Here is a 144,179-nt window from a genome sequence, read left to right on the forward strand (position 1 = left end):
GTCCTTGCCCATCTTGGGATGCTGGCAATGGCCCAGAGTGTTTGCTCCACTCTGATTTCTGATTTTATTGAAGTCTATTGGTCAAGAGGGTAAGATGAGGGAGGGAAAAAAGGCATCAGCAGTTTCTGGGATTGATAACAGCTTCTATAGTGATTAACCTTAGGGTGGCCCTCAGTAATCTGAAATCTGAGCCTTGAATTGGGAGAGCCTCCTGCTTGAGGTCACACACAGATTTCTAAGGCGGTGTTAAGTTCCACTAGCTTTCTGTGCAGTGAAATGACACCAGCTTAATCTCCTCTGAGGCATTGGTGTGAGGGAGGCATTTTCCTCCCATCACCAGCACAGAGGATTTTTTTTTGCTATAAGGAATATAAGCTCTTAAGCGCATTTCTCAGAGCTCACACTACTTCCTTGGTCTCTGCCCTAGGCTAATGCAAATCTCCACAGTGGGTATATCTGCTTTGCCTGTTTAATGGGCAGGAAATGCCCTAGAAGATGTATCTTTCCATAGGACATGTCATAGCATCTTCTATGACCATTCTCCTCAGAGTCCTCACAGATCCACTAGGGTATTTTAAAGCTGTATCCCCAAAAGGCTAGAATTTCAGACAAGGCAAGAAGCTTGCTAGCAATGGCTAGCTTAAACGTAAACTGACCGACTTATCTTTGTTCAGACTCACTCAGCTTACTTTTTACTTTTCCTCTTTTTCTGGGGGTGATTTCCTTTGCCAAGATGGGGTCTTTGGTCCTCATTCCTCCAGCATTAATCATGTCTGAGAAAAGTTGTCAGTGAGCAGAAGATCACAACGGTGAGTGAAGGTGGTTTGAAGCACTTGGGGGGTTATTGCTGTTGTGGATACTGAGCTGGTTGCAGTTGGTTCTGAGTAACAGTGTAGACAGTACTCAAGAATCTGTCACGTGGGGCATGCTCAGGTGTTGGGGAAGCATAGATGTACTTGGACCTTAATGCTGTGGTTTCCTGACTGGAAAGTGAGGAACATAAAAATATCACAGGTTTAATTGATAACTGGGTCCGGAGTATGGCCATGGATTTTGACGGCTAAGGTGCATGTTACACTGAAGTTAGAAGGCGAGATAAAGAAAGTGTTGCTTGTGAGGAGATTTCCAATAAGCAAAAGTTTAAGTGGGTTGAGAAGAAGGAGAAAGGGCACACGTATCATGCTAAGAGAAAAAGAGGTTCAGGTTAGAGGAAGACAAATAGTTAAGTGGACTCGAGTAGGGATTGTCGTTGACGCTGTTTTGCTAATGCTGTGTAATTGACAACTGCTGCTTGTTGCAGCTTATTTGTTTTGCATCTTCCTGCTCTTTGAGCTGACAGCGATTTGCAGCCTCTAAAGACTCTGTGTTGTGTGCCAGGTAGACAGCCCAGTTCTAGCTCTTTCATCCCTCCCCAGTCTAAACTCCATAGCCAGGCACCCTTCTGGCAAAACCTTAGACAAGCTGCCCATATTTGCACTCCCTGTTTCTGAATAGCTGAGAGATAGTGAAGAAATCCCACAACGCAGGAGCTGTAATTCATGATGCTGGATTTCATTTGGATGCTAAACCATCTTCAGTGGTCCTGTCTTTCCCATTACCCATGGAAGTCCATCAAAACCTTTGCTACTCTTCAAAAATTCACCACAAAACTCTACATTAAAACTATGCTGGTAACCTGGGTGTCACTTCCCTCTTCACGGAGAAATTTAAACCCATAGGGACCTTTTCCTCAATATTTTCTCTTGGTCATCATTTTCAGGTACCCACCTCTTTTCTATTCTGTTTCTTGCAAGACTCAGAATGTCCACCTTCATCCAAAATGTTGTCATGCTTATTTTCTTCTGTCTTCTCAGCTATACTGATCATCAATTCTGTCAGCTCTGGCATTTCATTCTCCACAATATCTGCCTAGACACCATCTCTGTCACATTGACTGACAACCACTTTACCAGCCTCTTTAGTCATTCAGTGAGTCTTTCTCTGTCTTCTAATCACTTCTAGCTGAGACTCCATTTCTACCTTCCTTTCTCAGCCAGACTTCCTTATAGAGATGTCTGGTTACTGGACCCAAAGTTACATTTATTATATGCAAATACGATTGTGTCAATCTCTTTATTTTATTTTTATTTGTAAATATGAGGCTACAAATCTTTATATTACATTTTCCTCACTTCCAAGGTAAAGATCCAGATGTAAGAGAACTCTTCTCCCCTGGGGCCTGGTATCCAAACACCAATTGTGCTCATTAGGGGACATGCCCACGTGCCTTCCCTCCTCCTGTCAATCATCCTCCCCCTTAGCCCCGTATATTTGCCTTTTATTGTTCTTGTGAGCATGTCATTATTAAATATTGCTTATTATGTCCACCCCCATATTAGACTATATTTGCCTTTTATTGTTCTTGTGAGCATGTCATTATTAAATATTGCTTCAATTTCATATTGCATACATTGGATATCTATTTTTCTATTCTTGCAATACTTTACTAGGAAGAATGTGTTTCAACTCCATCTTATGGAGAATCCTCAAAGATCTGAAAGTTGACCTTGCATATGATCTCTCAATTCTATTATTAGGTTATCTACCCAGAAGAACAAAAATCATTTTTACTACAAACACATTTAAACCAGGATGTTTACCGCAGCTCAATTTGTTATTGTCTATCTCTTTAAAACCACTCCCTGTCTATCCATCACCTAAGGCATGGTGTCCAAGCCCTTTATCATGGAGTAAACCTCAAAGACATAGTGCAGACAATGGAGGGGAGTTTTAGGAAAAAAATGTGTGACATAACTTTATCAGGGTCTGAGTGTACAAGCAGAGAGAAATCAGCCTGGGAAGAAGTTTGGGTTAAGAACTATGTTCTATATTCATCAGGTACTAAGAATTAGTAGACCAGATGCAGATCATACTAATCTTTTTTTGACAATAGACATAAGCAATCTTTTATATGATGTAAACCTTGATATTTGGACACAAAAATTAAAAGACTTATCAATAGGACAATATTTTGAGGACAACCACAAGGTGATAAGAGTTAAAAAGGATAAGAAAGTAGCACCAGATAATAAGTCATTGGTATATGACTTGAGGAACTTGAAAAAATGGAATGACAGGAGACGAGAGAGGTTCCCTAGAAACAGTAGGAAGGAGTGATAAAAATCAGAAACCAGTGTGTCATGAACATTTTTAAATATCACTAATTAAATTATTTTTGAAAGAAGTTCAAAGCACAGTAAGTATATTCTTTTCTTCTCTTTTTTGAACAACATCATTTAAGTGTGACATGGAAGTTTAACTATAGGTTCACATGGGCTGTGAGATTAAAAAGTTGAAAAACTCTGGTATGGAGCATAGAGATACACAGTATTAAATGCCAAGAGGTTGTCAGGGAAAAGATAATTTCTGCTAAAAACAGACAATGGGAGCAAAAGACTCTTACATTCCCAGGAAGAGGAGCCAGTAATTGTATCAACATGAATACTTGAGGTGTATTAAGAGCCACTGGAGCTACCTTCAAGTTACTTTTCCTGGCAAGGGTTTGTGTGCTGTCACATAAGGGTGATGGGGATGATGCGTTTCTAAGAAACAGAAGAGGCCATTTATTTCTTCTTGGCATCAGAAGCAGAAGCTAAAGCAAAAGAGGTGCTCCCTGAATATTCGAGGTTCCCTGGTAGTTAAGCTCATCAGTGCTATGACCATGAAATAACCTTGTTCTGAAGGGGCCCATCGGAATGCATCATGAACTGTGGGTGTGGAAGGTGTATTTGTAGCTCTGGTCTGAGATGCTATACTTGTGTAGGTGCACATTTACACACGTGCACACACACAGAAACTTTAGAAGTGGGGGAACCTTTGAACTGGGTAAACTAATCAGAAAAACTTTTGCTGATCTTTGCCGATACTTTTCTAATGGACAAGAACTCAGTAAAAAGCAGTATCAGAAGAGGACAGTCCTCTCTGTGTCCCTCTCTCTGTCTCTTTCTCTACATTTTTGCCATCTTGTCTTGAGAACGTGGGTGCTGGACAAGATGTTAGGTATCTCAATTCGCCACTTTTAAAACCTGATAAATGACATAATAATTCTACTTACCTCTTGGGGGTGTTGTGAGGATCAAAGGAGCTAGAGCAGGTAGTGCAGTTGATGGGTTTCTATCCCTTCATGTCCCTGTCAGAAAGGATTTATTTTCCAATGTGCATAGGCTCCAGAGGCTTCAGAAAGGGTCCTGGCCTTTGGCCTTCACTCTTCTTCCACAGTGGGAGGTTTACAGCCAGCTGGTCTAGCCCCTGCAAGCAAGTTTTTCTGGAGGCAACACACTGGATGACAAGTGCCCAGTCTATTCCTGAGGCAGGGGAAACAGGACTCACAGGGGAAAAGCTCTCACGTGCTTTAGAAAGAAGAGTCCCAAGCTTCCCAGCTGTGGGGCACAGGTGATGAAGAAGCTGTCCTGGGTGGAGCCTGAGGATGAGGAGTCTGCTGTCTTCCCAGGGAAGCAGGGTGCAACATATTATGGTTAATGTGGGGAATTATTCAGCAGGTTATGAAGCATCGTGAAACATGGCTTCCCCAGATCTTCATTCAGGCCAAAGTCAGTGACTGTTGAGAAAAGACGCACCTCTTCACTTGTCTCTAGAGGGGACACTGGCTCTCAGGTAGTATTTCCCAGAAGGAGGTATGAGTAGTGAGAGCTTCCTGTAGAGCTTCTCCAGAGTCCAACTGTGGGCTGAACCTCTTCTCTGCTGCCCCTCTCTCCTGCTGTCCATCCCAACTTGAGAATATCCCTCTGGAACCAGCAAAAACTAAGGCACACTTGAGCTCCTGATTGTTCTTTAAAACCCGCTGAATTTGTTTCATGTGTTATGTATGGTAATGGAACATAATTACCTTTCATCTTTTCCTCTAGGATCTGTCTTGAAGGTTAAGGTGATATTTGTACTTTTATGTACCATGATGATTGCAGGTCTCCTAAAGTTTTTAGATTCTTGGAAATGAAAAGGGTGTAGACATTCTCCATTTTAATTTATGTATGTGTCAAATTTACAACAACTCTGATTAGTGGTCGTGACTCTATTTGGTTGACCACCTCATGTTATAAAGAGGTCACTGGCTTCTGTGGAGGACTATGATGAAGACTGTGAGCTCTGTCTGGACTTGAATCCTGGTTCTCCCACTTACCACCTATAACTGGCCTTGGAGAGCTATTTGATGTACTCACTCATGGGTAAAATGGGAAGAAGAATAATAACGGCAACCTCAAACAGTTGTTATGAAGGTCAAATTGAATTAATATCTGAAAAGTCATAATATCAAGCCTGGATAATAGTTAGCATTTATTAAATGTTAACTGTTACTATACCAACAAACACTAGCTGTATAATGGTTGGACAACTCACCCAAATCTTCTATCAGACTCTGCCATTAGTGTCCTTCTCAAAATCTGTTATTACGTCTGTGTTTTATTTTCTGGGCACACATTAGAGAGAAGGAATTGTGCAATCACATAGAAGAGGTCAGTAAGAAAGTGATGCTTTAGCCTTTAAATATTTGCAAATATTTTCTGTGGACAAGGACTGCAGCTTTCATTAGCTTATAAAAGGAATCCTCACCACCTTCCTACGGCTAAACAGAGAACATCTGGGGTTTTCTTCAGGTGATAGAGGCCTTGGTTAGTTCCCAGTGCCATCAAATACTGAAGATTTATCAGAGTGGAAACTTTCACAATTCACGATTCTATAACCAGCTACGTTAACTCTTCTGTACATATGTCTACAAAATTAAATAAAAATACTGTAATTATTTTTAAAATATAATTTTCCTGGCAACAATTTGCATATTGTGCATGATCTATATGCTACATCTTTGAATAATTCAACAAAGATCATGAATTGGAAGCCTGAAAAGGAAACCAAGGAAGAACACATTCTAATTCTTATGTCACATAAAGGAAACTTTGAATCATGCCTTTGCTTTGTATTTCATAAATGGAGAAATAAAAGTTTAAAGAGGTTAATTCTACTATGAACTTGATATCTGTGGGTAGAACTTATCAAAAGTAGAAGTCACTGCATCAAATCATACATTCTATATGATGATCTATATGATGTCATGGAAAAAGACACTAGAAATAGAAGGAAATATAAGAGATCCTTATAACTTTAGTTAACATAAGACTTTATGAGGATATCTATGAGTAGACATCCTACTGAGGTTGGATATCTACCTTAAAGTACAAAGGGGAAATGGATGAATTCAAAGTCCTGTTTTATTTTTTTTTTGAGATAGAGTCTCACTTTTATCACCTTTGGCAAAGTGCCCTGGCGTCATAGCACACAGTAACGAACTCCTGGGCTTAGGTGATTCTTTTGCCTCAGCCTCCCAAGTAGTTGGGACAACAGGAGCCCACCAGAATGCCCGGCTACATTTTTGTTGCAGTTTGGCCGGGCCAGGTTCGAATCCGCCACCCCCGGTATGTGGGGCTGGCGCCCTATCCACTGAGAGACAGGTGCCGCTCAAATACGAAGGCTGGTAAGACGATTAAAGAAGGTGAGAATTTGAAACCTATATTCAGGTAATTCATAAATTAATAAGCAAGACCAGCAGTTTAACGTGCCCAAAGGCTCTTAAAGATTGCAATCTATGGGCGGCGCCTGTGGCTCAGTCGGTAAGGTGCCGGCCCCATATACCGAGGGTGGCGGGTTTAAACCCGTCCCCGGCCAAACTGCAACCAAAAAATAGCCGGGCGTTGTGGCGGGCACCTGTAGTCCCAGCTAGTCGGGAGGCTGAGGCAAGAGAATCGCTTAAGCCCAGGAGTTGGAGGTTGCTGTGAGCTGTGTGAGGCCATGGCACTCTACCGAGGGCCATAAAGTGAGATTCTGTCTCTACAAAAAAAAAAAAAAAAAAAAAAAGATTGCATTCTATAAAATATGAAAACAATTGTTGAAATATAAGTTTCTTGAAAAATTGGTTTTCAAGTATTCTTTTATATTTGACTGATAAACAGAACAGGATGCTTTTTACTTCACAAAAGAGTATAATAGATTATTTTATGCATTTTCTCAGCTTAACACTTTATTACAGTGAATCAAATGAACCAAACCTCAAAACTAATTTGCAGTTTATGATTCTGTCTGCCCTCTGCAGCTACAAAGAACAGTTATCCTTTGTTTTTATTCCACAAATCCCGTTAGTAGAGACGGCCTAGTCTTTAAAACAACAGACCATCTAAAACCGGACATAAGAGAATAATTCAATTCAATCCAGGTTGTTGGGAGGTGGAACAAGGTAGAGGGGAGGAGGAGAGGGGATTGGTGTGCTCCCACTTAGTGGACACCATGAAAGGGCATATGGCACACCTTCTGGGATGTAGGACAAAACTGTAAGGGGAGTTTCACTGAGAAATGCAAATACTGTAACCTAGTTGTTTGTACCCTCACATTAACTTGAAATTAACAAAAGAAATCTAAACATATCACAGCAGACAGCACTGACTGGGGGAGAGCTGGACAGCTTCCCTTGGCTTCTCCAGATCAGCTCTTCTTTGCTTTCTACTGTGCTCTACACTATGGGAAGTTGATCACTATGGAGTCAACAATAGGCCGCATTGTTTTCTGCCTTCTGCTATGTTTAGTCAACAGGGAGCTGTAGCAGAGATTGAAGGAAGGAAAGAGAGGAGGTACAAAAGTTTATTTAGGGACTACTAACTGTGGCTGCTGCATCTTTAATTAAGAGTTACCATTTCTACCCGGAGGTTGCCTTGCACCTCTCTCTCTCTCTCTCTCTGTCTCTCTCTCTCTCTCTCTCTCTCTCCTTTGATAACTGCCCCCTCCTCTCTTCTTCTGTCAGGCCTGGGATGCAAAGGCCTTCCTGTTACTAGCCTCGGGGTTTTGCACTATCCCTGGTGGTTTCCACCCCCACCCCCATGGCTTTGTAAATAGTGGCTTTATTAAATTTCACTTATATTATCCTTTAGATGGTTCTCTTTCCTGTGAGGATTCCTGTCATAAATGGTATCTGGAGTGGATGCAGGAATCAAACCCTCAAAAGTGGAATTATTGAAGGGGGTTATATTAACATTTAATACAGCAGGAATCCTGTCCTTCCTGGGAGAATGGCTCAGGAGTGATAGATGAAATGCAGGGATATTCAAAAGATCATCAGTGCTGCTTGAGGATAAAGTGAGGGTCATGGCACAGTGATGGGAGATCCTAGGGCTGTGGCAATTAGGATTAGTCAAAACTCAAGAGGTATATTCTAGATGTTGTGAAATTTAGCATAGGGAGAGGAGATATTGAAGCCAACCAAGGAGACTCATGGAAAATAAGAAATCCTCCAGGGCAATTTGAAAGGGTCACTCTTTTCTTCCTACAGCAGAGCAGGATGAAAACCAAGTCCTGTGGCTGATTGTAAGGATTTGCACATGTAGCCCCATTTTGGTGCTGGATCCTTCCAGGGCTCATGCCTAGATCAGGCTTGAAGGGGAAAATGTGGGCCGGTGCAAGGAGGAATGGGAAATTGGGCGCTCACACTCAATGCTGAGAACTTTGGAACCCCTGTCTCCCTGGGCCTCATCTTCCCATAAGTTCCTTTGCTGTGTTATGGAGACTCACCTCACTGCTACAAGAGAAGTCTTCCAGTGACAGCACCTGTCTCAAGTGCTCAGACACTGAGGGGATTCTCATCACACCCCACCCCTACCTCCCCTCATTGTCTGTCTAGGCCCTTGAGTTAATTATCAGCATTGCACAGAGAGCAGGGATGGTACCTGTTTCTGGAGAAGATGGTGTATATACTGACGGAACTACAGGGGGTTTTCAATTTACATCAGCAGGAGCAGAAGAGCACGTGCAGGAGTGAGTTCTGAGGATGTGTAGTAGATTATGATATTTTATGTTCCTCAGCATCCATTGTGAATACAGGTCCAACCTTCTCATACCAGAAGTAGGACAAAGTTACCCTTGACACTGCTTCTCTTCTCCACCTCTTCCAAGTTCTTTAATTTGGTTGGTCCAGATATCTGTTTTATGCAATCCTTTGCTGGTGATCACCTCCTTCTTGGACTTATTGACTCCATCAACCTGATTCACTCCAGTGACCTCCATCTGGCCTGTGCAAATGTGCACAGTGACATCTCTTAGTAATGGTGTGACCCCCGGGATGTGCACCTGCTTGCTCTAAGCCCATCTCTTAGCTCTCCCCATGGGAAACCTGCTGAGATAATGCCCTGGACACCAATAAAGGCATGAGCCCAAAGGCCCATCTCTGTCCTGCTCACCTACTCCTGGCTGTGCACACTGTCCCTGTGACCTTCCTATTGGACCCACTGGTTCCCCTCTTCCTTCATGGGCCTATAAGTAATAAATGTCTGTCATTTCTTACTTTGCATATGGTTTGTGTTGCCCCCTCTGTCTCACTTGGATGATTTGCCTGCCCTAACTTTCATCCTGGAGAAGGCTTTCCTAGGGAGTGGGTATCTTAACAGGAATAAACTTAACAGTAGTCACAAGAGAGACACAGGAGACATGCCTGGTTACAGGTCAGCTAAGTAGGCATTGGTCCTTTCACCAAGATGAAGAAGTTCCCATGAAAGTCACATTGTAAACGTCCCTGACTTAATCCCTTGCAGCCAGAACAAGGCAGGGCTAGAGCGTGTAGCCACTCTCCAGAGAGACACAAGACCAAATTAGGGAAGGAAACAAAAGGTTGTAAGGGCAATTGGATAAAATATAAGGCCATGAGTGCAAATTTATTTACATGGGGGTACTCGCCCAGAATCTGGGATTTATTATGTAATCTCAAGTGCTCCAGAGAAGCAACAATAGTCAGTTAGACCTGCTGATTGAGACCTGGACCCAGAGGTGACCCTCTTGAAATGAGTTTGAAGTATTAGAACTCCTCTTGCATTCTGTGACCAAAGGAGACCTATGACAAATAGAAATGTTTTATATGAAACTTATTTGCACTTTGTCCACTCCTCTTTAACCATAGCCCCCAGCCTAGGACAGCCTGAGCAAAGCACCTTTCAGTCAAACCGTCAACAAAAACTTTATGATTATCCTTAAAAACTTACATTGTGTCCACTTTCTCTGTAAGTCAGAGAAAGTGGGGTGATTGTAACACAGTAATAACTAACAGAAACAGAATTTGGTGACCAATGTGGGTTTTTTCTAGGAATGAGTTTGATGTTGAAAAATCAATCAATTGACCACATTACCAAAATAAAGGAGAAAAAGAATTATCTCAAGGAGGGAGAAAAGACACTTGTTAAAATTAAGTAATTATTCATTGCAAAAATGCTCATGAAACTGGAAAATAAAAGGAAATTTTCTTTATTTGATAAAGACTATCTACAAAAATTCTTCAGCCAAATCATACAGAATGGTAAAACAAAGAACACTTTCTTCCTGGGGCCAAAAAAAGAAGTGCCACTGCTATTTGAACTTTTTCTGCACAATTCCAGAAGACTAGAAAAATAAATAAAAGATATTAATATTGGAACAGAAATGAATAATTGAGAGTGTTATTAATTACAAAGCACATAATGGTGTACCCTAAGGAATCTGCAAGCAATGTACCAGAATTAATAAGTGAATCTGAAAAAGTTGTATATAAGTACAAAATACAAAATTGTATTTCTATATATCAAATATAAACAGTTTAAAAATAATATGAAGGAAAAAATAGCACAAAACATAAAACATTAGGTAAGATCTAACTAAATATACAATAATTTTACATACTGAAACCCAAAGGAAAATGCTGAGAGAAATGTAAGTGTCTAAATGAAAGGAGAGATATTAGTAGTTATAAATTGAGTAAATATACAGAAAATTTTTAAAATGTCTTTTATTACTAGATTGATCTATGGAGTCAAAAGCTCAACCATTGAAGGGAAGAAAGTAGTCAGTAAAGCAACAATATCAGATTTCAAGATTTAAAGTAAAGATTTTTTAATTAAAGTAGTGTGCTATTATTTTAGACAGTGTAGTATTAATTAAAGCAGTGTGGACAAATAGAACAAGAGTCCAGAAGTCAGTCCCCTCTCTACCCAGTGCATTAATTTAATAAAACCTTCATGAAAATTCAGTGGAGAAAATAAAAAACTGAAACAATTGAACATCTTTAGGGAGAAAAGCAACAACTTGTTCTAACATTCTACCGAACACACACCAAAAACAATCTAAGATGGATCATAAAGCTAAATATAAAAGGTAAAAATATAATGCTTGTAAACAAAACCATAAGATAATATCTTCATGGCCTTGAGGTACAGCAAGAGATTCATCTCCATCACTCTGGGATTGCTCCGTGGTGCCTTACTTAGTTCTTTGGCAAGGTCATCATGTTTTCTTGGATGTCCTTGATGCTTGTGGATGTTTATTGTTGTCTGGGCATTGAAGACTTCAGTACTTATTCTAATGCTTGCAGTCTGGGCATATTTGTACCCATCCTTTTTGGTATTCAGAGGGAATTGAGTGCTGTGATCTAAGTCCTGGTCAGTGCAGCCATGTCAATACTAGAGGGCGCTCAAGCACAGAAAGGGGAAGACTTGAAGCCTCCTGGCGGTAGCGCCTTGGTGGGCCTGCCTAAGGCAGGTGAGACTTTCCTAGATTAGCATCTGACTCTCTTCCTTCCCTTTCCCCCAAATGGAAGGACTCTCATTCTCCAGGCTGGGCTGCCTGAAGTTGGGGAAGCGATGATGCAAGCCCTTCCCACAGCCGCCACTGATGGGATTGCTCTAGTCACACCAGACTATGTAGCCTGGCTACTGCTGGTGTTCATTCAAGGCCCAGGTGCTCTTTAGTCAGCAGGTGGTGAATCTTGGAGGGCTGGGTTCTTCCCTTCAATGTTGTGGTCTAGGGTTAAGTCTGCTAGTGTCATGTGGGAGTTAATGTCTGCAATCAGGAACTTCAGGCATCTGTGTGGCACTTGATTTTATGGTGGCAGAGGTGGCAGCTAAAGTGTATGACAAGGTTTCCTGTACTCTGCCCTTTCCTTTTTCCAAGTGGAAGGAACTTGTCCCTAAGCTGCACTGCCTGAACCTGGAGGAGGGGCAATGCGAGCACTCCCTTGGCCACCACAGCAGGTGTTCCAGCTATGCAAACCCCAAACTCATTGTATCTAACTGTAGAGCAGCACCAAGACTTGCCCAAGAAACACAGTCCTTGTGGCCTGACTATGTTTCACATTTATTCCTGGCCTCAGGCGAGTTTCCTGAGCTGGTGGTGGAGCTAGCTGGAACTTAGGTTACTACTGCTATGGTGAAAGATTCCCTTCTGGAGCTGGTGTGAATGCTCCCTTCATGGGTGCCAGCAAAATTCTGCCCTATGTTGTGTCCCCCTGTGATAGGGTGGCCCTGAGTTCCAATGTGAAGTCCCACAGTCCTGTGCCCTCCTTTCCCCAGGCACATAGATTCTCTCTCCACCCAGCACTGATTTAACAGTGGTGGGGGATAGTGGAGGGTTGTGATGTTGTGTGGCCAAAGCAAACCACCTCTCATACCTTCTGCAGTGACACTTTCAATGTTACGATGACAAAACTAGGTACTGTGATTGCTTGTCTGTTGTTTGGTTCTTACAAAGGTGTTTTTCTGTGTGCATAGTGTTTCAATTTGGTGTTCCTGCAGGGGGACAATCCCTAGAGAGTTCTATTTGGCCATCTTGCTCCACCTGTGGACTATGCAAACATATTTACACAGGAAATACCTGCACACACACACAAACACACACTCACAATAACAAATGATAGATTGTAATTTATCAAAGTTCAGAACTTTATGCAACAAAATTTATGATAAAAAGAGTTAAAGGATGAGCCCCCAAATCAGGGGTGATCACTGGGATATATCTAGAAACCAAGGACCTCATCCCCTATTATACTTATATACTCAGATGAATATATATATATATATATATTCACAGCTATGAGGTAAATAAACTGCAAATTCTGTTTTTATTCTTCACTATTAGGATTTTTGGTTTGGGGTGCTAGGTGTCAAGTTGTTATGAACATATTTTGCATGTCTTTTGGTAGTTATTGCACTCAATTCTCTGACTAAAAATGCTCTGTTGAAGGGTATAGGGATACTGCCCGACAATTTTCCAAAATGGTTGTACCAACATAAATTCCCACCAGCAAAGTATGAGAATTCCATTTACTCTGCATTCTTGTCAACACTGAATATTGTCAGTGTCTTCATTTTAGTTATATGAGTAGGATACAGTGGTACTCATTGTAGTTTTAATTTGCTCTTTCCTGATGAGTAGTGGGGTTGAACATCTTATCTTTCCATAATCTTGTTGATTATTTGGATCTCATCTTTTATGATGTATTTGTTTAAATATTTTTCCCATTTTAAAATCAGTTGTATATTTTGGAAAATGTTTCTCAGCTTGAATTTTTCCAGCTTTATTGATGTGTACTTGATAAGCAAACATTGTGTGTATTTAGGGTTTATAACTAGATATTTTGTCATATTCCTTCATTGTGAAAAATCACCACAATCTAGTTAACATGTGTATTCATATGGTTAGCATTTTCACTTCTACCTTTGTATGTGTGTGTAATATAAACCTCAATATTTGGTTTTTCTTACAATTTTGTATTTTAGTTAATGCACTGAAAAAAATTAAATGTTCTCATTATCACATTGAATATAATATTCCAGGCCAGATGCACCTGGTTCATGCCTGTAATGTCTTGGGAGGCTGAGGCAGAATTGTTTGAGGATATGAGTTCAAAACCAGTCAGGTCAACATAGCAAGACCCTGTCTCTACAAAAATTAGAGGTACTGCATGACTGTAGTCCCAGATAGTTTGGAGGCTGAGGCAGGAGGATCTCTTGAACCCAGGAGTCTAATTTTACAGTGACCTGTGGTTGTACCACTTCACTCCAGCCTGCGTGAGTGATTCTGTCTATAAAAAGAACAAAATGTATATTATTCCATGATATGAGCATAATAAACTGCATAATAATTCCGGAGTTTGTTTTTATGTCCACTTTTTGCTTTTATGAATAGCCAACTAGTGCACATCTGTGAGGCAGTATAATGCTGGGAACATGATGTGTGGGAGCAGGTACGCCCCACAGTATCCGATTTGTTCCAGAGACCACTTGGCAGTTACAAATGCTTTTGGTGGGAAAGCCGGTTCTTGGCATTTGCATAGATCTTGAACTATGTAGGACTTACTGCTACAAATGAATTACGAGGTCAGGGGCAGAGCCCCAAATATACAGAAGTCTGTGTCTCCTAGTTTCCAGAAGGAAATATTTCTGAAATGAAAATTTGATTGAGGATGCATATCAAAGGGAGGAGAGCGTGGAAGCTCTTGGCTAGTGAAGGGCTGCAGAATTTAGGAGAGACATGAGAAGTTCAGAGACAGTTCAGAGGACAGCTATTATCTGAGAAATACTTTACAAACAAGGTTTGGGAAAAAGGTGTAGGAAAATAGGAAGTATATACACCTGACATGAAGAGCCTGACTATAGGAAAGGTCATGTTCACATGGCCCATGGAAGACTCAGGTGAGGCTGCTCAAGACCAGATTCTGCCTGAAGGCTTTGACACTCCTAGGTCCTACCTTGCCACCATGGGCTGAGGGAGTCAACAGTTTATCACAATGTGACCTATGCGTGGCTGGGGGAAGCCAAAGACTTGTAATGAAATTAGTGTAGAGTCCTGGACCATCTATTCCTTGGGTAGGGTTAGAAAAAAAGGTACGGTCAATATAATGAATGGAAGATTGAAGTAATAGGAGGGAATCGATTCCTGAATTTGAAAATATTGGACTCATTCATCAAAGCATGCGCATGTGCGTGTCTGTGTGTGTAGAGAGGATGTCTAAAGTTCTTGTGCAGTTTAAGTTTCACTAACTTCAGAAATATAAGTGCTAAATTTAACCCCAATATCACTTAAGTTTTAATTATATACATTTATTTTATACTTATTTTAGTTTTGGAATGTTGAATAACGTTATTAGTTTTATTTGAGTCAGGTACTCTGATTGAAACACTAAAGGCTGACTGGAAAATATTTTATATTCAACAGTCATAAAACTAAAATAAGTGTAATTGAACTTTAGGTTTTATATCTACGTTAGAGTAAGGCGACAAAATTCTGTAGATAAGATGGATTTGAAAATGTGTGTAATCTTGAGAGTATAAATGTCTGGATAGAGGAAAAAATTCCAGCTATTTCAGACTTCCAAAGTCCAAGTCAAAGGTTGCACAAAGCAAAGCAGGACTCAGGTCATAGCTGGTTACAGATAAAACCAATGGAACATTTCACTGAGGTAAACACACCGTATGAAGAAAGGGTGAATTTGTAAAACAGAATAACAGGGGAGGACAGAGGGACCCAGAAGTCCCAACAGGGGCAGAGGATCTGCTGGGATGGTGGGTGGGGGCTGTGGCTGCCCTCCTCCTGATGTCCACTCCCCACCGTCAAAATCCCTTTATGACTCTCCTGTCCTCTGTGATGCAGGCCTGAGGCTACAGCCAAGCCTGGGCACCCTCAGCACTCAGTTGCTTCAGGCAGCCCCACTCTGCAGACAGTGCAGAAGAGTTCCTGTTTTCTGAACAACTATCCTGAGCCCTGGCTGAGTTCTCCTTCTGTTTCACATTGTTGCTTTTGTACCTCTGCTACCTTGTATCAAAAGCATTCTCACCAACCTTCTGGAAAGACTCAGACATCCAAAAGGTAAAAAGCTCCCAAGAGAGATTCCCTGTTGCTGTTTCCCTCCTATTCTCACATTTCTAAATGAGTCTGATTGGCTTAGAGAGTGAAAGAACATCACTCCTCCAGGGAGAGAGGTTGGCCAGGGCTAGGGGTTCAGGAGGATGAAGGCTCCCACTTTAGGCTCACAGGCTCCCTATCTGGGTGTGGGGAGATGACTAAGATAAATACCTAAACACGTGACTTCGTGATTGTGGATTGGCATATTGAGAAAGTGACACTTGATTGTCACTTTCTCATGTTTGGTATCACTCAGCCAACCCTTCCTTTAGGTTGAGATGCTCAGGAGAGCAATGTCCAGACCATCTATGTTCTGTCCTGAGAATACAGGGTCCTCTGAGGGAGCAGATGTGACTGTTGGTTTCTGATTCTGTGTCCCCCTTGAGCAGAGAACTTCTGAGAACTGTAAGAGGAGATTCAATAACAAAATCCTCTCTTGATTTTCTGAGAGAAGGAATACAGGAAATATTCCATCACTGTGAAAAATGGATGAGAAGAATACGTTTCTATTTGATAAAATGGGGAGGCCCATTATTCTTGGATAATGAATGTCTGAGCCTCTTAGGGAAGAGGTGTGAGAAAAGTGGGTCTCAGCCTCTCATTCTTTCCCTTTTGTTCTCAGCAGCATCAGGGCAGAGCCAACAGGGGAAAGGAAGGTGGAACATTGAAAGGTAAGGTTCTGGGTATTTGACTGAGCTCTCCAACTGTGAGTCTTCCTGTTCCCTCCGTGAGGCCCTATGTCCATGCTCTCAGAGGATGTCAGTTGCTAGATACAGTTTCCTGGGAAAAGAGAGCCCTCTGAGGAAGGTTCCTAGGAAGATATTAAGCGACAAGATACTTCGGTGTCCAAGCTCTGCCCATCAGCGGGCAGGAAGCAGTGACTGACTGGACACTGGGTATTCCCCAATAGGTGGCCAAGGGAGATGTCCAGGAAAGACTAAGTGTTGGTTTGGAGTCAGCACTTCTGTCTCCTGACTGTATCAGCACTTTGACTTCCTGGGTGCTTAGCCTCCTCTTTGAAGTAAACACTGAAGTCTGAGCTTCACGTGGTGGTTTGAGCAGCATGTGGGATAACGTACTTCATACATGTAGTCATCAGAGTACAATAACCCTGGGGTCTCCCCTGAAGGCACTCCAGTATGATCCCTGTGCTCCTATCTTCCTTACATATCACCTACTCTCCAGTTTTGCCACTTTTGGAGAGTTGTGTAAATAGAAGCCGAAGAGAGAAGGAAGCTGAATTCCACTCTGAAAAGGTGATGAATCTTTCTTTGTGTTTCCTGGACCCTTTGGAGAGCATGCTCTATACATTTCAGGAATTCAGTGTGTCCTGCAACAGTCATGCGAGGTGGTAGCCATGGGATGGTTGATGTGAGTGACGGGCTTGAGATGAGGCCACAGAGGGTATTGTGAAGTCAAGGGTGGGATGATTTGAGGGGGAGCAGGCTTCAGGCAGCCCCGCCCTGCTAGACGAGTAGGCTCCCCTTTCGTTGACCTGGTCCTGGAAGCAGTTTTGTGCCTCCTGTCTTCTGTAGCCCCCAGGGTATCACCGTGGTACAGTCCGCATTTGTCAGCTGTGTATCCAGACTCCCCGCGTGAGACGTGCCATGGAACAACTGCTGAAGTCGAGCCACTGGTGTCCTGGGAGTCCATGATGCTGCTGCTGCCTCCTCAGGCCTGTTCACTCCTGTGGTTTCCGTGAGACAATCTTCACCCACTCTGTCCTCTGCACTCCCCGGAAGCCCTCCGGGAGAATTAACACCAGGCTCTCTATCCGAACCATCTTCACCTCCACCCTCCGTTTTCTCTACTGACCGGAGGAGCCCCTTATGTGACTTAACATCACACTCACCACTCAGTCACTATCTGCTCCCAATGCCGGTTCCTCCCTTGGATTCCACATTCCCAGTGGACATTCAGCACCCAGCCATTGGCCTTTCTTCCTCACCCACCATGTGACATTCAGGGAGCAGATGTTGTTCTCTAATCAGAGGGGACTTTCTCTCTGAACACCGTCAAGTGATTTTAAAGTCTGCCTTTCCTCAGATGTCAATCTCTTACCAAGTTTATCCCAGAAAATGGTCCCACTGATTCAAATGTTGATCATCAGGAACCAACAGCCTGTCTGCTTCACCACCACCAAATGGCACTTTAGCTGTGACTCAACCTGAACATGTTTCCATTTTAGGAAGCTTGTTCTGGAGATGTTATCCCCAGATGGTGCTGATGAGATGTCCTCTATGTCCCAGCAATCAGAGGCACTGACCCTCCAAGCAGTGTCAGAATTCTCCTGCGGGAGCCTCCACCTCAGGAGTTTTTTTCCCTTTGCATTCTAAGTCTTCATTCATGAGAGACCCCGCAGCCAACCTTGTAACATCTATTTATCTTTCCCTGCCCAAGTCTGATGTTCTGGCCCTCGTGGAGAGACAAGTTTAAAATTATGCTGATTTCATGATATGGAAGGAAAAGGACAATAAAATAGGTTTTTTTCCCAAAGCAACTTAGGCCAGACTCCCAACTACCAAAATTTGCCATGTATAATGTGCAACTATTTGGCCCAATTTTTGAGGGATAAACAAGAATACGCATCATATGTGGGTAGTAGGGCTTTGGAGTGGGGGTGTACTCACACTTCCATGTGGGGGTCTCCAGAAGGTGTTGTGCTTTCCTTCTTGGGCCTACTGAGTTTATTGGGCTCCAGTCTAGGAGAATCCAAGATTTGGTGGGAGGGAGCCAGTGTGGCCTCCGCCTAGTGCCATGACCAAGGGAGGGGGCTGTGGTGGGGCTGGCGAGGGAGGCCCTGGCCTTGTGGAGTGGAATCTGTTGTCTGAGATGTCGCTGCACAGAGGGGGTTGAGAGCCCTGCGCAGAGGGTTTGGGTGTCCTGTGCAGAGAGGGTTTGGAGCCCCACGCAAAGAGTTTTGTGTGCCCTGTGTGGGTCTCACGGACCACCATGGCTGCCTTTGGGTTGAGCATCTTATAAGCTCCTGCGCCAGTGGCCACATGTGAGAAAGTTGTTTGTGGCCTATGAAGTGATGAGGAGTGAATGGCTCCGATGATCAAGGTAAGGGGCAGCCTTCACAGAGTGGGTCACTGTGGAAGGGTGGCACAATCTGCATGTTTACAGAGGAATGTTAGCCCTCCCCACATGTGTCTCTTCTGGCCAAGAGCTGGATTGTGTTTTCCGGAATGTTTGGGCCAAAAACGTGGGTGCACAGTATGCATGGCAAAATATGGTCAATTTGTCATGGACAATGTTAGTATCATTTGCCAGCAAGCATGGCTCAGCAGATTCCCTTCCTTTGTGAACCAGCAAAGGCAAACCAGAAGACCTGCACGTGGACAGCAGCTCTTGTGTCCTAAGAACTTTGAGGATGACACATAGCAAAATGCATGCAGCTCACCTGTCACTGCAGGTTGAGTCCGTGCCCTTTGTAGTATTTGTCCCAGGTGATGGTCCTCAAAATCTGTGTTCTTCAATCTCAAATACCTTCATAGCTAAAGATCCCCAGTAATTAACCATCTCCAGGCTCTCTCCATGTGTCAAACACTGCCCAGTCTCCATTCCTTAACCTTCACTCAGGTCCGGTCTCAGGCCCAATTTAAATTCCTGCTCCCAGTCCTGTCACCTGGTTGCCTATCCCAGATTAGGTTCTGGGGGGCGTGTTTTCAAAAACCCCAGAATGCGGCTCAGTGTGTTATGCCATCTGACATTTCCTACCTGATCTGGAATGTGTCACAGAAAGAGGAACAAATTATTTGATCACACAATTTTATACTCTGTGATCAAAAAATTCCTGGAAGACTTTTGTACTCTAGTTCCCAACATTCCCCAGCCAATCCTCCAAGGTTGTATTCTGACCCCCATCCTTCTAGAGATTTTTCTCTTAGCACTGAGCTTCTGAAGAAAACAGGGGAGCATCATCTCAAGAGAATTTTGGATTCAGCCAAACTAGAAGCATCGAAGAGAGATGCTGAGAAATGCTTCACTTAACAAGGATGTTCAGAAGGATCAGGAACTTAGCCTGAGGAATAGGCAAAAAGATCATCTGCTGAGTGATCTAAAGAGGTCTTCAGATAAGGATCTGGGTCTACCTCTCTGAAAGGCCTAGAAAATCACGAAATAATTCAAGGCCCTCAAGAAGGAGCCTAGGTCTGAAACAACTGGAACACATGGGAACACCAAATTCTGAAGGTGAGATCTCCAAGCCCCCATGTAGAAGAAGCTCTAAAGCTAGTCATGTAGAACAGTTTGGGACAAAAAATTCAGTTGCCACCTTGGATTAAACCCACCTGCCTCCTCACCTGTGCGCAAAGGAAGGACAAGGATCCCTAAGACAATCGTCGTTTTATGCCAAGCATGAGCCAACAGAGAAGGTACAATTAGACAGACAGTCTCGTCAGGCAGACTCTTCTGTGCACCCCTCATGGAAGCATAGAAAAGATTCATGAAGACATGTTTAGGAGCACATGTCTTCCCCATCCCTGTCACTGAAGGGGTGGCCTCCTACTGAACAACACATTAGAAAGTAAATGCTTCCTTGTTGTAAGTGTATTTCTAAATGCGGAATAAAACAGAAGGGGCAAGAAGATTCTCTCGAAAGGGCAGCCCCCAATTTTGTCAGGACCGTTCCACACCCATGGCCAACAGTTAGCCTGCGACCCATCCATGACCCTGTGCAGGTTGCAAGTTGACCGGGTACTTGCATGCCCCGCTGTACTGCTGAGATTGCAGGGTCTCTCTGCTTCCCTGCATTTCCTGAGAGGAAACTCACTCCCTTAAAACAAGAATCAAGAGATTCTTCCCAATAAATATTCTCCTAAGAGTCATGTCTTTTCTCTGTGCTGATTTGGGGCATAGGTTTTGGGGAACCTGGAGTATATGCTTAGTTAGAATGGTAGAAGTTAGTTCACTTCATCCTATTGGCTTATTTTGGCCTCCAAATGTTGACCAGTGTACTGGCGCTCTTGTTAAGGAGGGGATATTATGTCCCCCCACACCCTCTTCCCTGTCTGAGGAAGTTTGAGCAGATGGGCTGCTTCCCATCTGTTGGCCTGCATGGAATGACATTGCAGCTCACACCTCTCTCGTCATCTGTTTTATTTCCCTTACAGCAGTGGCTCTCAACCTGTGGGTCGCAACCCACAGGATCTGTATTAAAGGCTGTATAGCATTTCAAACGTTGAGAGCCACTGTTGTAGAGGATTAAACAAGATAGCTCTTCCATACATGTAGAGAAGGACAAAGATATGTATGTATTACAGAAAATAGTGGTTTAATCATGTCTCAGAAAACATTGTCAGTGAGCAGAGGATCACACAGGTGGGTGAGGGTGGGTGGGAGTGCTGGAGGGCTTATTGCTGTGATGGATACTGGGCTGATTGAAGGAGGATCTGAAGGACAGTGTAGTTGGTGCTAAAGAACCTGTTATGTGGGGCATGATCGTGTGCTGTGGAAGAACACAGGTACTTGGACCTTAATGGTGTGGTTTCCTCAGTGGAAATTGAGGAACAGAAAATTCTCACAGGCTTAATTGATAACTGGGTCCCGAATGTGGCCACTATTTGGATGGGTAAGGTGCATGTTATCCTGGAGGAAGGAGGTGAGATAAACAGAGCATTGCTTGTGAAAGATTGTCAATAAAAAAAGTTTATGTGGGCTGGGAAGAGGGAGCCAGGGGACATATATCATTCTAAGAGAAAAAGAGATTCAGGATAGAGGAAGCCAAATAGTTAAGTGGATGCAAGTCGGGATTGTCTTTAACACTATTGTGCTAATGTTGTTTAATTGCCAAATGCTGCCTGTTGCAGCTGATTCATTTTGTGTCTACCTGCTCTTTGACCTGATAGTGATTTGTAGCCTATAATCCTGTGTTTTGTGCCAGGTAGCCAGCCCAGTTCTACCATTTTTATCCCTCCTAGTCTAAAGTCCATGGCCATACACCCTTCCAGCAAAACCTCAACCCTACAACAAGCTGCCCATATTTTCACTCCCTGTTTCTGAATAGCCAAGGGATAGTGGAGAAGTCACACAAGGCAGGAGCTGTAATTCATGATGCTGCATTTCATTTGGATGCTAAACAATCTTTAGTGGTCCTGTCTTTCCTGTTACCCATGGCAGTGCATCCAAACCTTTGCCACTCTTTACAAACTCACCACAGAACTCTCATTAAACTCCCCTAGTAACATGCGTGTCACTTCCTCCTTCACAGAGAAATTTAAACCCAGAGGGAGTATTCAATATTTTCCCTTGGACATCATTTTCAGGTACCTTCCTCCTTTCTACGTTTTTTTCTTTTTTTTTCTGGCAACGGCTGGGTTTGAACCCACCACCTCCAGCATATGGGGCCAGCGCCCTACCCCTTTGAGCCACAGGCACGCAACGCTTCCTTCTTTCTGTTCTTTTTCTCTCAAGACACAGAAGCAAAGTGCACCTGCGCCCAACATGCCCTCATCCTTATGTTCTACTGTCTTCATAGTCATATTGATCATTGAATCTTTCAACTGCTGCCTTTTATCTCCGATATCTGGCTCAACACCAGCTCTTTCCCATTAACAAACACATTATCATCTCTTTAGTCATTCAATGAATCCTTCTCCATTTTGTACCCAGTTTTACCTATGATGGAATTTCTATCTTCTTTTCTCAGCCAGACTTCTTTATAGACATGTCTGGTTACTGGACCCAAAGGTATAGTTATTATATGCAAATATGATTGTGTTGATCTCTTTATTTTATTTCAAAATAATATGAGGCTACAAATTTTTAGATTACATCGTTCTCACTTCCAAGGTAAAGTCACAAAAGAACCCCTCACACATTGTGTCCATTAGGTGAGATGCCCACATACCCTCCCTCCTCTTGTCAATCATCCTCCCCTCTTCTGCCTCCTCCCCACCAAAGTACTAAAATATATCTCTGTTTTATTGTTCATGTAAACCTGTAATTGTTTATAAATTGGTTCAAGTTAGTATTGCACACATTGGATATTCATTTTTCCAGTCTTGCAATACTTTACAAGAAGAATGTATTTCAATTCCATCATATGGAGAATTCTCAAAGATCTAAAAGTTGATCTTGCCTGTGGTCTCTCAATTCTATTACTAGGTATCTACCTAGAAGAAAAAAAATCATTTTTCTACAAAGACATTTGCACCAGAATGTTTATTGCAGCTCTGTTTCTAATTGTCTATCTCTTGAAAATCACTCCCTCTCTCTCCATCACCTAACACATGATGTCCAAGTTCTTCTTCATGGAGAAAACCTCAAAGTCAGAGTTCAGACAGTGCAGGGAATCTTCAGGGAAAAATGTGTGACATAAACTTATCAGGACCTGCATATACAAGGCAAAGAGGAATCAACCTGGGAAGAAGTTTAGGTTAAGAACTTTGTGCTATGTTCATCAGGTACTAAGACTTAGTATAGCAGATGTAGGTCATACTAATCTTTTCCGACAATTGACATAAGCCATCTTTTATATGATGTAAACCTACATATTTGGGTACATAAGTGAACAGACTGATCAATACTGTAATACTTTCAGGGCAACCACAAGGTGATAAGTGTTAAAAACTATAAGAAAAGTAGCACTACAAAAACAAGTGGTTGTTGTAATCAATGAGGAAACCACAAAAAGTGGAACCAGAGGAGAGAGGTTTCTGAACAACGGTATGAAGCAGTGATTTTAATGATCGTTCAATTATTTTTGAAAAAATGTCAAAGCACAGTAAGTATATTCCTTTTTGAACTTTCTCCTTTTTGATCAGCATACTTTAAGTGTGCAATGGAAGTTTATAGTTTCAAGTGTGACACGAGGTAGAAAATTTGAAAAACCCTGGTATGCAACATAGAGATACACAGTAGTGGATGCCAAGAGGTTGACAGGGAAAAGATAATTTTTGCTAAAATCCTGGAGAAAGAGGGTAATAGATCCTTCCACTGCAGGAAGAGAGCTCTGTAGTTCCATCAACATGAATGCTAGAGGTGCATTAAGAGCCACTGAGCATGAGCGTGATGGTGCTGATGACTTTTTCAGAGACAGAAGTGCCAAATCCTTCACCTTGTTATCAGAGGCAGAAGCTAAAGCAAAAGAGATGCTCCCTGAATGCTTCGAGGCTTTCTAGTAGTAAAGCTGATCAGTGCTTTGACGAGTAACATTTTTCTGAAGGGGCTCATCAGGATGCATCACCAACTGTGGGAGGGGAAGATGTATTTGTAGCTCCTGTCTAAGATGCTGTACTTGTGTAAGTGCACATTCACACACATGCACACACACACACACACAGACGTCTGAACGTGGAGGGACCTTTCAACTGGGTAAGCTAATCAGAAAAACCCCTTGCCAATCCTCTTCTAATGGACAAGATTCCAGTAAAAAGCATTGTCAGAAGGGGATGGTCCTCTCTGTGTCCGTCTTTCTTTCTCTACATTTTTGCCATCTGGTCTTGAGAACTTGTGTACTGGAGTCAGGACAATGTATGACTCCAGATTTTGCCACTAGCTTTTGGTATGCGTTTAGGTAACTCAATTCACCATTTCTTCATCTGATAAATGACACAATAATTCTAATTACCTTTTGGGGGTGTTGTGAGGATCAAAGCAGATGGAGCATGTAGTGCAGATGTTGGATATCTATCCCTTAATGTCCCTGTCAGGAGGGATTTATCTTCCAATATGCATAGCCCCCAGAGGCTTTCAGAAAGGTTCCTGGCCCTTGGCCTTCACTGTATGTCCCAAAAGAGAAGTTTACAGCCAGCTGGTCCAGCCCCCGCTAGCTATTTTTCTGGAGGCAACACACTGCATGACAGATTCCCAGTCCCTATTTGTGAGGCAGAAGAAACAGGACTCACATGGTTTAGAAGGAAGAACCCCAAGCTTCCCAGCTCTGGGACAGAGGTGATGAAGAAGCTGTCCTGGGTGGAGCTTGAGCATGAGGAGTCTACTGTCTTCCCAGTGAAGCAGGGTGTGACACAGCATGGGTAAAATGTGACATTATTCAGCAGTTTATAAAGCATCCTGAAATGTGGCTCCCCAAAGTCTTCATTCAGGCCAAAGTCAGATTTATTGTTGAGAATAGACGTATCCCTTCACTGTGTCCTGAGGTGACACCGTGGCTCTCGGATAATACTTCCTAGAAGGACATGTGAGTAGTGAGAGTTAGTCCTGGAGAGCTTCTCCAGGGTCCACGAATGGGCTGGAGCTCTTCTCGGGTAGGTGGGCCCCTCTCTCCTGCTGCCCATCATCAACTTGAGAATATCCACCTGGGACCAGCGAGAACTATGGAACACTTCAGCTCCTGATCATTCTGTAAACCCCACTGAAGGCGTTTCAGGTGTTATGTATGGCAAAGAAAGAGAGTTACATTTCATTCATTCATCTAGGTTTTGACTTGAGGGTTAAGGTGGTGTTCATACTTTTATGTAGCATGATGATGGTAGGTCTCTTAAGTTTTAGATTCCTTGAAATGAAAAGTGTGTAGACATTCTCTTGTCCACTTTATGTATGTGTCACTTTTACAACAGCTCTGATTAGTGGTCATGAGTCTACACGGTTGACCACGTGTTGTGATAAAGAGGTCACTACCTCCTGTAGACGACTATGATAAGAATGTAAGCTCTGGCTGCGCTTGAATCCTGGATCTCCACTTACTGTCTATCACTGGCCTCAGAGAGCTATTTAATTTACTTCTTTTTCAAATTGGAATGATAATAATGGCATCCTCAAACAGTTATGGAGGTCAAGTTAAATTAATATCTGAACGTCCTAGTATAAAGCCTGGCCCATAGTTAGCACTTATTAAATCTTAACTGTTGCTATACTAACAAACATACTAGTATAATTGTCAGACAACTCACCCTAATCTTCTATCAGACTCTGCCATTAGTGTCTGCTCAAAATCTGTTATTACGTTTGTGTTCTATTTACTGGACACTCATTACAGAGAAGGAATTGTGCGAGGGCATGGAAGAAGTCAGTAAGAAAGTGATTCTTTATTCTTCAACCATTTGCAACTATTTTCTGTGGACAATGATTACAGCTTTCATTAGCTTACGAAAGGAATCTTGACCACCTCTCTCTCCCTAAACAGAGAACATGTGGGGTTTTCCTTCAGGTCAGAGAGGCTAGATTTAATTGTCTGTTGGAAAACTTTAGGCGTAGTTAATTCCCAGCTCATTGAATAAGTTTCTGGAAGTAGGAATAATTTATGAAATGTATTTGGTGAATTAGAGAATAGGAACAATACCACATGTCCTTAAGAGGAAATTTTAACTTCAAAGCACTTTAAGAAAGAGAAGAGAAAACTGTTTTGAAATTATCTCTATCATGTTTTCTTTTGTTTGTTTGTTTGTTCATTTTACAGACTGAGTCTCACTTTTTCTCCCTTGGTTGAGTCCTGTGCTGTCACAGCTCACAGCAACCTCCAGCTCTTGTACTTAGGCAATTCCTTGCCTTAGCCTCCCAAGTAGCTGGGACTGAAGTTTCCCACTACAATGCCCAGCTATTTTTGTTCCAGTTTTGCTGGGGCCAGGTTCGAACATACTACCCTCTGTATATGGGGCCGGCGCCCTACTCACTGAGCCCCAGGCGCCGCCACTCTTTCATGTTCTTAAAAATTAAGAACAGGAAGACAGCATAAAAAACAAATTTAGATGAAAATAAAATTTATCTGGAAAAACCAGAAAGCAAGTGGCAGAAAAAGAGATTTAAATCAGCAGTTTAGACAGAAGTGGCGAGTCAGAAAAATACGTTAGTCCTATACAGGACAGAATTCATAGTCTTTCTGAAAGGAAAATGAAAATGACAACAGTGTAAAACAAGAAACAAAGTTGGGTGTGGAGAGTACATGGAACTCTAACCTAAGAAAAATAGTATTTGCACAGAAAGTAAAGAACAAGTTGAAAAAAAGAAAACATGAAAGTTAAAATAAGGTGAATCAAATATTACAGTGAATTCAAAAATCTCATCACAGAGTGAAAGCCTCACAACATTGTAGAGCAGCAGTTCTCAACATGTGGGTCGCAACCCCTTTGGTGGTCTCCTGCATATCAGATATTTATATTATGATTCTTAACTGTAGCAAAAGTACTGTTATGCTATGAAGTAGCAATGAAAATAATTTTATGGTTGGGGTCACCACAACATGAGGAAACGTATTAAAGGGCCACCGCATTAGGAAGGTTGAGAACCTCTGCTCTAGAGAATCTTAATGAAAACCCCCTGCATGTATCCTACTGATATTTTGGTATTTTAGGTCTAGGAATAATTTATTTTCAGAATAAAAATGTCAATGCCAGAGAATAATAGATTACTTAGAAAGAAATAGAAAACCAAACAGGCTTGAGATTTCTCCTAACAAAACACCAATGCCATAAAATTATGAGAGTTTTAAGTGGAAACTCTCACAACTCACTATTCTATATCCGGCTACATTAACTCTTCTGTACATGTGTTTACAAAATTCAGTAAAATTACTGAAAATAGTTTTTAAAATATAATTGTCTTGGCAGCAGTTTGCATATTGTGCATAATCTATATTCTATATTTTTCAAAGATTCAACACAGACCATGAATTTGAAGCCCAAAAAGGAAACCAAGGAAGAACACATTCTAATTCTTATGTTACATAAAGGGAACTTGAGTTATGGCTTTGCTTTCTGCTTTATAAATAGAAATTCTACTGTGAACTCAATATCTGCTGGTAGAACTTATAGAAAGTAGATATCACTGCATCAGATCACACACTTGTCCTCTATGTGATGTTATAGAAAGAGACACAGATCCTTAAAATTTTAGTTAAAATATGAAGTCTATTGAGGTTGGATATCTACCTTAAAGTACAAAAGGGAAATGGAATAAATTAGTAGGCTGTTAAGACTATGAAAGGGTGTGGAAATTTGAAACCCTTATTTAGGTAATTCATGAATTAATACCTGAGGCCAGCAATGTAACATGTCTAAAGGCTCCTAAAGATTATAATCCATAAAAAATAAAAACAATTGTTGAAATGTAAGTTTGTTGAAAAAACTTGTTTTTAAGGACATTTTTATATTTGACTGACAAGCAGAAAGGGATGGTTAGAGTTTAATATTTCTACCCAAGTCTTTATAGTTGACAAAAGTACAATAGAATATTTTGTGCATTTTCTCAGCTTAAAAATTTTTACAGCCAATCACATAAACCCGACCTCAAACCTGAATTGCAGTTTCTGATTCTGTGTGTCCTCTGCAGTTGCAAAGAACAGCTATCATTTGTTTTTATTTCCAATACCCCTTTTGCTAGAGAGGGCCCAGTCTTTAAAGCCAAACAACAGATCATCTACAAGCCCACATAAGACAATAACTCAATTCAATTCAGGTGGGGGGGAGGCGGAAGGAGGGAGAGGAGAGGAGGCGAGGGGATTGGTGTGCTCACACTTAATGGACAACGTGTCAGGGTATATGGCACAGCTTTTGTATGTGGGACAAAACTGCAATAGAGGACTCTTACCTGAGAAATGCAAATATTGTATCTTAGTTGTTTTTTTACTCACATTAACCGGAAATAAAAAAAGAAAACCCAAACAACAGATCCCAGCAGACAGCACTGACTTCCTGTTGCCTTCCCAGATCAGTTCTTCTTTGCTTTCCACTGTGCCCGGAGCTGTGGGAATCTTCTGGCAGGGTCAGTCAATAGAGAGCTGCAGCAGACATTGGAGGAAGGAAAGAAAGGGAGGGAGAAATGTTAATTGATGAACTACGAACTTGTGGCTGCTGCATCTTTAAGAGTTACAGTTTGTACCAGGCAGCGGGCCTCTCTCTCTCTCTCCTTTCATAACTGGCGCCCTCCTCTTGTTCTGTGAGGCCTGCTGTGCAAAGGCCTGCCTGTTCCTAGCCTCAGGATTTTGCACTATCCCTGGTGGTTTCCCTCCCCCTCCCCCATGCCTTTGTAAATAGTGCCTTTATTAAATTTCACTTATATTAACATTCGATAGTTCTGTTTCCTGTGAAAATTCTTGTGATCAATGGTATCTGGAGTGGATGCAGGAATCAAACCCTCAAAGATGGAATTATGGAACTGGGTTAGTTTAACATTTAATATGGCAGGAATCCTCTCCTTCCCCAGAGAACGGCTCAACAGTGATCCATGAAATGCAGTGATATTCAGAAGATCACCAGTGGTGGTTGAGGATAAAGTGGGGTCATGGCACAGCAATGGGAGATCCTCGGTCTGTGGCAATTAGGATTTGTCAAGACAAAAGTGGTATAATTTTGTAGTATGAACTGGTTTCTTCTGCAGGCCCTGGAAATCAGCATAGGGGAAGGAGATATTGAAGCCAACAAGCACACACGTGGAAAATAAGAAAACCTCCAGAGCCATTTGAAAAGGTCAATCTTTTCTTTGTAGAGCAGATGAGGATGGAAACCAAATTGTGGGAATGATGATGAGGATGTAAATAAGTGAATGAATGAAAATTTTGGCCCTCCTAATGATAGGTCAGTAATATCTTCTGACATGCATCTGTGGGTTTTTCTTTCTTTCTTTTTTTTTTTTGCTTTATGGTATCTTTCTTGCCTAGGTGATGCCTAATTTCATTGTCTGAAGATATTAGACTGTAAGAGACATGTGTTTGCTTAAAAATACTCTAATTAGGTGAAGAGTTTAGGATCTGCAAGACCATCTTATAATTTTAGGGAGATTATTCAGGTAGCTGCTCTAATTATTTTCACACATTACATTTTTATTTTGTACAGCTCTGCTAATATAGCCCCTCTAATTAAAGTTCTTTGCTTATGAAACGTACCAAAGAAGATCTTACAAAGTGATTACAATCCAGTGTTCCAGAAAAGTTATAATTACTGAACATTAACTACCTACCTCTGAGAAGAAGTCTGTGTGTTTATATACCTGATGCTGCTATGGGGGAAAAAGCCAGGAAGATAAAATTCTTTTTTAAAAAAACCAAGGCAGATTGTTGTTTTGTAGACCCACAGCTAGGGGACACTTAATGTGAACATTTGTTGCAGAAAAGCCCTGTGCTGGTGTTTGGATATAAATAAGCCTCATCTAGCTCTCCTGTTTGTCTTGCCCTATGCTGAGCACTCTGGGGGATGCAGTGATGACTAACACCCCCAGAGTCCATGGTGAAGCTCAAGGCTGGTGTAAAAATAGTGACAGTGCTAATACCAGGCTGGCTGTGAATCCTGGAAGAGAGGTACATAGCCCGGAACATGTGAATGCATGTTACACACACACACACACACACACGATTATGTTCCTAGTAGGAAACGTAGGTTATTTGGAAGCAGTTGGGCTCCCACCCTCTGGCCTTGTGACCTGGGGCAAACAGGACTCTTGGCTACAGTTTCATCAGCTTCACGGTATGCTGTAGATCAGGAATTGAAGAACTTTTTTGTAAAGGGCCAGATAGTAAATATTTTAGACTTTGTGGGCCTTCAGGTCTCTGTCACAGCCCCTCACTCAACTCTGCCCTTGTAGTACAAAAGCAGCCCTAGGCAGTACATAAATGTGTTGGCTTGTCTGGGTTCCAATAAAACTTTATTTATATAAATAGGCAGCAGGCAAGATGGCACATGGGTCATAGTTTGCTGACTCTTGCCAGAGAGCAGTGTTTCTTAAACTTTATTATTTTTTGAGACAGTCTCACTATGTCATCACAGCTCATACCAACCTCAAACTCCCAGGCTTAAGTGATTTTCTTGCCTCAGCCTTCCAAGTAGTTGGGACTATAGGTGCCCACCACAATGCCCGGCTATTTTTTGGTTGCAGTTGTCATTGTTGTTTAGCAGGCCTGGGCAGGGCTTGAACCTGCCAGCTTTGATGTACGTGGGTGGCACCCTACTCACTGAGCTATGTACGGGTGCTGAGCCTGTTTCCTAAATTTAGACATTCACAAACCACATCCAGGATCTGTATCATACTGTTTGTTCCACTGTGTGCCACTGTTAGCATTTTTATCATTCTCATGCTATTAATTACTTAAGAGTTTCTTTAAAACGTTTTCCAGACTGCAAACTAGTGCAACCTTTCTGGAAGGAAGTATGGAGAAACCTCAAAGCACTCAAGCTAGACCTCCCATTTGATCCTGCAGTCCCATTACTGGCCATCTACCCAGAAGGAAAGAAATCCTTTTATCATAAGGACACTTGTACTAGACTGTTTATTGCAGCTCAATTTACAATAGCCAAAATGTGGAAACAGCCTAAATGCCCACCAATCCAGGAATGGATTAACAAGCTGTGGTATATGTATACCATGGAATACTATTCAGCTATTAAAAAAAATGGAGACTTTACATCCTTCGTATTAACCTGGATGGAAGTGGAAGATACTATTCTTAGTAAAGCATCACAAGAATGGAGAAGCATGAATCCTATGTACTCAATTTTGATATGAGGACAATTAATGACAATTAAGGTTATGTGGGGGGAGGAAAAGCAGAAAGAGGGACGGAGGGAGAGAGGTGGGGCCTTGGTGTGTGTCACACTTTATGGGGGCAAGACATGATTGCAAGAGGGACTTTACCTAACAATTGCAATCAGTGTAACCTGGCTTATTGTACCCTCAATGAATCGCCAACAATAAAAATAAATAAATAAATAAATAAGAAAGGACAGAAAAAAAAGTTTTCCAAAAACTTAAATGCATTTATATTAAATGGAGATTTTATTTCACTGCATTGAACCAGAAAACTAGTATCACTTATCATGAAATGAAAGTAATTCTAAAAAGAAATACTGTGAACAATAAAGTTATTGAAATCTGCTAGATCCTGGAGCCTGAGGTCTGCCCTTTTTTGTAATAAAGCATATGTTAGGGGGCTGTTGAGGAACAAGCAATTGGAGACTTTCTCCTTGGTGTGAGCAGGCAGGCTGGAGTGTCTTCGTATCATCTGCAGCCCTTCACCGAGGTCTATGAGTGGCCTTTGGCTGTTTGCAGACCTTGCCCATCAGTTAGGACAGTCTGTGTTTTAAGCTTATTGCTATTTACAGAGCTTGCTACTGTTTGCAGCTTTGCTTTTAAAAAATCATTAAAGTTTTTATTTTTAGATATCTATAGATTCACATAGAATTGTAAAAAATAATATGGCGAGATCTCATGTACCCTTTACCCAGTTTCCACCAAAAGTAGTGCCTTATAAAAACTATAGCACAGGCTTGGCGCCTGTGGCTCAAGCGGCGAAGGCGCCAGCCACATACACCTGAGCTGGCGGGTTCAAATCCAGTTCGGGCCCGCTAAACAATGACGACGGCTGCAACCAAAAAATAGCTGGATGTTATCGTGGGTGCCTGTAGTTTCAGCTACTTGGGAGGCTGAGGCAGGAGAATCGCTTGAGCCCAGGAGTTGGAGGTTGCTGTGAAGCCACGGCACCCTACCCAGGGCGACAGCTTGAGGCTCTGTCAAAAAACAAAAACTAAAAAACCAAAAAACTATAGCCCAGTATCACAACCAGGATATTGATATCGCTATAATCCACAGGTCTTACTCAGATTTCTCCCAGTTTTCCACATACTCATTTGTGTGTATTGTGTGTGTGTATCATGCTGTATATGATTTTATCACATGTATAGGTTACATAGCCAAAATACAGAAGAATTTCATCACTGCAGGGCCCTCCCGCATTTGTCCTTTTGTAACCATCCTCTCTCCTTCCCCTCTTTATCCTTTCAGTCCCTAACTGATCTGTTCTCTAATTTCTAAAATTTTGTCATTTCAAAAACGTTGTATGAATAGAATCATAGATATAACCTTTTGAGATTGGCTTTTTTCTACTCAGCAAGATTTATCCAAGCTCTTGAGTATATCAGTAGTTCATTCCTTTTTTTTTTTTTTTTTTTTTTTGCTGAGTGGTACTTCATGGTTTAATTATGCTGCAGTTTGTTTAAACAGTCACCCCTTGAAGGCTATCTAGCTTGTTTCCAGTTTTTAGCTATAGGAATAAAGTTGTTATGAATAACTTATACAGATTTTTGTGTAAGTTTTCACTTTTTTTTTTTTTTTTTGTAGAGACAGAGTCTCACTTTTTTTATAGCCCTCAGTAGAATGCCATGGCATCACACAGCTCACAGCAACCTCCAACTCCTGGGCTTAAGCAATTCTCTTGCCTCAGCCTCCCGAGTAGCTGGGACTACAGGCGCCCACCACAACGCCCAGCTATTTTTTGGTTGCAGTTCAGCCAGGGCCGGGTTTGAACCCACCACCCTCGGTATATGGGGCCAGTGCCTTACCGACTGAGCCACAGGCGCCGCCCAAGTTTTCACTTTTTTTGGATATGCACTTAGGAGTACAGTTGCTGAGTTGTATGGTAATTATTTGTTTATTTTATATAAATAAATAAATGTATATATAAAATAAATATATGTATATATATTGTGTGTGTATATATATGTATATATATTTATTTATTTATTTATTTTTGAGACAGAGTCTTGCTCTGTTGTCCAGGCTAGAATGCAGTGGTGGCATCATCGCTCACAGCAACCTCAGTCTCCTGGGTTCGAGTGATCCTCCTGCCTCAGCCTCCTGAGTAGTTGGGACTACATGTGTGCACCCCAACACCCAGCTAATTTTTCTATTTTTTTGTAGAAGCATGGTCTTGCCCTTGTTCATGATGGAAGTTTAGTTTAGTTTTGTTTTTTTTTTTAAAGTTTATGCACATTTAGTTTTGTAAGAAACTGCCAAGCTTGGGCAGCACCTGTGGCTCAGTGAGTGGCCGCTGGCCCCGTATACTGAGGGTAGCAGGTTTGAACCCAGCCCTGGCCAAAATTGCAACAAAAAAATAGCCAGGCGTTGTGGCAGGTGCCTGTAGTCCCAGCTACTTGGGAGGCTGAGTCAAGAGAATTGCCTAAACCCAAGAGCTGTGACTCGACAGCACTCTACAGAGAGCAACAGAGTGAGACTCTGTCTCTTAAAGAAAAAAAAAAGGAACTGCCAAACTCTTTTCTAAAGTGGTTATTCCTACGAATGAACCAGTCTCTCCACATCCTTGCCAGCATTTGGTGTTCCTACTTTTCATTTCAGCCGTTCTGAAATGTGCAGTGATATTGCTGTAAGGTTTTAATTCGCATCTCTCAAATGGCTCATGATGTTGGATGTCTTTGCGTATGCTTATTTGCCATGTGTAGATCCTCTTAGGTGAAATAGCTCTTCATGCCCTTTGACCATTTTCTCAGTGGATTTTTTTTTTTTTTTACTGTTGAGTTAAAAAAATTTTGATAACAGGCTTACTGGGGCAGAATTCTCACACCATATAATTCACAATAGCATGTGATTTCTATCTCAATTTAGTGGTTTGTGGTATAAGCACAGAATTGTGAAACATCACCACTAACTCTCCAGAACATGTTCATCATCCCCAAAAGAAAGCCCATACTCACTAGCAGTCACTCCCAAATGCCCATTCCGTTTAGTTCCTGTCAACCACTAATATTCTTTCAATCTCTATAGATTTGCCTATTCTGGACCTTTCATAAATGGAATCCTATAACATGTGGCCTTTTGTGTCTGCCTTCTTTCACTTAGCATAATGTTTTCAAGGTTCACCCATGTTATATATAGCGTGTGTCAGTACTTTATTTCTTGTTTATGGCCAAATAATATTCCATTGCATGGACAGACCATATTTTATTTATCCATTCATTAGTTAATGGACATTTGGGTTCTTTCTACTTTGGGACTGTTATGAATAGTGCTGCTGTTAATATTCATGGACAAGTTCCTGTGTGGACGTATGTTTTTATTTCTCTTGGGTACATACTTAGGAATAGAATTTCTGGGTTGTATGGTAACTCTATGTTTAGCCTCTTGAGGAACCACTAGCTTGTTTTCCCAAGTGGCTGCATCATTTTATACTCCCACCAGCAGTATGAGAAGGTTCTGATTTCCCCATATCCTCCCCAGCACTTGTTATTATTTTTCCTTTTCTTGATAGCTATGCTAGTGGTTGTGATGTTGTATCTCATTGTGGTTTTGGTTACTTTAGAGTTTTGAGAGTTCTTTGTACGTTCTTGAGACTTGCCCTCTGTTGGAAATCCAGTAATCAGTGTTTTATTTGTGAATCGTGTTTTTGGTAATCATGTCTAAGAACCCTTTGCCTTAGCGCTGCCTTTTGTACAGCAGCCTTTGTTCAAATAGAACGGCCTCATTAACCAGCCCTGAAGATCGAGCTCTGTCAAGAGAGCTATATTAGTTCTTCCTCTGGAGAAGGAAGAGGAAGTGGCACACAGCTGTGGCAAGTGTGTTGAGAGCTAGGGAGAAAGACAGGGAACAGGAGTCTGGATAACGATATTCCTTCTCTCGGCATTAAGAAGGATTTTTCTAACTCTGCCCCTGTTCCTGTTTCTCTTTCAGACCCTAGAGGAGGAGCTGTTTGGGAACAATGAGGAGAGTCCAGCTTTCAAGGAGTTCTTAGACCTGTTGGGGGACACGATCACACTGCAGGACTTCAAAAGGTGGGTTTTAGCCAAGTGACGGCTCCAGTGCCATTGATGAGGCCCGAGAGGAAGGCCCAGGGGCAGAGAGCTCAGTCCTCAGGGAGAGCATGTGAAAGATAAAAACACGAGTGTCCTGGGGTTGTTTTCAGCATCTTTTCAACATTTACTCACCTGCATTTCTGAGGAATCAGTGGTACAAGGAATAATCCAGCATGACAGATTATCTGGTGTGTCGCCTGAGGATGCAGGGTGGAATGCTGTGCCTGAGACAGGCGCTCCTAATGACATTTGGCTCCTACTCAGAGTGAAAGGAATCCACCTTCCCTATCATTCACCGGCCAGATTTGGGAAAGAGAGCCCTGTGCAGTTTGGGGTGGAAAGGACCCACTTTGGATAATACATGAGGAATGGATAATTAAGAGTTGATGGAAATACAATAATTTTCTAGGCAGGAATTGTATCGTGGTTTGTAAAGTGGACAATAAGGTAGAATATAGAGGCTATTGCTTGGAAAACTGGTTCTTGATTGTTCCTTGGCAAAGGAAAACTCATCATTTGGGATGAGTTCAGAACCACCCAGCCTCTTCCGTGCTTGGTGGCTGGCACATGGCTGAGGGCCCCAGAATTCCCCACCCCAGCAGCCAAATTACCAGGAGCTCCTAGCATCATGTTGAAAGCTCTGGTGCCGGGGATGCAGTAGGTGTTTAATAATTGTTTTCTTCCTCTTCTTGCGTCTTTCCCTTTCTTCCTTCTCCTTTTTTCTTTCTTGTCTTCTTCTATCTTCTCCCCACTTCGAGGTCATCACTGCTGTATGGAGTCAGTCATACTTGTGTTAAAATCCTAGCCCCTCTACTTATTAGCTCTATGCTTTTGGACAAATGATTTTACCTCTGCAAGCCTTAGTTTCCGCATCTGTAAAAAGCAAGGTAAAGGTAGTCCTGACCCTGTAAGGTTGTTGGGGGATTAACACAGATAATGCACGTAAAGCATTATGCCATGCACTCATAGTTGTCATTACAATTGTTATTTTATCATCTTTCATTGACTTTGATGCCATCATCGTAAGACCCAGTCTGAATTTAGTGATGTTACAATGTGGAAAAATGTGGGTCTTGGAATAGAAAAAGTACAGTGTATTAAATCCAGAAGGACCTCACAGATCGTGTAATCCTATCCCTTAATTGTATGGAGAAAGGAAACAGGCTTAGAGAGATGAAGTGATATGCTCAAGGTCACATGATGACTTAGCACAGAAGCAGGTCTAGACCTGGAGCACCCATCTCCCTGTCTGGTACCCTTTCCACCATACCAGGCTGAGCGCATTTTCTGGCTGGGGGCTGACGTCTAGGGTCTGTCTTATTTCGTTTTCTTAGAGGAAGCTGCATCTGCATTCTCTTCCTCCTGCTAAGAACATGATCCATGCTGTGTGCTATAAAGTCTTGAGGAGGGACAGCTCATGGAAGCCCACCCAGTTCCTTAGTATTTTTCTTTCCTGCCTGGGAGGAGATAGCCAGAGAAGGACCTTCCTGGACACACCCAGTGGGTGCTGTGGTGGTTGGGCCTCCGTATCAGGGACTAGCTGGGTAGAGGTCAAGTTCCTGTCACCTTTCCTATTGATACCACATGGTCCTGTGGAGCTTGTCACCATCCAGCACCAGGGCTGGTTGCTTTGGCTCTGGGCATGGGACTCAGTCATGGCCTTGCAGAGAGCAAAGGTTTGTGTCCAGCCTTGTGGGCCACTGGCACCTGGGATGGGCATTTGTCTGGGATTGTGGGTGGATGGCCTCCCTTCCCGCATGACTGTCCAGTGTGGAGGGGACACAGCCAAGGCCTGAAATGGAGGTTCTGCCTTTTTCTTTTAAACAATGGATTTATGGGTAGAATGCCAGGGCTAGTCTGCTCTAAGAGCAAATCTCCCTGCTTCTCCCGCATCACAGTCTGTTCTGGTTTTAGCCCCCCACCCCCATCTTCTCAAACATCCCCACTGCGTGCCCTCAGGGAAGGCGGCACCAAGTTGCCCACTTTCCCTCACTCTCTTTCTCTCCCCTGCTCCTGCCTTGTTTTGCTGACAGTTGCCGAGGAGGCCTGGATGTGACCCATGGACAGACAGGGGTGGAATCAGTGTACACTACATTCCGGGACAGGGAGATCATGTTTCACGTCTCCACAAAGCTGCCATTTACTGAGGGAGACGCCCAGCAGGTAACCTGGTTTGGGAGGACTTTGGGAGCCGGGGGCGTAAGAGGTGAAGGCCGGCTTCTGCTCTGACCTGCCCAGGGACTGCGGTCCCCTCCCCATTTTCACTGTTCAGGAGGCCGGCCAGGTGTTCAGCTCACAGCCTGTCAAAGCTGCTGTCTTGTGTTTGCTCACCAGGCGGTATCTCAGCTGCTGTGCTGGACACAGGGCAGGGATGGGGATATTCCCCCTTGGACCAGTGGGGAAACTGCAGCCCAGGGTGGGTAAAAGACTTTGTTGAGGATTCCCAGTTGATTAGGGAACAGAGCTAGGTGCCTTGGTCAGGTAGAGTGCATGGTGGGGTCTGTAGACCGCCCTGAAGTCAGCTTTCCCCTACGGACATGTAACTCTGAGCAAACTGCTTAACCTTGGGCCTCATTTTTCTCATCTTGAGAGTGGGGATAATACCAACTGCATCAGATTGTGGGTGTGAGGATTATACAGGTTTCCAAATGTAGGGCTCATATGATGCCTGACTGGTGGCTAGCTTTCCATGTGACAGCTGTTCACTGTCCAGTCCACTGGTCATTTAGTCTCTTTCCTGCCCTGGCAATGTAAAGCTGGTTATTTGTGTGAGAATCTACCACCCTCCACCCTCAGCGTTTCCAGCCTCACAGCCTCATCTTTCACCATACCTGCAGGGATTCGGCCTTTACCTCAGCCAGGAAACCTGGCTGAGGCCTCTGATTCCAGAGTTTCCTTGCTCTGTCTCAAATCTGCTGCTCGGACAGCCAGCCATGCATCCCGGGGGAGGCCTGGCCTTTTTGAAACCAGCCACTGAATAACACCACCATTCGCTCCATCCCACATTGTATCCCTTTTCAGAGTCTAGGAAAATAAGACAGGTGGGCCTTTGCCCAAACTCTGACCTGTTTGTTTCTGAGCAGGGAGCTGGGGAGGGAGGACAGATGTAAAATTGTAAACATAGTCCCTGGCTTCTTAGGAAAAAGGGAAGTTGGCAAACGAGATTATGATTTGGCTCTAAAATAACCACTGAATGTTCCAGAAACAAACGAGAGCAACATTCCTTTTGTATTCAAGGTGGCTTTGGTCTGGGTGTTTCACCGTCAGGCCCTCAGCTCCCTCCAGAACCCTCTGACCTGCCTCGCCAGCCTGGGGCTGAGACTGTTCTGTCAGGGCCATTGCCACGTCCCATACTTTGGGAAGTATACTTTGGTGCAGAGCCTGGCTCTTGGCGGGGACTGAATACATATCTCAGTTTCTTCCTCCTGAGAAATGGGATGATGTGTGTGGAGGGAGGAAAGGTAATTTGTGTAAGATGCCTAGCATGGTGGTGGGTGTACAACAGGCGCTCAGTGAGAAACTCTTTTACTGAAAGGGCTGAGCATAGGACCTGCACGCTGTAGGTGCTTAATAAAGAAATAAATGCATTGGCCAGATGTGGTGTACAGGAGAGGTTTAACATTTGAAGTCATGTGTGTGAGCACAGAGGGTGCTTGTTGACTGGGATCACACACAAAAGCACCCATACTGCTTGGGATACTGAGTGTAACCACACCCTTCACCTCACCTCCACCAAGCCAGGTGACCAGTGCCTTTCCCAGCACAGCTCTTCTCCCCTCTGGTAGAATGATCCACCCCCCTCATCCCTTTCATTTCCATTTCCATCAAGAAACCCCTCCCCCTGTCTCCTCTTCCAGGAAGCCTTCTTGGGTTGCTGTTGGGCCCTTTGATTTCACCCTCCTCTCTGTTCTCACAGAGCTGTCAGGTATCCTTGTGCAGCAACCAATTTAGTACTTGCTGGCTGGTGGCTTTATCAGTGTTCCCAGGTGGCTTTACCTGTGTTTGTGTTTCTCCAGGTCAATTATAGGCTCTACCAGGGCAAGATCGGCCTCACCTTTTAAATGTTCTGAGTTCTGAGTCAGGGCTGTGCACGCTCTAGACTAGCTTCTACCTAACAACTTGAGCATCTCCCCCATGATTTCTCTCTCTGGTGGCTTCTAAAGATCGAAAGAAGCAGCTCCCCAGAGAGTTCAGTTTCAGAGTTCCAGGGTTTGTGTATAAAGGTAAAACAAGGAGGAATTTCCTGTACAGACCTCACTGGCTTATAACAAATAAACACCTTTTTTTTTTTAGCTCCAGAGAAAGAGACACATTGGAAATGACATTGTGGCCATCATTTTTCAAGAAGATAATACACCATTTGTCCCAGATATGATTGCCTCCAATTTCTTACATGCCTACATTGTTGTGCAGGTTGAGACCTCGGGCGCAGAGACCCCATCCTACAAGGTAAGGAAAAAGCCTTGTTGGAGGAAGTGGTGAGCCCAGACACCTCACCGTGGATTCAGTGATATCAAAGGACACTGGTTCTCAGCAGTAACAGATTTTCCATGAGTTCCCAGGTTTCTGGGATTTGGAGCTTGACTCTTGGTGGAGAGTCATCTGATCCATCTTGTTGCCCCCAGGCTTGACAGCATCTAACTCAAGGATCGAGAAGCCCTGAGTGTGGAATCTGGTAATGACTTTTTCTAGAGCAAGGCAGAGTGAGGAGAGAAAAGTGGGGAGCACTGTCAGGAAAGGGGAGAGGAAGAAGAAGGGAAGAAAGAAAAAGGAGAAATGTTTATGGAGAGAGGGGTGAAGAAGGAGGCCTGGTAGGCCCTGGCCATTGGGTCTGCCCATTCCGGACAAATGACTGATCTTAATGTGATGACTTCCCAGAGAGGCAGGAATGCAGTCATCTGGGTCTAAGCCTCTAGACCAGTAAGTGGTTTGAATCAAAATCCCCACTAGTGCAGATGACACCAAGAGAGTACAGCCCATTTTTTCTTTTTCTATTTTTCTTTTTATTTATTTATTTTTATTAAATCATAGCTGTGCACATTAATGCGATCATGGGGCACCATACACTGGTTTTATAGACCATTTGACATATTTTCATCACACTGGTTAACATAGCCTTCTTGGCATTTTCTTAGTTATTGTGTTAAGACATTTATATTCTACATTTAGTAAGTTTCACATGTATCCTTGTAAGATGCACCGTAGGTGTAATCCCACCAATCACCCTCCCTCTGTCCATCCTTCCCCCTCCCTTCCATCCCTCTCCCCCTTCCCCATATTCTTAGGTTATAACTGGGTTATAGCTTTCATATGAAAGCCATAAATTAGTTTCATAGTAGGGTTGAGTACATTGGATACTTTTTCTTCCATTCTTGAGATACTTTAATAAGAAGAATAGGTTCCAGCAAGAGGGACTTTGCCTAACAATTGCAATCAGTGTAACCTGGCTTATTGTACCCTCAATGAATCCCCAACAATAAAAAAAAAAAAGAAGAATAGGTTCCAGCTCCATCCATGTAAACATGAAAGAGGTAAAGTCTCCATCTTTGTTTAAGGCTGCATAGTATTCCATGGTGTACATATATCACAATTTATTAATCCATTCATGGATTGATGGGCACTTGGGCTTTTTCCACGACTTAGCAATTATGAATTGGGCTGCAATAAACATTCTGGTACAAATATCTTTGTTATAATGTGATTTTTGGTCTTCTGGGTATATACCTAGTAGAGGAATTATAGGATTGAATGGCAGGTCTATTTTTAGATCTCTAAGTGTTCTCCAAACATCTTTCCAAAACGAACGTATTAATTTTCATTCCCACCAGCAGGGTAGAAGTGTTCCCTTTTCTCCACATCCACACCAACATCTCTGGTCTTGGGATTTTGTGATATGGGCTAATCTTACTGGAGTTAGATGATATCTCAAAGTAGTTTTGATTTGCATTTCTCTGATGATTAAGGATGATGAGCATTTTTTCATATGTCTATAGGCCATGCACCTGTCTTCTTCAGAGAAGTTTCTCTTCAAGTCCCTTTCCCACCCTGAGATGGGATCACGTGTTCTTTTCTTGCTTATACGTTTGAGTTCTCTGTAGATTCTGGTTATTAAACCTTTGTTGGAGACATAACCTGCAAATATCTTCTCCCATGCTGAGGGCTGTCTGCTTGCTTTACTTACTGTGTTCTTGGCTGTGCAGAAGCTTTTTAGTTTGATCAGGTCCCAGTAGTGTATTTTTGAAGCTGCTTCAATTGCCTGGGGGGTCCTCCTCATAAAATATTCACCCAGACTGATTTCTTCAAGAGTTTTCCCTGTACTTTTTTCTAGTATTTTTATAGTTTCACGTCTTAAGTTTAAGTCTTCAGCCCAGTTTTTCTTGTAGTTTCCCTACTGCCTACCCGAGATGGCTGTGTTGCCTGTTCCTCCCCTTTTTCCCCGAGAAATAGTCTCAACCTCTTGGGCAACAATGTCTCTGTGTTACAGTGGTTGGTGGTGGTGGGGGGGGGCTCATGGGACACAGGAAGACAGCCTGAGGCTGGGTTTTTAGGGTTAGGATTAGGCAGTCTCTGAACTCCCTGCAGATAGGTGTAAAATGCTGAGTTTATGCCCTTTTTTATGTTTTCCGGGAAGAGAGGCCAAAACTCAAGTTCTCAAAGGGCTCTCTTCCCTAACAAATATCAGGAACCATTGTAAGGGAGAAGAAAAATGAACTGTCACTACTAATGGGAAACAATGAGGCCTGGAAATGTTTCCTGTGTAATAATAGGCCAGCGCTGGTTCCTGGAGTTTGGTATGCTACTGCACTCCAACCCAGATGTAGTAAGTGCAAAATTCACATCAACTTTTAGAACCAAATGTAAATTAGCAAAAAAAAAAAAAAAAAAATCCCTACAAGTAAAAAATAACCCCAAGCCCCCCCAAACAACTCTCCTGTTGAGGTGAGCTGGTTTCTTTCCATGTTCATGTTCGTGCTCATGCTTTTTTGGCGTTGGGTGACACTGGCTGAGAATTTGGAGAAACCTGGTATGGACGTTTCCTTGAAGGCTGCATCATCTGCTTTGACCGAAATGGATATTCACTTCACATAGCTGCTTGACTCATTTGTGAGTGGAAGCAAGTTGATTCATTCAGTATCTCCTTGTGCGCCAGGCACTGTACTGGGGCAGGGCAGGTGGAAGTCACATACAAAATCAGCCTTCAGGGCCTTCCCAGGAAAGGGACAGAAAAGCCAGTGAGTACACTTCAGCCAAATAGCCAACTGGTTCATGTAACAGCCAGCTGAAGAAGCAGCACTCCTGAGAAGGATCCCAGAATAAAGCTGTGTGATAAGAGGGCTCCTAGGCCCTGCCAGACAGTCGTCTTTGCCTGTGGCTTGTCTGCTAGCAGAATGAGGCCAACTGTGGATGTTTGGCATTTGCTTTTCATTCCTGGTAGGAAATGGGTCTCAGTTAACTGTATTTTCCATGTTCCCAAGTCCTTAGTGGCAGGGTGTACCCATGCAGAGAAAAATCAGAGACCCAGAGAAACACCATCCCACCTCCGGCTTGGGTGCTAAAAGTCTTCTAAGCCACAGTCTGAGGTCCAGGACAAAGCACTGTCCTCAGAGAGACAGTAAGAAGCAGGGTGAAAGAGCAGGCTGCATCCCCAGGCTGGGGACCTTGACCTGACACTCCAGCTGCCAGGCAGACACTGAAGCAGGAGGGCAAGATATATGCATGGATCCAGGGAGGCAGAGGCCAGGGAGGGAGGGCAGCCTTCCAAGTGGCTCCCAAAGCACTACGTACCACAGCGCCAGCAGCACCCAGCTAGTGAGCAGACTGAGGAGGACCTGGTCAGATCCCTCAGGGGTCTGGGTGAAATAGGACCTTAGCTGACTCCTACAGGCTCAGGGGCTATGGACGAGGAGGATGAGACTTCTCCAGGGGCTGAGCAGTAACCCAGGAAGGCTCCACTGGGGAGGAGAAACCACAAGAAAGAAGAAAGTAGGACAGGACAGGGTTAGTTAGGCCTTTGTTCCCTCCCCTTGGGGACATCTGGCAAGGAAAGAAGAGTGGGGAGTACTGTCGGTGTGTAAGAAGGACAGACTTGGCCATCTGGGGTTCTGGTCCTGGCCCTGCCTCTGCTGTGTGCCCTTGGGACCATTCCTTCCCTCTCTGCACCTGTTTCTGTGTGTGTGAAATGAGAAAGGTGGGTTAGACAACCTGTGAGATCCTTCTGGCCCTGACATCCTGGGGGTGGTGGTGGAGATGAATAATTGAGGAGTGTTGGGGTGTATGTGTGGGTTACAGAGTGGTTTGGGGGGACTCTGAATTTCAGGTGCCCTTTATTAGGTGCGGGTTAGCAGGGAACATAGAAAGCCTCAGCTGATGATGGTTACCTCTTGTTGGGTGCTTGCTTGCTGCCAGGCACTGGGCTAGGCTTTTGGAAGCACAGTCTTCTTTTTTGTTGTTGTTGCAGTTTGGCCGGGGTTGGGGTTGAACCTGCCACCCTCAGTATATGGGGCCTGCACCCTACTCACTGAGCCCCAGGTGCCGCCCAGGAAGCACAGTCTTCTTGAATGCCAACAAGCCTCTGGTGAGGCAGGGCCTCTCCCTAGCTGCCAAGCAGACACTGAAGCTGGAGGGCTATATAGTTTCCTCCCTAACTGCCCTATAGGGCGGAAATTAAGGCTGATAGCTTAACTCACTGAAGGCCCGAGGCCACAGAGCTGGGGAGCTGTGGAACTGAGATTCCTGTCTGGGTCTGCTTGTGGTCTTTGTCACCAGGCCTTTGGAGCAAGATGGCATTGGGGAACTGACTCCACAGAGCTGGGTGTGCAAGGAACATCATACTGGGTTATTTCTCAGAAAGGAGTTTGCTCCTTATCCTGCCAGCCTGGAAGGAAGAGTCAGCTCATCACCACCAGGACTCCCTGTTCTCCCACTCCGGGCTCACCTTTCCCCACTTCTGAAGTCCCGCACAGGTTCCCGCCACTGCTCACCTGTTGCTCTGAGGCTCCAGGCCACACTTGGTGTGGGGACTATGGCAGGTTTCAAGCCCTCGGAGGCTCCTGGTGCATCCTGTGACTCAGACTCCCAAGCTCCTTCCGCTTTCCATCCTAGAAGAAGCCCTTCCCCGGAGTCACCTCCTGACTCCCCCCTTGGAGCCTTCTCTGGGTGGCCCTCACTGAGTTTAGAAAACAGGAAGGTGGGGTTGCATTCAGGCATTCAGGCAACTTCTGCTTTCAGCCACATGTCCCCAAGGGGAGGGAACAAAGGCCTAGCCGCCTTGTTGGAGTGGGGTTGGAAGAGGAGCCCCGCAGGGATGGAAGGTGAATGGATGGACAACGGAGGGAAGGATCCTGCCCCTGCATTTCTGGCACACTGCTCTCTGGCTGGGAGCCTTGGATGGAATGAAGAACATGTCTGAAGTCACTTACCTGGTCAGGACAGACACTCCAATGCAAGCCTAGAAGGAAGAGGGAGTTGGGCTGGGAAGGGGAGACCAGACCTGCCCTCTGTCCTTTGTCCCAGGTGCCTGCAGTTGGCAGCCTCTCAGCAGCCTTCCCACCAACCCTCACCCCAAATTCTGGCCCTGTGAGCAGAATTCTTAACTTGGACCACTAACTGTGTTCAGGAGCTGGAACCCAGCCAGGAATCACGTCAGCCAAACATATAACATTTCCTGACACTCTACTCTGATTTGGGCCGTGCGGACAGCCTTGAGGTTGGGGAGAGAATGCCGGTGCTGACCAGCCTGTTCCCACCCTGCTTTCCCTCTTGACCCTGGCAGGGCCTTTCCTTGGCCTGGCTCCGAGCTGCCTCCTCACCCAGGCTGGCAGACTCTCTGCATCTGCCCTACTTCACAAGCCCGGCAGGCTGGCTGCATGCCAGGCTACGTCAGCAGCTGCTGGGGGAGGGGAGAGAAGGGACTCCTGAGAGCTCTGTGGCCTCCTGGGCTGAGGAGAGGTGAAACCAGGGCATCTCCATGCAGAGAGGAGGTGCAGGTGTGGAGCCTGTCCCAAAGCCTGGGAGAACTCCTTGCAGAGAACTTGGTGTTCTCAAAGATCAGGTCTCACTCAGGTTCGCCTGGGGTGTGGACACCACTCAGAGCCTAGATGGGCCCCCACTTTCCATTTCCAGCCTGGGCCCCGGAGTTCCTTGAGTTCAAGCCTTACTCAGACTGGCTAACCCTATATGTGGGGCTAGGGCTCCCAAACGTTAGTCTACCAGTTGCACGGAACCTCTCAGGAGCTCAGAACTCCCAATTCATTAGGTTTGGGGTGGAGCCTGTGCAATCGGTATTTCTTTTTTAAATACTTGAAACAATTCTGATGCATGGCCAGGTTGGGAGTGAGAGTGGTGGAGAAAGAACCTCAGAGTTGGGCTGGGAGAGGTTTAGATTCTCTGTTCCTCTTAGTGGCTAGTCACCTGTGTGACTTTGGGGCGACTCTCTCTGTGCCTGTGGGTATCTGTTTTCTCATCAGGGGTAATAATTCTCATTGTGCCTTCTCTGTAGGATTAGCCCCACAATCAAGCGAGGTAATGAGATGCCATCTCCCGGGCACTTGTATTGCATTGTAATTAGGGTCCCAGGCTGCTCCCCAGCCCCGTCCAGTTGTCTTGCCAAACTTGCTTCTGGCCTCCAGGAACACAGATGAGAGGATGCCGATGGCTCTGCACTGCCCAGTCCCACTTCTAGGAGCAGTGACTCAGGGCCTGTGCTGGCGATGCTCACAGGAGTGTTTTATTTGTATTCTGGGAAGGGGAGGAGGGAGAAGGTGAGTAGATTTAATGTGAGAAGTGTGGCACCTGGAGGGGCAGCGCCCATCTCTTCTGCCCTGGGCCCACACCGTGATTGTTTCATTCAGGTCTCTGTCACCGCGCGGGAAGATGTGCCTGCCTTTGGCCCGCCTCTGCCCAGCCCCCCTGTTTTCCAGAAGGTGAGACACTCTTCTTTCTCCTCCTTTCACACCCAAGACCCCAGGTTTCAATTCTTGGGTAGCAGTGGGTGGGGTGGGCTGGGAACATTGGGGAGACACTTTTGCAGGCCTGCAGTGGATCTCAACCTTCCTAATGCTGTGACCCTTAATACAGTTCCCCAACCATAAAATTATTTTTGTTACTACTTCATAACTGTAATTTTGCTACTGTTGTGAATTGTAATGTAAATATCTGATATGCAGGGTGTATTTAGGAGACCCTTGTGAAAGGGTCGTTCGACCCCCAAAGGGGTCGCAACCCATAGGTTGAGAACTGCTGCTTTGGGGGAATCTGCTTAGTCAGAGTCTCTCCCACCCCTTCCTTATGCACCAGTGTGGCCCAGGACAGGGCTACCTGTTGAGGCATTTGTTGCTGGGGTTGCCTCTCTGCTAAAAGAAGGGTTTTTATCCCATGCTCTAGACCGAGGATCTTTGGGCAAGAAGCGCATTCAGTTAGGAAGTGCCAGCCAGGGAAGCTGGTTTCCATGTTGCTGTGTTCCCAGGCGGGCTTGGCCTGGGCTAGAAATGATTAAATGTCAGAAGGGGCCTTTCAGGGGCTCTCCCCAGGCCCCCCATTCTATCCACCTGTTAGTATGGCTGAAACCCTTCTGGCGGCAGCTGAGGATGGGAGAGTTCTGGACTATCTTGTCTATTCCAGGGCCCGGAGTTCAGGGAGTTTCTGCTCACCAAGCTCACCAATGCAGAGAATGCTTGCTGCAAATCGGACAAGTTTGCGAAGCTGGAGGTGAGTGTGCTATTGCTGAAGGTTTTTCTCCTGCTTTCCTGGCCACCTGTTAAGCGACCTCTCTCAGATCTACATTCTTGAGAGCTGTCCAGGATGGAAGCACTGGGCTTGCCCTCTCAGCCCTCAGCTCTGTGTTGATGTGGGGATTCTTTCTTCTTGTTCCCTGAGTTGCAGGGATAAGCGAGACCGTTTCTATCCTTGGAGAGCTCACAGCCTAGTGGGAGGGGCCGTTACTAAAGAGACAATTATAGCACAGGGTGCCAGCACTGCTGGAGGACTGACTGCTTCTGCCTGTGGGGGACTGAGGGTGTGATCAGGGAAGGCTTCCAGAAGGAGGTGACTCTTAAGTTGCTGAATATTGATGTCTGATGAGCCTTTTGGCAGGAGGAAAGAGTGGGAGGTGTATTCCAGTATGGGAAACAGCATGAGGAAAGGCCAGGCCAGGCAGATCCTGACATCTTGAGGGAGCTCCTGGGGGGCAGGTGTGGCTTGAGAGAGGGATTCACAGGGGTTGGGATGGGGAGAGACTGGGTTGGGTCAGATCAAGAAGTGCTTTGAGCTAGAGGTGATGAGGTGCTAATAAAATTCTTAGGCAGAGGGATGATATGTTTGATATGGATATTAAAGGGATTATTCTGACAGTGGTGGGAGGATGGATGGAAGGGGAGAAGGTGCAGGCCGAGTGCCAGTTAGAAGTTATTAATAGGAGTCCGGGGAGATGATGAAGGCTTATACTGTACGGGAGGAAGCACTGCAGGTCAGAGTTGGGAAGACTGGATGGACTCCAGTGTGTAAGGTGGAGGGGAGAGTGGAGTTGGAGGGTGACTTTTAGGCTTCTGACATGGCTCTTTGATGGTGGGGGGATGACTGGGAGACAGTTCTGTTAGGACCTGCTGATCTAGGGTACCTGCAAAAGGGGCTCTTCCTGGTCTGTGTGAATAGTGCCGCTGGCTCTGGCTCTGGATGAACATCTGGATGAAGAGGAGCAGGGGGCAGTTGGGCCACAGATGTGGCATATGGGCAGACATCTGCACTGGGGGTCACAGGCATAGAGCTGTGGGAGTGGTGGGATGGCCCAGGGAGAAAGGGCAGAGAACTGAGAGCAGGTGGCTGGGCCTGGAGCCTTTGTGAGCGTGAAGCTCAGCCTAGCTGAGTCCCCACTGTTGCAAGGATGAATTGGGGAGAATATCAGCCCTCAAGCCCAGTGTTGGATGCCCATGAGGTGAGGCATGTCTCTGCCCCCCACTCCAACTCCTCCACTCTCTTGCTTCATCTTCTTCCTGTCTAGGACCGGACAAGGGCTGCCCTCCTGGACAACCTTCATGATGAGCTGCACGCCCACACACAGGCCATGTTAGGACTGGGCCCAGAGGAGGACAAGTTTGAGAATGGGGGCCACGGGGGATTCCTGGAGTCTTTCAAGGTAGAGGCACTTTCAAGTGTGACTAGGGGTTGTTGTGGGAGGGGGAGGTGGGGCAAAGAAAGGAACTGGTCTGATGTCCACGGAGTCCCAACCCAGAGCCCATATGCCAGCCAGAGGTGACAGGACCAGTAGGGGCATCACAGGTGTTTGTAAAGGGCAGGGGAGCCAGGAAATGTGTGATGTTCGAGCAGCCAGCAGTGTCTCCAGTTTTCTCCACATCCGTCCTTGATCAGCTGATTTCTGTCTGGCCCAGGAGTCTGATTAGCAGGGACAGGTAAAGGCTTAGGTCCAGGAGAGGAGCCACGGAAAATGAAGAGCTTTGTGGCTTTTGTCTGCCTCCTCCTGTGATCGGGGATTCCTGAGGAGAGCAAAGACACAAGCCTTAGTGGTCTTCTGTAGCTGGTGTGGGTGCTGCGATGACCCTTCCCAGCTGGGCTGGGGAGATGGAGTTACAGGTGTGTCCATCTGGGCTTTGCAAAAGGAAGAACTCTGTAACCAGAATGAGCTGCTAAAGGAAGCAGTGAGCTCCCTGTTGCTGGAAGTATTCAAGTACAGCTCCTGAACTGGCAGCGTGGAGTACAGAGGTTAATCATCTCACGCTTGCTAAGTGCTTGTTGGTCTTCAGAGCACTCACATCTAGCATCTGATTTGGGCCTGGTTTTCATCCCGTGTGGTTTGGCTAAACGGGTTTTGTTATTTCCATTAACACGTCGGGGATAGGCTGAGAGAGGCCACAGGACTGTTCAAGACCTTACTACTTAGAGGCAGGGCCTTGTTTCAAACCTAGGTCTTCTGACTCTTAGGTCTAAATTCTGCTGGATTGCCCATCAGAGAGTAATTTATAAAGCTCCCATTTGCAGGACAGGGTTCGATTTGTATTCAAATCCTAGCTCTGTTTGATCCTGGGCTTTAACTTAAAGTCTTTAATTTACAGTAGTTTCGTCAACAACAGAGGAATGATAATTGTTATCCTGAGAATTCATTGAAATATTGCCTTTAAAAGTATATATTGCTGGTAAATGCGCAAAGGTTATCGTTATTATTGTTGTATAAAGTGAAAGCTTCACACACATTGTCCTATTTGAAGCCTCAGCACTGTCCTCAGTGCCTTTTGGGGAAAGCTATTATTATGAGTATAATAACTGATACTCAGTTTTACTAACTATGGATGTAGTTTCTCATGTAAAGAAACTACCATGCGAAGAGACAAAATAATTTGTCCCAAGTTACCCAGTTGAATCCAGGTCTACAGATTCCAGAGCCTGTGCTCTTAGCGCCCATGTGGTACTACCTCCTGGTTTCTGACTCATTTAAGATTCCACCCATGCTAGCCCAGACCTGGGCAGGCCTGGGGTCAGTCCTTCATCGCCTGGCTGGACCGCAGAGAGCAGGGCATGGCTCTACTGCCCCTACTTGGGGCCAGCTGTTGAGATTACTCCCTGGGGCTGGAGGAGGAGCCGAGCTGCTTTTCCAGGCTTGTGGGAGATTCCTGGGGCATCTGTTTTAGTCCTGATGGACAGTGGCAGCCAGGGTGAAATAGGAGGAACTGAGAAATAAAGATGGAAGAGGGATGGAAGAGAAGAGGAACAGGAGACAAAAGAGGGAGCCAGGTCTGATAGACCAGGCAAGAGAGGGTGAATGTGAGGTGTGGTCAAGAGGAAAACAGGATGGGGTCTGGGGAAGGCAGATGAGCGGGGCCATGTAAAGACCTTCCTAGCCTCTAGACACAACTGGAGGCTCTGCCCCTGCTGATTTCAAGCCTAGGAAAATGTTCACCATCCCACAGTAAATACACTTGACAGGGAACTGTGAGAGTTGAGCTACAGTCGACTAGCTGACATAATGGTGTACAGTAGACCCTCCGAAGTTGACCTCCTCCCTGCCTAGTTGACCACCTCCTTCAGTTGACCTAATTTTCATAGACCAGACATGCCGCACAAGTATGTATTGGTACAGGAGGCCTAGTTCCTTATGTTGACCATCTCTGTATGTTGACCAGTTTGTTACAGTCCCTTGAATGGTCAACTTAGAGAGGTTCTACTGTGTTTTGTAGATGGTTAGTGGAGCATTTGTTGTTTTGAGTTTTGCAGGTTTCTTTCAGTATTTTGGAATTAATTATTACTTTTTTCAGGTTTAAAGTATTTTTATATCCTGGTGAAGCTAGTAGGCTATGGATGCTCTGCCCGTGGTGATCAATAGGGAAGAGAGTTGCAGATCTAAAGGAGAGTGGCCTGAGGCTATTTTGTCTAGTCCCTTGGCAGGGGTAGTAGTTGATCTGTGTTTGACTCCAGGGGGTCTGACATATTTAGAGGGGTTTCCAAGACAGGAGACTCTTTGAGACTTTATCATGACTTAAATCCTTTAAAACCGTGGGTTGATGAAAGATCTGCTTCTCCGTCCTGCTTTCACCGTCTGTAAGGCAGCGCCATGGGTGAGGGAGGGCACAGTCATAGTCACACAGCGTGAGCCTTCAAAGCTCTGACAGTTGTGATCAGCTTTTCTTCCTGCCATCAGGGGAACATGAGCTTTTTTTCCCCTGTGCCCTTCATCAAGGCCCTCCCTTCTCCCAAGCATGGAGGCCTGTGTTTGGGGGAGGCCAGTTGGGAAGATGCTTAGGCCACGCCTGTGGCCAGGCCTGGGTGTCTGGCCCAGCTCAGGAAACCATTTAGAGTATTTCTCCTTGGACATTTTGGGTGGTGCTGTGGTGTTAGCATTCTTGGGATTCTTTGTGGGGTTCACCCACACCTCCACTGAGTCCTTCTTGAAGGAACTGGTACCTCAAATGATTCCAGGAAGAAAAGTGGTGTGTTTTATCTCCTTCCTGTCAAAGTTCTCATCTCACAGGCAGATGAGAAACAGAGAGTCCTCAGAGCTGAAAGCGACCCCTGCCACGCATTCCCTCACCTCTTCCCAAAGCATGCGACCCTCTCCCTGTCTCCTAAGAAGCAGACCCATCATTGCCCTCGGCTGTGCCACCCTGCGTTCACACCGCTCAGAGCAGCTCTTAACCTCTTGCTTCGGTTCTCCTGGTTGTGCTGGAAGTTTTTCTTCCACAAGACACAGAACAGTTGGTTTGTGGACATCTAGACCTACTTTCAGACTGAGCTGCTTAGAGAGATATTCTCAGGACTCTGCTAGTTCTACAAATACTTCTAAAGTTTGCATTTTCACTTAGGTGATCTAAAACAAATTTCCAATTATAAAGACCAGGATTTTGCAGTGATAACCCCCAATTAAAAGATGTTTCAATGGACTAAATAGGTAGGATATGAAGTCGGCACTGCAAATATGGTCCATTGGACCACTGGTGTTGGGGGTATGTGGACGTATTCTTGGGAGTCTTGCAAGAGCTTTTTTTTAATGAGGGAACTGTGCATTACTCACCTCAGCAAGAGACTATGTCAACTCTGTTATTGAAGAGGTTTGTAATAGGTCCCTAATGCTGTGAAAAGAAATAGTGACAATACTTGACGTATCCACATAAGGACAAAAGCACATGTGTGCTACATTTTGAGAAACACCAGGATAGCCCAGCCCTCCACTGACCTCATGATAGAGAAGTGGATGTAAGACCAGGGAGAAGAAGGCCACCCAGCTGGCTGTGGCAGCAAGCAGGCAGAGAATGTTCAGGTTAATTTCTCCTAGCCTTTGGGGGACTGTGGTACTTAACACATTGGTCTGACCTGACCCCTAGTGGCAGGAGAGGCTGCAGAGATCCCAGCAAACTCTGTGGCTCCAAGGTATTTGCAGGCACAGGCAGCTCAGGCAGTGTCAGAGATGGTGGATAGAGCCCAGCAGGGGCCCAGGCAGAATCGTTGCCTGTGTCCTATTTCCTGAGACAGAAAGTTGTGGTGTCAAGATGGCCACACTGCCTTACAGGGCCACTGAGAGCGAGCTGATCTTACTCTTGGCCTGTTCAACCCATTGGTTGGAGCTGTGGTCTGTCCGAGTGGAAAGTCAGCTTCTGTCCTGTATTTGCCCTGCTAGAGGAACAGAAGACCCCGTACTGGACCTCACAGTGCTCCCTGATTAGAAGCCATTTCACAGGCAAGAAATTAGTATCATCTAGGAGGGCCCCACCTCTCTCACCTGGCTCTGATAAGCGTGTCCCCGGGGTGCTCATCTCCTTGGTTCAAGTCCCTTGAGTTTGTTAAATTGAAACAACTCACAAAACCCACTTGTAAGTAAGTGAGGGGCATTGTTGGCAGGGAAGGGAATTGCTCCCTCTATGATACTAACTGGTTGTTCAAACCCCGACTTGAGACGCGGTGACATCAGCAGGTAATGAGAAAGCAACACGGCCTCTCTCACCCCCCTCAAGGAGAACCTGTTCAAAGGAAAAGTGAGGTGTGCTGTGGGTTAGCTCGGAGGACTGCAGACTCTGAGGACAGCAAGGGACAGTCATGGGAAATGATGGCACAGACAGCTCTAAGACTCCCAGGTCTAGCAATGGTTAAGATTTCAGCTTGCCATGCAGAAGAACTTTGTAAAGGTCAGGCTGTCCACTGTCAGAACAAGGCAGCCTTGAAAGCAGGAGCTGTCTGTCCCTGGGGACTCGGAAGAAGGGAGGTAAGCTAGGCTAGCGAGGTTCAGGGGCTGAATGGGGGACTGTCCAGGCAGTGTCTGGAGACCTCCTCATGCTGGTGCAAAGCCTTCCTATGCCTGTCCTCTCTCCTGCCCCCTTCCCTACCACTGCCCTCCTTTCCTTTCTTGACCTTGGCTGACCCATCTGCCTGGTGTCAGAAGCCCTGTGCTTCTCTGTTCAGCTCTATGTTGAAGTGAAACAAGAAATACTTCACTCTGAATCCCTGGGCAGTTTCATCCGTATTGAGGCTTATTATAGGGCTTAGAAGTAGCTGTCATTTTTTTCTCCTTCCTTCCCTAAGACTGAAGCAGGAGAGCTGACCCTGAGCAGGCAGGTCTCATTCTGGTGTTGGACACACCTTGTCTCGTGTCATCCTTTTGGCCCTCACCACACTGTGCAAAGAGCCTGCATCTCGGGTTCACACACCGAGCTATGGGAAGAGACAAGTTTCAACCTCTTCCTGTTATGGCAGCTGCTGCCCTGCCCGTCCCTGGAATTCCTGTCAGCCCATTGTCCCCTCACACTTACCTCGCTGGCCTGACAGAGCACCAATACTGTTTGAGGAGCTGGTATCTTCCCTGATATTAGCCTCTGAAATATTTTTGAATTTTATCTTTCGGTGGGGGCCCTGAAAATTCCTGGATTCTAGTCATCTTTAGTTTGTCAGCCAGTTGAGTTATATTTTCAATCTGAATTGTTTTTTGGGGTATAGGGACCCTTTCATCTGCAGCCCAGGGCCCTAGGTTTGGGTCCTGGTTCCATCTCCTAACTGCTAGGTGGCCTCCTGACAACCATTTACTTTTCAAGACTCTTTCTTTATTTCTTTCCTTTCTTTTCATTCTTTCTTTTTGTTTTATTCTGTCACCCTTGGTAGAGTGCTGTGGTGTCATAGCTCAAGCAACATCAAACTCTTGGGCTCAAACAATTCTCTTGCCTCAGCTTCTCTAGTAGCTGGGACTACAGGTAGCTGCCACCACCCAGCTATTTTTTTTTTGTTGTTGTTGTTGTTTGTTTGTTTAGCAGGCCTGGGCCAGTTTGAACCCACCAGCCCTGGGGCATGTGGCTGGTGCCTTAACCGCTGAGCTATGGGCACCCAGCCCTTTCAAGACCTTTTCTTTTCTTTTCTTTCTTTTTTTTTTTTTACAGATTCAATTCACTTTATTATTATTACATAAAAACCCTATGTTGTAGCCACAGCTGGAGCCTGGGTCCTCTGCACAGAGACTCTGGTGTGGGTTAAGACCTTTTCTATCCAAAACGCCTGTCCTCTCTGCATCTCAGAGTTGTAAGGATTCAACACGCGTACACGAGTATGTGAAGCTTATTAGATTAGACACTGTCACACAGGGCTTATACCCACATTGAATCCTTTATGGGAAGGAGGCAGTGAGGAACATGGTCATGTGACACTTACCCCGTTTTCCCGAAAATAAGACATGCTCCAAAAATAAGACCTACTTACAGGAAAGATAAGATGTCCCCTGAAAATAAGACCTAATGCATCTTTGGGAGCACACCTTAAAATAAGACACCGTCTTATTTTTGGGGAATCAGGGTAGTGATGGGGATACGATCTGAGAAATGTGTTGTTAGAGGATTTCATTGTTGAGTAGACATTGTGGACTGTACTTAGAGGAACCTGGATGGCATAGCCTGCTCACACCCAGGCTGTGTGGTGTGGCCTGTGGCTCCTGGGCTACACACCTGTCCTGCATGTCATTGTGCTGAATGCTGTAGGCAGCTGTAGCACAGTGGTGAGTATCTGTGTACCTAAATATATCGAGACATATCCAAAGGTACAGTCAAAATACGGTATTATAATCTTATGGGATCATTGTCCTATACGCAGTTCTTTGTTGACCAAAATGCCACGAGGTGGTGCATAACTGTTTATCAGAATGTGATTAATTTGAAATGTGGTTGTTGATGATGCAGTGGCAAGATGTGAGGGCACTGGAGGAATGCAAAGATGCTGATATTTATGCAGCACCAAACTCATTCAGGGATCTCGCTGCTCCAGTGGTAGCTCAGTGTGCTGCCGCACCTGTCCTGGCCTTGACCAGCCAAAGGGCATGTGACTGTATGATACCAGGGCAATGGAGTGAATAGAACGTGTTGGCTGCTCTTACCATGTCACAGGAAAATCATTGCTAGGAGACTCTGCTCTGTGGTCTTGAGAGGGAGCAAGGGATGATGTCCCTCAAGGGACATCTTTGACTCAGACAAGAGAGCCAAAATGACATCAGGGTATGGGGCTCTGCACCTGGTTCTCCAGTGTCTTGTCTGAGGAGCTGTCCTGTCTACAAAGGGCCTTCCTTGAACATATGCCCCCATCAGGAGAGAAAGGCAGGTAGGACGGGGTCCTTTGCCATTCCCAAGCTTAGAAAATTCCTGGGCTAGAGAGATCCCAGGGAGACCTGTTCGGGTTGGGAGTGGTATTCAGTGTTTTCTGGGGCCACCTTGCCATAGACCGAGCTCTTCCTCAGATGCCTCAAGGGAGGAAGGGGCCTTGTTCTTCCACGTGAAACATCTGTAGTTTGGCCCACTGGGTGCATAAGCCAGTGCACGATTGTATATGCAGGGCAATGAATCCGGAGAGGACGATGCAGGACCCACACTTTAGTCCTTCTGCATCAATTTTGTGGAGCTGGGGTTCCAAGAACACCCTACCTCCGCTAGCTCACCATGATGAAGAAAATCAATCAGCTTTAGTGGCAAGAAAACCTAGGTGGCTGGTGGTCCAGTTGGTCATTGGTATCTAGGATCTTTCCATCTTTCCCCTCTGCCATTCCTGGCTTGTCAACTTTGCCCCTTGGGCTCAGCTCCTCATGGCCTCAAGGTGGCTGCTGTGATTTCAGGTGCAGACATGTCCTACCTTTTGGGGGAGTCATTGAAGAAGCCTTCCCCAAAGCCCTTAGAGACATCCCTTCATGTTCCATTGGCCAGGGGAGGGGCTAAGTGACTGCCTTAGACAGATCACAACTTATTCCTATGTCTCATGGGGGAGGAGGAGACATTGCACCAGGCTGTGGCTCTGTCAGCGAGAGGATTAGGGCCATGTGTCTCCTCTTTCAGTAGCCGTCAGGCCATGGGCTTATGATGCACATGTGTTTTGAGCCCCCTGCAAGTGTGAAGGGCAGTGTCCTGCATAGCTTGATGCACATGATTTCAACAAAGGTGAATATATTCCAAGCAGCACTTTCGGATGACAGCAGAAAGGGTGGTCTAGGGTATAAATATAGAAGAAAGCTTCTAGATAAAGGGAGTCAACTTTCAGTCAAGCTTCCGACCGTTTAATCCCCACCATGATCCCGCATGAAACATGTAACTCCCACATTACAGTGAGGAAGTTGCAGCTTAGAGAGGCACACAGATTTGGGGAGCTCCAAGCCTCACTTCCCTTACCTGTAAGATGAAGATCACAACCTTTGTCCACCCTGTAGGGGAGCTGGGGCCCTGACCCTTTGGACTTCCCTGCCCCACCTCTACCCGTGCCCAGAGTGTGGGAAGAATACAGGAGAATTCCCTGTAAACTGCAGTGGTGATGGCATGCGCCTCTGCAATCCTGTGTGCACGCACATGTCTGTGTGTGTGCACGTGTGGGTACACACACATGCAGAGGATTGCATCTGTGGACTTTATGGGGAGGGCAGGTTCACCAGAAGGGCTGGATGCTAACTCTCAGGTCCTTGTTCTTCCCCACCCTGACCTCCTCACAGAGGGCTATCCGTGTGCGCAGCCACTCCATGGAGACCATGGTGGGCAGCCAGAAGAAATCACATGGTGGGGCCATCCCTGGCAGTCTCAGCGGGGGCATCTCTCACAACAGTGTGGAGGTCACCAAAACTACCTTCTCGGTAAGTGGCTGCAGGTCCTGGGGCACCACATGGGGCCTAGGCGGTCCCTCCCAGACCCATATGGGTGGTGGGTACCCCCTCCCAGTCTGTGGGTGACTACCACAGGGCAAGCTGGATGGCAGAGGGAGACCGAGGCTGCTTGGGGAGTGACCCCAGTCCCTGCCCTCTGAGAGTGGTCATTTAGAGCCTCCCTCCCAGATGGCCCCTGGGGTTGGCTCATAGGAGAATCCCTCTTGTTTTATTCATTGAATTTCTTCAACAACTGGGCCTTTATCCTTGGGCTAACCCTACAAAATCATCCTGGGGCATGTTTCAACCCACAATAGCAGTAGCCACCCCCAACTTGCTGTCCTTCAGGCACTGAGCTAAGTCATTCATAGAGGAGATCTCTCCTGTTCCCTATAATGGCTGCCTGAGGTGGGTACTTATTCTATAGTCCAAATTTGAAGAAAAGGAGGCCCAGAGTGGTTAAGTAACTTGCTAAAGGTCATCCAGCTTAGCTTAAGTGCTGGGGTTTGAATGCAAGTCTGCTTGATCCCAAGTCCATGCTCTTTATCCAGCTCCCAGGGAAGGGGAGGGCCCTGCAGGTGTGTGATTTCAGGCCTGGGGAGGTGAGGGAGCCGTAGAGCAGGTCCTTTTATAAAGCAGAGGCTTTGGATTTGTACAGACGAGGATTTTCTTTTCTTCTTTCTTCAGATAGTAGCTTAGACTCACCATGATACTAATAATTAGTATTATAAATGGCCTTGCATAATTGATTTTCTAAATATTTTGATAGCTATTATCTTGTTCCTCCCAGGAGGTCCATGAAGTGAGCAGAGCAGGGCCATTATCACCATCTGTGGTAATTCAGGGTTTCACCACGTGCCTGTGGTTGCCTGGTTTGTGCATGGTAGAAGTTGGTGCCTGGGTTAGAAGCCTGGTGGGCTGTAAAGATGAGCTCCTGGCTCCCATCTGCCCCCACCCCACATGAGGCCAGGAAACCTCATCTGGCTTCCCTCATCTTGTGCATGTGGACCTGGCTCTGTGGCTCTCATTTATGTTATTATTGTGACACTTGCCTGAGTCAATTTATTTGTGAGCAACACATGGAGGTCAGGGGCCCTGGGTTCCTTGGCACCAGTGATTTGTTAGATGACCGTGACCTTGCCTCTTGGGTCTTCACTGTCTTCATAGTCAAATGAGAGGTTGAACTAGGTCGTTCCAGGGTTCTCTAGCTTGGGATTCTCAGCTTGTAACCCCGGAATTGTCCTGACCTTCCCAATTTGTGGGGCTCTCCTTCTAGTGGCCTTGACCTTCAAGAATTCTGGTCTTTGGTGGATCATCACCTGAGGGCAGGGGCTTGGCTTAAGAATACAGGGAAAGGGCTGTGAGTTGCTTGAGCCTCGGGGGCTCCGCTCCTGTGACAGATCCCAATGTTCCTAGCTTTCTCTCTATTCTCTGGGGTCTCTTCCAGACTGGGAGCCATTTGTAAACTCATGAGGCGGGGTGAAGGGAAAGAGCTCTGGGTTTAGGGTGGGAGCACTCATTCTGGTGATTTCATTGGCAGCCTCCGGTGGCAGTGGCAACAGCGAAGAACCAGTCACGGAGCCCCATCAAGCGGCGGTCAGGGCTCTTTCCCCGTCTACATACGGGCTCTGAAGGCCAGGGGGACAGCCGGACGCGATGGTAACTCTTGGGGCTCCGTGCTCCAGCCTGACTGTGGGGTCTGTCAGATGCCCACTGGTGGGGAGACTTGTGCTCAGCTTTGGAGATGGCTTCCTTTCCTTTGTGTTGGGAACACTCTAATTCTTCTCTTTCAGCTATTTTGAATTATACTTTACATTATATTTAATTCTAATTACCCTACTGTACTCTTGAACACTTGGTGATCTTATTTGCTCTAACTATTTTGTACCTATTAAAATAGTGTACCTCTGCCCCTTCCCTGACTCACTTAGTAATCACCAATCACTCTGTCTCCACGAGCCCTGTGCTTTCATTAATAGCTCCCATATATGGGAGAGGACATGAAGTGTTTGTCTTTCCATGTCTGGCGTCTTTTCCTTAATATAAGGACCTCTAGTTTTGTCTATATTGCAGCAAATGACAGGATTGCATTCTTTTTAGTGGCTGAATAATGTTCCATTGTGTGTATGTAACACCTTTTCTTCCTTCATTTGTCTGTTGATGGATACTTAGGCTGATTCCATATCTTAGCTATTGTAAATAGTGCTGCAGTGAGCAGGGAGTACAGGTATCTCTTTGACATGACATACTGATTTCAGTTCCTTTGGATCTATGTGCAGCATAAATGCTGGATTGTATGGTAGGTTCTATTTTTAATTTTTTATAGAACTACCTATAGCTCCTGTACTAATTTATATTCCTACCAACAGTATATGAATATTCTCCTTTCTCTGCATCCTTGCCAGCATCTGTTATTTTTTTGTCTTTTTGATAAAATCCATTTTAACTGGAGTGAGATGATCTCTCTCTCTCTCTCTTTTTTTTTTTTTTTTTTCCAGAAATGAGGTCTTATTCTATTGCCCAGGCTGGAGTGCAGGGGCCTAATCATAGCTCACTGCAGTTTTGAATTTCTGGGCTCAAGAGATCCTCTTGCCTCTGCCTCCTGAGTAACTGGTGCAAGCCACCATCCCTGGCTAATTTTTCTTACTTTTGTAGAGACAGGGTCTTGCTATATTGCCCAGGCTGGTCTCAAACTCCTGACTTCAAGTGATCCTCCTGCCTTGGCTTCCGAAAGTGCTAGGAGTACAGGTGTGAGCCACTGTGTTTGGCTGAGATGATATCTCATTGTGGTTTTGATTTGTATTTCCCTGATAAATTGGTGATGTTGAGCAATTTTTCATACAACTCTTAGGCATTTGTACATCTTCTGTGAAATGTCTATTCTTCAGATCTTTTGCACATTTTAAAATTGAATTATTATTATTTTTGCTATTGAGTTGTTTGAGTTCCTTATATATTCTGGTTATTAATTCCTTGTTGGATGAACGGTTTACAGATATTTTCTCTTATTCTGCAGATTGGCTCTTTATTTTGTTGATTGTTTTGTTTCCTATACAGAAACTTTTTCGCTTTAATCTTATTTGTTTTGCTTTTGTTGCCTGTGTTTTTAGGTGTTATCCCAAAGTCTTTGTCCAGGCCAGAGTCCTGAATCATTTTCCCAGTGTTTTCTTCTAGTAGTTTGATAGGTCTTGTATGTGAGTATCTAATACATTTTGATTTGATATTTACATTTGGTGAGATATAGGGATCTAGTTTCATTTTTATGCATATGGTTTTATTCAATTTTCCAGCATCACTTTATTGAAGAGACTGTCATTTCCCTGATGTATGTTCTCAGCACCTTATCATTTGGTGATAAATGCATGGGTTTATTTCTAGGTTCTCTCTTCTGTTCCATTGGTCTCTGTGTCTGTTTTTATGCCAATGCTGTGCTGTTTTGGTTACTATAACCTTGTAATGTATTCTGAAACCAGGCAACATGGTACCTCCAGCTTTAGTTTTTTTTGTTGAGGATTACTTTGGCCATTCAGGATCTATTGTTGTTCCAGTAGATTTTAGGATTGTCTGTTTCTTTCAATTATGTCACTGATATTTTGTTGAATCTGTAGGTCACTTTGGGTATTATGGACATTTTAACAACATTAATTCTTCCAACTTATGAGCATAGGATGTATTTCCATTTTTTGGTGTCATATTTAATTTTCTTATCAGTGTTTTATGGTTTTGCTTATAGAAATTTTTCACTTCTTAGGTTAAATTTATTCCTAGGTATCTTGAATTTTTTGTAGCTAGTATAAATGGGATTGCTCTCCTGATTTCTTTTTCAGTTTGTTCATTGTTGGTGTATATAGATGCTACTGATTTTTGTATATTGATTTTGTATCCTGCAACTTTACTGAATTTATCACTTCTAATAGTTTGTTGGTGGAATCTTTATGTTTTTCTAAGTAAACAAAGGATAATTTGACTTCTTCATTTTCATTTTGAATGCCTTTTATTTCTTTTTCTTGCCTAATTGCTCTGGCCTAAAAGTGTGTGAAAGTGGGCATCCTTGTCTTGTTCCAGATGTTAGAAAAAAGGCTTTCAATTTTTCCTTATTCAGTATGAGATCAGCTGTGGATTTGTCATATATGGCTTATTGTGTTGAGGTACACCCAACTTCAGTGACCCAGTTTGTTGAGAGTTTTTATCATAAAGGATGTTGAATTTTGTTAAATGCTTTTTTCACATTTATTGAAATAATTATATGTTTTTTTGTCTTCAATTCTGTTACTATGTTATATCACATTTATTAATTTGCATATGTTGAACCATCCTTTCTTCCCTGGGATAAATGTACTTGATCATGGTGAATGAACTTTTTTTTAATTTATTTATTTAGTTTTTATTTTTGGACTTTCAGAAAGTCTCTTTATTTTTATTTATTTATTTATTTTTATTGTTAAATCATAGCTATGTACATTGGTGCAATCAAGGGGTATAATGAGCTAGTTTCATGTACAATTTGAAATATTCTCATCAAAGTATTCAACGTAGCCTTCATGGCATTTTCTTAGTTATTGTATGTAGACATTTGTATTCTGCATTTAGTAGGTTTTGCCTGTACCCATTCTAAGATGCACTGTAGGTGTGGCCCCACCCATTACCCTCCCTCCACCCTGACTTCTCCCCTCCCTTCCCCTCCCTTGACCCTTTCCCCATATTCTTGTGCTATAGTTGGGTTATAGCCTTCATATGAAAGCTATAAATTAGCTTCATGGTAGGGCTGAGTACATTGGATACTTTTTCTTCCATTCCTGAGATACTTTGCTAAGAAGAATATGTTCCAGCTCCATCCATGTAAGCATGAAAGAGGTAAAGTCTCCATCTTTCTTTAAGGCTGCATAACATTCCATGGTATACATGTACCACAATTTGCTAGTCCATTCGTGGGTTGGTGGGCACTCGGGCTTCTTCCATGACTTAGTAATTATAAATTGGGCTGCAGTAAACATTTTGGTACAGATGTCTTTGTTATATTATGATTTTTGGTCTTCTGGGTATATACCTAGTAAAGGAATTATAGGATCGCATGGCAGGTCTATTTTTAGATCTCTAAGTATTTGCCAAACATCCTTCCAAAAGGAATGTATTAGTGTGCATTCCCATCAGCAGTGTAGAAGTGTGCCCCTTTATCCACATCCACGCCAACATCTCTGGTTTTGGGATTTTGTTATGTGGGTTACTCTTACTGGGGTTAAGTGATATCTCAAAGTAGTTTTGATTTGCATTTCTCTGATGATTAAGGATGATGAGCTTTTTCTCTTGTGTTTGTAGATTGTGCATCTGTCTTCTTTAGAGAAGTTTCTCTTCAAGTCCCTTGTCCACCCCGAGATGGGATCACTTGTTCTTTTCTTGCTAATACATTTGAGTTCTCTGTGGGTTCTGGTTATTAAACCTTTATCGGAGGCATAACCTGCAAATATTTTCTCCCAATCTGAGGGCTGTCTGCTTGCTTTACTTACTATGTTCTTGGCTGTACAGAAGGTTTTTAGTTTGATCAGGTCCCAGTAATGTATTTTTGATACTGCTTCAATTGCCTGGGGAGTCCTCCTCATAAAATATTCACCCAGGCCAATTCCTTCAAGAGTTTTCCCTGCACTTTCTTCAAGTATTTTTATAGTTTCATGTCTTAAATTTAAATCTTTTATCTAGGGAGAGTCTATCTTAGTTAATGGTGAAAGATATGGGTCCAGTTTCAGTCTTTTACAGATTGCCAGCCAGTTCACCCAGCACCATTTGTTAAATAGGGAATCTTTTCCCCACTGAATGTTTTTAATTGGCTTGTCAAAGATCAAATAATGGTAAGTAGCTGGATTCATCTCTTGGTTCTCTATTCTGTTCCAGACATCCACTTCTCTGTTTTTGTGCTAATACCATGCTGTTTTGATCACTATCAATTTATAGTACAGTCTCAGGTCTGATAGCATGATTCCTCCTGCTGTGTTTTTATTGCTGAGTAATGTTTTGGCTTTTCAAGGTTTTTTCTGATTCCATATAAAATGAAATATTATTTTTTCAAGATCTTTAAAATATGACAATGGAGCTTTAATAGGAATTGCATTAAAATTATATATTGCTTTGGGTAGTATAGACATTTTAACAATGTTGATTCTTCCCAGCCATGAGCATGGTATGTTTTTCCATTTGTTAACATCTTCAGCTATTTCTTTTCTTAAAGTTTCATAGTTCTCTTTGTAGAGATCTTTCACGTCCTTTGTTAGGTATACTCCCAAATATTTCATCTTCTTTGGCACTACTGTGAGAGGAATAGAGTCCTTGATTGTTTTTTCAGCTTGGTTATTGTTGGTATATATAAAGGCTACAGATTTATGGGTGTTGATTTTGTAGCCTGAGACATTGCTGTATTCCTTGATCACTTCTAAAAGTTTTGGAGTAGAATCCCTAGTGTTTCACTCATCTGCGAAGAGTGAAAGTTTGATCTCTTCTGACCCTATGTGGATATCCTTGATATCCTTTTCTTCCCTAATTGCAATGGCTAAAACTTCCATTACAATGTTAAAGAGCAATGGAGACAATGGGCAACCTTGCCTGGTTCCTGATCTAAGTGGAAATGATTTCAATTTAACTCCATTCAATTTCAATTTAACTCCAATACGATATGGGCTGTGGGTTTGCTATAGATGGCCTGTAAATGTCCCTTCTATACCAATTTTTTTAAGTGTTCTGATCATGAAGGGATGCTGGATATTATCAAAAGCTTTTTCTGCATCAATTTAGAGAATCATGTGGTCTTTATTTTTTAGTTTGTTTATGTGCTGAGTTACATTTATAGATTTACGTATATTGAACCAGCCTTGAGAGCCTTGGTTGTGGTGTATAATTTTTTTGATGTGTTGTTGGATTCTGTTTGTTAGGATCTTATTGAGAATTTTTGCATCAATATTCAGTAGTGATATTGGTCTATAATTTTCTTGTTGGGTCTTTCCCTGGTTTAGGGATCAAGGTAACGTTTGCTTCGTAGAATGTGTTGGGTAGTAGTCCTTCTTTTTCTATATTTTGGAAGAGGTTTAGTAATGCAGGTACTAGTTCTTCTTTAAAGGTTTGGTAGAATTCTGATGTAAAGCCATCTGGTCCTGGGCTTTTCTTTTTAGGGAGATTTTTGTATAGCTATTTCAGAACTTGATATAGGCCTGTTCAACATTTCCACTTCATTCTGGCTAAGTCTTGGTAGGTGGCGTACTTCCAGATATTGGTCGATTTCTTTCAGATTTTTATATTTCTGAGAGTAAAGTTTTTTGTAATATTCGTTAAGGATTTTTTTAATTTCTGAGGGGTCTGTTGTTATTTCATCTTTACTATTTCTGATTGATGAAATTAGAGATTTTACTCTTTTTTTCCTGGTTAGGTTGGCCAAAGGTTTATCTATTTTATTGACCTTTTCAAAAAACCCACCTTTGGATTTACTGATTTGTCGTATAATTCTTTTGTTTTCAATTTCATTTAATTCTGCTCTGATTTTGATTATTTCTTTTCTTCTGCTGGGTTTGGGGTTGGAGTGTTCTTCCTTCTCCAGTTGCTTGAGATGTCCCATTATGTTATTAACTTCTTCTCTTTCCGTTTTCTTGAGGAAGGCTTGCAGTGCTATAAATTTCTCTCTTAGGACTGCCTTTGCAGTATTCCAGAGGTTCTGATAATTCATGTCTTCATTGTTGTTTTGTTCCAGAAATTTGGTGATTTCCTTCTTAATCTCGTCTATAACTCATCTATTTAGCTTCCTTGTTCTTGTATGTGTATGCAGATTGCTGTTATTGCGTTCAACTTTTATTCCATGATGGTCTGAGAAGATGCAAGGAATAATTTCTATTTTTAAAAATTTGCTGAGGTTAGATTTGTGCCCCAGGATGTGGTCAATTTTGGAGCATGTTCTGTGGGCTGAAGAGAAGAATGTGTATTCAGTTTTATTGTGATGAAATGTTCTGTAGATATCTGTTAAGTCCAGATGTTGAATGGTTAAGTTTATTTTTATTTTATTTTTTAATTAATTAATTTATTTTTATTAAACCATAGCTGTGTACATTAGTATGATCATGGGGCACCATACACTTGGTTCATAGATCGTTTGACACATTTTCATCACATTAGTTAACATAGCTTTTGTAGCATTTTCTTAGTTTTTTTGCTAAGACCTTTACATTCCACATTTACTAGGATTCACATATACCCTTGTAAGATGCACCGCAGGTGTAATCCCATTAATCCCCCTCCTTTCCCCTCCCTCCCCCCCTCCCCTCCCTTTTCCCTTTCTCCCTATTCTTAGGTTGTAACTGGGTTATAGCTTTCATGTGAAGGTCCTACATTAGTTTCATAATAAGGGTGAGTACATTGGGTACTTTTTCTTCCATTCTTGAGACACTTTACTGAGAAGAATATGTTCCAGATCCATCCATGTAAACATGAAAGAGGTAAAGTCTCCATCTTTCTTTAAGGATGCATAATATTCCATGGTGTACATATACCACAATTTATTAATCCATTCGTGGATCGATGGGCACTTGGGCTTTTTCCACAACTTAGCAATTATGAATAGGGCTGCAATAAATATTCTGATACAAATATCTTTGTTATGATGTGATTTTTGGTCTTCTGGGTATATGCCCAGTAGAGGAATTACAGGATTGAATGGCAGATCTATTTTTAGATCTCTAAGTGTTCTCCATATCTCTTTCCAAAAGGAATGTATTAATTTGCATTCCCACCAGCAGTGCAAAAGTGTTCCCTTTTCTCCACATCCACGCCAACATCTCTGGTCTTGGGATTTTGTGATATAGGCTAGTTTCACTGGAATAGATGATATCTCAAAGTAGTTTTGATTTGCATTTCTCTGATGATTAAAGATGATGAGCATTTTTTCATATGTCTGAAGGCCATGTGCCTGTCTTCTTCAGAGAAGTTTCTCTTCAAATCCCTTGCCCAGCCTGCGATGGGATCCTTTGTTCTTTTCTTGCTAATGCGTTTGAGTTCTCTGTGGATTCTGGTTATTAAACCTTTGTCAGAGACATAACCTGCAAATATCTTCTCCCATTCTGAGGGATGTTTGCTTGCTTTACTTACTGTGTTCTTGGCTGTGCAGAAGCTTTTTAGTTTGATCAAGTCCCAATAGTGTATTTTTGAAGCAGCTTCAATTGCCCGGGGGTCCTTCTCATAAAAAACTCGCCCAACCCAATTTCTTCAAGGGTTTTCCCTACACTCTCTTCTAGTATTTTTATAGTTTCATGTCTTAGGTTTAAATCTTTAACCAGTGAGAGTCTATCTTGGTTAATGGTGAGAGGTTTGGGTCCAGTTTCAGTCTTCTACAGGTTGCCAGCCAGTTCACCCAGCACCATTTGTTAAATAGGGAATCTTTTCCCCACTGAATGTTTTTAATTGGCTTGTCAAAGATTAAATAATGGTAAGTAGCTGGATTCATCTCTTGGTTCTCTATTCTGTTCCAGATGTCTACTTCTCTGTTTTTGTGCCAGTACCATGCTGTTTTGATCACTATCGATTTGTAGTATAGTCTGAGGTCTGGTAGCATGATTCCTCCTGCTTTGTTTTTATTTTTGAGTAATGTCTTGGCTATTCGAGGTTTTTTCTGATTCCATATAAAACGAAGTATTATTTTTTCAAGATCTTTAAAGTATGACAGTGGAGCTTTAATGGGGATTGCGTTGAAATTATATATTGCTTTGGGTAGTATGGACATTTTAACAATGTTGATTCTTCCCAGCAATGAGCATGGTATGTTTTTCCATTTGTTAACATTCTCAGCTGGAACCAGACAAGGCTGCCCATTGTCTCCATTGCTCTTTAAAATTGTAATGGAAGTTTTAGCCACCGCAATTAGGGAAGAAAAGGAGATCAAGGGTATCCACATAGGGTCAGAAGAGATCAAACTTTCGCTCTTCGCAGATGATATGATTGTATATCTGGAAAATACTAGGGACTCTACTACAAAACTCTTAGAAGTGATTAAGGAATGCAGCAGTGTCTCAGGTTACAAAATCAACATTCATAAATCGGTAGCCTTTATATATACCAACAATAGTCAAGTTGAAAAAACAGTTAAGGACTCTATCCCATTCACAGTAGTGCCAAAGAAGATGAAATACTTGGGAGTTTATCTAACAAAGGACGTGAACAATCTATATAAAGAGAACTATGAAACTCTAAGAAAAGTGAATGGTTAAGTTTAAATCTAAGATTTCTTTGCTTAGCTTCTTTAGCAGAATCTATCCAGTACTGCTAGAGGGATGTTAAAATCTCCGACTACTATGGAACTGGAGCAAATCAAGTCGCTCATGTCTGTTAGAGTTTCTCTTATAAATTGAGGTGCGTTCTGGTGGGGTGCATAAATATTAATAATTGAAATCTCATCATATTGAGTATTGCCTTTAACAAATATTAAGTGTCCATCCTTATCCTTCCTTATTTTGGTTGGTTTAAAGCCTATTGCATCTGCGAATAGGATTGCAACGCCTGCTTTTTTCTGCTTCCCATTTGCCTGGAGTACAGATGACCATCCCTTCACCTTGAGTCTATATTTGTCTTTTAATGTAAGATGAGATTCTTGTATGTAGCAGATATCGGGTTTGAGTGTGTATATCCAGTCAACCAATCTGTGCCTCTTTAGAGGACAATTTAAACCATTCACATTAATTGAGAATATTGATAAGCTTTTGAGAGTCTGTTGGATATTTTTAATCCTTTTGTGACTGTGGAAGTTGGAATTTGATGAAAATTTTCTGGGTGGGTTTACTTTTGTGGTGGAGGATTATGCTTGTCTTTATGGAGGATAGGTCTGAGAATATCCTGGAGAGCTGGTTTAGTTGTGGCAAATTTCTTCAACATGTGAATGTCATTAAAGTATTTAAATTCTCCATCATAAATTAAACTCAGTTTAGCTGGGTATAGGATCCTGGGTTGAAAGTTATTTTGTTTTAGGAGATTAAAAGTCAATGACCATCCTCTTCTAGCTTGAAAGGTTTCAGCAGAGAGATCTGCAGTTATTCTAATATTCTTGCCCTTGTAGGTGATGGTTTTCTTTCGTCTGGTTGCTTTCAGAATTTTCTCCTTCATATTAACTTTAGTGAAATTGATTATGATGTGTCTGGGGGATGTCTTATTCGGGTTGAGTCCTGCTGGAGTTCTGAAACTGTCAGCTATCTGAAATTCAGAATCTCTTGGCATGTCTGGAAAGTTCTCCTTCATAATCTCATGGAGAAGAGACTCTATGTCTTGTGAAGCCACTTTGTCGCTTTTGGGGATCCCTATAAAACGAATATTGCTTTTCTTAGAATTATCCCAGAGCTCTCTGAGAGAGTAATCTGTTTTTGCCCTGCATTTCCCTTCCTCTCTGAGAATTTGGGAGTGTTCGAAAGCTTTGTCTTCAATGTCAGAAATCCTTTCTTCTGCTTGCTCCATTCTGTTACTGAGGGATTCTACTGTGTTTCTCAGATCTTTGAGGGCTGCAAGTTCTTGTCTCAATGTGTCAAAATCTTTGGTCATATGGTCTTTGAATTCGTTGAATTCTTGAGACATCTTTTGGGTTACTGCTTGGAATTCTAATTTGATCTTATTTGCTATCCAGATTCTGAATTCGATTTCTGACATCTCAGCTATTTGTTTGTGCATGGGATCTTGTGTTGTGTCTGCCCCATTGTTCCTTGGGGGAGTTGATCTAATCTGATTATTCATATTGCCAGAGTTTTTCCTTTGATTTTGTCTCATGATTGTTTTTCACCCTTTCCTTTGGCCATCCTCAGAGTTGGGGTGGTGTCTCTCCAAGATTAGACCCCCGGGGGGATCACTCTATTGTTGCTGGATCTTTGTAGGGAATGACCCTTTGTAGCTCTTCTGGGGCTGCCCCAGCCAAGGAGTTCTGGTTATGGGAGCAGCTCCCCCACCCATCCAGCAACGGGGGCGGGGTGGTGGTGGACAAAGTTCTGGGAGTGCCTGGAACCCAGTGACTGTGTCACAGAGGACCCAAGGCTTCAGCAGTCTCTGGGTAGGAGAAGAGCTCCGCACAGAGGCAGGGAGGGCTCCGGAGGGCACACAGCTTCCAGAGTCCCTGGCCAGAGGAGCGGGTGGGGTGGAGGCAGGGAGGGTACAGGAGGGAGGACTCGGGGAGTTCTTGGTTAGGGCGTGGGGAGGCCCAGCAGGTGGGGTAGCAGGTCCCTGCGCAGCTCTTCCAGAGATCCAGGAGGGTCCCAGCGCAGCTCTTACCTGGGTCTGGGAGGGTGCCAGTTGCGGGTCACAGTGCAGCTCTTCCAGGGAGGGTGCCGATCACGGTGGCAGAGCAGCTCTTCCAGAGGTTCAGGAGGGTGCCGAATGTGGGTCAGGGGGCAACTCTTCTGGAGGTCCGGAAGGGTCCTTGTGCAGTTCTTTTGGAAGTTTGGTGTGTGGGGGGGTCCTGGCGCAGCTCTTACCCAGGTCGGGAGGGTGCGGATCGTGGGTCCTGGCGCAGCTCTTCCAGAGGTGGGAGGGTGCCGATCACGTGTCCCAGCACAGCTCTTCTGGAGGTCCGGCTGGGTGCCGATTGTGGGTTCTAGCACAGCTCTTCCAGAGGTGGGAGGATGCTGATCACGGTCTCGGAGCAGCACTTCTGGAGGTCTGGGAGGGTGCCAATTGGGGGTCCCAGTGCAGCTCTTCCCTGAACTTTTTTTTCTAATCACAAGTTTTACTTTTATTATCTTTTTAAAAAAGTTTTTTTTTTTTTTTTTTCGAGACAGAGTCTCACTTTGTCACCCTTGGTAGAGTGCCATGGCGTCACAGCTCACAGCAACCTCCAACTCTTGGGCTTAACAATTCTTTTGCCTCAGCCTCCCAAGTATCTGGGACTACAGGCGCCCACCACAATGCCCAGCTTTTTGTTGTTGTTGTTGTTGTTGCAGTTGTCATTGCTGTTTTAGCTGGCCAGGGCCGGGTTTGAACCTACTCTACCACCCTCGATATATGGGGCTGGCATCCTACCCACTGAGCCACAGCCGCTGCCCCCTATCTTTTCAGAATTAATACAATTAAACCAAATGTTAAAGGGGGAAAATAGTAATCCATTAATTCTAACTTTTTAGGGTATTTCTTTCCAATCTTTTAAGGGAATTTTGCATTTATTTTTTAACAATATCCACATACTTAAAAACCATATTAAGGGGATATAAATGTTTTTGTTACAAGGGGTAGCTTTTATAATGCTTTAGTCAGGGCTGTAAGTGTCCTCAGCACCTGTATGGTGCTCATTGTACCTGTTAGGTAGTTTTTGAATGATCTTTATAATGTATGGTTGAATCCTGTTTGCTAACATTTTTTTGAGGATTTTTGCATCTATGTTTATCAGGGATATTGCCCTGTAATTTTCTTTTTTTGTCGTGTCCTTGTCTGGGTTTGATGCTTTCTCATTCTTTTAACTGGTGAGCACATTTGTTCTTTCTTTGGCAAGCAGCATTTATTGAGTGTCTGCCATGTGCTAGGTACAGCTCTGAGTGTTGAGACAAGTGCCACAAAAGATACAAACCTATCCTCACAGGGGTCCTCAAACTGTGGCCCATGGGCCACATGAAGTGGTGTGAATTGTATTTGTTCCCGTTTTGTTTTTTTACTTCAAAATAAGATATGTGCAGTGTGCATAGGAATTTGTTCATAGTTTTTTTTTTTAAACTATAGTTCCATCCTTCAACGGTCTGAGGGACAGTGAACTGGCCCCCTGTTTAAAAAGTTTGAGGACCTCTGCGAGTCTAGAAGCTTACAGTTTCGTAAGGAAGAAGGAGGAGAAATTTGGTTAACTTTGAGGTTTCCAAGTTGTCTGTCTATAGCCCTGGGTGATGGCTTCATCTTCTGAGCTAGGGCAGGTAGGACAGAGACAGGTTAATGGAGGAGAAGAAAGAAGGAAAAGTTGTTTGGAACCTGTGCATGGGAGTTTTTGGGGTCCATGCCTGGAGATGTCCACTGGAGTGGTCAGAACTGCAGGTTTTGAGTTTAGGAGAGAGGCCTTGGGGTAGAGGTGCTAGTTAAAAATGGGTTAATGATCTGACCACCCGGACAAGGTGTGTACAGTACCATGTTCAACAGCAAAGGGAGAAGGAAGAGCTGGTGAAGCTGGCTGGGAAGGAAAGGGGAGGGAGGAGGAGAGCCTGGAAAAGAGAAATTCCAGGAGGGAGAACATCAGCATCAGATGTGCAGAGAACTCCAGTGAGGTGACCCACACCCTGTGTGGTTGACACGAGGCTATTAGGAACCTCATCCAAAGTGCATCAAGACACTTTACACTCTAGAATTGCTATAATCAAAAAGACAAATAATAAACAATGCCAGAGAGGATATAGAGAAATTAGAACCCTTGTTTATTGCTGGTAATAAAGTAGTGTGGCTGCTTTGGGAAACAGTCTGGCAGTTCCTCAGAAGGTTAAACACAGAGTTACCACATGACATGGCAATTCCACTCCTAGGTATATAACAAGGAAAAGAAAACAATTGTCTATGAAAGTGAGTACACTAATAAAGCTAGTGCACAGATGTTCATAGCAGCATTATTCATAATAGCCCAAACTGGAAAGAATCCAAATATCCATTGTTAGATGAATGGATAAATAAAATGGTTTATCCTTAAAATGGAGTTTTGGGGGGTAATAAAAAGTAGTTAAGTATTGATATGTGTTGCTACATAGATGAAACTTGAAAATGCTATGCTAAGGGAAAGAAGGCAGACACAAAGACTATAACATATTGTATGATTCCATTTATATGAAATTTCTGGAATGGGCAAATCCACTGTGGTTGCTTAGGGATGGGGAGGCGGGGAAGAGGAATGGGGAATGATTGCAAACTGGTCCAGGGCTTCTTTTAGGGGACTCAAGAAATGTTCTAAAATTAGTTTGTGGTGATGGTTGCAGAACTCTGTGAATATATTAAAAAGCGTTGAATTGTACACTTTAAATAGGTGAGTTATGTGATATGTGGATTATATCTCAATAATCTAATTGTTCAAAAAGTGCATTGAGGACAGGGTAAGGTGGGCACCAGACAAAGGTCTTTGTTAAATTACAAGAGAAGGAAACTTGTGAACGTCTGGGCTGAGGCTAGCCCTCTGCTTCCCAGCACCCAAGGCTGCCTTGTCATAGGAGCCCAGGGAGTTCATATTATAGTCCATGTGAAGGGTATCCCCGGGGCTCCAGAGGGGGTGACCCTCCTAGCACCTGTAGGTATCTGTGCTTATTGGGTTGTTTCCTGCTGTGGGGGTAGATGTCACTGCCATGCGCCATTCCTTGTGTGGCCCTGAGCTTTGCCAGGTAGATGACCAGCTTGAATGAGGCATGGACTTGGGCTGGAGGCCATGAAGCCGGGGACCCTGCTTGCCATCTCTGGGCTTCATGTATGAACCTAGAGTGGCCCCTATTCTAGGGAGTGGAAAGCCCTGCTGTCTACTGTAGTTTTAGGGCACTTGGGTGGGAAGGAAGTCCTAGCAGCTGGCTTTTGTGGAGCACTCTGAGCCCACAGTGCTGAGAGCTGTGGCAGAGGCTCCACCCTGGGCCTGGAGTTGGGGTGGGGGTTTGGGGACTGACTCCATAGCCTGGCCTCATTCCCTCAGTGACAGCACATCCAGTACCCCCAAGACCCCAGATGAAGGACACTCTTCTCAGGAGATAAAGTCTGAGACTTCATCCAACCCCAGCTCTCCTGAAATCTGCCCCAACAAAGAGAAGTAAGTATGGATGAGGGGAAGGCTGGTTAGAGCCATTTGGAGCCATTTAGAGCCATTGGGAGCATAGAACATGCTGTCTGCCTCTAGGCAAGTTGAGAGTGACCATCTCTTGCCTCTGGAACTCTCTGGAACATAGAGGCCAGAAAGCAGGAGCACAGGGAGTCACAGTGGGCAAGCTCAGCACTCCACTGGGGCTACTCTCCTTGGTTCCAGGGAGGGCACCGGGGTGGAGGGCTCTCAGCACGTGACCAGGCCTTGCCTCGCTTCCTGTTCTCTGCAGGCCCTTCATAAAGTTGAAGGAGAACGGCCGAGCCAATATCTCCCGCTCCTCCTCCAGCACCAGCAGCTTCAGCAGCACTGCAGGGGAGGGCGAGGCCACAGAGGAGGGTGACAGTGGGATAGGTTTGCCTGTCCAGCCTGGGACAGGTCCCCATGCATTAGAACAGCTGCTATGGGTGGATCCGGGCTTCAGTCTGTGGATAAAAAGGAAGAGTGGGGAGCAGCCGTGCCCTGTCGGCCAGGCCATCACAACCCCTGGAAGTAGTGGCTGAAGGGACAGGGCCAAACTGAGTAGTGTTCTTGCCATGGGGTTCCTGGCTGTATGGTGAGGAGGGGCCAGGGCTCCATGGTCACCTGGTCAGAGCCAGGGTTGAAGGAAGCAGGAAGGAAAGAGCAGGTCTATGCAGGGGATGGGAGACAGCGGCCGTCCTGGGCTTGTGGGGGCCACTCTGTGGGGTTGCTGAGGGTGGGCTGGCCTTGCTCACCCGGCCTCTCTCCCCAGAGCAGCCAGCCATCTACAACCTCACCCTTCAAGCAGGAGGTGTTTGTCTACAGCCCGTCCCCGAGCAGCGAGAGCCCCAGCCTGGGGGCAGTGGCCACGCCTGTCATCATGAGCCGGAGTCCCACGGGTCAGTGGCATTTGGAGGGATGCACAATGTAGCTGGGAAGGCAGGCCTGTGCCCTGACCACTGTCCATGCGGCTTGTGCCCCAGGCATGCTGAACTGGCAGTTTTCACTCCTTCTCCAAGGTGTTGGGCCCTCAGCTGTGCTCACTCACTCGGTCTGCTTGTCAACCTTAAAAGGCCTGTGTTCATACCCCCTCCTCGTGTGTGGGAAATCGGAGGCTCTGGGACTTGAATGGTTTGCCAGAGATCCTGTCAGGGAGGATTCAGGACTGTGTGGTTGGGAAGCCGAGCCCTTTCTGCTGATCCCTCTGCCTGCCCCAGTTGTGGCAATGCTTCTGACCATACATGTGTGAGGGGTGAGAGTGCTGCTGGCTGGGGTCGACGAGGGAGGGGAGGTGTGGGATAGTCCAGAGGAGAGGAGGAACCGAGTGTTCTGGAGCTGCCTGCGGTTCAGTGCGGTGGGAATTCCCAGATGGCAGGCCTTAGAGAAGAGTGAGAGGTTAGAGCAAGGACAGGCCAGAGGCCCCCCGTGGACCCTGGCGAAGATTTTGGTGTTCTCTTTTCTGGCAGTGGAACCTGCTGGAGGCTCGGAGGTCTTTGAGGAATCGTAAGCAAAGAAGCACCGTCTGGAGTCAGGAGAGCCCATTTTGGTGGCTACAGCTGCCGAATGTAGGAAATAGTGGGGAACAGCAGTGGGTGCAGACAGGGGTCACAGAGGGGTGATGAGGACTTACAGGGCCATGGGAGAAGGATGTGCATTCAAGGGATGTCAGGGGGTAAAACCTAGTGGGCTCCAGCATTGGGGTTCAGAGTGAGCAGACATCTGGGCCTCTTGTGGTTCTGTGATCCCTGTGGTTGGGCAGAGGAAGAGCCAGCTCTGGGGAGAGGGGATGGGCTGGCGCCTGAGGGCCATCTCCTTGGGCCTGGTGGCAGGCATTGCAGGCAGGTGCCCACGGATGATCCAGGAGGCAGCATGTTGGGGGGCAGATGCAGGGCTCTGGAGCCTGGGTCTAGTCTTGGATCTGCATCGCTAGTGCTGTGATGTTAGGTAGGTCCCTGGGCCTTTCTGTGCCTTAGTTTCTCCAAGCAAAAATGAAGGGAAGGGAATAGTAATAGATACCTCAGAGGATGGATTATGTGAAACATGAGCTTATGTAGAACTGTTTACCTAAGGGTTTGTTAAATAACTGGAATACAACATTGCTGTCGTCAGTGACTTTTAACTTGGGGCAGCCTTGTTCCCCAGGGGACATTTGGCAACATCTGTAGACACTTTTGATTTTCATGATTATGTGTGGGGTTGTTACTGGCATCAAGTGGGTGGAGGTCAGAAATACTGCTAAACAGCGTATGGGACAGGTCCCCTCGCTCACCCCCTCAAAAAAATTATTGGGCCCAAAATGTCGATAGCTTGAGAAACTCTAATCTAAATGATGGAAACTCAGGAAGGGCCAGTAGACCTTCAGGGTGGCTTAAGCCCAAGTGTTTCTGGCTTTCTCACAGCGAAGGGGTGTTGGCAAAAGGGAATGTACAAGGTCAGGGGGAAAAGGGGGAAGACTGTGGTTCTAAAGGCAATGGCCCTTCATGTTAGCGCTTCCCCATACACGGGTCAGCTCATGCACTCCCTCTCATACACCTGCTGTGGTTGGGCAGCCTTGGTATTGACAAGCATGCCTCTCTGAGCCTCAGTTTCCTCATCTGTAAAATGGGGTAGGAATATAAATTCCCAGATTTTTTTTTTTTACAAGACAATTTAATACTGAAGGAATGAATGGAGGAATTTGTAACCAAGCCTGACTCCTGCTTACTGTTAAATAAATATCAAAATAAATAAGGTTTTGAGTGAGGGAGGTTTAGAGAGTGTCTGCAAGTTGTGGAAGTCCACCCAGGGCAGAAGGTGACCTGGAACACATCTGGAAATCTTGCCCAGTGCTTACTGTCTCACACTGGTGCTCCTTTCCACACAGCTTCCCTCCATGCAGAGTTTAACCCTGATGGATTGCTATTAGTCCCCAGTCCCCATGCAATTATGCTGGGTACATGCAGGTTCAGGTTAGGCTTTGGAGGATCTACAAACCTGCTTTAGACTGTTTGGTGTAGACTGGGGAGAGGCAGGGCCGAGAGGAGGGAGGAGGCCTAGGAAGGCCTTTCATCATCTGCCATAATCTCAGATGAGTGATCATCAGTCATTACACACCTGGGCTTTCCCTGGCCAGAGGAGGATTGGCAGGGTCAATCCTCGTAGCTCTGGGTAGAACCCCTTCATTTGAAGCACCAAAAATTAACAGCCTCCAGGAGGATTTGCACTGAGCTGTGGATTCCCTTGGCCAGAGGAGAACCAGAAAGTCAAGTGGGCCTCCTGTTGGTGGTGTAGTGGTAAATGTTCAACCTCGAGCTCTCTCACTAAACATACATAAACACACATGTGTGTACACATACATGTTTATTGTAAATTTTACTGATATAATGGATACGAAGCACACAGCTTTACAAATAATGATAAAATATACAACATGTCCTACTGTGAATCCCATACATCCAATTGATTCTCACAAAATACTTTGTTCTTATTTGCTTAATCTTTGTATTTGTTGCCAACTTAAGGTGGCAGATGACAAGTGTAATTCTGACATGAATGTAGATTGATATTATCATGTGTGTTAATGAGCACTTTCTATTAAGAGAACTTTTTTTTTTTGGTCAGCGGCATGAGCAACTTCTTTGCTGAATCGGGTAATAGTTTTCAAATACTGGAAGAATATTTACTTAGGTTTTTTTGTGTGTGCTATTCATGGTGTGATGGCTACAGGTACAACACATTTTCAAGTATAAGCTGCATAGTTCTTTTCTCCAGTCTAGACACAAAACAATAAATCAAATGTTGATTTATAGCATTTGCCAATTTTTGTGGTATAAATTCTCCTATCATGGCTGATCTCAAGCTACTGGGTCATCACTGAACATGGCATTGGGAAGAGATATGCATCATTGGGTGTGGGTACAGTTGGCAGATGGACCTAGATCACAGTAATAACTAGCAAGTGATGAATTTTGAGTGTTTATTACCTCTGTGAATATAAGTTATTTAATTATGATCTTATATAACCTGATTTTGAATTTGGCCTGTCTTTAACAGCCAACTCACAACAAAATTAATGAGTTGGCTCTGGCTCAGTAGAGTACAGATCAGCTGGGATGCCTCGTCCCCACATGCAGGCCTGGGGACCTCTACCACTTCACCCTCTTTTTATGGGCATTCTTTTTTGTCTTAGATGCCAAAGGCAGAAACTCCCCAAGATCAAACCTGAAATTCCACTTCGATAAGCTCAGCCATGCCAGCTCTGGTGCGGTAAGGATGGGGGAAGGGCTTCCCAAATTCCACATTCCACTGACCTCTAAAAACCAGCCTTCTCTTCTGCAGGCTGGGGGAGGAAGGAGCCTCAGATATCCCATGGGGAGCCTCTTGAAGGAGGCAGGGGAAGGTCTTTTCAGATCTGTCCCCACCTGGTGCAGGCCTCAACCAGGAGGTGGCCAGCCAGTGGCCTTTGCTACATCTCCTGAGTTAGAGCTGCAGCCTTGAGCACAGCCACTCCCAGATGTGAGCTGTGAACTATTGGCTCCTGGGGCTCGAGCCACGTCCCTTCTTAAGCTCACCAGATTGTTGGTAGCTGAGTGCACAGAAGCTGCAGTTGGAAGGGGTTATGTTGTTTTGTCATTTAAAACTCTTCTGTGGATTTTTTTTGAAACAGGGTCACTAATGTGAAGAAGGAGTTCTTCGCCTGTCTGAGGTGGGTTGAGTGAGTGTGTGTCCTGCTGTGGCCATGAGGGGAAAAGTGTGTTCTTTCAGTCAAGCAACTAGAGACCTTGTAACCTAAGAGTAGCTAGAGAGATCTTACCAGCTGGAGGTAGGTCCAAACAGTTGCCTCATCCCTGAAGCCTCTTCATGGGGAAGAGGGGGCAGATGGCCTGGATGCAGTGGGAAGGACTGTCCAGACAGGATCAGACCAGACTCGGTAAGCCGGACTCCCTCCTCCTCCTCCTTCCACTGGAGGAAATCTGGATTAAGCAGGGAGAAGGGGCTGAAGCCCAGAGCCCACCTCCTTCCCTGGATGGAGGAGTCCCTTAGCTTGCCCCTTGCGTCCCTGCTCTCAGGAGGCTTTTCCCTCATGTGTCTTTGGCCAGGGCTGGGCGTGTCCTCCCTATAGACCAACAGATGCCCCTGCCCAGTCCGCACTGTGAGGGGCTCTGCTCTTGGCCTCAGCCATGGGGGTGGTGTGGTTTCAGCAGAACAGGCATGGGCCCAGCTCACCTGCATCAAAGTCTAAACTTCTGCTTGTGAAGTCACAAGAGACCCGTCCACATCCCCGACCCTCTCTCACGTGGGGACCCAGTGGTGTGAGTCACAGTTAGAACTGAGGGGAGGCGTACAGCCGAGCTCACTTTATGTTAAACCTGTTTATGAAAAGACCGAAGACAAAACAGGAATGTGGACATCTACCTCCACCTCCCGCCGTGTAGTTCAGCTGCCTCTGTTTCTACCCAGCCTCTTTGGTACCCTGTATCCTGCGCCTTCCTCGTCCTGAGGGTGCTCAGTGGGGCCCTGGCCCTGGGCGTGTACTGCCCACCATTCTGTCCTGTGGTCCGCACTGCCCGTGTCTGTGCTCTCTCCTCCTTCCTTTACTGAATGTGTGATCATCATTTCTTTCCTCTTTGTCTCCTCCAGGGATGCCCCGATTCTGTCCTGGAGAAGGCTCCTAGTCTGGCAGTTTGGGGGTGCCATCCACTACTCTGACCATGGCAGGCCTATTCCCCACTGGCCATCTGCCCACTAGGTCTGCTGTCCCAGTATCCCAAACCGGCTATGGCCCTGCCCGCTCCTCACCAGCACACCCTGCAGCACCTCCCTATGTCTGGACAAGGCCTCACTCCTTGAGGTGCCCCTGCTCCTGACCTCCTGATGTGACATATGTCTGGGTGATTTGTCATCTTGTTTAGTCTGCAGAGGAAAAGAGCGCTGGGCCATGGAGAATCTGGGTCCTTGGGGCTTAGCCAGAGAGTGGGGAGCTGGTCTGCCTCTGACACAAAGAGTGGGGAGATGGGGCTCAGAGGCCAACAGCGGGACAGGGTGCCCTGGTGAGTAGCTGGCAGAGGTGGGCCCTGTCTGTCCTTGGTCACAGTGTGGCGCCTTCCCAGACACAGCAGGCAGGAGGCTTTACTGGCTCCAGTGCATTCTATAGTGGTAGAGGGGCCACTTTCCAGGAACCAAGATTCGTATCATTCCTAAGCCTGTCCTGATAAAAATTGGCTCTGTTGCTCTCATGTCTCTGGAGCTCTAAAACATTTTCCTGCTTCTGTGCTAAGAACTTCTCACCCATCTGCTGATATAGGCCTAGGACCGCCTCCATCCCTGTTGCTAGTGCACTGTGAGCAGGGTCAGGCTGCTGAAGCTTGGAGACAGAGCTGGTGTGTCTGGGATGGGGCACTACGTGTGTCCTTAACTGTGGTCAGAACTCTTTGTCCCATCTAATTTCAGCAAGGCTCCTGCTTGTCCTTGCTGTGGGAGAAGCCCCATGGCAATCTCTCTCCTTTAGGCAGATGCTTTTTCCATAAAGGTGCAAGATTCTAGGAGCAAGAAGGAATTCAGGGAGAGCAAATAAGCTGGGGAAAACCTCCGGGCCTGAGGCTTGGGCTGCGGTCTGAGTCTCTACTGGTTGTGGAGGTTCAAGGGAGGCATAAATAGTTTAACTTACCACTTAAGAGAGGGGCTGAGGGGAGGTAAGGGATGACTTGGGTTCTGATAGGCCAAGAACATACAGTCCCTTAGCAACTTAATGTTCCTCACATCTGTGTGGGTTCAGTGCTAGCTCGGGGGGTGGGGGTGGGAGATCTTTCTAGCTGCCATGCCCCTTGGCTGTGTCTAGGGCACAATCTCTCAATCCTCTTCTTTCCCTCTGCAACTGTGGCTCTGTAGGCACTTGTCACCTCTGTGGGATTCCTGCAACCTGGGTCCCATCTGAGTATGGTTCAGAGGTCAAGTGCCCTCAGCTAGAGTGCCCTTCAGGGTGAGCTCTTCTCCTAGGAGCAGCCCCTCTGGCTTCTCACCCATCCCAGCCTGCAGCATGAGAGGGTGCTTCTACTGATCGCCTAGCTGGGTTTTAGGTGGGGCAGCCTCCACGTAAAAGAGTCTGAATACCAGATCCTTGGAGGTGCTGCATATTCTGGCACATATGGGGCTAGTCGCACAGTACTGCCTGGTAATGCTTTAATGAGCAGCTGAGAAGGATTTGCACAGGGATCTGGACCTATTCCTGAGTCAAAGCATAAGAATATTATACTTGGTTTTACTGATATGGTGACAATTTCCCCATCACTTTTCCCATTAGAGCAAAATTTTGATCCTTTGTCCTCCATTCATGTGGAAATTGTTGGGTCCCATTTGCAGGCTAGGGGGACCTCTCCCCTCACATTATCTGGGAAATGTGCTTATGTAAAGTACTATTCCAGTCAAATTATTCTAGTTAGAAGGTCACAAAATATCTGTTTAGCTTTTATTAAAAGTCACTGTAGCAGCACCCACTGCTGGAATGAGAGCTGCAGATCCTGGCAACATCTTGTTGGCTGGTTCGGAAGGAACTTGAAAGGTCAGACTGCATTTCTTTAAGAACTGTTGCAGGGCTCCGGCTTGCCTGAGTAGCTAGGTTTACAGTTGCTTGGTGGTTGTGCCATGTTGACACGTGGCCTGGGGTCCTGGGGTTTCTGGCTTGTCCCCATGCTGTCCCATTTGTCAATCTCATGCCCGCCTGTTCCCACTGCTCTGGCTGCTCCCCTGCAGCCCCCTACCTCCCGGGAGGGCTTTGCCCCTGCCGCTGAGCTGGTGGGCAGGATGGCTGGGTGTGTCCAGAGGACCTGAGAGGCACAGTCCTGAGATGTGGTTTTCACCCTTTGTTTGCTACTGGGGTGCTCTGAGCAGGCTGTGAAACACCCCTTCTCTCTGGGTCATGCCTCACCATGTCCAGAAGATCCATCCTGTGGCTTCTAGGGTGTGTACTTCTAGCTTACCTGTGACACTTCTAGCCCACCCGAGGTCCCATTGCTGAGAGGGAGGAGGGGAACAAAGATGGCCCAGTCTCCCCTCGCTCCTTTGCGCCATGGCACAGGCAGTTTGGTTCTTGGAGAGCTGCTCCCCCCAAGCTCTCCTTGTGTCTGCTCTGATCCAGAATGTCTTTTCTTTTATTGCTGTGCCCAGCCGTGGGGCTCAAAGATTTGCTCAAGCCTCATCCACCCTTGTGATAGCCTCATCTAGATGGTGCTCATGCTGGTATTTGAGGCATGTCCACTGTGATCTCCATAAAGAGGGTGTTTGCTGGACACATCTCTTGTGGGGCTTGGGATTGCTCCACTCCCTGAAGAAACTACTTTTCAGGCACTGTTGGGTACCTACACCAGCTCAGCTGATGCTTACAAACCGATGCAGAAAAGCTTGAGGTAGAAGGTTTTAACCAGTTTCTGTCTGTGCTAACGAATATAAAATGGCATTTCTTGAAATATATTCTGTGGTCCAGCTTGTCAGCATCATCCAAATGCCCCTTTGAGCATCTCATCCGGCCATGTCATCGTTCAGATGAGAAACCTTAGCCCTAGTGAGGGGAAAAAACTTGCTTGAGGTCACAGCCAGGTAGTGGCAAAGCTGGGATTAAAACCCACAACCCAGGATCCTTTCTTCTGCACCACCTGCATAGTTGGCTGAATAAGTGACTATATCTCCTGGGGCCCTGGGTATTGAGGAAGCCATTGGCTGGGCCTCTGCACTGGCAGGGAGGTGTCAGCAGTTGGGGGTGCTGTAGTTGCTGTGTTTTCATTTTTTTTTCCATCAGGAGGGATATTCTCTTGGAATTTTCCATGAGGGCCCTGGGTTTTGGATGCAGCTTGAGCAAAGAAAATAAGGAGAGAATGGGATTCCAGTGAACTTTGCCCTTTGGTTCTTCAACTTTAACCTGTAATGAGGGCGGAGGCCAGGGCAAGGAGGCAGTTAAGCCTTGGTGTCCTTTTACTAAATTAAGAAGAAAAGTGGCAAAAGAAAACTTCGCATCATGAAAACTTCGCATCGATTCTTAGATGAAGAAGGTTAATAAAAAGCTGGATATAAGTGATGAGGAAGGATAAGAGCTTGTTTTACTTTCTTACCCTGACCCTATGGTGCCAAGTCAAACACTACCCTTTTCATTCATTTCTAAGTCAGTAGAGACAGATCTGTTTTCAGTAGTCGGGGTTCAAGTAAATCTTATGGCTATACGTGGCTGCCAGGTACCAGGCCAGTCTGCCATGCTGAGACCCCATAGCTCCTCCCCCAGTCTCTAGCCGCCCCTTATCAAGGAGAGGGCGGGTCAGTAAAGTGTGCCGAGGCTGTCCCTGCAGCCTGGTGGGGGGGCACTTGGAACATTTTTCTACCAAGCTCTGATATCAGTGGTCCCTTGCCCACTCTAAACCTACAGCTCCCATCTCCCTTCTTCTGCCTGGGCCACGTGCCCCTTTGGGAGGAAGAAGATCCCCCTTGCTAGGGCCAAAGGCAGCAGAGCCGTGCCTAGCGAGAGGCTCTTGGGGCAGTGGCTCTGTCTGGTGCCTTACTAGCCCTGGGGGAGGGTGTTTGGCTGGAAGACTGGAATGTAATTGCCATCGTCTTTGATTTCGTGACATTTCCGCTTGGAAGGGCAAACCCTTCCTTCCCTCTCCTTAGCATGTGTGCCAACTCCCCCTTGCAACGGGTGCGACTCTTCGACACTCCAGCTTGGGGAGGGCTGACGTCCAAGTGTGAAGAGATTCCTCTGTGTGATAGAACCTAAGAACTGTAGCTTGGAAGTGATAATCCATGTGATGATGACTTTTCTTTCTTTCCTCTTAGCGAGGAGGTGATTTGTAGACCCCGACTGCCTCTGTAATGTAAATAGTGTACATTTAATTTATTGCTATGGTAGCACATTGTATTTGTTAATGTATAAAACAAATTCTAAAAGGTTGAGAAATGTATATTTTGTTGCTTAAATGTGTCTTTGCAGAAATTGACAATAAATAACATATTTTGTATCCATCGGTGTTCAAATATCTTTGTGTGGGGCCCTGGGCATTACCACTCCGTGGAGGTTGCATATTAACTCGCTCTAGATGTATTGTTTTGACTTGAAAGGTGTTTTAAAAATTTTGAGTTAGTTGTTGGTGTTAAAAAAAAAAACAAAAAAAAACCTGACCACATTTAATAGCAGCAACAACCACAAAAGATTCCTAGAATTTTCATATAAAACCTGAATTCTCTGTTTCTCTTAAATAAAAAAGTCAGATGCTGAATCTGCTCTTCTGGTTTGGGTGGGACCTGAGTACACCACAGCCCCTGCATTTCCTGCTGCTTACACCTGGAACATTCACTGGTTCCTGTTAGCTTGGTCTCCAGAGGCAGCTGAGTTTGAGACCCCTGCTCTTCCCTGATTTGTCTCTAACCCACAGTTTTCTTTCTCCTGCCCACTTTCTCAAATTCCTGCTGCACTCCCTCAAGGACTCTTTCATGATTACATCACATGCCCTCTCTTCTTCTCTGACTCCCTAATGGTCATGCTTTTTACACTTTGCTTTGCACTGTTTGGATATATATCTGCGTTTTTGTTTTCTCTTAAGCAAATTGAAGGCAAGCAATAGGTCTTTAAGTACGTGCCAAGGCTTGACTTTTTTTTTTTTTGGTGATCTTGGGAAAATTATTTAATTTCCCATCATTTTCATTTTACTTTATGTATGATTGGGATAATCTACGTATAAAACATGGGTATAAGAATGAATTCATAATTGGGAAAGAGCTTTGGAAAAAAGTGGCACGAGGGCGGCACCTGTGGCTCAAGGAGTAAGGGCGCTGGCCCCATATACCGGAGGTGGTGGGTTCAAACCCGGCCTCGGCCAAAAACTGCAAAAAAAAAAAAAAAAAGAATATAGAAAAAAAATGGCATGAGATTCAAGCACCAGAACAAGTTCACTAACATTAACAATAGAAGTAGTTGGCATTTATTGAATGCTCACCAAGTGCTAAGTGTTTAACCCATGTAGTCAGTTTTGTTCTAACACAGTGTATTAGCTCATAAAAACGCAACCCCATGTGACATTGTGCAACCACGGGGCTTACGGAGAAAAATGGGGTTAGGGACGTAACACTCAAATTTTGTCAGTGACACAAAAATATAAAAATAGGAACTTAAAAAAAGTGGTAACAATTTAATACATGTTGAATGATTAGGAAAGTCCTAAAAATATTACTATAAACAAGGCATTTTAGCGTGAAAAAAGATCTGAAGTTTGCTTGTGAAAGCAGTTATAGGGTGGTTGTGAAGAGATGGGAGGAGAGGTTTTCTGAAACTGGGTGGTAACCTCAGATAAGGATGGGTATGGCCCATGCTGAGATGGCTGGCAGATATTAAGGTGTATGTGTGTTTTGTGTGTGTCCCTTTGCAGCTTGATTTGGCTGGGTACAGTGTTCTGCATGCACCTGGTATTTCTCATGGTAGAGGTGCATGATCAAAAGCACAATGTGCATTAGACTCCCATTGTTCCCTATTAAATCAATTGCATTGGACCAAATCCCCATTTTCAAACAAGTGGTGCAGCAGATCTGACTGTATCATCTCATTTTGTCATCCAGACAACCCATTAAGGTGTGTGTTGTTATACCTATCTCACTTAAGGGATCAGAATCAAATTTCAGCTTGGGATCCAAACCAGATATACTGACCTCAGTATGAAGGTAAGTTCCAGACTTGAGGGATTCTGGATGCACAGAAACACACCAAATAAAGAGCTGCCCAACTGCCTTTGGTTTCCTTTCTCAACTTGGAGCCCCTGTCCTGGCATCCCTGTCGGTAGCATCTGGGCTTCTTCCATCACACCGCGTTATGTGGTGCCTTGTCTAAGCCTGTGGCTTCAGGCTTCCCAGAGTTTTAGATTCCATCTGTTGAGTCCCCTTGGCTGCAAGTAAAGCTACATCATTCATACAAACACTGTGCTGGTCTGCACCTCATGATTCGGCTGCTTTCTGGGTTCACTCCTTTATCCTGGAAACTAGAATGTCACTTATGCCCAGAGCCTTTGTGGAGGTTGAACATTTCCTGTCTGGGAATGTGCTGTGGGAGGCATGGATGGCATGGGCTGGTTACTATCTCTCCAAATCTCCAGGTCCTCCTGGAGGTGAGAAGCCCTGGAAGCTCATCTGCTAGTCTAGGTGTCTGTGTGTAGGTGCTCTCTTCCACTAGGGGGACATTTCTCCACGTTAGGGTGCAGTTTCAGGACTCTTGAAATCTATTTCCTACCCCTTGGCATCCAGCAGCTTGTAGCTGTCATTGGACATGCTGTGGGAGAGTGGGGCACATTACTCTGCCTACTTCATGAGGGTTTGGCTCAGGGTGTGCTCAGGTTTTCCCTCAATCTCATTTTTTTGGGACCTAACCATGTCCAACAATGTTACCTACTGCCTGTGCTCTAACCAACCTTTCTTTGCCCTCTGCCTCTAATTACAATATTGCTAGCTAATTCTATAATTTTGCAGTGACCGTCAGTTATTAAAACAGTCTCATTTCAGTTCACACTCAGCTTGGTTTGTTTTACACTTCATACTCCATTCAAAGCCTCCCCGTCAACCCTCTGGGACAGTGTCTTGGCTTGGGGTGTGGCAAGGACTCCTTGACAGAACTTTAGTCAAGAATGAGGCCTAGACAAAAAGAGGGCTCAGAGGAGCCGGATTCCTGTAAAACATTTCCTGTATCATGCTAGTTGTGGAAGTGTTTTCCCTGCAAAAAGTCGTCGAGATGGTCGAAGAAGTGGCAGTCAGTTGGCAAGAGGTTGGGTGAATATGGCAGATGAGGCAAAACTTTGTAGCACAAATCACTTAACTTTTGAAGTGTTGGTTGTGCAACCTGCAGTAGGATGTTGTCATGGAGAAGAATTGTGTCCTTTCTGGTGACCAACACCAGCTGCAGGTGTTGCAGTTTTTGATGCGTCTCATCAATTTGCTCAGCAGACTTCTCAGATGTGATGGTTTCACCAGGATTCAGAAAGCTGTAGTGGATCAGACCAGCATCAGACCACTGACCAGTGACCGTGGCCTTTTTTTGGTGCCAGTTTGGCTCTGGGAAGTGCTTTGGAGGTTCTTGGTCCAACCACTGAGCAGGTCATTGCTGGTTATGACATACAATCTGCTTTCATTGCATGTCACAATCCAGTTGAAAAAAATGATTTGTTGATCTTACATAGTATTAGAGAAGACAACGCGTGAAAATGACGGTTCTGATTTTCAGTCAGCTCACGAGGCACCCACTTATCAAGCTTTTTCATTTTTCCAATTTGCTTCAAATGCTGAATGACCACAGAATGGTCAGTGTTGAGTTCTTCAGCAATTTCTCATGTAGTTGTCAGAGAATCAGCTTTGACGACTGCTCTCGGTTTGGACATTGTCACTTCCAATGGCTAGCCACTACACTCCTCATCTTCAAAGCTCTGGTCTCCTTTGCAAAACTTCTTGAATTACCACTGTGCTGTATGTTTGTTAGCAGCTCCTGGGCCAAATGCATTGTTGATGTTGTGAGATACCTCTGCTGCTTTACAACCCATTTTGAAGTCTAATAAGAACATTGCTCAAATTTGTTTTTTATCTAACATCATTTCCATAGTCCAAAATAAATATAAAATAAGCAGCAAGTAATAAGTCAGCAAAAAAACATAAAGCAAGAAATGCACATTAAAATGATGTATTACATAACCACATTTATTTAAGAATGTATTCCAGTATCAAATGACAAATTTCAACAATGAAAAAATCACAATTACTTTTGGACTTACCTAAAATTATTCACCCTGACTGCTGGCTATAAATTTCCACCTGTCTCCATAATGTTCATAGTTGAGTTTGCTCACTCTCTTATTGTAACAGTCCTGAATAAAGTTTTCCTTGCCTGTTTAACTCTGCCTGGTGCAATTTTTCTTAGACAGGTGGCTGATCTGCCCTCATACCAGTGGAACCATGCACTGCCACACCAGTGTTGGGGTGGGGAGGAGACAGAAAAAGAGACTTTCCGTTTTGAGGTCCCTGGAAAAGAGCACTGGTTAGTCTGGGCACTCAGAGAAGGAGACACAAGAATAATGAACTTATTAGGGGAAAGGCCCATGAGAGAAAATGGAGGGGGAGAAAAATGGAAGAGGGTTAAATGGCTCAGACCAGGAGGCAGGTCTGACCCCACATGAAGGAGAGATGGGCAAGGAAGATTTGGTGGAGGCATCTTAGAGGGATTACAGTTCTGGGAAAAGTTCAACAAGGCCACTGGGGAGTCCTCTAGCCAAAGCTGTCTGCCAGAGGTGTCTCACATATTGCAAGAATGAGCCTAAAATTACTATTGGTGTGGGAAGCCTGGCTTGGGTGTACTTTCAGCCCAAACCGTAAGTACTGGGGGGCTGATGGTAAGTCTGGGTCTAAGTCTGAAGGTCTGCAGACCAGGAGCAGTGATGTCTGAGGGCAAGAGAAGATGGATGTCCACGTGGCTCAAGCAGAGAGAGCAAATTTGTCCTTCCTCTGCATTTTTGTTCCATTCAGACCACCAATGGGTTGGATGATGCCCACCCAAATTGGTAAGGGCAATCTTCTTTACTCAGTCTACTGATTCAATGATCAGTGCCTTATGGAAATGCCCTCACATGCACACCAGAAATAATGTTTTATCAGCTATCTGGGCATCCCTTAGCCCAGTCAAGTTAATATAGAAAATTAACCATCACACAAGTCAAATATTCTTCCTCTTTCACTGAGCCAGCCCTTCTCTTATACTGCTTGGGAAATGAGGTGGGGCTGGTTTTATTGCTGTTTTTCATGAAATAGTGCCTCTCTGAAAGTCTGGGGTCAGGGCTGTGTGGATGGTTCCAATGACTCCAATGGATCTTTGAATTTGGTGGGTCACTCTATGGTCCATCCAGACATCTCCCCTCAATCATGTAATGGTGCATCTGTGCTCCCATAACAGGCACTGTTTATGGGAACCAGAGTTAATTTCCAGAGAGGAAGTCTGAGAAATAGTTACAACACCCAAGGGCCAGGGCTCCTAGGAAGGGAACTTTAGATCTCTGTTTCTTTGAGCAGAGACGATCCCTGCTGGAAATATCAGGGACTGGAGAAGACCTGTAGAAAGTCACCCTCAACTTTAGACCAGCCCCCTGCATTCTTGCAACAGACATTGCTCACACCCGGGGAAGTCTCTAGCAGTTTGGCTTTAGAGTGCATAAAAACTACCTGTTAAAATGTAGATTTCAAGCACTATTCTAGAGATGAGAATTTCTGTTCTGGGCAAGCTTTGGAGTCTGCATTTTTAACAAGCATGCAAGGGGCTTCTGCTACAGTCTTTCACTTTGGGAACCAATGGTCCAGTTTGCTGTCTGTATAATTTTATCTCCTATTACAGTAGTCTCAAGCTTAGAGAGGGGACCCAGTGAGGGTACAGGGGCTTGAAAAAATGCCTGTCCTCTGCCTTGAGGGATGATTTATCATCATGACAGCAAATGTGGAAGGATTGCACCAGCAAGACACAGGATCTTACAGGGAAATTGCTAGAGAACAATGTAGAGAAATATACATAAAACATGACCCTTGAAAGAAGTAGTTTAAGATGATAATGGATTATGACTACACGAATGACAAGGGTAAGCCTATAATAAGAAACATTGGAAGAAAAGATGAGGATCCTGCAGGAATTTAGAAGGAATTTAGTGAAAAGAAAAATCAGACACCAAAAGACCTGAAAATTAAAATGAAAAAATTAAGGCTGGGCACAGTGGCTCATGCCTGTAATCCTGGCACTCTGGGAGGCTGAGGTGGGTAGATTGCTTGAACTCAGGAGTTTGAGACCAGCCTGAATAAGAGTGAAACCCTGTCTCTACTAAAAATAGAAAAAAGTAGCTGGGCATAATGGTGCATGCTGAGGCAAGAGGATTGCTCAAGCCCCCAGAGTTTGAGGTTGCTGTGAGCTATGATGCTACAGCACTCTACCCAGGGTGACAGAACGAGAGTCTGTCTGAAAAAAACAAAAAAACCAACTAGAGCCTCTTTCTCCAAACAAATGATCAGATTAAAGGTGTGATGGGAGACTGCTGAAACATAGCTTCTGGAAATAGCTGACACCCATGAGTGAAGTTTTCCCTATCACTAATGATGTTAAAGGCAAAATAATCTAGTAACAACCATAGATAAACTAAAGAGTGAGTTGATGATTGAACTCCATCAAGTGGAATAATAACACGATACAGCCCATAACAAAGAACTAATAGAAACAAGCTGCAACATAAACAGCACTACATGAAAACATACAAATGATTAGACAGACACAAGTGAGATTACTAGGAAAGGCACAGACACTTTATAAGAAAGATGGTAGAAAGCTGGCTCAAATTATTGGATCAAATGAATTTCACAGATTCCCCTGCAAGACATGGCATTTAAAAAGATTAAATATGAGACTAACAAAGTCTTTATGGCCTTGTTCTAATATACCAGTTGCTAGGTTTTATGAGAACTTATCACTAATAGGAAACATGAGGAGAAGTCCAGGGAAAATGGATGATAAGGTTCAGATAAAATCCAGATATACTACTTAAATAAAGTGCAATAGTGAATATAATGCAAAAGAATTTTAACTCTTTTAGTTATAGAATTTTCCACTAAGGAACTGAGCTCTAATAGATACAAACAGCTGTAAACTATTACAAGGACTCAACAATGGTGAAACTTCTATCTGAGATTTTAATGCAGTGACATATTATTGCCAGCCAGTATTGATTAGGATGACTTTATTGTAGGGCTCCAAATCAGCTTGTACTAGTTTAAGCCAGAGAGGGGGGGCATTTATTATTGATACAGAGGCGTCTCTCAGACTCAAAGGACAGCTCTCTTGTCCGTCTCTCGCCTCTGCTTTCTGCTTTTCTCTGTTTCTCTGTATTTCTTTTTGTTGGGTATTAACCTTTTCTTATGGAGTTGTGATGAATTTTTGTTTAGTTTTATTCTTTCCTTGAAGACCAGCTGAGGTAGTCTCAGCACCTAATTTTTCCCTTCACCATCTAGACTCAGAAAATGGATCTGGGCCCTTTAAATATATTTTCTTTGCCGGGGGACGCAATGTTAAGTATTGTCAGTAGAGGGTGCAAGAAAGACACCACAAGAGGGAAAGAGTTTTGTTTCTTGGTTCTGTGCTTGCCTTGTAAGTTCTTAAGGCTCACTTGGCTCTTGCAGTGCATGCTGTGTCTCAAGGCTTGGCTCCTGCAGCACTGGCACCTCTTCCAGTATCAGATGCTTTCAGGGAACACACCTTCTCCAGAACCCACCTTCTGCAGTGCATGACAGCCAGTGGCACCCAGTGGTTTTTCCTGGCAAAAACCTCTTCCTGTCCTTGCCTCTCCTGCATAGTGCTCACGTGTTCAGTGCAGTATCTCCTGTGAGAATCCACCCGCAGCCTCCATGAACAGAAGGTGGATTTCCAGTAAGTTCCAGGGTATGGCACAACAGTGAATTTTCCATGCAGTGACTAGGGGCCAACCAGGGCTGCATCTTAGTCCTACACAGGGGCAGGCTGCTCTGGCTTGTACACTCTAGCTCAGTTCTAGGGGTGACGGCTTTTCCTTATTTCTGCTACTTCTGTATTTATTCTGTACTAATAAGTGAAGAGAACTCTTCACTTACTAGTAGCCAACCTGTCTTTACTCTAATCCCCTGTTATAGTCCATAATTTGTACAAGCCTTTCCTATTCAAAACTATTATGTGATTCTTCTCTCCTGATTGGACCCAGACTGATAATAGATCAGCTTTCTCAGTTTCTCTGGCAAATAGCCTTTCTGTAATGCACAAATCCCTGTCTCTGTCATTTAAGTCAGTCCAGTGCCAATATTGGTTCCCTGAGGGAGATTCTGACTGGCCTAAGAGGGTCAGGTGAGAACCTCCTACTATAATCAGCTATACCCAGGGGATTAGGACATGTGGATGCCAGAAATAACCCTGGGAGCTGGGCAGGCTCCTAGTAGGTGTCTACTACAGAACCTTGTTTACTGAAGACAAAAGGGGTGTACGAAAACCTGGGTTATGCTGATAACCTGAAAATATATGAGCATTTAATGAACATGGATAAATTAGTAGCAATGCTGAACTAAAACTGATATTGGAAAGGCTTCTTCTGATTTTCTTTCCTGGTGGCTTATTAAATTAAAAATATTTATTTTTTCTTACTGCCTTTTATTTCAGCAAATCTGCTGAAATATAAAAGTATAACCACTTTGCCCCATTATTTTAAATAGTTGTATTCCATTTTATGGATATGAGTAGGTAATTAGTTTTATCCAGTTTTGTGCAACTGTAATCAGTGCTATAAAGAATATTCCTCTACACGTCTTTGTGTACACAGGCAAATAGATATGATAAATGATAATTTATATATGATACATGCTCAGAAGTGCCATTATTGTTACAAAGGATATGTATATGTTGTTTTTTTAATGTTTTTGCCAAACTAGCTTCCATATTGGTTATATTAATTTATCCTTTTAAAACAATATATGAAAATTTCCCTTATTTTCAATAAACTTTGAAATTCTTGCCTGACTGACAGGTGAAATATGGTATTCCATTGTGGTTTTAATTTATATTTTTCAAACCTTATGAGTGTGGCTGAATGTCTTCTCTATGTTTAAAAGGTATCTGCATTTGTTTTTTCTGTGAATTGTTAATGCCCGTCACCATTTTCTATTAGGTTGTAGTCTTTTCTTACCGGTTTGATTTTTAAACATTAAAAAATCATTCCTTTATGTTGGAAATATTCCTTCAGTTTCTTGTCTTTTACCTCTTTTTATGCAGAGCAAAGTTAAAATTTTTTTTCATGTGGTCAGATTTATCAGTTGTATCAGGAAGGAATATGTTCAGCTATAGGAAATTAAAAACAAACAACTAATGATGTCTTGAATAGATGGGAGAATATTTGTTTCATGCAAAATGCAGGAAAAAAATTGTTCTTCTTTGGAAAACATAGGGCACACTTTTTCTGGGTTGTCAGATTTCAATTTTATGAGAGTTATTTTACAATTCTGTAAGTTTTAGATAACTGATAGCAAAGCAAAATAATTCTAGTCTATGCACATGCAAATGAAGATGTCTAGTAGAGGAAAAACTCTCCTCCGCCATCCCACTCTCCCACTGAAAAACAGTTTGCCTCAGTTTGTGTATTCATTTCAAAATTCCTGATTAATAAATGCATCTATTCTTTGGATTGTATCACCTTGGCAATTTCCTCAATGATGCATTAAATATAACCTTTAAAACATGCTCAGTTTTATATTGTATGAGAGCCACACCATATCCTTATCCTTTTTTGAAAATTATCTTTTTTTTTTTTGGAGACAGTCTCACTCTGTGACCCTGGGTTAAGTGCCATGGCATCAGAGCTCACAGCAACCTCAAACTCCTAGGCTCAAGTGATTCTCTTGTTTTAGCCCCCTGAGCAGCTGGCACTACAGGTGCCCACCACCATGCCCAGCTAGGTTTTCTATTTTTAGTAGAGACAGAATCTAGCTTTGCTCATGCTGGTTTCGAACTCCTGAGCTCAAGCAGACCACACACCTCAGCCTCCCAGAGTGCTAGGATCAAAAGTGCGAGCCACTGCACCCAGTCGAAAATCATCTTTTAACAAATATGAAGTCTGGAGGGAGGCAGTCCAGTGGCTCAGTGGTGATGTTAGAGAATGGGGCTTTTTCCATTGTCCTGCTTTGCTATCCTTAGCAGGCAATCTTTGTCATCTTGTTGCTGGATGGCTGGGCTGCTGCACTTCACATCTGCATTCCAGACAGGAAAGAATAAAGAGGTTGGGACTTTAACAGGGAAGAAAAATTCTTCCAGAAATTACTGTTTCTGCATACATCTTACCGGTCAGAATTGTATCACGTGGCTACCTCTCAGTGTAAGGGAATGAATCTAGGAAAAAGAATATAATTTTTCTGGGCATATGATCCTTTTCCACCATCAAAATTGGGCATTTTTATTAGGGAGAAGAGAAAGCTGGATATTAGAGAGGCAGCTAGCAGTGCCTGCCAAATTTATCTCTTTTGAAAGATTTTATAATTTAGTAGCTAACCTATAAAGGCTGGCCTTAATTTAAGATTATTAATTATTTTCTTATGTGTCCATCTTCAACTTTCATGGCCTCATTTAAAATAAAACAAATTTAATCTTTGTTTCATTTGAACTTAGTATATAGGGTAGAGAGAGGCAGAGAATCACTTGTTTTTCTCTAGGTGGCTAGCCAGTTTTCCAAATACTTAATATTCAATACTAATTGTATTAAGTATTTTCCAAATACTTAATATTCAATATTTATTGAATATTCCAATATTTCCTCATTGATTAGAAATTTCATCTTGGTCATTTATTAAAGTTGCGTACGTAGGACCATGACTGCATTCTTTTGCTTTATTCTATGCTGGTATCAATTATTTCACATAGTGTAACTTGATATTTTAAAATATCCGGCAGGGCTGGACTCCCTTCCTTCTCATGTCCCTGATTTTCCAGATTGTTTCCTGGTTATTCTTTATCTCATTATTTAAATTAAAATAAATTAATCATAGTTAGAGAATTTAGAGACCAGTAGGGTTGAAATGAAAATTGGTCATCTGATTTCACTCATTTCCACTTCCAGTTTTGCTATCAAGAGGCAACCACTTTTAACTTCTTAAACATTTTTCCCTGGTGTTCCTGCCATATTGTTTGACAATATGTTTATACTGTTATTTATCGATTGTTCTTTTAACAAACTCCTGGAACTAACTTGCCAGCATTTCATTTAGAATCCTTGCATCAAATGCTTTCTCATATGATAGAGCCCAGGCGGTAAGAGCTGGAGCTTGGGGATCTTTCGTGGGACAGAATGACTTGATTTTAAGGAAGGATGGAGGGCTCAGGACTATTCCGCTTCCCGGTGGGAGAGGAGGGTCAGCGGGGTCATACTTTCTTCTAAAATTGGGGAGCGTCCTGAAGGTTTGGAACAACTGCATTTTAAATTCCTAAGATGCTGGAGCTCCCTGCCCGGCCGCCGCTGGAGGGCGCACGCGACCTGCAGAACCGGAGAGCCAGCGCGCCGCGGTCTGGGAAGACTCCTGCGCGGACCCGCCCAAGGCTTTTCATTCGCTGGTTCTGCAGGAGTCCCGCCTTCCCGGTCTCCTCAGTGGCGGTCGGCTCGGGGTGGACGTGCGTCTTTGGCCAGCCCATCCAGGTAGGTGAATTGGGCTTGAACAGACGGGTTGGCTGGGGCGGTGAGTGACTCTCGGAAAGACTTCCGTGGCGGGCTTCAGTGCTCTCCTGGAAGTTCACATCCCTTTCCGCCGCTGTTTGCGTCGTACTCGCGGCAAACAGGGCTGGACGAGGTTCAGACTCTTCCAGGTGGACGGCTGGTCCTGGGGTGGGGTTGAGGGCTCAGCAGCATCGCCCCCATAGACGACGGAGGGAGGCAGGAAGCAGGTCCTTTCTTGGGCGAGAAATTTGGATGGTGCCTGGTGGTGGAGTCCTGGGGGAGGAGGGAGAAGACCATTATGGGCAACCCCCTTCCCTCTGCCCCTCACTCCAGCTGGGCGGGGCGGGAGTCCCCTCCTGGCAGGATCTCCCAGTCAGGGTACCAGACCTGTAAGGGCCTCTTAGGCTCTCAGTATTGGAGGCCTAAACCCAAGGTTAAGTCAAACACATTAAAATGCACCTACATCGCACCGGTAGGTAACACTAGAAGGCCTGAGTTGCTGTTGACAAGTTGTTGTGCTAGTTTTCATATACATTGAGATAAATACTTAGTGTTTCAGTTTTGCACTTTCAGTATTTTGGAGACAACAAAACATATTTCTTTTTCAGGACTGAAGCATTTTGTTAATCCTTGGAAAGCCTGTAGGCCCAAGGCACAGGTACATGTAGTGGCTAGTGGATGTAACTTGTTATCTGCCAACTGTGCCAACACAATAACTCGCACACACACACACACTCACTCCAGGTTTTCATAAAGTTGCTGGGTCCCAACTCATGCAAAATAGGCGAGGGGCTACATAAATACTAGGAGAGGCTACCCAGCCTCTGTGCAGAGGCCTAGGGTTGGGTCCCCCCCAGTTGAATGCACATATGCAGAAAAGAGGCTGAAAGGCCATGCATCAGAATGGGAAAATTGAACGTCCTTGCTAAACAATTGGATATAAAAAGTGATTTATGAGCTAGTCAGGACTGGCACTGGTTACTGAGGCAGTGGTCCAGTCACACAGGCTTGAGTGGTGAGGCATGGTGCTGGAAGAAGTGGGCAGTGCCACATTGACAACCTGGCAGAAACAGCTCCAGCAGTACCTCTTGTTACATGTTTGGGTCACTGTTTTGTTGCTGTGAACTGTGAACCATAAAAATAAAACAGAGCCTTATTGCTTTGTGTCGGCAATTTTATGTAGTTTGTTCTATGATCTCATAAGCAAATACGAATAGGTGCAGGCTGCAGAGCCAGAAAATGAGTGGAGGAAAGGATGAGTTTCTGAAAAAATACACATCTAACGTTAACATTGGTTATTCTTCACGGTATGAAAGAAAATGGACATGGAAAGTGGAAGGGTCTGCACTTATTTTTTATTTTACTTTTTGCTTTTCTTTTTTGAGACAGAGTCTCACTCTGTTGCCTAGGCTAGAGTGCTATGGTGTCAGCCTGCCTCATAGCAACCTCAAATTCCTGGCTTAATCAAGGCTCCTGCTTCAGCCTCATAATTTTTTTTTTTTTAGTAGAGACAGGGTCTCACTCTTGCTCAGGCTGGTCTTGAACTCCTGAGCTCAAGAGATCCTCCCACCTTGGCCTCCCAGAGTATTAAACATGAGCCACTGCACCCAACCTTTGTTTTACTTTTGACATTTTTTCTTCAAAAATAGATGTGTACATGGGAAAAATATAAGCCATGTAAGTAGTGAAAAGTCAGTCTCCTACTTTGGTGTTTCTGTTTCCATCTCTAAAGGGAACTTCCATGTTTTTTGAGTACTCTTCACAATATAGTTTATGCAAATAGGGATTTATGTATAAAACCTTTTTATTTTTAACTCTACACTTTTCATTATGTTTTGCAAGTAAGCCAATTAAAAAACAATTTAAAAAGTGTCATTTGGTACCTACCTTATACCCATTATAAATATTATGGGTTGATTTTTTCCCCCATCAAATTAGTTACCATGATGGGGGATATTCCAAATATGCACTTCTTGTGCATATTTTGCCCAAGAGCCAAGGTCTGGAGTGTGTGTGTGTGTAGATTCTTAGGCTGAGTGGATGCTTTTGGCACAGGAGTAAGAGGGTTGCTTGCTTGATAGTAGAAAAGTTGTAACTCTGGAAGTGTGCCCTATGGCCTTGGAATGAGAGAGAAAGGTCTGTGCTTCAGTTAAAATTAAAAGTTGTTTTATTCTGGGCGGTGCCTGTGTCTCAGTGCGTAGGGCGCCAGCCCCATATACCGAGGGTGGCAGGTTCAAACCTGGCCCCAGCCAAAATGCGGAAAAAAAAAAAAAATAGCGGGCAATAATCCCAGCTACTCGGGAGGCTGAGGCAAGAGAATTGCCTAAGCCCGGGAGTTGGAGGTTGCTGTGAGCTGTGATGCCATAGCACTCTACCAAGGGTGACAAAGTGAGACTCTGTCTCTAAAAAAAAACAAAAAACTTGTTTTATTCTACTGGATCTGCTGCATGAGAGGGTGCATGTGCATTCATTCTTCAGCCGCTGTTAAACCAAAGCTAGGTTGTGCTGTGGTGTCAGCCCTCTCGTTGTTTTGAATTTCACCTTGGGTGTTTGTGTAAGTGTATAGACTCTGGTTTGGTAAGACTTCTGAAGCCTTATGTGGTCCGGAAGTAGCAGTCACATCTTGTCTCTGAGGCCTTGGTCTACTTACTTGTCTATCTGTTCATTCAACAAGTATTTATCAAGTGTTTACTATATATGATGCATTGTCCTGGGTATTAGGGAAATAGGTGAACAAAAGCTGAAGACTGCCTTTAATCAGGCAAATATTGGTTGATAAGAGGAGAGGATAGATGCTGAATAGTTCTACTTTTGAATTTTTTTTCAGAAACAAAAACAAGTTTTTAAAAAATTTCAGGTTAATGTGAGAGTACAAACAACTAGGACATAGTATTTGAATTTGTTAGGTAGAGTCCCTCTTATAGTTGTGTCCTGCACCCAAAAGGTGTGCCATATACCTCTACGTTGTGCCCATTAAATGGGAGCACTCCCAACCCCTCTTTCCTCTCTCCCTCATTCCCCCACCCCTCAACTTGAATTGAAATGAGATTTTCTCCTGTGTGGGCATGAATTAGATAATCTGCTGGCTTCGTATGAGTGTTGAGTCCATTGGATATTTGCTTTTCCATTCTTATGATACTTTACTGAGAAGAATATGTTTCAACTACATTCAGGTTAATATAAAAGATGTAATGTCAAGATGTCTGTCATCTTTTTCATGTCAGAATAGAATTCCATAGTATGCATATACTACAGTTTGTTAACCCACCCCTGAGTTGATGGGCATTTAGGTTGTTACTATATCTTGGAGATTATAAATTTAGCTGTGATAAATAATCTCCTATAAATATCTATGATGAAAGGATTTTTTTTTTCTTCTGAGTAGATGCCCAGTAGTGGAATTTCAGGGTGAAATGGGAGATTTAATTGAGTCCTTTGAGGATTCTTCATACTTCTTTCCAAAGTGGCTGTATTAGTTTGCAGTCCCACAAACAATGTTAAGTGTTCTCCTCTCTCCACAGCCATCTCAGCATCTGCAACTTTGGGACTTTGTGATGTGGGCTAATCTTACTGGGGTTAGGTGATATCTCAGGGTGGTTTTGATTTGCATTTCTCTAATGATTAGGGATGATGAGCATTTTTTCATGTTAGCCATTTGTCTGTCATCCTCAGAAAAAGTGCTGTTCATGTCTCTTATCCAGTGACAGATAGGATTGTTTGCTCTTTTTTTGTTGATTAATTTGAGTTCTCTATAGATTCTAGTTATCAAAACTTTGTCATATTCATAATATGCAAATATCTTTTCCATCCTGAAGGTTATCTATTTGCTTTGATTGTTGTGTCCTTAGCTGTGCAGAAGATTTTCAGTTTAATTAAGTCCCATTTGTTTATATTTGTTATTGTTGCAATTGCCATGGAAGTCTTTTTCATAAAATCTTTCTTCAAGAGTTTTTCTCACACTTTCTTGTAGGATTTTTATCATTTGATGCCTTAGATTTAAATCTTCTATCCATCTTGAATCAATTTTTATAAGTGGTGAAAGGTATGGGTCCAATTTTAGTCTTTTACATGTTATCCAGTTTTCCCAGCTGTTTCCCAGTTTTCCCATTTATTGAATGGGGATTCTCTTCCCCAGTGTATACTTTTGTATGGTTTATCAAACATCAGATGGCTGCAAAAGACTGGTTTCATCTCATGGTTTTCTATTCAGTTCTGAATGTCTATGCTCCATTTCTGTGCCAATACCGTGGTGTTTTAAACACTGTGGGCTTGTAATATAGCCTAAAATCTGGTAGGGTGATGCCTCTGGCTTTGTTTTTATCACTAAAAATTGCCTTGGCTATATGTTTTTTCTTTCTGGTTCCATATGAAATGAAGAACTATTGTTTCGTGTACTTCAAAGTATGATGATGGTATTTTAGTGGGGAATGCATTGAATCTGTAGATTGCTTTGGGGAGTAGAGACATTTTAACAATGTTTATTCTTCCCAGCCAGGAGCCTGGTATGCTCTTCCATTTGTTTAATATCTTCTGCTATTTCTTTTCTTAAGGTTTCATAATTCTCTTTGTAGTGGTTCTTCACTTCTTTTGTTAGGTATATTCCTAGGTATTTCATTTTCTTTGAAGCTACTTTGAAGGGAATTATGTCTTTGATTAGTTTCTTAACTTAGCTATTATTGGCATATACAAAAGCTATCGATTTGTGGGCATTGATTTCATATCCTGAGACATTGTATTTCTTGATCACTTCCAGGAGTCTTGTAGTTGAGTCTCTGGGGTTCTCTAAGTATAAGATCATATCAGTGGTGAAGAGTGAGAATTTGACCTTCTCTGACCCATTTGGATGCCCTTTATTTTTTTCTCTTGCCTGATTGTATTCGTTAGAACTTCCAGCACTATGTTGAATAGTAATGGTGACAGAGGACATCCTTGTCTGGTTCCAGTTCTAAGTGGAAAAGCTTTCACTTTTACTCCATTCAGTATGATATTAGCTGTGGGTTTGTCATAGATGGCGTCAGTTTAATAAATTTGCCCCCTATGCCTATATTCTTAAGTGTTCTTGTTAGAAAAGCATGCTGAATTTTATCAAAGGCTTTTCCTGCATCTATAGAAAGGATCATATGGTCTTTGTTTTTGCTTCTATTGATATGGTGGATTACATTTATGGATTTGCATATGTTAGACCAGCCTTGCATCTCTGGGATGAAGCCTACTTGATCGTGCTGTATAATATTTTTTAAAGTGTAGCTATAATCTATTGGTTAAGACTTTATTGAGTATTTTTGCATCTATATTCATTAGTGAAATTGGTCTGTAGTTCTCCTTTTTGGTTGTGTCCTTTCCTGTGTTTGGTATGAGGGTGATGTTTGCTTTATAGAACCTGTTGGGGAAGGTTTCTTCCTTCTCAATGTTTTGGAATAGTTTCTGCAGTATAGGTACAAGCTCTTCTTTGAAGGTTTGATGGAATTCTGGTGTGAAGCCATCTGGTCTCAGGCTTTTGTTTGTTGGAAGATTTGTTATTGTTTCTTTAATCTCAGTGCTTGATATTGGTCTGTTCAAGAGATCTGTTTCTTTTTGGTAAAGTCAAGGGAGATGATGTGATTCAAGGTATTGGTCAATTTCCTCCAGATCATCAAATTTCTGGGCACAAGTGTTTCTTGTAGTAGTCAGAGATAATTTCTTGTATCTCAATGGTGACCGTTGTTATTTCTCCTTTTTCATTTTTGATTGAGGTTATTAGAGATTTTACTTTTCTGTTTATAGTTAATCTGGCCAAAGATTTATCAATTCTATTTATCTTTTCAAAGAACCAACTTTTTGTTTCATTAATTTTCTGAATGATTCTTTTCTTTTCAGTTTCATTTATTTATGGTTTAATTTTGGTTATTTCCTTTCTTCTGCTGGGTTTGGGATTATATGTTCTTCCTTTTACATTTCTCTAAGATGATTAATTAGGTTGTTGATTTACTCTCTTTCTGTTTTTCAGATATAGGCATCTAATGTGATAAATTTTCCTCTTAGGATTACTTTTGAAGTATCCCATGGGTTTTGGTAACTTGTAGCTTCATTGTTGTTATGTTTGAGGAATTTAATAATTTCCTCCTTTATCTCTTCCTTGACTGAATTATCATTCAGCATAAAGTTGTTTTAATTTCCATGCCTTTGTGTGAGGATAAAAGCTTTTGTTAGAGTTGAGTTCTACCTTAATTGCCTTGTCATTTGAGAAGATATAAGGTATAATTTCAATTCTTTAAATTTTGTTGAGGTTTGATTTATATCCTAGGATATAATTTATTTTGCAATATGTTTCATGAGCTGATGAAAAGAATCTATATTCATCAATTTGGGGATGGTGTGTGTGTTCTGTATATGCCTATTAAGCCCATTTTTTCTAGGGTTGCATTTAGGTATCCTTGTATCTTTGTTTAGTTTCTGTTTAGAGGATCTGTCCGGTTCTGCCAGAGGGCCTTTAAAGTCTCTAGATATTGTGGTATTATAGGATATCATATTGCTCAGACCAATCAAGGTCTATTTCATAATTCTGGGAGCATTTAAGTTGGATGCATAAATATTTAGAATTGAAATGTCTTCTTGTTGTATTGTCCCTTGACCAGAATGGTCATCTTTGTCTTTCTTAGCTTTAGTTGCTTTGAATCTACTTGTACCTGAAAATAAGATGGTGACCCTTCCTTTCCTCTGATGTCTATTTGCCTGAAATATTATTTTCTATCCCTTTACCCTGAGTCTTGTTTTGTCCTTCAATGTTAGGTGTGTTTCCTGGAGTATATAGATGGCTTGTGATTTTTTCTTTTAATTTCTATTTATTTATTTATTTTGAGACAGAGTCTTACTTTATCACCCCTGGTAGAGTGCCATGGTGTCATAGCTCACAGCAACCTCAGACTCTTGGGCTCAAGTGATTCTCTTGCCTAAGGCTCCCAAGTGGGTGAGACTACAGGCACCTGCCACATTACCTGGCTATTTTTAGAGACAGCGTCTTGGTCTAGCTCAGGCTGGTCTCGATCTCGAGAGCTCAGGCAATCTGCTCGCCTTGGTCTCCCAGAGTGCTGGGATTACAGGTGTGAGCTTGTACTATTTTATCCAATCAGCCAGCCTGTGCCTCTTCAGTGGGGAATTCTACCCATTAACATTTATTGAGAGAATTGGTAAATGTGGCTGAGTTCTTATTTTGTGAAAGTCCATTGCTTAGTTTTATCCTTTACTCCATTGTGGAAGCTAGATTTTGTTCTTTAGTTTCTGGGTGTTTACTTTGCTGGTGGTCCATTGTGATGGTCAGTATGGAGAATAGGTCTAAGTATTTCCTGTAGAGCTGGTCTTGTGGTCTTGTTCTGGTGAATTTCCTCAATGTTTGCATATCAGTAAAATATTTGATTTCACCATCAATTTTGAAGTTTAGTTTAACAGGATAGAGAATTCTGGGCTGAAATTTATTTTAAGAAGGTTAAAATAGATGACCATTCTCTTCTGGCTTGGAAAGTTTTAGTTAAAAATTTCACTGTCACCATGATGGATCTGCCCCTGTGGGTCAATTGGCGCTAACTCCTGGTTGCTTGCAGAATTTTCTATTTTATCTTGACTTTGGACAAGTTCATTACAATGTGTTTTGCAGATGCTCCATTTGTGTGGTGATAGCTTGGGGTTTGATAGCTCTCTAAAACTAATGTTTTGGAATCTTTAGTGAAACATGGGGAAATTTTCATTTATTATATCCTCAAGTAGGGCTTCCATTCATTTGGTATATTCTTCTTTCCCTTCAGGGATCCCTATATTTCATATATTTGAGCACTTTGTGAAGTCCCATAATCCTCTGAAAGAATGGTCTTCTTTTTTTCTGACTCTTTAACTACCTTTGTTAGCTCAAGAGATTTATGCTCTAGCTCTGAGATTCTTTCTTGTCTATGGTGTTGTAATCTGTTGTTGATACTTTCTAATGCATCTTTAAGTTACCTGAATGACTCCATCAATTCCTTAAGCTTTGCTATATCCTATATTATTCATAACTTTCATCTGTTTTTTGGTTCTGTTTTTCCACTTTCCCCTTAACTCCCTTTATTGCCTTTGCCATCATATTTTTAATTCCCCTTCGGTCATTTCCATTAATTCTTTATAGGTGGAATCTTCTGCAGTAGCTGCCTCATGGTCCTTTGGGGGAGGGTTTTCTCTGTTTTGGTTTTTCGTGTTGCCAATTTTTTTTTGTTGGTTCCTCCTCATGTGTGTTTCCTTCTTGTTCACTTCCTTCCCCTACTTTTTCCTTCTCCCTACCTCCTTTACTTTAAATTACCTTATCTCAGAGCTTAGGTATTGAAGTGGCCTTTTGGTATAAGGCCAAAAGGAAGAGAAGGGTAAAGAGTGAGAAGAGAGAAAAAAGAGATATGGATAAAAAAGAAAAAAATGAGGTAGAAGAAGAGAATTGAAGAAAACCAGAGAAAAAGGATAGAAAGAGAGAACGAGAGTGACAGGAGAAATGATGGTGATTGGCAGGGTGCTATGGCCACACGCACAAATCTAGGTCTTTGGATGGCCAGGCTAGGTGGGTCCCTTGAAATCAGGAACTCCTTACCAGCCTGGACAAAACAAGACCCCACCTCCACAAAATATAGAAGAAGAAATAATTAGCAGTATGTTGCAGTGAGGACTTACTTGTCTTTCCCAAGGCCAAAGCTAGAATGACACCCTAGACCATGAGCTTGCGATCTCCTTGCGGCAGACCAATGCTATGACTCTGCAGCACTCAGAGAAAAACATAAAAAATAAAAAATACACATAGATAAAGAAAATTAAATACTATTATATAAGGTAATACAAAAGGTGTATCTTAGCTGCTGTATGAGAACTTTATGTGGGAAAGATGAGAAAAGTGGTAAAATCTCAATCAAAAGAGATAAAAAAGGACAGATATAAAAAAGGCTGTGCCTGTGGCTCAGCGAGTATGGCGCTGGCCCCATATACTGAGGGTGGTGGGTTCAAACCCGGCCCTGGTCGAACTGGAAACAAGAAAATAGCCAGGCATTTTGGCGGGTGCCTGTAGTCCCAGCTACTCAGGAGGCTGAGACAAGAGAATCACCTAAGCCCAGGAGTTGGAGGTTACTGTGAGCTGTATGATGCTATGGCACTCTACTGAGGGCGATAAAGTGAGACTCTTTCTCTACAAAAAAAAAAAAAAAAAAAGGAAGAAAGAATAAAAGTGTCTGAAAAACCATAACAAAAATGGAGGAACCCTTGCCATTGAAGAGAATAAAAATGAAAAAATAAAAATACAACCAAACAACAATAACAAAAAAGCTCCAAAACAACAAGAACAAAGAGAAGAAAAAACACTAAGAAAAAATTAGGAAAAAGATGAAAATTGAAAGAAATATATATATGTGTATAACTACACACACACAGAGCAAGATATTGTTTCCACACCAGGTGGCGGTGTGTTGTTAGTAAACAGAGAACACACATGTTGCTTTTGGTAATATATATAACGCAAGCGGGAAGCCACTTTTTAGTTGTAGAGGAGATTCGTTTCTGTCTTCCTGACTTATTTGCCTCGATCAGGGCCTGGTCATTTTATTAGCATTCAGTCCTCAGGATTGGGATCTTGAAGCTCTTGTGAGCTTCCTTAGGAGACATGTCAGTGTCTTTTGCCAACAAAGTGGCCCTCCTGGGGACGAAGGGTCCACTCAGCTTACCCCAAGCGTGGTTGCCTGAGCTCAGCAAGTACACTGGAGTTGGCTGTGCACCAGGACCCTGTGGACTTTTCCTTTGGTGCAGCCCTCCCATAGTGGCAGTGCCCTTCTAGTAGCCAAGCCAATGGGAGACCCACACCACCTGGTATTCAATCCTGGCCACTGGATGCTGTTTGAGTCTACTCACTCATTTAAGCCTTCCAAGGCAATTCCAGCAAGCAGTTTAGTGCAAAATCAAAAATTTGCAGGGCAGGGCAGCCCTTTCCTGTCCCCAGTCCTCTGCATGAGGGCTGGCCAGCCAGCCCCTGTTTGTATACAAGCACTTGCCTTCTGGGCTAGTTTTCCTCAGCTCCAGACCTCCTCTCTGGCTTCTGGAGTTCACCACTGTTTCACTGTGCCCTCAGAGTGATGTTTCTGCTGGGTAAGATCCCCCAAGCCAGAGGTGGCTGGAGTTCTTTTTCTTTTGTTTCACTGCAAGTGACTAGTAAGGTTAGTAAGTGTTTTCTAATCTGCCGTTTTGCTCCAGCAGCTACTAATATTATTTTTGATTGATAAGTCATAATTGTATTCATTTAGGGGTGCAGTGTGATATTTTGATATGCTAAATAACACATTTGTTACCTGGATTACCTATCTTTTTTATGGTGAGACATTTGAAGTTTACTCTCTTAGTTATTTTGAAATACACAACACTTTATTATTGACTATGGTCACCCTGCTGGGTGATATATCTCAAAACCCATTACCCTTATCTGAAACTTTGTATCCTTTGATCAACAACATCCTCTTCCTTCCCTTCTTAGCTCACCACCACCAGCCTCAGGTACCCATAGTTCTACTCTCTACTTCTATGAGTTCAACTTCTTTAGATTCTACATATGAGTGAGATAATGTGGTATTTTTCTTTTTGTGCCTGCCTTATTTCACTTAGCACAATGTCCTCCTGGTTGCCTGTGTTATCACAAATTATAGGATTTCCCCTCTTTTTAAGGCTGAAAAGCATTTCATTGTGGATATATAACACATTTTCTCTATTTGTTAATGGACACTTGTTTTCATATCTTGGCTATTATTAATGAAGCTACAATGAATATAGAAGTGCAGATATTTCTTCAACATATTGATTTCAATTCCTTTAGATATCTTTCCAGAAGTGGGATTACTGGGTTGTATGGTAATTCTATGTTTAGCTTTTTGATGAACCTCCGTATTGTTTTCCATAAAGTCCTCTAGGTTCATCCATGTTGCTACAAATGACAAGATTTCAATCAACCGAACTTTCCTTCCTTCCTTCCTTCCTTCCTTCCTTCCTTCCTTCCTTCCTTCCTTCCTTCCTTCCTCCCTCCCTCCCTCCCTCCCTCCTTCCCTCCCTCTTTACTTCCTTCCTTCCTTCCTTCCTTCCTTCCTTCCTTCCTTCCTTCCTTCCTTCCTTCCTTCCTTCCTTCCTTCCTTCCTTCCTTCCTTCCTTCCTTCCTTCCTTCCTTCCTTCCTTCCTTCCTTCCTTCCTTCCTTTTTTCTCTCACTCTGTAACTCAGGCTGGAGTGCAATGGCATGATCACAGCTAACTATAATCTTGAACTCCTGGCTCAAGTCCTTTCAGCTCAGCCTCCCTAATAGTGTACCACTGTGCCCAACTAATTTTTCTTATTTTTCTTGTAGAGACAGTCTTTCTGTATTTTCCAGGCTGGTCTTTAACTCAAGTGACCCTCCTGCCTTAGCCTTCCAAAATGCTGGAATTATAGGCACGAATACTAACCCAGCTGATTCATTCTTTTTTATGGCTAAATAGTATTCCATTGTATGTATATACCCCACATCTTCTTTATCCATTAATATGTTGAAGGACACTAAGGTTGATTCCATGTCCTGGCCATTGTGAATAGTGTCACAATAAACATGGGAGTTCAGATATCCTTTCAACATATTGATTTTGTTTGCTTTGAATATATAGGTAGTAGTAGGATGCTGGGTTACATGGTAGTTCTATTTTTAATTTTTTGAGAAACTTTCATTCTATTTTCTTTTTCTTTTTCTTTTTTTTTTGCAGTTTTTAGCTGGGGCTGCGCTTGAACCCACCACCTCTGGCATATGGGGCCAGCACCCTACTCCTTTGAGCCACAGGTGCCGCCCATCTATTTTCTAATGGTTGTGTTAATTTACATTCTCACCAATAGTGTGCAAGAGTTGCCTTTATATCCACAGCAACATTTATTTATTTTTTGTCTTTTTAATAATAGCCATTCTAATTAGGGTGAAGAAATTTGCATCTCCCTGTTAATTAGTGATACTGAACATTTTTTCTATATACCTGTTGGTCATTTGTATGTATTTGTTTGAGAAATGCCCATTGAGGTCTTTTGCCGACATTTAAGCCAAAGTTTTTTTTTGTTTTTTTTTTTCTTGAGTTGTTGAAGTGCCTTATATTTTCTGGATATTAACTTCTTAATTTATGTTTTTGAGAAGAGGTTAATATTTTGCAAATATTTTCTTCCATTTGTAGGTTGTCTTTTCATTCTTGATTTTCCCCTTTGCTGTACAGAAACTTTTCAGTTTGATGTAAACCAGTTTGTCTATTTTTTACTTTTCTTGCTTTTGCTTTTGAGGTCTTATCCAAAAAAATCCTTTTCCAGACCAATATTATCAAATGTTTCCCCTGTGTTTTCTTTTGTTAGTTTTATCATTTCAAGTCTTACATTTAAGTCTTTAATCCATTTTGAGTTGATTTTTGTGTTTGGTGAGAGAGAGGGGTCTAGCTTCATTGTTCAGTATGTGCTCCTCCAGTTTTTCCAACACCATTTATTGAAGAGACTGTTCTTTGCCCAGTGTGTGTTCTTGCCACCTTTGTCAAAACTCAATTGAGTGTAAATGCATGGATTTATTTCCATGTTTGTTATTTTGTTCCATTGGTCTGTGTGTCTAATTTTATTCCAGTACCATGCTGTTTTTGTTAAAATAGCTTTGTAGTATATTTTGAAGTCAGGTAGTGTGATGCAACTAGCTTTATTCTTTTTGCTGAAAATTCTGTTGGCTACTTGGGGTCTTTTGTGGTCTCATATAAATTTTATGATTGTTTTTTATATTTCTATGAAGAATGTCATTGGTATTTTGATATGGATTGACTTGAATTTCTATATCACGTTGGGTAGTATGAACATTTTAATGTTAACTCTTTCAATCCACAAACACAGGCTAGTTTTACATTTATTTTGTCCTTTTCAATTTTTTTTGTCAATGTTTTGTGGTTTTCATTGCAGGAGTCTTTCAGGTCTTTGGTTAAATTCCTAGGTATCTTTTTTTTTTTGGTAGTTATTGTAAATGGGATTGCTTTTTTGATTTCTTTTTCAGATAGTTCAGTATTGGTGTATGGATCTGTCTGTTTTTATGCCACTACCATGCTGTTTTGATTTTCAATTGCTTTATAACATGTTTTGAAATCAGGGAGTGTGATACCTTCAGCTTTGTTCTTTTTACTCAAAGTTGTTTTGGCTATTTGGGATCTTTTGTAGGTCTACATGAATTTAAGGATTTTTTTTTTCATTTCTGTGAAAAATAACATGAATTTTATTGAATCTGCAATTTTTTCTCTCTTATTAGCATATCTAAAGGTTTGTCAAATTTTTTATCTTTCACAAAACTTTGTATGTCTAGCTTTTTTCTATTGTTTTTCTAGTCTCAATTTAATTCTGCTTTGATCTTTGTTATTGCCTACTTTATGCTAACTTTGGGCTTAGTTTTTTCTTATTTTTCTAGTTTTTTGAGGTATAACACTAGATTGTTTACTTGTGATCCTTCTTCTTTTTTGATACAGAGGGTTTGCTGTAAATTTCTCTCTTAGGACTGATTTTGTTGTATCTCATAATTTTTGGTATGTTGTATTTCCATTTTTGTTTCAAGGTTTTTTTTGATTTATTATGTTACCCATTGGTTGTGTAGGAGAATATTGCTTAAATTCTATATATTTGCATGTTTTCCCTGATTTCTCTGTTACAGATTTTACAGATTTCTGGTGTTATTGCATTATAATCGAAAATGATGTTTGACATGATTTCAGTCCTCTTAAATTTGTTGAGATTGTTTTGTGGCCTGGACATATGATCTGTCATGGACATTGTTCTATGTATACTTGAGAAGAATGTGTATTCTGCTGCTGTTGGGTGGGATGTTCCATATGTATCTATTGCCTCCATTTGATCTAATGTGTAAATCACATCCAATGTTATTTTATTGATTTTCTGTCTAGACTATCTGCCAATTGATTAAAGTGCACCGTGGAGGTCCCCTAGTATTATAGTATTCTAATTGATCTCTCCCTTCAGTCCATTTAAAAATTGCTTTATGTATTTAGGTGCTCCTATGTTGGATACATATATATTTACAACTGTTGTGTCTTCTGGGCGAATTAATCCTTTTATCATTCTGTAATGACTTTCTTTGTCTCTGTCTCTGTATCTCTCTTTTTTAAAGACAGTCTTGCTATGTTGCTCTTTTTTAAAGAAGATCTTGCTATGTTGCTCAGACTGGACTTGATCCTTTGGCCTCCTGAGTGGCTGAGACTACAGATGCATGCCACCATGCTTAGCTCCTTTTATAATTTTTTAATTTAAAGTCTATTTTCATATTTTCCTGCTCTTTTTCCACTTCCATTTACATGGATTGTCTTTTTCTTTCTAACTTTTTCATTTCTTTTTCTTTTCTAACTTTTCATTTTCAGTGTATGTGTGTCTTTACTAGTAAGCAGCACATGGTTATATGGTTGGATTTTTTTTTTTTTTGGTTAATCCATTCAGCTACTCTGTCTTTTTACTGGAGAACCTAATCAATTGACATTGAAGGTAGTTATTGATAGGTAAAGATTTGCTACCACCTTGTTTTGACTTGTTTTTTGATTGTTTTGTAGGTCTCTTTTTTTCTTTCTTCCTCTCTTGTTGTCTCCTTAGCAGTTTGATGATTTTTTGTGGTGGTATGTTTTTACCCTCCCTCTTTGTTTTTACTTTAGCTCCTGTTGTTTTTGCTTTTTGGTTTCTATGAGTCTTACATAAAATATCTTTATCTTATGTTATCTTTATAACAGGCAACTTTAAGTTGATAACAGCTTCAATTGCATATAAAAACTCTACACTTTCATCCCTTCCACACACCTTTTATAATTTTGATGTCAAGAGTTACGTTTGTTTTTATAATTTGTATCTCTTAATAATTTATTGTAGCTGAGGTTATTTTTAATAGTTTTGTCTTTTATCTGTTCTATTAGAGATCAAGTTGCTTTACACACCATTCTTACAGTATTAGATAATTCTGAGTATGATTATGTATTACTTATATCATTGAGGTTTTTACTTTCTTTTTTGGTTATTAATTAGAAGGCTTTTGTTTAGCTTAAGAAACACCTTTTAGAAATTCTTTTTTTTCTTTTTTCTTTTTTTTTTTTGGAGGCAGGAGAATCGCTTGAGCCCAAGAGGTAGAGGTTGCTGTGAGCTGTGAAGCCATAGCACTCTACCCAGGGCAACAGCTTGAGGCTCTGTCTAAATAAAATAAAATAAAATAAAATAAAAAAAGAAAGTGGGCAACAAAGAGAGAAGCATAGAGCTCAGTGAGGAAGTCACTGAAATGGCCTAGGGAGAAACATATGGTGGTGCCTTGTACAGGGTTGGGGAAATGGGGGTGGAGCGAAGTGAGTAGGTTAGGGTACATTTGGAAAGTTGAAAACTATTTCTGTGGATAAGAGGTATAGATTGGGAGCAAAAGAAGCCAAAGGAGACTCCAAGGGTTATTTCCTGATGGGGAAGACCACAGTGAAAGAGATTAAGTGATATTTACATTTTGTAATTATTTATTTATTTATTTTGAGACTTGGGTTTTATTCTGTTGCCCAAGCTAGTGCTCTAACTTCATCATAGCCCACAGGATCCTCAAACTCCTGGGCTCAAGCGATCCTCCTGCCTCAGCTTCCCAAGTAGCTAGGACTACAAGCACCCACCACAACGGCCAGCTACTTTTTCCTAGACCTGGGGTCTCCTTTTGACACCTTTTAGAAATTCTTATAAAGCAGGTCTAGTGGTGATGAATTCATTTTAGCTTTTTCTTATCTCAGAAAGTTTTATTTCTCACTGATTTCTGAAGGATAGCTATGCTGGGGTAATTATTTTTAGCTGGCAGAGTTTTGTTTTTTTTTTCCTTGCAGCACTTTGGGTATATCATTACTCTTTCCTGGCCCACGGGGTTTCTATTGAGAAATCTGCTGAAAGTTGTATTGGAGCTCCCTGGAGGAGATAATGTTTCTTATCTCTTGCTGTACTCAGTATTCTTTCTTTTTTTTTACTTTCATTTGGAAATAATTTCAAACTTAGAATAAAAGTTGCAAGAATAGTACAAATACACATGAATACCTTTTACAAGATTCATGTATAAACAGTTTGCTTCACTTGCACCCCACCCCTAACACATGCATTTATGAACTGCTGAAAAGCAAGTTGCAAATGCACCCCTTGACTCCTTCATCCTTAAATGTTTTAGTCTGTATTTGCCAAGAATAAGAATGTTATTTTCCTAATTTACCACCCATATTCTATCTTTTTTAATAAGTCATATATACATAGATTATGGATCCATTTATGACTTTGTGGGATTCAAATAAAGCAAGTAGACAGCCCTCAGAATGGGAGAGGATTTTTGCAGATTATATTACCAACAAAGGTCTAATAACCAGAATCCACAGAGAACTCAAACTTATTAATAAAAGAACAAGTGATCCCATTTCATTGTGGGCAAGGGAGATGAACAGGAGCTTCTCTGAAGAAGACAGGCACACAGTCTACAGAGACATGAAAAAATGCTCATCATCTTTAATCATCAGAGAAATGCAAACCAAAATCACTCTGAGATATCATATAACTCCAGTAAGAGTAGCCCACATCACAAAATCCCAAAACTACAAATGTTGGCATGGATGTGGAGGAAAGGGAACACTTCCTAACTGGTGGGAATGCAAGCTAGTACATTCCTTTTGGAAAGAAGTTTGGAGAACACTCAGGGATCTAAATGTAGACCTGCCATTTGATCCTGCAATTCCTTTACTAGGTATATATCCAAAAGACCAAAAATCACTTGGCAACAAAGATACTAGCACCAGATTGTTCATTGCAGCTCAATTCATAATTGCCAAGTCATGGAAGTGCCCATCGACCCATGAGTGAATTAATAAATTATGGTATATGTGTACCATGGAATATTATGCAGCATTAAAAAAGATGGAGACTTTACCTCTTTTATGTTTACATGGATGGAGCTGGAAAATATTCTTCTTAGTAAAGTGTCTCAGGAATGGAAAAAAAATCCAATGTACTCAGTACTACTATGAAATCAATTTGTAATCACTCACACTTTTATATGAAAGATGAATCACAACTATAGCCCAGGATGAAGGAGGGAAGGGGTGGGGGATAGGAAAGAAGGGGATGGTTCGATAGAGGGAGTATTAATGGTGGGACCACATGTATGGAGCAAGGGTACAAGTCAAATCTATTAAGTATAGAACACAATGTCTTAACACTGTGATTAAGTAAATGAGGTGAAAGCTATGTTAATTAGTAGGATGTAAGCACTCCAATTTGTACAAGTATTCTTTCTTTGTTCTTGATTTTGCATAATTTGATTATGATATATCTTGGTAAACTCTTCTTTGGATTCCATTTGATTAATGATCCTTTACCTGGATATTGTCATTTCCCCCCAGACTTGGGACATTTTCAGCCACTATTTGCCTGTATATTGTTTCTAGGTCCTCTTCTCTCTTCCTGTAGGAACTCCTATATGTGAAGGTTAGTTTATTTGATGGTATCCTATAATTCCTGTAGGTTTTACTCATTCTTTTTTCTTTTTTCTCCTTGGATAATTTCAAATGTCCTGTCTTTGAGCTCACTGATTCTTTCTTGCGCTTGATCAAGTCTGCTGTTGAATTCAAGTTCCACTGAATTTTTCAGTTCAGTTATTATATTCTTTATTGCTAGGATTTCTATTTAGTTTTCAAAAAATTGTTTCTATTTCTTTGTCAAAATTCTCATTTTGTTTATGAATTATTTTTCAAATTTCATTTAGTTTTCTATCTGTATTTTCTTGGCATTCCCTGAACTTCTTTAAGGGGACTATTCTGAGGCTGGGTACAGTGGCTCATGCCTCTAATTCTAGCACTTTGGGAGGCCAAGGCTGGGTGGATTGTTTGAGCTCGAGAGGTTGAGACCAGCCTGAGCAAGCATGAGACCTTATCTCTAAAATAGCTAAGTGTTGTAGTAGGTGACTATAGTCCCAGCTACTTGGGAGGCTGAGGCAAGAGGATCGCTTGAGCCCAACAGTTTGAGGTTGCTGTGAACTATAATGCCATAGCCCTCAACCCCAGGGCAACTGAGCAAGACTCTGTCTGAAGAAAACATAAAGGTCTATTCCGAATTATTTGCGAATCATTTCATAGATCTCCATTTCTTCTGGGTATATTACTAGGGTTTTATTAGTTACTTTTGGTGGTGTCATATTTCTTTGATTTTTCCACAATTGTTTAGTCCTAACATTGATGACTCCACATTTGAGGATATGGTCACCTCTTCTGGTCTTTGCAGGTGTTCTTTGATAGTGACAGACCTTTACTATTTAGTCTAGCTTGGGATTCTACATGGGCCAGTTGAGAACAAAACAGACAGACAGACCTTGGTATTAGATTCTCTGGTTGTAGTGAGTCACTTCCTGTGCTTTGAGGTTGAATGATATTTGTGGCTGTGCTCTCTGGTCCACTGAGATCACTGCCTAGGTTCTGCCAAAAAGTGGAGCTGCTGGCCTGGGTGGCTCTGTGATTGTCTCTGAGCAGGGTGTTGTGTTTTCCCCAGGTGGGTAGAATTATTTTTTGGAATGTACAGTAGGGGCAAAGATCTGTGCTGAGCTCCGAGGCTGGGTGAGGTCTCTGGGGTTGCTGCTTAGCCATAAAGGGTAGGAAAGGACAAAGGCTATGCCTCATAGATATGTGTGGACTTGGGCTTGCCTCTCAGCCTAAGGTAGAACACTGAAGTGTGGTGGAGTCACTGGTCTGCAGCGGGAGTTGAGTGGGGCCAGATGCTCCCTCTATGGGTAATCACTGACTGCCAGTTGGTTCCCAGTCTTGTGGAGACTTAATGTGAGCACTTGAATTTGATTGGCTCATCTATGCATCACTAAGGTTGGGGGAGGTGCAGATGCTCACTCTAGGGCTAGTTGCTGACCTGCAGTTGCCCATCAACCTGGGGAAGACTAATGCGAGCAACTGAACTTTGTGAAGAAACTGGCTGGAGATTTGAGCCTGAATGACCCATGAGCCATATTTCCTGTAGCATGATGCTGTTGGCTAGTTCTTCTGGTATGGCACCTCGGTCAGCCAGAATACAGAACAACCGCCATGTTCTATGCCCTGGTCACTGTGAACCTCACTCTATGCCTGATTTCTAACTGACCCCAGGTGGTCTAGCTCTCCCAGTACTCTCAATGCTTCCTATGGGGAAGAGACAAGATCAAGCCTTCTGTTTAGGGAACCACAATGTTGGGGTAGTCTTTGGGAGGTAATTAGGTTTAGATGTATTTATGAGGGTGAGCCTCTGCAATGAGATTAGTGTTCTTATAAGAAAAGGGAAAGACCAGTAACCTTCATTTTTCTTCTTGTATACACAAAGAAGAGGTCATATTAGCACACAGTGAGATGGTGCCTGCCTACAACCCAAGAAGGAGCTATACTGGCTAACCAACTATTCTGGCCCCTGATAGTGGACTTCCAGTTTCCACAGCTGTTAGAAAATAAACCTCTATTGTTTAAACCACCTAGTCTCTGGTATTTTGCTATAGGAGCCCAAACTGATTAAGACAAGTATGTTTCCAAGATCCAATTATACCTCCATGCCCACTGTGGCACCCCTTCACCATGCGAACAAAAACAGCCAGGACATGGATTTTTTTCCTTTTATTAAGTCATATACACATAGATCATGAATACATTTATGCCTTTGTGGGGTCAAATGTGTTGATATTTTGTACAAATTGGAGTGTTTACATCCAACTAATTAACATAGCTTTCATCTCATTTACTTAATCAATGTGTTAAGACATTTATGTTCTATACTTGATAGATTTGACTTGTACCCTTGCAATATGCTCCATAGGTGTGGTCCCACCATTTACCCTCCCTCTATCAAACCACCACCACCCCCCATGCTCTTCCCCTTCCCTACTTCATCCTGGGCTCTAATTGTGATTTATCTTTCATATGAAAGTGTGATTATTATAAATTGGTTTCATAATAGTATTGAGGACATTGGATTTTTTTTCCATTCTTGAGTTACTTTACTAAGAAGAATATTTTCCCACTCCATCCATGTAAACATAAAAGAGGTAAAGTCTCCATCTTTTTTAAAGCTGCATAATATTCCATGTTATCCATATACCACAATTTATTAATCCATTCATGGGTCGATGGGCAGTTGGGCTTCTTCCATAACCAGGACACGCATTGAAGGTACATACCTGCAACAGGTAGGCTTCCTGTCTGTCCTCCAAGAGACCTGAGAAACCTCTCCCTTGGCCTTTTATTGAAGCCTCAAACCACAGAAGTGGGGGCCCATGTGCTAGGATCACATGTTTAATGGTTGCTATGTGCTTTTTCTGCCAGGGCTGGACTCCCATCCTGTTGCCCTATGAATGTTACAAAGTATAACACTTGCTTGCTAATGAGCTACCAATCTTATCTCATTAATGCATGCAGCTGCTTGAGGGCTTGTCTCTGGGCTGCAAAACATCTCGATGCTAGGAGATTGTCTCTATTCCAGCACCTTCTTCAAGAGCTGGTGACTGCTTCTATAAGCCTGGTGCTCAGTCTCATATACCTCCATTTTATAAGTAAAATCTAATGGCCCATAAGGTCTTCAGATCATTTAAGAATTTAAAAAATTAGTTACAAATAATTTAAAACTTACAATAAAATAAGGAAATAATTTTTGACATATATTTACCTTCTAAAAATTAAATAATTTTTTTTACCTTATTGTGTAACTTCTTTCTTAAAAAAGATTTACAAAGTGGTATAGATACCAATCAAGTGTTATTCCTACTCCTTATTCCCACTTTGTCCTCCTTCTTTAAGGAACATTTTTCCTGAATTTGATGTGAATAATCTTTAAATATATTTGTATTTTAGTGGAACAGTTCTCAAACTTTTGGTTTCAGGATGCATTTATCCTCTTAAAATTTTCAGGGATTCAAAGAGCTTTGCTTATGTGGATTGTATGTATTAATATTTCCATATTAGAAAAAGATTTTAAGATATTTGTTAATTCATCAAAAACAATACTACACCAGTTACATGTTGTAGTAAATATAATTTCAAATAAAAATAACTATATATTTCAAAAAAAAAACCCAAAAATTTAGTGATAAAAATGGAATTATTTTACCTTTTTTTTGGAAGTTTTTAATGTCAGGCTTAGTAGAATATAACTGGATTCTCATATGTACTACTGCATTTATTTTATAGTAAAGTTATTTTGTTTATCTTGTCATGCTTGGTTATTTATTCTGTAGTGATATGCTATTTTGGTTGAAGTAAATGAGGAAAATCAGCCTTATACAAATATATAACTGCAAAAGGGAGAGATATTTTAATAGCCTTTCCAGTTAAAATTCTTTGATACTACATTGAAACTTGATAAGTGGTAATTTCTTAAAAGTATCATACTTCTTTTTTTTTTTTTTCTTTGTAGAGACAGAGTCTCACCTTATCGCCCTCGGTAGAGTGCCGTGGCATCACACAGCTCACAGCAACCTCCAAATCCTTGGGCTTAGGCAATTCTCTTCACTCAGCCTCCCAAGTAGCTGGGACTACAGGCGCCCGCCACAACGCCCGGCTATTTTTTTGTTGCAATTTGGCCGGGGCTGGGTTTGAACCCGCCACCCTCGGCATATGGGGCCGGCACCCTACCCGCTGAGCCACAGGTGCCACCCAAAAGTATCATTCTTCTTAGTAAAGTATCACAAGAATGGGGAAAAAAGTATCCAATACACTCATATGAATGGTAAAACATAACTATAGTCCAGAAAATGGAAGGGAAGAGGAGAGAGAGGGGAGGGGAGGGGGATAAGGGAGGAGGAAGAGTATTTGGGAGGACCTCACTTAATGTGCATGATGCAACGGTACATTTCAAAACTATTAAGAAATGAGTATAATTGTGATGGATGTGTTATTTAATTCAATGTAAGCATTTCACATTGTATATTGAAGCAGTACCCTGAACCCCATAAATGCATCAATGTACAAAGTTATGATTTAATAAAAACTAATAAAAAAAGTTAGTATCAGTGCAGAATCTGATAGCATATCATTAAACTTTTTATTCCTTATGACATTAAGATCCATTGGCTTATGTTGCATTTTAAATTAATCTTTGACATGTGTGACTTTTTCACATAATGTATTGGTCATTTAGAAAATATCTGGGGTGGCGCCTGTGGCTGAAGGAGTAGGGCACTGGTCCCATATGCTGGAGGTGGCAGGTTCAAACCCAGCCCCGGCCAAAAATAAAGAAAATATCAACACACTGAGTTATGCACATCTTCCAAACATTGATACGTTTCATATATAAACCACAGCTGTGAACATAGCTACTGATCTCATCAGAAAACTCTTTAAGTATTTAAAGCTGTTAAGCTTACCATGGCAAGTAAATTTTCCAGAGGTGTAATGTTTGCTTGAAAGCTCAGATATTTATTACTGGAAGAAAATACTTTAAGTTTTCTTTTTCTTTTCTTTTTTTTTTCTGATTTTGACATAAAATATTTTATTTACTTTTTCTTTTTTTCTATTTTTTATTGTATGTATTGTATATTCCACATATATATTCAACTATATATTGGAATATTTTAAACCATTCCTTCAATTCTTCTAACAACCATATGATTATTTAGTTTTTACATTTCTTCTTGAGTAGGTCACATTTTTCCAGAGATGCATTCAGTTTGTCTGAATATTCAATATTTTTGGGATGTAGATATTGATAACATTTTCTCTTAATCATTCTAATATTGATCATTGGTTCCACCCCTCTTTACCCCACTCTTATGTTTACTTGTGTCTTCTCTCTTCTTTCCTTGATCAATATCCCACATGTTTTTCTACTTCCTGTTTTTGAGCTTCTCCATTATATTTTTGCTTTTCCTTTTTTTTTTTGAATTTTGGCCGGGGCTAGGTTTGAACCTGCCACCTCTGGCATATGGGACCGGCGCCCTACTCCTTGAGCCACAGGTGCCGCCCTATATTTTTGCTTTATATATCATTGAGTTCTACTCCCATTTCTTATCTCTTTTCTTCTTTGTTCCCTGGGATCTCTAAATTGTTCATTTGTTCTGGAATCTTCCCCTTCTACTGCCTATACTACCACTCCTATTTATAAACGTGTTGATATGCCTAAGGTTTTTGTTTTGAGGGGTTGAAGGGGTAGTTACAAGAAGAGATGTGAGTTAAGGAACTACAGAAATAAAGGATAGATGGGCTTCCCATGAACAAAGTTTGATTTCCTATAAAGAAAAGGAATGCTGGAAAAAGGCAAGAGACTATTGCTTTGAGGCCTATGGATAAAATCAGCCCAGAACCAAAGAGAGGAATCTTCTTGCCATTTTGACATGAATCACAGGGCTGTGCTCAGAGGGACTATGGATCAGTAATGAAGCAGAGTATGTTTTACTTGGCAGAACATGGGAGAAGGGGCAACCTCACTCAGGACATCTGCAATAGGGATAGTGCAAACTGTTTTCTTCAAATAGCTAAAGGGTAGCAGGCTTCTTAGAAAAGCTGGTGCTCTGAAACATAAGTGAATGTGTGCTAGAGAACATGAGAGACCCCCTTAGGCTATCACTGGGTATATCTGGATAAGACTGAGAATTTGGTCCTCTGATCAAGCAAGTTTAAGTATTTAACCCTGCAAAATTCTCATAGTAGTGTTAGTGTGACCTTATTTATTGCCAAGCCCGGTGAGGTCTGGGGGTACATTATGTCTTTTCTTAACCACAAATACATATGTTTATGCTGATCTGGAGCTATGCCATCATTACTGTTGTATACCCCACAGGATAATGCCTTATAGGTGGTGAAGGATATTCCTAGTTTCCACTTCAATGCTGTTTCAACATTATCCTAATTTTAAACTTTGAAATGGCCCCCCTAGGAGTCTTCCCAGAGCCCCATGCATGTCATTATTCCTCAGGCTATAGATGAAAGGGTTCATCATGGGGGTCACCACAGCATACATCACTGTGGCTACTGAGTCCTTCATGGAGTAGGTTTGGAGCGGCTGCAGGTACACCATGACCAGTGTCCCATAGAAGAGGGAGACCAGACCCAAATGGGAGGCACATGTAGAGAAGGCTTTGTATTTGTTAGAGGCTGAGGGTATTTGAAGGATGGCTCTGACAATGCGGACATAAGACATGATCATGAACGCTAAAGGGATGAGGAAGATGAAGCAGCCTGTGGCAACCAGCACTGTGTGAATGATGTGGGTGTTGGAACATGCCAGTCTCAGCAGGACGTACGTCTCACAAAAGATGTAGTGGATCTTTCGGGGCCCACAGAAGGTCACTCTGGTCATAAGAAGGGTGAGGAGGAGGCCATAAAGGGCAGAAAGCACCCAACACAAAGTGATGAGCAAGATACAAAGCCCAGGGCTCATGGCTGTGACATAGTGGAGAGGGCGGCAGATGGCCACATGGCGGTCATATGCCATCACGGCCAGGATGAGGTTGTCCAAGGTCACCAAGGAGACCAGGAAGTAGAGCTGTGTCAGACACCCTGCATAGGAGATGGCTTTGTTTTGGGATTGAAGGTTCACCAGCATCTTGGGAATTGTGTTGGTGACAAAGAAGAGGTCAGTGAAGGAGAGGTTGGCCAGGAAGAAGTACATGGGAGTGTGCAGGCGGGAGTCAGAGCTGATGGCCAGGATGATGAGCACATTTCCCACCACTGTGACCAGGTACATGGATAGGAACATCCAAAACAGGATTCGCTGCTGCTCAGGTCTCTCTGAGATCCCCAGGAGTAGGAACTCTGAATCCTCACTTTGGTTATCTCCATCCATTTTTCCAACTTTTTGTAATATCATCACCAGTAAGTGTTTAGAAAATGCTTTTGATTGAAGAAATACATGAAGATAAGCAAACCATTTTCTTAGCAATAAAAATATCTTAGACTAAGTTTTAAAATAAAAACCAACAACAAAGTAATAATAGGCAAAAAACAGAACATGGAAAATCTTTGTACTCACACTTTGCTATGAAAGATAGAACACAACTATAGCCCAGGATGAAGGAGAGAAATGGAGTGGAAAGGGAGGGGAGGGGAGAGGTTTGATAGAGGGAGGGTAAAAGATGGGACCACACCTATGGAGCATATTGCAAAGGTACAAGTCAAATATGTCAAGTGTAGAACATAAATGTCTTAACACAGTAATCAAGTAAATGAGGTGAAAGCTATGTTGATTGGGTTGATGTAACCATGTCAGATTGTATAAAAAAAATCAACACATTATACTCCACATATGCATAAATCTATTCATGATCTATGTGTGTTTGACTTAATAAAAAAATAAAAAAGAAAAGAAAATATGTAACTTCCAGCAACTTCAAATCTAGCATACTCAATATCATAGAAATAATGTCTAAGTCTTATTTTAAATCTTACCATCTTCCAATGCTCTTGAAATACTTAAACATTAGTATTGTCATGTTATGATATTGTATAGACTTTCAAGTGATATTTAATACAGGTATATGCATTGTAGGAATTGGATATTGTCAAATTGGGCAAAGGGGAAATAAAAATGTTGAAAAGGAGAAGGGAAAATTATCATTATTGACTGATATGGTGATCTTTTTGGGAAATCTAAGAAAATCAACTGAAACATCACCAGAAAAAAATAAAGATGTCAATAAAGTGACTAATCACAAAATGAATAGACCCCAAATTAATACCGTCCCAGTAGGCCATATAACACAAGAATAACAACTGTGCTGTCAGAACTCTTAAAGTCAAGTCTGGGTGCTTCCTCTCACTAGCTATAAAACCATAGGCAGGTCACTTGAATTCTTTTAAAAATTTATATATATATATATATATTATGATGTTTTGATATTTTTTTTATTTGTATAAATTTAAGTGGTATAATTGCAGTTTGTTACCTGGACATATTGTATAGTGGTGAAGGCTGGGCTTTTTAGGGTAACCATTACTCCCCAAATGTACATTGTACCGTTTAAGTAATTTCTCATCCCTCACCTCCTCCCACCTTCCCACCCTTGCAAATCTCCCATGACTATTATTCCACACCTTATGTCCATGCATACACATTATTTAACTATCACTTAGAAGTGAGAACATGTAATGTTTGACTTTTGTATTTTCAGAGTTACTTCATTTAACACAATGGCTTCTAGTTCCATCTAGTTTCATGGCAAAAGATATGATTTTCTTTTCTTTTCATTATTTTTCTTTTTTATAGTGTAATGATATTTTATGTGGAATACTATGTAGTACACACACACACATTTTCTTTATCCAGTTGGCTCAATTGTGAAAAATGGGTGGGGGTGAGGGTAAAATTAAGTAATAAAGTACTTAACATAGGGGACTGGCATGCAGTGAGCACTCAGTGAGTATTGCTTATTATTATATATAAATGACAACTAGATATTCTAAACTTAAAATAGAATGTGAAACAATTCCATCCACATGGTCAACAAATAAATCTATGTATTAAGTTGTTAATAAGAGTCAGGCATGGTTTCCAATTCTCCAGTAAGACAATGTAAAAATAAATGAGTAATATTCATAGCAGACTTCTCAGAAGAAACAAAGAAAGTCAAAAGATAGTGGAATACATATTCAAAGTAGTTAAAGAGAAAGCCATTGGCCCAGAGTCCTATATCCATAAAATGTATCTTTCAAAATGAAGTCATCATAATAAAAACTTTCACAGATAAACAAAACCATATATAGCAGACCTGTTTTTACAAGAAATACTAAAGGATTTCTTCAGGCTGAAAACAAGTGGTCCACATAGTAATCCAAATCATGTGTTGAAAAACAGAGCAGTAGTAAAGGTAGTTATGTAAACATGAAATATAGTATGTATGCATATTTTCTTCTTAATTGACTTAAAATCAATTGTATAAAATAATATGTATATGATGTAGTGGTGACCCTGTACCAATACAAATATAATATGTGTAATATACACACATACAGAGGGTGCTGAAACATGTGTACACATTTTAAGAAAGGAAAAGACTGTATTAAAATTGTAATACTCAAGTCACATTTGAGATATAAGATAACAAATAATACTCAATATACACTGATAACATTTGCACCTCTGAAGGGAAGGACCCAGTGCTGGCAGAATTCACCGTCTGCTGAATAAATAGTCCTTAGTAGTGCTGAGCCTGAGTTGAGTAAACACAGTAGTAGCCAGGCAGTAGTAGTGAGACTGGGTTATCTTCAGGTGTGACCTGGCAGTCCCAGATGTGGTGGCCATCACTTCTCCCCTAGCTCTAGTAAGCTCAGCATGGAGAGTGAAATTCCTTCTGTTTGGGGAAAGTGATTTCTCCTATATCTTATCCAAATCCCCAAAAATGGTACAGCCAGGAGTCTGCAAGAGTTGCAGTGTTACTGGGCTTGGAATGTCCCCTGGTACTTATGTGGCTGCAAAGACCAAAGACTTAGATGGTAATACTCAGTTCCCTTTGAATATCTGGAAATTATTTTCAAGAAGATGGGTACAAAAAAGCCCAGACTGTGAAGATTAGAATAAATACCTAACTCTTCAATGTCCACACATCAATGAATATCCAAAAGCACCAAGAACATCCAAGAAAACGTGACCTCACCAAATGAACTAATAAGGTGCCAGTGATCAATCCCAGAGTGATGACCTTTCAAACAGAGAATTCAAAATAGCAGTTCTGAGGAAGCTCAGTGAACTTCAAGACAACACAAAGGTAGAATTCAGAGGCCTAAGAGAAATTTAACAAAGAGATTGAAAATTACACCTGTGGTGCATCTTACAAGGGTGAAACTTAGTAAATGTAGAATATAAATGTGTTGACACAATAACTGGGAAAATGCCAGGAAGGCTATATTAACCAGTGTGATGAAAATGTGTCAAACTGTTTATAAAACCAGTGTATGGTGCCCCATGATCACATTAATATACACAGCTATGATTTAATAATAATAATAAAAGAAAATTTAAAAAACAAATGTAAATTCTGGAGCTGAAAAATTCAGCTGACAAACTGAACAATGTATCAGAGGCTTTCAACACCAGAATTGATGAATCAGAAGAAAGAACTAGTGAACTTGAAGATAGAATATATGAAAACACAAAGAAGAGAAAAGAGAAAAAAATAAAAGAGAATGAAGCATACCTATTAGATCTAGAAAATGGCCTCAAAAGGGAAATACTAAGAGTTATTGGCCTTACAGAGGAGGGGAGATAGATAGATAGATAGCCAGCTAGATAGCTATGGGGACAGAAACTTTATTCAAAGAAATAACAGAGAACTTTCCAAACCTAGAGAAAGATATCAACATTCATGTACAAGGGAGTCATAGAAAACCATGCAGATTTAACCCAATTAAGACTACCTCAAGGCATTTAGTCGTCAAGCTCTCAAAGATCAAGAATAATGAAAGTATCTTAAAGGGAGGCAAGAAAAAAGACAATGAAACCTGTAAAGGTGCTCCCATATGTCTGGAAGCAGACTTTCAATGGGAACTTTACAGGCCAGGAGAGAGTGGCATGACATATTCAAAGTACTGATGGAAAAAGGCTTAATCCTAGAATCTTATAGCCTACAAAAATATTCTTCAAATATGAAGGCAAAATAATTTCCCAGACAAAAACTGAGGAACTTTGTTAACAAGAAATCTGCCCAATAAGAAAAATGCAGTTATTGGGTGAACTACCTGGTGTCAGGCAAGTGTGAAGTCTGTTCTGCAAATTTAATCTTGATCATGATTTTAAAGTAGCAGTTGAATAAGCAAAGGTAGGTCCGGGAACTGTGAGCCACCTAGAAGATTATAGGAGTTTCGAGCTGCAGATTTTGGTGGGGCCAGGGTGAGGCAGGTAGGCATTTAGCAAACGAATGAATTTTTTAAAATCTCAATTTATAGAGTTGAATTCTTAGATATCCAGTGTCAGTGGTACACTGACGAGAAATTTCGAGCCAGAAGTTTGGGTCCAAGTCCCACATTAACACATACTGCTTTTTTCCCCCCAGCAAAAAAAAGACCCATTCTGAACTCTTGGTAAGACAAGATGTTAAATGCCTTATGTGTATTCAGATCTTGTATTTAGTCCATACAAAGCACTATTTGCCCCTACTATTCCATTTTATAGATAAGCCATTGAAAATTAGAAAGTTGATAAGTTTTCCACAGTTGTGCAATTCCTAACTAATGGGCTTAGTATCTGGCCCTCTTTGCCGCATCCAAAGTCAATGACCTATCTACTCAGATCTCTTAAATGGGAGTAATAATGTCTACTTTACCAAGGGGCAGGAGAATGAACTGGAGCAGTTCTCCAGCCTTAACCTGATTATAAATGGGAGGGGCCGTAATGGGATGGTAAAGGGAGTCCTGTTCTTAACCATTTCCTCAAACTTCTATCTCCTGCCCACTCCAGCAGGACAATCTATTGTCCACTGTGGACTTGGTTCTCCATCCCTACTCACACAGGAGCAGCTGCAGGCCACCCTGGGTCTGCAGGGAATGGTGCAGGATGTCAAGCTGGTGACTTATTTGTGTCTGGCCACTTGATGCAACTACATGGGAGAGAGAAGATGAAGAAATATATTATTATGATGTTCCCATATGAAGGGACATGGATTGCCCAGGTCAGGAACTAGGGAATAATAGAGAGACAGAAATTTGAGCCAGGCTGTCACCAGAAGACTTAAGTGCTGTTCCAGTGAAAGGGCCTTGGTGGTGGGGTGGGGAGCAGTAAATTCCCTATCAGGAAAAGGATTCAAACAGACTGCATGATGTTGTGGGCTGAGTGATCGGTTCAGATTAAAGATCAAAGTGTTTAGCTGAAGTAGATGTTAATTTAGGTCTCTTTTAACAATAAGCGTTGAAATTAGAGTGATGATGTGCTGGTCCTTTGGCATTTACATGACATTGGGAGTATCCTTAGCATAGACTTTAGGGATGATATGCACAGCTTCTCACCTCTGTTATTTGTTACCCTTATAGCTGTCCTGTGGCTCAACAGCGTGTAAGGGCTCATTTATTTAACACAACATAGTAGTTAGGTGCAGCTTTGATCTGAAGAGATCTGCCAAAGTCACACTGATTTGATTTGATGGCAGAGACAAGCCCATGACCAAGGCTCAGCTTGTCTCTGAGAAAAACAAAGTTAAAATGAGAAAGGGGAACTGATGGGCTCATCCTTGAGACCACTCCAAGACCCCCAAATGACCACAGCATGAAAAAGAGCATCATGGTGACTCCCTGCAGTGACCCCAACCCTGAGCACACTCAGCCACCACCCCTGTTTCTGCCATGGAGAGAAAGGTCTTCTATTTTCCTGCACCCTATCAGAGACTACTTCCACAGTCTGGTCCCTGGAGCACAGGGCCCTTTGGAAAGGACAGCTACCTCATAGGAAGGAAGGTGGGAGGGAGGTTGCAGGGCTTTGGAAAACCAAAGATGCCCAGAGAAATTGATAGATATTTCTGCTTCCCATCCCTAAAAGTAAGCATCGCTCATACTTGTGTGTGTATTGGGATGAAAATAAAAAGCTGATTTTTTTGTCCCTTCCCTTGAAGGGAATTTTTTTGTCCCTTCCCTTGGTTCTGTTCTGAGAACCAAGTCCTTTTTAGCAAACACCTGCTGATTCTGATGCTGCACTTTGGGAAACACTGCTCTGAGTCTGTAAGAAGCAGTGGTTTCTGAACACTCGTGTGGTTAGAAGGCCTCAGAGACACAAACCCTACGTGGTATGGCATGGCAGAGAGGAGAGCGAACATGGGGTGTGTAATAGAAAAATACTGCGCATCCCTTCTCGGCCTCGTGGCTCAGATCAAGTGAAAAACACTACCAAATTGGCATTGAAACACTGGGCTTCAGTGCCTCCTCTGTTGCTCTCCAGCTGTATGACCTTGAGGAGGGCACACAACCTCCTTGAGCCTCCTCCTCACACCCATATGGGCTTTCTTGAAGGTTATGAGTGTCACATTGTGCCCGTGATAACTGCGGAGTGCTAAGGTTTAAATGTTTAAGGTTATATTACCTTAAACCATTCGGGGTTTGATTATGAAGTCTTTCCAGAGTACATGAGTGTGTTTGTCTGAGAGAGAAAATGGAGAAGAGAGAAGGTAAGAAAGATGGAAAAGGGAGAAAGAGAGAGCATGTGCATGCAAGAGAGCATGAGCCCGAGACGTCCAGACCTTACCACTGCTCGGTGTTCTCATAGTTCACGGGTTCTGCCCACTTCACTTTCCTCCATAGGGAATGGAAGTTCAGTCAGGACACAGAAGACTCTAACACACTGTTTCCTGAATAGGACTTGGCACTTCGTCCTGTTGGCTACAGATGGGGAGCAAGGAATTTGTTGCCTGGGTCTTCAGTCTGAGGCTGAGGGGATCTGAGAACTGATGAAGGCAGGACCTGAGCAGGGACCACATCAGGCCTATTTATCAACTTTGGAGAGGCCTTGGGGAGGCAATCCCAAGACAGCTTCTTAAGATGAACATGGATAATTGCTCCAATGTTTATATCTAGAGGCAAGGGTCTTGGGAAGTGAGTCTTTACAAGTACGTCTTTACAAACACACTTGGGAAGTATGTTTACAAAGAGTAAACCGACACCCTGTTGTATATCAATCCTAAAATTTACCTTGGGAGTAAGAGTACGCCAGGGAAATAAAGTTGACTTAACACATAATGCAGCCTGCTATGAGTTGTCAAGGTCTGGGCAATCTCAAGTACTAAGCTTTGATTAGGATGATTCCAGATTTCTAATGACCTAAGTACTAAGTGAAAGCAATTAAAAAAATCATATATGTAAGAACATAATGTTACCTTAGACCTCAAATTAGTTCTCAATAATTTTTTAGGCACAAACCCAAAGATAAGCAGAAACCCAAGGAAAGAAGATTCCAAAAACAAGAACAACAACTAAAAGGCAAGCAGGAACTCCCAGTAATATCATTATCAGATGAAGAATGAAAAAGAGCTGGGTGCAGTGGCTTATGCCTATAATCCTAGCACTTTGTGAGGCTGAAGCAAGAGGGTCATTTGAGATCAGGAGTTCAAGACAGCCTAAGCAAGAGTGAAATGCTGTCTTTACAAAAAATAAAAAAAAATTAACTGGGTATGATGGCACATGCCTGTAGTCCCAGCTACTTGGGAGGCTGAGGCAGGAGGATTGTTTGAGCCCAGGAGTGTGAGGTTGCGGTGAGCTGTGATGACACCACTGCACTCCAGCCCAGGCAACAAGAGTGAGACCCTGTCTCAAAAAACAAACAAACAAACAAATAAACAACAACAACAACAAAAAGAAAAAAGAAGAATGAAAAGGAATGATGCATATGCGATTTGGGGAAATAAAATCTGAAAGTTTTTCTGGAATCTTGCAAGTAGAACAGTCACATAAGCAGCGCTCAGGTGAAAACACATTATTGGCTCTCCAGAAGTCGTTTTATATTCCTTTCTAGTCACTGTGCCTGCAAGGGTAATAATTCTCCTCATTCCAGATAGCATAAATTATTTTATCTAATTTTGCACTTTATTTAAATTGAAGCAGATAGGTTGTTGTCTTTCGTGTCTGCTTCTTTCACTTGACCTTGTGTATGTGAGATACAGGCATACTGTTGTGTGTGGCTTTATATGGTTCATATCCATTGCTGTGTAATGTTCTACTGTGTGAATATACAACTTAATAAATACAATGTATCATTGGTGGACATTAGTAGTTAGCACCTTCTCCTGTTATTGATAGTGCAGCTACACATTTCTCTTGAGAATATATATCTGGATTGGAATTTCAGGATCTTAGGAGAGCCCTATGTGTGATACATAGTGCTAAATAATTTTTCAAAGTACTTGCAACAAATTTCTCTTTCCCCAGCTGTATATAAGGGTTCAGTTGCTCCAAATTTTAACTACATGGTATCCTTCCATCCTTTTCATTTGAATTATTTTGGTGCATGTGTAGTGGTATCTCTTATGATTTTAATTTTCATTTCCATGATGAATAATTCAGCTAAGGACTTTTCCATATGGCTACTCTCTCTCTGTCTCCTACCTCCATAACATCTATCTTTGTGTGTAAAAATATCTAATAAATCTTTTTCTTGTTTTTCTTTATTTTCTTTCTTTTTTAATTTTTAATCATTTGGGATTCGTTGAGGGCACAAAAAATTAGGTTACACTGATTGCATTTGTTAGATAAACTCTCTCTTATAATTATGTCCTGCCCCCAAGAGGTGTACCATACACTGTGACCCCTCATCTCCAACCCTCCTCTCCCCTCTCCCTCATTCCCTACCTCCCCCTTGTATTAGCTCATCTACTGCCTTTATGTCAGAATTGAGAACATTGGATTCTTGCTTCTCTATTCTACCTGATCAAGTCTGTTGCTGAAGCTCTCTATTGATTTTTTTTTTCAATTTAGTCATTGTATTATTCAGCTTTGGAATTACTGTTTGGTTATTTTTTATTGTTCTGTTTGTTGAACTTCACATTTTATTCATAAATTGGTTTCCTGATTTTGTTTTGTTGTTTATCTGTGTTTTCATGTAGCTCATTGAGCATCTTTAAGATGATTATTTGAGGCTTGGCACCCGTAGCATAGTGGTTACGGCACCAGCCACATACACCGGGGCTGGTGGGTTCGAGCCCATCAGGCTAGCTAAATAACAGTGACAACTGCAACATAAAAATAGCCAGGTGTTGTGGCCGGGGCCTGTAGTCCCCGCTGCCTGGGAGGCTGAGGCAAGAGAATCATTTGCACCCGACTTTGAGGTTGCTGTGAGTTGTAACGCCATGGCACTCTACCAAGGGTGACATGGTGAAACCCTGTCTCAAAAGAAAAAAAAAAAAAAAGATGATTATTTGAATTGTATATCAAGGAGTTAGTAATTTCTATTTTTTTAGGAATGGTTATTGGAGATTTATTTTGTTCCTTTGATGTTGTATGTTTCCATGATTCTTTGTGATTCTTGTAGCCTCACATTGGTGCCTACACATTTGAAGAGGCAGTTATCTCTTCTTTACAGACTGGCTTTGGTAGAAAACGTCCTTTACCAGTCAGTCCAGCCAGAGCATTTGAGTGGGCCAGTTGGCAAGATCTGTGGGGAGGCAAGCCTGGTGCTGGGGGATATAGATGGATGGGCCAGCTTCTGGTGACCACTAGTGGGGGTCAGAGGCCAGCTGTTGAACTGTACCCATTGGTTGTTGAGAACTCCCATCCATTTTAAAGTGTTTTTTCCCCTCATTCTTAGCTACTGTCAGGGATTTGGATATTTGACTCCTTTAATGTTCCAGATGAGGTATAAAAGAATTTGTCCACTTGGGTAGTATCCTGAGAGGCTGGGAAGCTGAATGTATGTTTTGTTTTGTTTTTCTTTATGAAGGAACTCAAAGGTTGAGAGCATCTCTTTTTGTACTATGTCTTACTGTTTTGGGTAAAGGGTAATGCAGATAAAGTAACCGTTTTTCCTATGATTTTTCAATACATGGGTTTCTTACTCTCTTAGAGTAGCTAAGAATGAGGAAAAAAAATACTTGAAAATGTATGGGAGTTCTCAACAACCAGTGTATAGAATTCAACAGTGGGCCCCTGATCCCCAGTAGTGGGCCTGTGTGTGATTGCCAGAAGCTGGCCCATCCACCTATTTTGATAGCAGCCACTGGGTGCTATAAACTCTCACTTGGATTCTGGAGCTCTCATGAAGGCATTTTCATCTTTGGATAGTCTTTCTGTTTGAGAATGAAGGATAGAACTTTCCATTCCACCATTTTGCTGATGTCACTCCTTTCACCTCTGTTTTAAACTCTCTTTTATCTGACGTTAATATAGCAATTTTTTCACTTAAATATTTACTATTTTCCATATATGTCTGTTTCTACTTTTACTTTAAATCTATTCTTATGCTTTCCAGTGTGTGTCTCTTTAAAGACACCTATCTGTATTTTATTTTTAAATCAATATGTTGAACATAGTATTTTAACCCATGGGTTAGGGCCATTTACATTTAGCATAGATTTATCTACTTCTCCCTGTAGACTGAACTTGTAGTCAGGTTCATAACCTGGTTTGAGGCCCCTAATAGACATTCAGTCATTATGAATAGAATGGATTAATGAACGATGGTGTGCATATCAAGTTAATTAAACTCTACGTGTCAAAGTTTAGGTCAAGTTTAGGCTTTGCTGATTCACCTATGAAGACTTGCAATCTCTTTCAAACCACTTCAGTCCATTGACTAATCTTCTTATCAGTTGCCATTCACTTTCTGTACATTGGATATTTGCTAGATAAGATGAGAGACACCAGTAGGTTATAATTGGGTATATATGGATAAGGCTGAGAATGTGGTCAGGCACATTAAAGAATTTGATCCTGTATAATTCTCAGATTAGTGTTAGTGTGACTTTATTTATCGTCAAGGCTGGTGATAATCTGGGGGCCACTGGGTTACACACATGTCTTTTTATCACCACAGAAATATACACTCATTCTGAACTTGAACAATGTCCTAATCACTGCTGTGTATCCCATAGGGTATTACCTTGAATGTGGTGAAGGATATTCTAAGTCTTGACTTCAATGCCCCAAATTTCCCTCATGTCAGTGTCTGAAAGGGTTTCCTTAGGAGTCTTCCCAGAGCCCCATGCATGTCCTTGTTCCTCAGGCTGTAGATGAAAGGGTTCATCATGGGGGTCACCACAGCATACATCACTGTGGCTACTGAGTCCTTCATGGAGTAGGTGTGAAGAGGCTTCAGGTATACCATGCAAAGCGTTCCATAGAAGAGGGAGACCACTGCCAAATGGGAGGCACATGTGGAGAAGGCTTTATACTTTTGGAGGCTGAGGGTATTCGAAGGATGGCTCTGACGATCCAGATGTAGGACATGATCATGAATCCAAAGGGAGCAAGAAAGATAATGGAGCCCGTGGCAATCAGCATCGTGTGATTAATCTGTGTGTTGGAACATGCAAGTCGTAGCAGGACATACATCTCACAGAATATGTAGTGGATTTTCCATGACTCACAGAAGGTCACTTTGGTCATGAGGAGTGTGTGGATGAGGCCATAGAGGACAGACAGGACCCAACACAATGTAAGGAGCAAGATACAGAGCTTAGGGCTCATGGCTGTGGTGTAGTGGAGGGGGTGGCAGATGGCCACATAGCGGTCATACGCCATCACAGCCAGGATGAGGTTGTCCAGAGCCACCAAGGAGACCAGGAAGTAGAGCTGCGTCAGACACCCCGCGTAGGAGATGGCCTTGTTCTGGGACTGAAGGTTCACCAGCATCTTAGGGATTGTGTTGGTGACGAAGAAGAGGTCAGTGAAGGAGAGGTTGGCCAGGAAGAAGTACATGGGAGTGTGCAGGTGGGAGTCAGAGCTTATGGCCAGGATGATGAGCACATTTCCCACCACCGTGACCAGGTACATGGACAGGAACATCCAAAACAGGATTTGCTGCTGCTCAGGTCTCTCTGAGATCCCCAGGAGTAGGAACTCTGAGTCCTTGCTCTGGTTGCCTCCATCCATTTGCCCAAATTTCTGCAACCAAAAAAAAAAAAAAATTTTTTTTTCTTACCAAGTGCCCTTAGTTGAATAAAGGACATGAAGATGAGCAATGTCAACAGTTTTCTTAGAATTAAAAATATTTTACACCTAATGTACAAGATGTCCATAAAGTTCATGTGCAATTAAAAACTAGTAGGCTATTAAATTGCACACAAACTTTATGGACACACTGTGTATATGTTTTTATATAAGCAACAAAGTAAAAAACAGAACATGGATAGTCTTATGCCACTTAATCATTTCAGCAACTTCTAATTTGGCATACTCAGTGCTTTAGGACTAATGTCTAAGTGTTATTTTAAATCCTGTCATTTTACAATACTCTTGAAGTGTTTAATGATTATTTTATGATATTATATAGGGTTTCAAATGATATTTAATACAGACATGTGCTTTATAAGAAGTGGGTAAAGTATAATTCAAAAACAAAAGAGGAAGCAAAAATATTTGAAAGGGGTAGGAAAAATTATTTATTGATATGATGGTCTATTAGGAAAAAGTAGGATTATCAATTGAAAGACTATTCAAAATAAAGAAAAATTTCAGAATACTTGAAATCATGACTGAGCTTGGCCCCTTACTACCTTTGGAGCCTCAGTTAGAGTACCAGAGTTCATTAAAACTCAGTTTCTTCATGTGAGAAATGGATCTTGTGGTGGTGGGCAAAATTAAGCAATGAAGTGTTTAATACCTGGTACTGATTAACAGTGAGCACTCAGCAAATATTGCCTATTATTATATGCAGCAAAAATCAGGAGAAATAAGTTGAAAATATAAAAGAATCCCATCCACATTATTAACAAATAAATCATTGCATTGATGTAAACAAGATTCAGGCAACACCTTCAAGTTCTTCAGTGAGGCATAAAGTGAAAATTAAGTAAATGGATAGACATACCCAGATCTGTATAGAAAAGTGAAGTGTTTCAAAGGTACATATTCTCCTGAATTATCCCAAAACTACCTATTTGATGTGAAAAATTACAATAGGGGTTGTAAGAAACAAAAGTAATTTAAATTTCATCTAAGAATAAGCCTGAAAATAGCTAGGAAAATGTTGAAAAAGAGAGTAACAAGATGACACTTGCTCCATCAGATTTCAGGGACTCTAAAACAGCACAGTACTGATGCTGGAATGAACAGGTCAGTAGAACAGGAGAGAAACTTCACAGACGACACAAAAACGTGGGATTTGGTAGATTATTATGATAGCACTAGTCAGTGGCAGGTAAAGTTTGAATTATTCGAGAAATGGCATTGGGATAACTGTGTAATTATTTAAAAGAATATTTAGAGCAGTATTTCATATCTTATTAAACTTAATGTCAAACATACTAAAAATTAAAATAACGAAGAGTACCATTTTTCCTTTGAAAGCTTTCATGTGTCTAGAATAAAATTTTTAAAAATTCATGAAAAGAAAAGGGAGGAAATATATTTACAAATTATATTAAATTTCACTATGTGGGGATAGAGTGCAACTATTCACATTTTAATGTTTTTTAATTTTAAGATGTGAAAAAAGCCAGTCCTGTGAAGTGCTGATCTAAGAGCATCACAGGAAGAGCTGTGTGTGCAGTGGCTCTGAGGTGGGAAAGGTCTTGTATTTAAGGAACTAAATATGGTCAAGTAACTAAAAATGGTTGGAGTAAAGAGGAGAGTGGTAAGATATGGGATTGTGCAGGTGATAGGAGACCAGTTCATGCAAAGCTTTGTTAAGGTTTAAATTTTTATTCTAAGTGCCTTAAAGGATATTTAGCAGGAGAGGGTAAATATATTTAGCAATTCTTCTTCTATTTGTATCTTCTGATAGCATTTTATTTATTTATTTATTTTTTTTTTTTTTTTTTTGAACAGAGTCTCACTCTGTCGCCCTGGGTAGAGTGCTGTGCTGTCATAGCTCACAGTAACCTCAAACACTTGGGCTCAAGTGATTCTCTTGCCTCAGCCTCCCAAGTAGCTGGGACTACAGGTGCCTGCCATAATACCAAGCTAGTTTTTTTGTTTGGTAGCAGTAGGGATCTTGTTCTTACACAAGCTGGTCTTGAACTCCTGAGGTCAAGTGATCCACTTGCCTCAGCCTCTCAGAGTGCTAGGATTAAGGGCATGAGCCACCATGACTGGCCTTCTGATAGTATTTTAATAATTAACTATGGTTGTTTAATTTTTAATTAAATGTTTTCCAAGTTGTCTACATTAGGCAAGCTAATAGTTAATAGCTTGCCTAATATTGAACCACACTTGCATCCCCAGAATAAACCCACTGAAACTTTTTTGTTATTGTTTTATTTAGGCTTTGTAGTCATGTTTATAAATGAGGTTGGTCTATAGGTTTTTGTGTGTTATCCCTATTATCTTTTGGAATGGGTTGACTCATATTGGAGTCATCTTGTATACTCTTATTATCAATTATAACACTGGAATTTGTTGAAATCTCTTCAATAGCTTAAGATATCAATTTTAAAAGAAATTTCATAGAATGTGTTTTCCAAAAAAATAGCCTGCTTGCTGGCTTTCCTTCTTTTCCTTCCTTCCTCCTCTCCCCTCTCCTCCCCTCCTCTTCCCTCTCCTCCCCTCCTCTCTTCTCCTCTCCTCTCCTTTCCTTCTTTCTTTGCTTCCTTCTCTCTCTTTCTTTCTTTCCTACATTTATACAGAGTATTACTTCATCACCCTGAGTAGAGTACCATGGCATCATAGCTCACAGCAACCTCAAACTCTTGGGTTCAAGTGATCTTCTTGTCTCAGTCTCCTGAGAAGCTGGGACAAGAGGTCCCCACCACAACACCCTGCTAGTTTTTCTGTTTTTACTAGAGAGAGGGTCTCATTTTGCTCAGGCTGGTCTTGAACTCCTGAGCTCAGGCAATCCACCCACCTTGGCCTCCCCGAGTGCCAAGATTACAGGAATGCACCACTGCGCCTGGCCTCAAAAAATAGCTTTTACTGCATTGCAATCTACTGATTATAAAAAAACTTCCATTGTGAATAATTCATATAATACAAAAAATGCAAAAAAATGTAAATTGAGAGTCAAAGTCATCACAAAGTCTCCCTGACCAACCTCTGTTGGCATTTTTGTGGTCACACTTTCAGTTTTTTCCATCCAATCATCTTTATTCACACAATGAAGTGATTGGGCAACTTTATCCAAGTCAATATCAACATTTATTACCAATTTCTTACTGTTAGGTAAGCTTATTTTTCTGCCTGCATAATTTTTTCCTTTATTCTTAAAATTTAAAAATTTATCAGGTCTATTCAGTGGTATTTTTCTTCATTGGTTTCTCTAGTTTAGAGAAAACCAATCTAAAAATTATGTCTCTACTAATTATAGGATATTTTTTTTTCATTCCTTTAAAATTTTGTTTACATTTCTTAGAATTAATACTATAACTATAGTGCAGGCGTCCTCAAACTTTTTAAACAGGGGGCCAATTCACTGTCCCTCCGACCGTTGGAGGGCCGGACTATAGTTAAAAAAAAAAAAAAAAAAAAAACTATAAACAAATTCCTATGCATACTGCACATATCTTATTTTGAAGTAAAAAAACAAAATGGGAACAAATACAATCACACTGCCTCATGTGGCCTGCAGGCCGCAGTTTGAGGACCCCTGCTATAGTGGATATACAGAGGGTGCCAAAAATGTATGCACATTTTATGAAAGGAAGAACTTTATTAAAATTAAAATAATACATTTATATACTGATAATACAAGATGAATACAAGTCATCTTGAGCACCTCTTGTATCTGCAGAAGTCGAACATGACTTTAGTACTACAAATTAAATGCAGCGTTTTCCTTTCTTAAAATCTGTATATATTTTTGGTACCTTCAGTATAATTAGCACTTCATTCTGGTGACTATTCCATTTACCCTCCAGAAACTTCTTTGTAAATTACATATTAAAATAGCTATTTGAACAATAGTCTAAAAGAAGAATGTCATTCCAATTAACCAGGTGAATGGTCCCTTTATGCAAAAGGCTTTTTTTTTTTTATGAAAACAGAGAAATCTTAAAAAATTAATGTGTTGTATCAATGGCATGATTGCATCTATGGCATGTATTGCATCTATCAAAGGAGATTGCTCCTCTATCAAGAAATCTTGCTTTTGGGTATGCAGTGAAATCATTAATTTTTAAAATATAATGGAGTTGGCATTTGACTTCTGGCATGACAATGTGAAGAGCTGCACTGACCCACTCTTCAGTCACAAGGGTGAAAATTATAAAAACACAAACAAAAGATTCTTTTGACCCTATGGGCAAATGGCAAATAAATACCTATTAAGTAAATATATGAAAGGTAGGTAAGAATGTGAGAGTCTGTGGTACTATGTGTTAGAACTAGACTGTTTTTCCTCTGACCCCAGCTCAGTGAGGTAGAAATTCTACTCCAGACTACTGCAGCTCTGATCACAGAGCTCCCTCTTCCCCCATAGAAGCAAGGATTTCTTCCCAGGAGGAGAAAGACATATAGACAAAGTCTTGATATACTTGATATAGAAAAAGCTGTTGTTAATCAATACTAAAATTAAATCCCCCCACAGGGAAACAGCCATAGATGTGAGCACGAAATTTACAGAAGAAAAAACACATGAAAAATCATAAAACTTCACTCCTTATCAGCGAATGGGGTGACTAGGCAATTTTATAATGCCTAGTATAGTTATAGTCCACTGTAAGCAAATAAATGGGTATAATTTTATAGAGGCTAATTTGACTCTGCATTTCATAAAACTCATATCATAAAAATGATATCTCTTTGAGCAATCCTAGTTTTAGGGATTTATCTTAAATTATAATCAGACAAAAACATAGATATGTGTGTATAAGATGTTTACAGTAAAAACAGAAAACAGAAATAATTTAAACACCATCAGAGATGAAGTTAAAGAAAACACACAATCCATAAATTAAAGACACATAATGAAGCCATTATAAGTATGTATATATTCCATATATATATGTGTTAATGATAATTGTTAAATGAAAATGTAATTTATTCTTATCTAGTAAAATAGGAGAATTATTGGGGTCATCATGAGGAAGAAATAAAGACATACATGTAAGGTGCTCAACTCTGGCCGGGCACCGTCCATGCTGCAGAAGGCTTTCTGAATTACAGATCTATCATGAAACTTTCCTAAAATAGCTGAGCTTCCTATTTCCTCTAGAACAGTCCAAGTTTATGGCCAAGTGGTCAAGCAGAATACCTCATCCCCCATGGACTCTCAACTCTACTGATCTTGCACTTTCTCCTCCAGCCATGTGTTGCAGCTTATCTTTTCCTAATTCACAAAATGTCTTTTATATCAACTGACCCTTTCTCTGAATGTGCGTTCTCCATTCTGCTTTGCCATTGTCAGCCCGGAATGATACACCATCACTCCCATGTGCACGTAAGCATCTCCTCTGAGTGGCAGTCTCCTCCCACTCCAGTTTCTGTACTGTTTCTAGGTCTTTACATTCTTTTAGAATCGACTCATCCCACATTTTGCTTACTTATCTGTTTTTTTTTTTTTTTTTGTGACTCTGTGAGAGCCTTGAGAACAGGGACAGACAGCGTCATTTCCATTGTTGTGTCCTCAGGACCTTCCACAGTCCCAGGCATAGTGTAGGGATCAATATAGTCATTGAGGGTTGAACTGAACTGGATAGAATATTAGGTACACCACACATTTGAGAACAATGAAAAGGAAGAGTCATGAGCCTAAGAGCCTAAAAGAATAAGAGACAGTATAGATAAAAACGCAGTTGTTTGAAAGCTATCACACTACCTTACTTCAAAATATAATATGAAGCTATAGTAATGGAAAAAGCATAGTATTGGTGTAAAAACAGACACATGGACCAATGGAACAGAATAAATAACCCAGAAATGAATCCACGTGTTTACAACTCATTTTTGACAGCAGTGATAAGAATCTACACTGGGGAGAGGACTCCAGCTTCAATAAATGGTGTCGGGACCACTGGATGTCTATGTACATATATGCAGAAAAATAAAACTAGGTTTCTATCTCTTACCATTCAGGGGCAACTAAAATAGATTAAAAAATTAAACATAAGACCCAAAGTTATAAAACTAATAGAAACAAACAGGGGGAAATGCTTCAGGACACTGGTACAGGCAAATATATTATGGCTAAGACTTCAGAAGTCCAGGTAGCAAACATGAAAATAGACAAATGGGACTATATTAAACTAAAAAGCTCCTGCACAGAAAAGGAAACAATCAAAAGAGTGAAGAGACAACGTGCAGATTGGGAGAAAATATTTGCAACCTATTCATCTGACAAGGGATTAATGTCCACAATATATGAGGAACCCAAAACTCAATCGGAATAAACTCAAATAATCCCATTGAAAAGTAGGTGAACAACATGAACAGACATTTCCCAAGGGAAGACATCCCAACAGTGAGTAGGTATATGAAAAAATGGTCAATATTACTAATCATCAGGGAAATGCAAATTAAAACCGCTATGAGATATCATCTCACCTAGTTAGAATGGCTATTATCAAAAAGACATAAAATAACAAATTCTAGTGAGGATGTGTAGAAAGGGAACTCATATACTATTGGTGGGAATGTAAATTAGTATAACCACTATCGAAAATAGTATGGAGATTTTTCAAAAAAATAAAAATAGAGCTTCCATACAATCCAGCCACCCCACTACTGTGAATTTATCCAAAGAAAAGGAAAGCAGCTTATTCCCATGTTTATTGCAGCACTATTTACAATATCCGATATATGGATCGAGCTAAGTGTCTGTCATCAGATGAATGGAAAAAAACTTGGTGTATATGTACTACTGAGCCATACAAAAGAATGAAATCATATCATTTGCAGCAATATGGTTGGAACTGGAGGTCATTATGTTAAATGAAATAAGCCAAGCACAGGCAGAGAAATCTTTCATGTTCCCACTCATATGTGGAAGTTTAAAAAGTCACTGTCATGGAGATAGAGAGGAGAATGATATTAGTAGAATTTGAGAAGGGTGGAGGGAGGAATGAAGACAGGTACAAACACACAGTTATGTCACGGAATAAGTATTTGACAGCACAGTAGGGTGACTATGTATTATATATTTCAAAATAGCTGGAAGAGAAGACTTGAAATGTCCCCAACCTAAAGAAATGAAAAATATTTGAGGTGACCCTGCTTTGATTATTATACTTGCATGTAGATATCAAAATATCACTTGTACCCCAGAAATACGTATAATTATTATGCATTAATGAAAAAAATTTTTAAATGCAGCTTGTTTTGATAACAAGCCAGTGTGCCAGGGAAGTGTGAAGTCTGTTAGGCAAATTCAATCATCATTAATTTGAGATGGTAGCAAAATAAACACTCAGATGTGAGAACTAGGAGTAACCTAGGATACTAGAGAGATTTGGAGTTTGGGGGTACGGGCATAGGGCAGTTTTAACATTTATCAAATGAATGAATTTATTACCTCAATTTACCAAGTTAAATCCCCAGATATCCAGTATAAGAAGGAGATTTTGAAACAGAACTTTGGGTTCAAACCCCCAGTTTACAAATTCATACTTTTTTTTTTTTTTTTTCTGAGACAGAGCCTCAAGCTGTCACCTTGGGTAGAGTGCTGTGGCATCACAGCTCACAGCAACCTCCAACTCCTGGGCTTAAGTGATTCTCTTTCCTCAGCCTCCCAAATAGCTGGGACTACAGATGCCCACCACAATGGCCGGCTATTTTTTGGTTGTAGTTGTCACTGTTGTTTGGCAGACCCGGGCTGGATTTGGACCCACCATACTGGTCACATGCTGGTGTATGTGGCTGGTGCCTTAGCCGCTTGAGCTGCAGGCGCCGACCCCAAATTCATACTTTTTTTTAACAAACTGCTACCGTTTACTTGGTCAGACAATGGGTTATGTGATATATATGTAAGTATGTGTACACATGTATTTTATGTATATATACATACATATAAAGTTCTATACATACATATATGCACACATATACAGTGCCAGTGAAGGGAACTGGGGAGGATGTATATTCTCCATTACAGAAGAGACTCACTGAGGTTGCATGATGTTTGGGCTAAGGGAGCATTTCAAAGCCACTTCGAGGCTTTAGTGGAAATAAGTGATGGTCTCTATAAATAAAGTTCCAAGTTGTACAGTAGTGATGTGGTTGTCCTCTGGCATTTGAGTGAAAACTGAAGTAACCCTTAGGAGATGCTCTCACATCTGTTATTTGCTACCCAAATAGTTCTCCCGTGGTTCAGCACCATGAATGAGCTCATTTATTTTCACAGTGCTTGAGTGCTGCTTTGAGCATCAAGATCTTCTCAAAGTCACAATGTGATCCGAAGGCAGAGACGAGCCCCTGACCAGGAGTGCCAGGCTGTGTGCTTGCTTTGTGTTAGCCTACCCCTGGGAGGAAGGAGAAAACCTGGAAATTTGATTCTAGAAAAAGGGATGCTGCTTTCTGCTTAGAAAAACAAAGAATTGAAAAAGAAAGGAAATGATGGCTTTTTTCTCTGAGAACACCACAACATCCTCACAGTGACCTGAGTTTGAAAAAGTACCATAGTGACTCTAACTCTTAGCTTACTCGGCCACCTCTCTGCCATGAGGAGGAAGGTCTTCCACCTCCTTAGATCTCAGCAGAAACTGCTTCCTTCCACAGCCTGGTCCCTGGATTCTAGGACTCTGAGACATCTGGCTGACAATAGGGAGGATAGGGACAGGTGACAAGACGCAAGAAAGTCAGAGGATCTCCAGAGGCATTGACACCTCAGTTTTCTGCCTCCCAAGGCAAGCGTCCCCCACTCTGTGTGCACCAGGATCACCTGTGATGCTTCAAAACAAGAAGGGTTTCTGACCACTTTGCTTGCAGTACTGGTTCTGTTCTGAGAACCAAGTCCTTTTTAATGAGCAGCCCGTGATTCTGATCTTGCACTTTGGGAAACACTACTCTGAGTTTGAAAGAGAGTGGCAGCTGTGTGGTCAGATGGGCTTAGAGACACAAACCCCTCTATTGTGTTGCTTGGCTGCAGGGGAGAGATCGTGGGGGTGGTATGACAGAGGGCTCCATACTTAAGGTAGGAAAAGTCGGCTTGGGCACCAAATTTGTGTTCCCTAACTGTATGGTTTTGAGCAGGGCACACAATCTCCCCTAGTCTCCTTGCCTCACCTGCGCAGATTGTGAGAATTACATGTATTGGTCCATGTGAAAGTACTTTGGAAATTGCACAGTGCTTTCAAGATTCAAGGGAGTATGTGAGTATGTTTGCATGAGAAGAAAGGAGATTGAGAGAAGAGAAAGTGAGCATGAGCTGGGATGTCCAGACCTTACCTAAGGTTGGTGCTGCTCAGAGTTCAGTGGTTCTGCTGCCTCCACTTCCTTCCATATCGGAATGAAAATTCACTCAGGACGTAAAAGACTCTAAGGAATTGTTTTCTGAAGAGGACTTGGTGCCTTGTCCTATTGGCTAAAGGTGGGGAGTAGGGGACATATTGCCTGGGGTTTTAGTCCCTGCAAAAGAGGAAACAGAATTTAAGTCTCTTTTTGGCCTGATAAGGCTGGGGGGATTTGAGAACTGATGCTTGGATCCTAGACTCATTAAAGAAGGGGCTGAACATCGATCCCATCAGGCCTATTTGTCAGCTTTGGAGAGACCTTGGGGAGGCAATCCCATGGCAGCCCTTGAGATGAATATGTATAATTGCTCCACTATTTACATCTAGAGATGAAAATCTTGGGAAGTGAGTCTTGTTTACAAGGAGTAATGCACCTACCTATTGCGCAACAAAATGTGCCTCAGGGAGTAGGAGCCAGCCCAGAAATAAAATGGATTTCATGTACATTGCAGTCTGTCTTTGGTTCATCAGAGGTCTGGAAAAATCTTAAGTACTAATTTTGGATGAAATTATTTCTCTCAATAATTTTTCAAGTATAACACCCAGCACCAGCACAAACCCAAAGATATGTAGACACACAAGGAAATGAGAAAGCAAAAGCAAGAATCAACACATGGAAAACCCATAGGGACTCTAGACAATATAATTATTAGAAATTGAAAAAGAATGGTGCGCATGTTGCTTTAGGAAACAAAATGAAGTCTGAAAATTTTGTCAGGAATTTTGACAAACTGAACAGTCATGAGTAACCAGCCCTCAGATGAAAACCACATGACTGGCCCTCCAGAGGTCACCTTGAATTCTTTTCTAGTCAGTTCCTGCAAGGAACTGAGAAAGTGAGCATGGCCTTGACTCCCGATAGCATAAATTAGTTCAATCTATTTTTCTTTTACTTTATTGAAATGGAAATACAGAGTTTGTACTTTGTGTCTACTTCTTTCACTCAACAATATAACTGTGACATTTGTCCAAATTGCTGCATGTGATTGTCTATTGTTTTTTTTTTCCTTTTTTTTATTTTTGTTAAATCATAGCTGTGTACATTAATATGATCATGGGGCACCATACACTTGGTTCATAGATCGTTTGACACATTTTCATCACACTAGTTAACATAGCTTTCATAGCATTTTCTTAGTTTTTTTGCTAAGACCTTTACATTCCACATTTACTAGGATTCACATATACCCTTGTAAGATGCACCACAGGTGTAATCACATTAATCCCCCTCCCTCCACCTACCTCCCCCCTCCCTCCCCTCCCTTTCCCCCTTCTCCCTATTCTTAGGTTGTAACTGGGTTATAGCTTTCATGTGAAGGTCCTACATTAGTTTCATAGTAAGGGTGAGTATGCCATTGGGTACTTTTTCTTCCATTCTTGAGACACTTTACTAAGAAGAATATGTTCCAGCTCCATCCATGTAAACATAAAAGAGGTAAAGTCACCATCTTTTTTTAAGGTTGCATAATATTCCACGGTGTACATATACCACAATTTATTAATCCATTCGTGGATCGATGGGCACTTGGGCTTTTTCCATGTGATTGTCTATTGTTAATGCTCACTGCTGTGTGATGTTCATACAGTGAACATTTCAAATGCTTTTCAAATCGATTGTACTATTGCCATAAATCGTAGTTTCCAATTTGGTGATGTTATGAATAGTATAGCTACATATATCCCTTGGGCATATATACCTAGGGGTAGAATTTATGGATTCCATGGGAAGACTAGTTTTTGTGGATAGTGCTAAATACTTTCCCAAAGTCCTGTATTTATATCAATTTTTCCTCCCTCCAGCAGTGTATTCGAGTTTTGCTTGCTCAACACCTTAACATAATGTGTTTTTCCCCCATGTTTTTTTCACTTTAGCTATTTATTGGATATAGTACAACCTCATTGTGGTTTTAGTTTACATTTCTCCAATGACTAATGGAGTTGATGACCTTTCATTTGTTTTTTTCCCCACACGTATATCCTCTTGTGTAAATTACCTATTCAAATCTGTTGTCTATTTTTTCTCTTGGGTTATCTGTCTTTATGATGTGAATTTGTACTTCCTTATATTTTCTGGCTATGAGTCCTTTGTCAGAGTTTATATTAGAGTAAGAATATCCTCTCCACCCTTGTGACTTTTATTCAATTAATAGTGGCTTTTGAGAAACAGAAGAATTTTAATTTTAATGACAGAATTTATCATTTATCTTTTTTCATATTTAGTGTTTTTGGGTCTTAGTTAAGAAATCTTTGCCGACATGTGTGATGACAGCTGTGATGGCCATTCCAGAAAAAGAGTTTCAAAATTTCTTTGAAGGGTGGACTTGGTGCTAGTGTCAGTGCATGTGAGGTCTGACAGTTACATTACTGAACGCATCCTAGAACAAGTGTTAGACACCTCATTGCTGAATGTGCCTATGGTCACTTTCGAAGTACTCACCTTGAGAAGGTCTGCACTGACACTAGCACCTCGTCCACCCTTCAAAGCACTTTTCCTAGGATGAGTTTGTGAACTTAATTGTTAGACCTCATATGTTCGCTATGTTTTCCTCTGAAAGAGGTATTGTTTTACCTTTTACATTTAGTTGTACTATAAATATGGAATTGATCTTTCTATTTAGTGAGGTAGAGGTCAACATATATCTTTCTCCAGTATGGATATAACAACTGATCCATTGTTATTTATTGAAAAGACCATCCTTTCATTGTTCTATTGCACTGGATATGGAATCTGGTGACTGTATACATGTGAATCTGTTTCTGGAGGCTTAGTCTGTTGCATTTGTCTGTCCATGTATCCATATTAATTACTATACCTTTTACTAAGGTAGATATACAGAGTGGCCATAAAGTTATTGCACATGAACTTTATGGCCACCCTGTGTAGTTCATTTTTTGTTCTTTTTCACTATTTCTTTGGCTTTGCTTGATTCTGAATTTCTTTTTTTTTTTTAAATGGGGCTTCTAAATCTCTTCTTAAAATTTCAATAAATTTGAAGGTACAAGTTATTTTTAGTTTCAGAGATTAATTGTATAGTGGTAAAGTCTGGGTTGTACTGTACCCATTACCTGAATAGTCTTTATGGCACTTGATAGGTAGTTTTTTATCCCTCATCCCTCTCCTACCCTTCACCTTCGGAGTCTTCAATGTCAGTTATGACACTCTGTGTGACTATGAATACGTATAGCTTACCTCTCACTTATAAGTGGCAATATGTGGTATTTTGTTTTCCATTCCTGAGTTACTTCACTTAGGATAATGGCCTCCACCCCAGTTCTATCCAACTTGCTGCAGAAGACATTATTTCATTCCTTTTGTTGACTGAGTAGGATTCCATGGTATATATATGTGTGTGTGTGTGTGTCTGTGTGCGTGCGCATACATATGTTACGTGAAACATTTTTTAATCCACTTATCAATTTACGGACACTTAGATTGATTCCATTGCTATTGTGAATTATGCTGTGATAAACATGAGCAGCGTCAGATATCTTTTGGTATAATGACTTCTTTTCCTTTGGGTAGATCCCCAGTAGTGGGATTGCTGGTTGAACGGTAGGTCTATTTTAGTTCTTCGAGAAATCTCTATGCTGTTTTCCACAAAGGTTTTACTAGTTTACATTCTCACCAACAGTGTATGAGTGTTCTCTTTTCACAGCATCTGTGCAAAGACATATTGTCTTTTGACTTTTTAATGATGGCCATTCCGATGGGGGTAAGATTGCATGCTATTGTAGTTTTAATTTGCATTTCTCTGATGACTACTGATGTTGAGAGCATTTTTTTTTCATACATTTGTTGGCCATTTTTGTATCTTCTTTTGAAAAAAGCTTGTTCATTTGTTTGCCCCACATTTTAATGTTTCTTCCTTTTTGCTTGCTTTTTAAAAGTTCCTTGTAGATAGATAGATAGGCATTTTTTGTCAGATGCATAGTTTGTGAATATTTTCTCCTATTCTGCAGGTTGTATATTTTCTCTGCTGATTATTTATTTTGTTGTGCAGAGGCTTTTTAGTTTAAGTCCTATTTATTTATTTTTATTTTTGTTGCATTTGCTTTGGGTTTTTAGTCATAAATTCATATAGGTTAATATCCAGAAGAGTTTTTCTTCTTTCTTTTCTTTTCTTTTCTTTTTTTTTTTTTGAGACAGAGTCTCATTTTGTCACCCTTGGTAGAGTACCGTAGCGTCACAGCTCACAGCAACCTCCAACTCTTGGGCTTAAGCTATTCTCTTGCCTCAGCCTCCCGAGTAGCTGGGACTACTGGCGCCTGCCACAATGCCGAGCTTTTAATTTTTTGGTTGTTGCTGTTTTAGCTGGCCGGGGCCAGATTCAAACGTGCCTCCCTTGGTATATGGGGTCAGTGCCCTACCCACTGAACCACCGGTGCCACCCCCAATCTGGGGTTTTCTTTTAATTTTTTTTGCTTCAATTCAGGTATTTTACATTGACCTGACTTCTA

At 42.2% G+C, this 144,179-nt stretch overlaps 3 protein-coding genes across 3 annotated transcripts; 1 reads left to right on the plus strand and 2 right to left on the minus strand.

Moving 5' to 3' along the window:
• Positions 1–18,786: 18,786 nt before the first annotated feature.
• Positions 18,787–79,490, plus strand: LOC128571057 (rap1 GTPase-activating protein 2-like). The gene is made up of 15 exons (XM_053570734.1): positions 18,787–18,795; positions 35,080–35,180; positions 37,235–37,364; positions 39,495–39,650; positions 46,052–46,123; positions 46,821–46,907; positions 48,196–48,330; positions 56,635–56,772; positions 58,322–58,440; positions 72,404–72,517; positions 72,798–72,927; positions 73,299–73,425; positions 76,695–76,771; positions 77,172–77,210; positions 78,146–79,490. The coding sequence occupies exons 1-14, from the start codon at positions 18,787–18,789 to the stop codon at positions 77,178–77,180; spliced, it is 1,404 nt and encodes a 467-aa protein (XP_053426709.1). The 3' UTR covers positions 77,181–77,210; positions 78,146–79,490.
• A 38,135-nt stretch (positions 79,491–117,625) lies between these two features.
• On the minus strand, positions 117,626–118,570 carry LOC128571058 (olfactory receptor 1D5). The gene has a single exon (XM_053570735.1). It carries the CDS (start codon positions 118,568–118,570, stop codon positions 117,626–117,628), a length of 945 nt encoding a protein of 314 aa, XP_053426710.1.
• Positions 118,571–129,340: 10,770 nt separating this feature from the next.
• On the minus strand, positions 129,341–130,290 carry LOC128571269 (olfactory receptor 1D2-like). Its single transcript, XM_053571017.1, is given in 2 exon segments — positions 129,341–129,582; positions 129,585–130,290. Coding segments are annotated over 2 exon segments (936 nt in total). The 5' UTR covers positions 130,279–130,290.
• Between the last annotated feature and the right edge of the window lie 13,889 nt (positions 130,291–144,179).

Source organism: Nycticebus coucang, chromosome 18 (genome assembly GCF_027406575.1).
Source record: "Nycticebus coucang isolate mNycCou1 chromosome 18, mNycCou1.pri, whole genome shotgun sequence".
Lineage (NCBI taxonomy): Eukaryota > Metazoa > Chordata > Mammalia > Primates > Lorisidae > Nycticebus > Nycticebus coucang.

Excerpts from the sequence above, each read along its gene's own strand:
- LOC128571058 (XM_053570735.1), bottom strand. The coding sequence starts at position 118,570 with ATGGATGGAGATAACCAAAGTGAGGATTCAGAGTTCCTACTCCTGGGG.
- LOC128571057 (XM_053570734.1), top strand. Across the intron at positions 48,331-56,634 it reads GATTCCTGGAGTCTTTCAAG|AGGGCTATCCGTGTGCGCAG; the intron begins GTAGAGGCACTT and ends ACCTCCTCACAG. Across the intron at positions 72,518-72,797 it reads ATCTGCCCCAACAAAGAGAA|GCCCTTCATAAAGTTGAAGG; the intron begins GTAAGTATGGAT and ends TGTTCTCTGCAG.